The sequence below is a fragment of the Caloenas nicobarica genome, chromosome 1 (genome assembly GCF_036013445.1).
Source record: "Caloenas nicobarica isolate bCalNic1 chromosome 1, bCalNic1.hap1, whole genome shotgun sequence".
Lineage (NCBI taxonomy): Eukaryota > Metazoa > Chordata > Aves > Columbiformes > Columbidae > Caloenas > Caloenas nicobarica.
This window is the reverse complement of record NC_088245.1, coordinates 26,745,907-26,890,085: the sequence shown is the minus strand read 5'-3', so window position 1 is coordinate 26,890,085 and position 144,179 is coordinate 26,745,907. Positions and strand designations below refer to the sequence as shown.

General features: G+C 40.5%; 3 protein-coding genes across 3 annotated transcripts; 1 reads left to right on the top strand and 2 right to left on the bottom strand.

Annotated features, from left to right (window-relative positions):
* Nucleotides 1–17,903: 17,903 nt before the first annotated feature.
* LSM8 (LSM8 homolog, U6 small nuclear RNA associated) lies at nt 17,904–24,623 on the top strand. Its single transcript, XM_065645989.1, has 4 exons — nt 17,904–18,014; nt 19,108–19,148; nt 20,582–20,709; nt 23,562–24,623. The coding sequence occupies exons 1-4, from the start codon at nt 17,984–17,986 to the stop codon at nt 23,650–23,652; spliced, it is 291 nt and encodes a 96-aa protein (XP_065502061.1). The 5' UTR covers nt 17,904–17,983; the 3' UTR covers nt 23,653–24,623.
* A 9,046-nt stretch (nt 24,624–33,669) lies between these two features.
* Nucleotides 33,670–92,452, bottom strand: ANKRD26 (ankyrin repeat domain containing 26). Its single transcript, XM_065633042.1, has 39 exons — nt 92,250–92,452; nt 88,046–88,160; nt 87,609–87,782; nt 87,391–87,497; nt 86,731–86,868; nt 85,802–85,950; nt 82,150–82,200; nt 79,329–79,362; nt 79,177–79,249; nt 77,857–77,917; nt 76,705–77,702; nt 75,819–75,993; nt 74,331–74,392; nt 73,146–73,248; nt 71,466–71,494; nt 71,297–71,363; nt 71,161–71,205; nt 66,672–66,757; nt 64,010–65,005; nt 62,930–63,168; nt 61,957–62,106; nt 60,961–60,994; nt 60,592–60,730; nt 58,938–59,151; nt 57,267–57,450; nt 56,639–56,785; nt 54,018–54,971; nt 52,295–52,447; nt 51,063–51,238; nt 50,771–50,864; nt 49,682–49,759; nt 48,322–48,447; nt 47,148–47,260; nt 45,935–46,076; nt 45,064–45,345; nt 44,131–44,366; nt 43,228–43,474; nt 35,647–35,692; nt 33,670–34,184 (listed from the first exon to the last, which is right to left on the bottom strand). Exons 1-39 carry the CDS (start codon nt 92,450–92,452, stop codon nt 34,036–34,038), a joined length of 7,569 nt encoding a protein of 2,522 aa, XP_065489114.1. The 3' UTR covers nt 33,670–34,035.
* A 2,436-nt stretch (nt 92,453–94,888) lies between these two features.
* ANKRD7 (ankyrin repeat domain 7) lies at nt 94,889–101,583 on the bottom strand. The gene is made up of 10 exons (XM_065658696.1): nt 101,378–101,583; nt 100,730–100,841; nt 100,319–100,492; nt 100,124–100,230; nt 98,400–98,542; nt 98,186–98,247; nt 97,583–97,735; nt 97,109–97,272; nt 96,814–96,907; nt 94,889–95,017 (listed from the first exon to the last, which is right to left on the bottom strand). The coding sequence occupies exons 1-10, from the start codon at nt 101,581–101,583 to the stop codon at nt 94,889–94,891; spliced, it is 1,344 nt and encodes a 447-aa protein (XP_065514768.1).
* Nucleotides 101,584–144,179: the final 42,596 nt, after the last annotated feature.

The following is a 144,179-nucleotide window of genomic DNA, read 5'->3' as shown; positions in this document are numbered from 1 at the left end:
AATCTTTTTAAAATTCTGTCTGGACTGCAATTGAATTACATTTCTGTTGGAGGCAATGTTGGTGTATACAGTTTATATATGTGTTCATGTATATATATATATACTTATTTTATATATAAGGTATATATGCTCATGTTATATCTGAACTTTTTTATATATAAATGAACAATTTCTCCAGGGGCAGGACAAATACATTGTGGGAAGGTTCAGGCCCACCTTTTGTTTACAAGTAATAGTAGGATAGTAAAAATATTTTTAAAGTCCTGTCCAAATATCATTCCTGCAGTGAAGCTGGGACTAGTAGTATAAATGGAGAAAAACAGTCCTCAGCATAAGCATTTGACATCTAGCACTCTAGTCATTGACTTGATCACAAAGTTTCTTGCTCATACTCTGATATAACTAGTGCAGCAGCAGCACTAACTATGCTGAGAAGCTATCATGTAGTTATCCATAGGCTCTGGATAATAAATATTCTTGAACAAACAAGTGTGGACACAATTTTCTATTGACAAAGGGAAAAAAGAAAGGAATGGGAGTGCTATACCTAACACAGGAGAGGCAAAAAGGAGATCTACAAAAGGCTGTGGTTATGCAAAACTGAACTCAAGAGGTACCTTACTGATGGATGTGTCTTCCAAAGCCTCTGTAATGAGCTGAATTTCACTGAAAGCACTTAACATGTTTCCTTTTACCTGCACTGGCTCTGTAGGGCTACCTCAATTCCAGTATGACCCTGGCAAAGTGCCTGCAGTCATAGAATCATAGAATTATTTAGGTTGGAAAAGACCTTTAAGATCCTTGAGTCCAAACATAAACCTGTCTCTGAGATACCCACCACTAAACCATGTCCCTAAGCACCACATCTATACATCTTTAAATATCTCCATGGACAGTGACTCAACCACTTCCCTGAGCAGCCTGTTCCAGGGCTTGATAACCCTCTCAGTGGAGAAATTTTTCCTAATATCCAAACTAAACCTTCCGTGGCACAACTTGAGGCCATTTCTTCTTGTCCTATTGCTTGTTGCTGGGAGATCGTCACCCAGCTCTCTACAACCTCCTTTCAGGTAGTTGTAGATAGAGATAAGGTCTCCCCTCAGCCTCCTTTTCTCCAGACTAAACAACACCAGTTGTCTCAGCTGCCCCTCACAGGACTTGTTCTCTAAACTCTTCGCCAGCTTTGTTGCTCTTCTCTGGACACACTCCAGCACCTCAACGTCAGATGGAGCCCAAAGCTCCATGGTGAGTTCTGTGGCTCTAAAGGTGAAAGCCTACACAGAAAAGGAAGTAATGGTCTTGCTCGGTGTGAGCTGTAGGACAGAAAAGGCAGCACACTTTCTTGCTTATCACCTAGCCTTTGGCTTTGTTTATAGCTGAGAAGACACCACCAGTCATTCTCTCATGCCCTGGCCTGACAGGAGGAGACAGATTTAACCTTCGGCAAACTGAAGCCTTTAGGGACCTTCGTTTCAATTTTGTGGGCTGTGTTTCTGTGAGCAGAGGAAGTCACTATACAGCACAGAAATATAGGACAAGTGACTACTGTGTGCCAGATCTGTGCAGAGTGAGTGGGAAGCGTTCATCTGCATATGCAGTAACAGTTCATTAAACGCAGTAAACTGCCTGCAAAATTTGCATAGTGGAAAGAGGGCATTTCATTTTTCCCTCTCTGTTTGAAAGAGACAAGGAGCACTGAGCATATCTCAGCAGTCACCCTCTTAAGAGGATTCTGTTCACTAGGGGGGAAGTCCCTAATAACACTTCAGTGGGGCCGGGCTTTTGCCCTGTGCTCATCAGCTGCCCTTGGGCTCTTAATTCCAGAGATCAAAAAGATTTATTCCTAGACTAGAAGAATATCTCCTTCAAGATTTTATGCAGCAAAACTTCACTGCTACATTGGCTCTACATATGTTAAACATTTGTACATTCATGTAAGTGCAAGCAAAAATATCAGCACACAGACCTTCAACGTGGCTGTGAAAGAAATGTTTTAATTCAATTGTCAAGATGCAGGATTTCCTTGTCAGACAGTATCATACAATCAAGCTTTGCCATCTAGTTTGGGTGATCCTAGGTTATCTGTCATTTAACATTTAAACTATGTCAGGAAACTGACAGACATTCATATCCCCACTAAAAGTTACTTCTTCCAAGAGAGTCTTTAAGTGAGTTGCCTTCTCTTGCATGTATTTGCAGTTTATAATTATTTTAAAGCAGAAAGAATGCTATGCCTTTTTACCTCTTCTTTTGACACTAGTCATCTTGGATTTCAGTAGAAATTACTCAGATTGAAAGAGATGTGTTATTGTAATTGACTCCTATTTATATGCCCCAAAATATCATTCATTGTGGGTGGCGGGGGAACCTCCACCAACATGCTGATTTGTTCTGTTACTACATGTTCTTTGAGACTATCAACAGCCTGAAAAAATGAATCTGCCATATGTCTATACTCAGCCATTCTCCATTTGGTTGAATGTACAATTCCTATTTTATAGAGCTTTGGATTTTACTCTCTTGAATCATGCTGAATGGAGAGACTCAGTACTTGGGTAAATCCAATGATCTAAAGCCACGCAGGACAATTAGGATCATTCATTTGACCCTCTGCACCACATATAATTCTATCTAGTCAAGCCCTAGCAATTTGTGGTTGAAGCAGGCTATGTATTTTAGGAAGATATCAACTGTTTCAGTCAGCTGCAGAGAGCCTGAAAGTATGGGGCAGTGCATCAAACATTTTTCTAAAGAAAATGGAAACCAGCAGCAAACATAGCTATGTAATCTCACCAATAGAAAATTACACTTTCGGGAATGTTGAGATAAATCAGAGTTTTTGCACCAGTGCACTGAGTTTGGAGTATATTGTTAGATACTGTACAACATTGCTGGAGAATTTCATGTACTCTGTGTATCCTCTTCTTTCCTCCCTCCTGTAGTCACACAAACATAACATTTTCTATTAAGTAAAGGAAATTATGAGTACAAGGAAAGTGTGGTATGTCAACTAGGGTGGCGTGTCAACAGGGGGCAGTCAGATCAGCTGCCTGCAGGAATATTTCTGGTCCATTCACTAATTTGTTGGGAAGCAGAATCCCTATAGTCAGAGTGAATATATTTTCTGGTTTGACATATTACATCAAAGCACAAATACAAATGTGACTTTGTTATCAACAACTACAGGATACATCACATTAACTCTGTTTCCTACCAGATAAGAAAAACTATAGCCAAGAAAGATTTGACCAGATCTTAAACACTGCCATGGTGTAAAGTCTAGGTTCTGGCACTATTTCTCATGTTCTGGTGCCATTCCTTGATGACATGAGGTGGGAATCTCTTTTTCCATTTTTTTTTCTCTCTTTTCTTGTACCCCATCCATCACTACTTGCTTCCTCTATCAAATCAGGATTTTATCACAGTCCACCACAGACAACTGTTGTCGCTTTGCAAACCATGCTGCTCGTTGTGGTATTTAGAATTGCTTCACTCCAGTCTATATTATCACTAGACCATTTTCAAGGAAAGCAATATTCAGGGCAAGAACATCAGGTTCTCTTTGGTTCCACACTCTCAAACTTCCTTAGCCTTTGATATTACCTGAACAGCAATGCCTGCCCTTGATCCTATCAAGTGCTTTGGTAACTCACAACATGCTGCGAAAGTTTTCATGAATCTCCACCTACAATAACAGATATGTGGACCGCAGGCTGCACCTTATTATGGGCCACGTTCTGTGATAACAGTGTCTACTGGTGCAAAGCCTACCTTCAATATTCTCCTTGCTCACCATACAAAGATACAAAGCAGCTTACACCAGCCCCAGCAGCAGAGCTTCCTCCCAGATGCCCTGAGGGAGCAGGGGAAGAAAGAAGCGATTCTCCTGGGGATGCTGATGCCTCCACCAGGCACAGAATCAGGGCTACCCATGGGTGGCAATGGCACCCGGAGGACAGGAAACTTGTGGGAGGAGGACTGTGGGTACAAAGAGTCAGTCAGGCAGTGACAGGCATAAGCAAGTGAAAGCCAGGTACAGGATTTCAGAGGGGGAAAAGTTAGACCTTCCACACCTGGACTGACTGGCGTGGAACTAATTTTTGAGGGGAGGAGGGAGATGAAGCATTTTGGCAGAGAAGTGGAAGTTAGAGAATGAAGGTTTGATGCACGCCAAGTCCTATGTCTGTCTGAACTATCATAGCAGGGTAGGAGCGAGCCCAGTCTAAGGAAACTTGGGAACTACTAGCTTAGTGAAATGACCACAGAGTAAGACGGAGCTCTAATCTTGGCTTAAATATTGATTCAATGTATTGCTTTGGGCAAGGAATTGGTTAGATGGGATTAATTATGTCTACCTACCTATTTCAAAGGGCTGCTGCAAGGATTAATTAGCCATTGTTTGTAGAAATCTTTGAAGACAAAAATGCAGAACTGTATAATTAAATGAAATCATTAGACATAAGGTTATGTGACTTCGATGTTTTCAAAAAATGCATAAATTAATACCATGACAGCTACTTCCATTTTATTCTTTGGCACATTTGTAATCCTGGATAAGGAATTAATGGTGCCTGTAAAACATTCCTACACAGTGGTTACATGAATGAAATCCGTTTTATAAATAAGGCTATATTAATACTATAAAGATTACTGCAATAAAACTTAGGTTTATATATCAAGCTTCCTGTTGATATCCAAAGACTTAGCGAATCTCAGATAGGCCACTGCTGTTTTCAAGTATTGTTTTATCTATAGAAACCAAATTTCTGGTTGCTTTCCAACACTTAGGAATTGTAGCCGGTGTTCCTCACAGCAGCAGTGAAACTCCACTGGAAAGAAAGGAATTTTCGATGTATGTGTGATAAGAATTACAGCCCAGCACTGGAGCTATGCCTGCTGGGGTGATGTGCTGGCCAATGTGCACACATTTCACCGTCTTCTCCAGGACAGGCTCAGGCCAGAATGCCTGAGTGGTGATGGATCTCACCCATCTACTGCTTAAATGAACTGAAAGATGGTGATATTCTGGTCGGCATACAGCCTCAGAAAGCATGAACTGTCAAAGACATACCAAATCAAAAGACACTACAGAATTTTATGTCATCATCTCAGGCCAAATGGGTTAATATCTATGACAGAATCATTTATTTGAAGTTCAGTGGTATTTTGGTTCTGCACACCTACCCACACGAGTGTAGCAAAGGTTCCTGTGTGGTTTTTCACCATGGTTAACAACGAATAACTTTATACCTGTGGCTGGAACAGTTTCTGGGATAATGAAAAATTTGCCATCGCAACTCAAGAAACCATCATGAAATGCTGCTGTGGAGAGTTTCTAGACTAGACTTGTTATCAAAGACTTTTTTTCCTCTTTTTTAAATGGAACTCTATTAAATGTTTCTGAAAGGACACAACAGCTCTACCACCACACATTTTGCTTCTTTGTAGGTGTTGCTTAGCATTCACATAATGACAACAATACATATGAAGTTTTGTTTTGAATTGTTTGTTTTCCAAACAGTTTTTGTGCACTGATTTATTAAATGTGGTGGGTAGGGGAGACTGAGAGGCATGTTAGATTCCTTCATGGTCCAGTCATCCCATCTAATTTTTCACAGCTCCCAAGATCCATACCACACCCTGGCAGGACCCATCTGCTGGTAGAGAATGGTGCTTGGGGCACTAAATTTCTGCCTTAAAGTTCCTGAATACAAACAGAAGTTAGTGAAACAGCTGAACAGAAATAAAAGATTGCTATGCTTGTATTTATCTATCTTTAGATTGCATGCAGAAAGCTTCCTATACTCTGTCAAACTGGTGCCTTGACCATGGAGCTAAGAATGTGGTCCTTATGCAAGTCCATCGCAAATCTAAATACCTCAGCCAGGGAACACATGCTTCCTCCCTCCATTAGCATCTGTTTGGATTAATTCTCATCTTTACAACCTCTTTTGCTTAGTCCTCACTTCCTCCCGACTCCTGTTCCCCCTCAAGAGACTTGTCGATTCTTAATTTATTCAGGAGACAATGTCAAGACTCATTCGCCCAAAATCTTCACTACTTTCACCTCCTCAAACAGCCAGTATGCCTGTTGAGGCCAGGTGCAGGCAGCCCTCTCCTTCCTGCAAGCAGCACCTGTTAATGAGGACCACTCCGCAGCCTTCACTAAATGTTAAAAAAAATCATTAGCCCACACTAAGGCAAAATGTTCTCTCTCATTTGGTAAGAGACTGTTCAAATCTCATCATGAAGCTTTACCATATATTGAAACTTGCATAACATAGAAGCATATACATATGCCTATATGCTTTGCTATATCTTACACAAATATATCCATGCATTATTGGCTCTTGCTTGAGACTGCACTTGGCAGTAATTAATCATGTCAAAGTGGTGAGGTTTGGTGTGACAGAACCCTGAAGCAATGTTTGAGGGACACTGTGACAGACTTATTATTTGTGAGACATGTCAATAGGTAGCGTATATTTCACACAACTCTTTATGAAGGGGGTTTTCCTCAGGAGCATGGGAAATAAACCAGTCAGTACTTCCTGTCCTCATCCAGACAGCTTAGTTACAACTCCTGTGTCTGTCTGTCTAACCCTGTGCATTATAGTCACCCTCGGTCCAGAGATGTCCTGGGTAAACAACTACAGCAAGTGAACTGGATGCAGAAAGGAAGTCTATTTTATAGAAAAGATACAGAAAATATATAGAAAAGGGATGCTAAGTATTGCATACACAAAGGGTCTGGTTTTCCGCTACTCTGTACCTGCATAGAGTGAGAATTCTCTATCTACTTGCACATCATGTGCAATCTCTGCATCTCACTCTCTACACCATGACTACAAATACAGAGCACAGAAACATGTCGCTATGGAGGCTGAAAAGAAAGGAGGTGAAAATTGAAACACTCTGATTTTATAGGATCAGAATGAGGCCTATACTGCATAGATGCAAATTGCTAAAAATATCGAAGGCTTTAGCTGCCTCCAGCACCTAGGCTTAGACACTCAGTCCCTCCAGTAGCTGACTCTGGGTCCTCAGTTGTCTCATAGATAGAGACACTCCCCTGACACACATACAGGGGTCTGATCTCTCTGTCAACGCCAGACCCTGTAGACTCTCTGCATGTGGCTGGGACCCCCACTCCCTCCCAGCCAGCTCCTCCAGTTGTCTCACTGAGAGACACGTGCAAATACCTGGGCCCCAGGTCACTTCAACTCCTCTGCAAGCCCAGGTTGATATTCAGGGGTGATCACACGCTGACTTACAAACCCCCATCCACTCCAGCTGTTAACACCACAAACAGGTGCCCCTGTGGTCCCACTCCAGTCGCTGGCCTCTCAGACCTCCACACACACAAAAGAGAACCCTGCACTCAGGAAAACAGAAATGGAATTTAATAAGAAGAGAGGACAGACTGTGCTGATCAAGTGCAGGGCATGGCTAGACAAGCCTACTGACCAGTCACCTGTTTACATGTGACTGCCCCCTTTTAGCCCCCTATCCCTCTGTTTTTCCAAGATTTCTCCTCCCCAAACCACCTGTTTCTCCCCCTTTCCCTGCTTGTGGTTCCTCCTCTAAACATCCTATGATAAGTTTTGCACAATCCCAAAATGCTCTTCCCCTGTAACCCACAAAGTACTCCCAGGCGGTAACTCCCCTCAGTCTGTGAGGTGCTACAGAGACACACCCCCATCTTGCCAACAACGCTTTCTCTCTGTATAACACAGTAGACCTTGATCCTGACAAAACTCAGCATGAAATGGAAGCCTCTGTCCCGTACAGATTCCTCTGCCAGGATAGCGTCATCCTGACACTCAAGACGCTGTATCCATGTTCTCAGCTGCTCTAGAGCTCTTAGATCTTGCTTGCATCTGACACACAGTGACAGCTTGCTTTGCATTCCTTGGTAACCATGTGGAGTGAAAAAAGGTAAAAACCTGCATGAGAAAAAAATACCCAATATGAAACAATACACTGGGGTTGTACCCACCTGTGCCCTAAATCCAATGCACGAGCATTGTTCAAAATCCATTTATTAGAGCATTAGCTGACGTAACCTTGTTGCCACCTTCCTCCACCCTCTTTTTATTTCTATGTTCAAACATTTGCCTCTGGAATCCTCGCACCACATAGAGGCCCGTTGCTGGACAATGTCTAAACCTGGAGCAGCAATTGTACCCTTTTGAACTGAGGCTTTGTTCAGCTGGAACACTACTGATTAATCACCAATTTAGCACACACAATGCTTTAAACGAAAAAATACACCTGCCTCAGAAAATCTGGCATTATACTTGGCATTGTGTATTCTAGTATATACATGTGCCATGACATACAGTTTCTAAAGCTGAGCATTTTCCTGGAAAGATTGTATCCCTGAGGTGCAAGGGATGCATGTTTCAGGAGTTTTTCCTACCTTTAGGCAACTTTCACCTAGATATGTATATCCTGGACACAATGGCTTGTGTAAAAATAACTTCCCTCTGTGCAAGAGTAGTACAGCAGCAGCAGCAAAAAAAAAAAAAGCCTGCTTTCAGTAAGTGTCTAAACAAATTTGATGGCAGTGACTGGATGACTGGAGATAAGTTACCAGCTCTGCCTCATCTGGAAACTGAAGATAATAATGTGTCCCTCACCAAACACATTTTCATAATACAATCCTGTCATGCTTTTATTTCAAGATTTTCAGAAAGTGTTGAAATGCATTTAAAAAATCACTGCAAGGCAAACCCTTTGAAAGGAATTTTCTTAACCAAGGGCAATGTGTTGCTTTATCATACCAAATGCATTTTGGGTACTAACAAAATGATGAAGTTTTCTAAAAGATCTCCATTATTTACAAAAGTTGCTCTTCAGATGACGTTATTCACTTCATCTAAGTAATCACAGTTCTTTCGCTGAAATTGGGGAGCAATATTATACAGCAGCTAAAAAAGAAATAAATTAGACTATATATTTATAAGAGCTTTCCAATTTAATATCATACTTGCATTTCTAACACTATGATAATGCTCCCCACGTACAGAATAGAAATCAGATTCAAATCACCATGGGTTTGTACATGAATATAATGAACACTGGGTACATTCTTTGAAAAATAACCATCACACCCTCTTGCCAAAAAATAGCAACACTTTTAAAAATTATTTCCTCTATAACACAGCCCCTTTTCCATGTGCAGAACAGATCACCTCCTGTTTAAATACCACAATCGTGACTACAAAATACCAGAGTCAGCCAATACTAAAAACACTTATGTGCAGTATATGTTCATAATAAAGAACAAAAATATGAAAGCACTTGCGAAAACAGACTGTGCTTCAGCAGAAACTTGCACAATGACAGTCTTATCTTGATATTGTTCTTCGATTTGCAGTGGCCTGTTTTGCCTAGGAGATGCACCTGCTTCATTGCTTATCTGACATAAAAGACAGACCATTTTTTGAAAGATACAGAAACACCCTAATATGTCATGTCAGTGCAATGAATATTATTTCCATTCTAAAGATTTTCTTTCAGATGTGTTTAATTCTCTATTTCTCTGTCTTTTTTGTTTGTTTGTTTGGTTTTTTTTAATTAAAAGACAGACAAGCAAGTTAGGCAGATGATAATAGCGCTTTACCTCATGTGTGATGTACTGCTGTCCATATCCCACTCTGGAACTTCTCCTCCTCAGGCTGAAAGAGAATGACAGTGATTAGCAAAGTACTGGAGTCTCTGGAAAGCAGGGGCAAGATGGGGAACGCTCATACACGCTCTTTATCGAATTACATGCTGAGGTGGGAAGCAGGGGAACCTTCCTCAAGGATGAAAAGGGTGTTGTAAAATAAACTATGAGAAATTTCCTATAATATAGTTCAGAAATCTGAATTTGTTTCCTACTGGTGGTACACAGTGGCCTTGGGCAAATCACTTTTCTTTGTGTCCTGTCTGTAAAATGGAGACATTAATACCTCCTTTCTTCTGTATTTTGTCTTGGCTATTTCCTGTGTAAATTCCTTGTAGCCAAGACTTTCTGTCTCTCTTCACATGTTTATGTAGAGAGTTTAGCATAATCAGGCTGTAATATTGACTGATGCCTTCTGGTGTCATTGTAAAAGCAATATTTAAAAATTAGCTAACTTCTATTTGGAGTTCTACCACTGACTTCAAAAGAAACTCTGCTATTTCATTGAATGTCTGTGTGATTCAACTTACAGATTCAGTAGATAATTAGAATAATATTTAGTAATCATTCTGAGATATGGTAATGCCTAACTAAGATGTACAGAACACTTTTAGTCCTTAGAATAAGTGAAGCATGCAAGCCTCCAGAACATTAGTAGTAGCAGTTTATCTAGCATAAGTTGAATAAAATCTATATATTAAAAAAATAGCATTATATTTGGAGATTTGATGCCTTCAGGATGGTTTCAATATTCAGTGACAGACATACTTTTGCCAATGACTGTAAATGGAGGGACTACTTAATGACATTTCATTCATTTCTCTTGCTATTCAATTAGACGTGGCTGATCTGTTAAGTGGTTTTCAGTAAGATCGTAAGAGACCAGCAGGAATGGCTTTCAACAGCATTAATCAATAATGCAATAGCACAGCGGTTGATAATGAAAAGGCAGCAGTTACTAATGGTTAGCAGTGTACCCTCTTGCGACACGGCTCTTCCCTCATGTGAGATGTGGTGGAGTGACGGTAACCCTTCTGCACCACAGCCAGGTAAGCATGGACTCCAACAGAAGGACATTTCTCAAGGCCTTTTATCATTACCCTTCCAACTGATAGAGCACTATAGAGCTGCAAAACTAACTTCTACTTTCAGGCTCTACATGTACCCATCCAAATAGCCAGGAAATTTCAGGGCATGACTTTATCTGTGCCATTCATCACTCCAGGGTGTCAACTAGGCCTGGGACACTTGATCATGTTAATTCAAGAAGAATTTTTGTCCAAGATTAACAGGAAAAAAAACTGTGAGCAAAATGCAACTTCCTGCTATGAAGCAGATCTGCCTCAAACAAAAAGCTTTACCCATGGGGATATCTCTGCAAACAAGAAATACATCTTGTCATGACCCAGAGCCCCGAGTTTTTTTGTTTACAAAGGTGTTCTCCAATTTAGACCAACAGTGCAAACACTAAGTCAACAGAAAGACTTCCTTCTGCTGCCAGTCATTTTTACCCCTATTAACCTCTGTAATTATGATCCCTCCTTTCCCTCCAGATACCGTAGTGCTGGCTGCAGCCCAGATTCCAGGGTGCAGCATGTACCATTTTCTTCTTCATGCCAAAGGCCTCAACAATGAGCCCAGCACTGGTGGCAGCTGCCTGAGTGAACCATGAGCTACCACAGCTGGGACAAGCAAGCTCACGGAACTTCTTTCTTCTCCCCACAAGCTGACCAGCCTCGGTATCTGAACACTAACAGCTAAAAGGAACCTCCAGTGCCAGCAGAAACACTAACGAGAGGATGTGAAGACAACACCTGGAAGTATCAAGCGAAAGAGCCGGCACATATTCTGGTGGTGAACAAGGATGCCAAGTGCGATTAACAAGGAGATCCTGTGGGTAGCAAGAGAAAATATTCAGTTGGAGCAGTAGCTTGCAAAATCCTAGACTAGAAATAATGACAAAACAGACAGCACTCTTCAAGACTGTGAAGAAAGCACAGCATCTGCCATCCTCATGTGCCACGTCTCTTGAGCTGGTACAACTCCGTTTGCTTATGCTTCAAGTTTTGCCGCTCACAGCACAGCCAACTGATGTAAAAAACAGCCTCCTCTCTGCCCTTTGGTCTTATGCCTTTCACTAGACAAAACACAGTTCAGTGCTTGTTAAAGGAAAGGCAGGTTCTCCTACTTATCTTCCTCTCCGATTGATCATTTTTCATTTACTTGTTTCTAACAAGAATAATTTTGGCAGCTCCTCTGGGCAGGACTAAACCCACAGTATATTCCTTCTCCACTTCCATAATTGGTTTAAAGGTCCTGGTGCCCAACGACTGCTCTGTGGTACAACAAATAACCTACTTCACGAAATAATGATGCCATGTAAGTTACAAAGCAGAATTACATTGATTTTTTAGTGCAATCTACATTATATCTGGCAGCAGGCAGTATGTAAGTCACCTCTGAACAGAGCCCTTTGACCATGTGCTTTTCCTTTTACACAGTGATCATGTGCTGCAGAACAAACGAAACAAGAAGTGGAATGGGGTCAAACGGGCATCCCTGCAGAGTATTAAAATAAAGGACCTTATATTTAAAACTGGAAGATCTAGTCATCTTAACACAAGCTAAAGATTAGGATCAGTGCTTTTACAGGAAGATGAATTATACTTGGAGAAGTAGGGAATCTATCAGAACAAAAAGCCTGCTTCATGAGAGCAATTTCCAAATGCAATTTCAACTATGACTGTCAAAAATGACAAACCTGACATGCTACTAAATGTCAAGTTACTTGAAGCTTATTATTCATTTTATGTACAACAGAATTGTCTTAATACTCTGCTTAGAGCTGCTGAAAACGAGAATCCATTTGCTTTGTAATTCTGTAGTTGTAGGTACATGATACATTAGCACTGGCATTTTTCCTACCAATTGTTCATAACATCCCCTAAAATTATTATCTAAAAGGATAATGGTACTGAACTGCTACAGATGTTTTCAGTTCCTTCCGTTAAAAAAACAAAAAACAAAAAAAAACCCAAACCAAACAAAAAACCACAACCCCAAAACAACACGTCCCCCCCAAAACAACAACAAAACCCCCCCAAAACACCAGGAAAATGGAAAACAGTTTGTTTGCCTGCAAACAGAAACAAGCTAAGTTATTATTTATGCTAACACATTAAATAGGGATGTAGCCATTAAGATAGCTATATTTTGCATATTTTAGCAAAAATGGCTGCAAAAAATACACACTATCTTATATAAAGGTTCTCTTTAAGTAAGATTACCTTTTGGTAATGTTTCCCACGACAGCAGCAGTTGTTATCATAACAAACAAAATTTAGATCAGGTGTTTGTTAACACTGAGTTTCTAAAGATAAATAAAAAGCACTTTGGGACTACTCATGCTACAGATTTGTTTCTAATGCATTGTAATATACATTCAGAGTCTACCAGCAATTTTCAGACTGTTAAGCTTTTATAATATTTTCCAGCTGTTTCATTGCAAACCCCTGTCATTTGAGAGAATAACATACATGAAACACATCTCAACCTAGACTGCAGCTAGTTATGAGGTGGGCAAGATCCTTCTACTTTTCTCCAGCTACCAGACAAAATCTGTGTCCTTGCACTGCTGATAATGGATCCCTAGAGTCTCTACAGACTTGGAGGAACAAAGCAGAGGTGAAGGGATATTTCTGGTTTTCCTGAACACAGAAGCAGAAATCAATCATGTTTAGCCAGCTTGGGTGTGTATAAACTAAAGGCGAGCTAAAGGACTAGGCTCTTTTTATGGAGCAATATTCTGGGAATGCAGGTGAAAATCAGAGGGATTTGAGTCACAGAAAGTATGAGAAAGGCTGTTAGGAAGATTAAGTAAATGACATGTGTGGGATTTGGGGGTGCTTAGTTCTCTTCTGGAGTATGTACTGTCTTGATTATTCTTCAGTACATACCACTCCATTATTCCCTACCTCAGTTGCCGTTTTTTCTTGAGCAATCACAAGGGGATGAAATTCTTGTTGAGCGGGCTGACAGATGTTGCTAATTTGGGAGGGTTTGTTACAATAACTTTCTTAAAGCTCCTGTTCCAACAGTCAGGTGATTGTATTAGACTTTCAGTTTTCAAGGAAGCCTGAAGAGTAGGTTTTATACCTTTCTCCATCTGATCTGACACGGACAAGGCTTGATGTGCCATGACACAGCAGCAACTGAAAGGAAGAAACAGGAAAAAGGGTACATAGCTGCAGGTTTCTGATCCTAAAACCAATGTTATATTGGCAACTGTGGTCACTAGGAATAAAATTTTCCTGGTCTAATACAAGTACGATCCTGTGAAATGCCTGTGACTGAGCTAGTCACCCTAGGCTCACTTTAAAGGTAATGGAGAAATACATCTTTAGAGAAAAACACATCTCATCCTATGGTACAAAACTAATTATTTTTCTTTGTAAAGATGACCAGGGTGACATGCTCAGACTTAGATACTGAATATCTGCATCTAAAGTTAGGACTCAAGTGATCTCGACCAGCTACAGAGAACAGATGGATGCTCAAGGCTGCTTATTCGTTTCATCTAAAATATCACTGGATTTCTGTACTGAAAGAGACCTTGTAACAGCAACCAGAGACTAAGGTTTCCCTCTGCTGGACACGTTGTTTAACCACAGTTTCACACTCTTACTTGGTACTCTCTTTTGTCTAATGAACCGATATTTTCTCTGTATATTGCACAGCTTCAACAAAAAAGCAAATTATGGCCCCAGGTTATACCTTAACTCTACCAAACCTTGCTACTCAGGAGGAGAGGCAGGCAGGCAGGCAACATTCTTTATATTTTTTTTTTTTTCCAAAAGATGGGGGGATTAAATGAGAGTTTTCCACTTCCTGTGTGGAGGTTTATTTTGTAAGAGGAGAATAACAGTAGTGGTGGCTTCCAACAGAAGGCTGAACCTCGATTAGGACTGTGAGAAGAAGCTGCCTGCCTTCAGGAAAAGGCAGAGAGAGCCTATGTAGATGAAGCCAGGAATTCTCTTTTGAAAGTTCCTTTACATTGAGAGTGCTGACTGCTGTTAAGCACCTAGTTTGGCAAAACCTGGGTATCTAACATCAGGAGCCCTGACCTAAGCCTTACTCTTATGGTCTTAGTCCTGCTTTATACAATAAGAAAAACAGTCTTTCTCTGCTTTTCAGGGACACCGTCAATATGAACAGGTAGATCAGAGATTCTCACGGGATCAGATACTGAGGTAATGTTGCTGTCCAAGTATTTTAAGATTTTATCCTACATCCTTGTATCCTAATGATCTCATACTCCTGTCCTTTGAAAATGTCTATCTTTATAGGCAGAAGAAAGAATATGAAAAGGAAAATGTCAAACTACACACCAAAGAAAAAAGTCTTTAGCCTCTTACACAGAATATACAATAATTACTTCCAATTCTGGTATAAGGTTTAGTGGCAGCTGTTAAGCTTTTTATAATAGGAGCTTAAGAGAATGGGCATTATATAATGCCCAATTCCAAAAGTATTTTATGCTCTCTGACATCTCTTGTCATGTTTTTGATAAAGGCTGAGCCATTAGACAAATTCCTGAGAGACTACTTCAGTGTAGTTACCTTCAGAGGTGCCAGGAAACATCGATCCATCTTTTCTGGCTAATTTGCCTTAAAAAACCCTTCATTTTGCTTTCTCTGTAGTTGTGATGGCTACAATGTGATAGAAAACAGTTGGCACACTTGAAGGGGGATGAGACAGGAGCATCGTGCTGTGCAGAAATGGTATTCCTCTCGGGAATTAAGCCACAGGCTGGACATGGAGTTGTTTGCACCTCTTGCCAATTTGTCCCTGGAGTCTTTACTGAAATAAAAGGAAGTAAGGCTAATACTGACAGGGACGATTTAAACTCTAAGTACTATCTACATAGTAATTTTCTTTTTTAAAAGACCACTAAATATATTTACACTTGAAAGGCAGACACAGGGAAGTCAGGGAACACAGAACTGAGACATTTTAAGCAACACCAGTCTGGCCTCATTTGTGTCTGCATCTTCTGCTACATGATCTGAGACTTCTTTTTACAGGATTCCATAGGTTAAAAAGAACAAAGGCTGATACCTCACCCATGCCCAGTTATTCAGCGTTTCTTCTACAAAACTGGGTGTACACTAGACAACTTTGAATTTTCAGTTTGTCTTAAACACCTGATTGTACCTTCCAGCTATTAATAATGCATTCTCAGCATTTCAATGTATGAAGATTTGTGAAATTTACAAGTGAAAGCCCTGGAAAATCAAGATAATAATAAAAAAAAAATCTGAAAGTTAATTTCCTGACTTTTTTATTTCAAAGTCTTACTTGTGAGAGTTTTCTCCTACGAACATCTACTCAGTCCTTCACTAAATCTCATCTCCTGATTATACACAGATCTAATGTTATTTTAGACCATTTTATGAAGCCCATCACAATTGCTTCCTTCACTGACAGACTGGAAAACTTTCCAGAGGTTAAATTTTCTCAGTGTCATCCAAAAACTGACAGAAAGGAGAATTCCATATTCTAAGTCCCAAGCTAATTTTCTGTCTACTGAAGGTCATGAATTTACAGTATATATATACTTTTAAAAATCAACAATTTATGTACCATTTCATTTCACAATACGCTGGACTGGAAATGGCTCATATAGTGTTGCATCAGAAAAGGTTGGTGTCTGGTGCAATAAATAGCCAATAGTGTCAAAAACAGCAGGTGGAAGAAAATTTGTTTTAATGTGACTCCATGAAGACAACTCAAGCAGTGGTGCTGACACAGCAGCATTGAGCTCATGCTTTAAGAAGCTTGGTAGACAGACCTGTTACATAAGGTTATACCTGTGTAAGACTTTAGGTATCATCAGCACACTGTTATATATTAAATACCATTAGAGAGATGCATACTTGACTGAATACATTGTGATGCAGAGGATGTCTGTTTGTACAACGTATTGTGGTATGTTTCTGAAAGCCTGTTGCATACTAACAATGATTGTATTATCTCCCGTGGATAAAGCAACAGGATGAGTTTTGTAGCTTAACTTGGGTCTATTATTGAACATCTAACCATTTCCTGAGGTATCTCTTCTTGTGTGAAGTTTATCTGGCTCCCTGCATTCCTGAAAATTGTCTTCCAGTGCCACCACAGAATCCAGCTGATTTTGTACACTCCACCATCTCACAGGACTCTGGGCAAATACTGTGTGCACCATGTACACTGTCAAGTATGGAAGGCCCTGGAGAAACACCAGAAGAAATAAATGCCAGGCCACCAGAATGGCAAGGGAAGAATGCCAGTGACTGCTGAAATTATACACAAGCGAAACAGGACGAGTTCTTCAGGACATCCCTATTTGCCATTCCCACATTTACAGGCTATGGTGAAAGGAGATTCCTGTAAGCAGAAAATCCAAAATTCTCCATAAGAATCAGCACTTACTTGACAATGCCCGTCTTTTTAAAAAGTTTTGCCTGGATTGCAGAGCCTGACCGCTGCATTTCTCTCTAAAGCAGCAGCACAACTCTGCTATTCCAGACCACAGCCCGGGCCCCGGCAGCTGCCTCGGTGCCAAGCGCTTCACAGCGCGGGATCCGGGCACCGCAAAAACACCTTCCCCAAGCCTGGTCCTCCCACACCCAGCAACCCGCCGTTTCCTACAGAAACCACTTCTGCACGGGCCCTCAATCAGCAGTCTCCTCTCCGCCCGCCTCACGCCCGCAGGGAACCGAGGGCTACGTGGCTCCTGTGCCAGCAGCACCCAGGCAGCGAGGCCCCGGCGGTCAGGCCGCAGGCTGGGCACCGACAGAGCGCTCCCTCCGCGGCCGAAACCCCCAGCGATGGCGGCGGCGCGGGTTCCGCGAGCGAACACGACGGGTCCCACTGCGCCTGCGCCGCCCGCCCATCCACCCAGCCAGCCTCCCGGCCGACGGTGCCATGTGCCGCGGAGGGGGCAGTGTAACCCACCCCGCGCCACCCTCAGCCATCGCTACTTGGTACAGCCCACTCCCCTCACCTAGTCTCCGCCTACCCCTCGCGCATGCGCACCCGCAAGTGCCCGTTTTCGCGCTGCCGCGCTCGCGCCGTTTGAAATCAGGTCTCGCGACGTTGCCGCGCGTGCGCTTCCCCCCCGCCCCAACTCCCCGTGGGGGGGGGTGTGCGCCTGCGCGCCGGGCCGCGCGTCAGCGGCGCGCGCCGGAAGTGTGGCTGCCGCCGTCGTCTCGCGGGAGGTGGTTGGCGGTTGGCGGCGCCGGTGAGAGGCGAAGCGCGGGAGCCGCCGCCATGACCTCCGCCTTGGAGAACTACATCAACCGTATCCTTCCCGGGGCAGCCCTGGGGGCCGCGGGAACGGGCCCGCTCTCTCCTTCACGCCCGTGAGGATGCGGGGGGGGGGCCGGGGGCAGGGGACCCAGCGGCTCGGTGCGCTGAGGGCCGGGCTGGTGGCTGCAGCACGGCGCGGGGTTGGATGCCAGAGCTGCTGCGGGCGTCGGCCACCTGCGGGCCCGGCAGGGTGTGCACTGCGAAGGGGTCCCCAGCCCCAGGCAGGCTGCTGAAGGGCCTGTGCGAAGCTTGTTGGCCGGGCCTCTGGCCGCCCGAGTCCCGCTCCCGCGGACGGTGTCGCTGCTTGGGGCCTTCCCGCTTGGCTGTGTGGGTTTCTCTTAAGACTGGCTTGGCAGGTAGAATGGAGGTTACAGGAGGCCCAGGGAATCGGGTCCCCTGTAGCATTAAGTGCTGCACACCCGAACCTTGCTTGATCTGTGGCTAGGGATGAGATTTACAATAAGCCTGGCCCTTCTAAGGGCTTTTAACGTGTTTAGTTATCAGCTTTACATTATTTGCTCAAAAGCTGTGAGTTAGTGTCCTTGAAGCCCTTTTCTTGCCAGCTTTTTGTACTCCTGATAACCTATGGCGATTTTCAATTTTATTCACAAGCGCTAGGGTACTAACCCAGAATCATTCAGGACGATGGATACGTGATCATCCAGTTGGGGTAGTCACACCATCCACGTGAGGGGACTGTAGAATGCCAGACTTGAGATCCCCACTGCTAAGCTGTTCTTAAGGGCTTAGGTTGAAGTGTTTATAAAACTGTTGATATTGTTTCAGTAGTAGTAGTGCAATTAGTAATGGGAAGAGAAGTGAACTCAAATCTTTAGTCTGCTTTCAATGGTGTTCATGCTTGTCTGTGATTCTCCATGGTTGGGTAAAGTGAAACTTTAAAACAGATTGTCATAAATAATACTATGTTGTCAAATGTCACTATCAACCATGCTAATTAAAAAAAATGCTGATGGGCTTTTTTGGCTCTTAATGTCTCTTAAAAGTTACATTATGTATGAATGTTTCAGAAAATGTTAACAACTCTATTTCAGATGTCTCTAAACATTTCCTTAATGAACTATCAGGTACTGTTGCAGTCATTACTTCTGATGGAAGAATGATTGTGGTGAGACTTCTATTTTTTAACATTTTATTTCCGTTCCTAAAGGCTTTACACCATGGCAATAAAAAAAAAAAAACAAAACAAACATGCCAGGGTATTATCAATTATATGTTCACACCTTTACTAAGTGTTTTTTTAAAGCTTTATGGCCATTATTTTATACTGTACAATTTAAACTCTTACTGGTTCTTGCCGATCAATTTTGTCCATTGATAAACTTGTGTGCTTTGACTTTTTATCAAATGGCCTTTACTGTAGGAATGCACAAGAAAATGCATCTCTTTTTCTGTTCAGTAATTTGGTTTATACCTAAAATGTCCTCTTTGTTCAGTAAACTCTTCAGCTTTCATTATAAAGCCATTTCTTCCATATAGTTACAGGAAAACATCAGCTGATAATTGCTGAAGAATTGCTATGGCATTCTGTTTAAGCCTGAAAAACTGAGGATTGGAAAACTTATATATTAGACTGTATAATGTTATGTTTTTTTTGCTTCTGCATTTTTTTTCTTGTATTCCTCCCTCCATACCCATGTATTACTTTTTCTTGTTTTGAGTTTAACTTACTGGTATGACGATAGCATGAGGATTATATCTTTCTGTCTGTACTTACCTTTGTGTGGCCTCTGGGAAGAGAAAACAGTATTTTTAGCAGAAATATACTAGCTTCACATAATCTGTCTGGTTGGAGTCAGTCTAGTAAACTTTGTGTTGTGATACAAGATACACCAATTTCATTCTAATCTTTTTGATAGAAAGTATATGACTCATTGTTACATGGTTAGATTATATAAATGGATATTATCACTGTTTGAATTATGGAGTTTTACACGAGTTTAAATTTCTCGATCAATTACTGATGGTAAATTACACAGATCAATTATGTTATCATTTTTCCAAGTGCATACTGAAGTGGCACAGAAATTCTTTTTGTGTGTTTTGAATTTTTTTTTTTTTAGTAATTTTGTGAAACCAAGTTAATCTCCTTCAAAGAGATACCACTTAAAATTGCATGTTAAGACTTATTTTAATACTGTTGACCACAAGAATCTATTTTTTTCTGTTATTTGATTTAATGAATTGCTTGATTTCCAGAAACTTCCATACAAGGAAGACTAGAGTAGTTTTGAAATAGTAAAATTAGTTGTCCAGAGGGCCATCATTGGTAAAAGGGAAACTTTACTTCATTAAGTGTTAAACTTTACTCTAGCTTTTTGCATGAACACTCAGTAGTAAATATTGATACTTTTAAAATTGATTACTGTTTTCAAAGTTTCATTCTCCAGCTCTTTGTGTTTAAGCCTAACAATAAAACCTAAATAGAGCATCTGTCCTCTAGTACCTTAGTATTCCCAGCTTGTTTAAGATATCCTTGAGAGCAAAGGTGATAAACTTAAAAGGTATTTGGAGCGCTTTGTTTTTGTATGTTTTTTTCAGGGAACTCTTAAAGGTTTTGATCAAACCATTAACTTGATCTTGGATGAAAGCCATGAACGAGTCTTCAGTTCTTCACAAGGAGTTGAGCAAGTGGTGCTAGGATTATACATTGTAAGAGGTGACAATGTGTAAGTATGGCATCTTCTTGTTTTAACCAATTAATAAAAATGCTGTGTGTGCATATATATATAATGTATCTGTATACACCTTGATAGCCCAGGGTGTCTTCTATTTTTGTATCTTTGGGTAGCACTTATAGTAATGTCAAAGCTGAGGCACATTAAATAGCAAATATCTATGCTTCTATTAGACAAGTGATTGCATTCTAATGACAAGATATTGTTAGTCTAGATTTACTGTGCTGTGAATTAACCAACTAATATACTGATGGCAATCTAGGAAAGGTCAGTACAAAGCTCAGCATTTTCCTTTCTTGACTTTATTACAGTCTGTGAAAAGCAGGATCTGTTGATGGAGAAAAAAATATAGAAGGATGAACAAAAGATGAGAGAGAACTTCTGTGCAAAATATCACCAATCTGCTATACAAATTTGACTTTTAACAGATTTTTTTTAGATATCGTGTTCACAGGGACCACTTTATAAATCTCAGAAATGCATAAAGGTTCTGGCTTGACAGTGTGACAACTGTTGAAGCCAATGTAGTGACAGGTCAAAGGTATGAGTTGATATTTGATGTAAAATGCCATGACAAAATGAGAGTAAAATCTCATTAAATACAGAGGAAAGTAGTTCGTGTGCCAAAGAGATGGGAAGGTTACAAGACAAGTGGAAAGAAGGCCTGGTACGTGGGTCTGCTAGGAAGGTAACTTGCAGCAGCATTCTGAAACTGATCGCAAAAAATGAGATTATTTTTTATCACGACCAGAAAAAGAGCATGTTGCAATGACCAACATGTGAGCCTGGATAGGAAAAATAATCTTCTAATTCTAATGGATATTTCTGTACAAAGAATGTCAAGACTTGGATTTATGTCTAGGTCTGTTTATCTAACACTGGGAAAGTGAATCATTTTGGAAGGCTTTCATCACTTTTGACTTAAGCTTTTAAGCAAAAATAAATAAGTTGACAAATGTAAATTGAGAATCTATTGAAAAATAAAGGAAAAGAAGCAGTCATGGGACGAAGTGCTTCTAGGCATTCTGCTGTGCATCAAAGTTGGATACTAGAAGCTTGCAGTGAATATACAGCATCTATCAGACAAATTCAGTATAGTTCAACAGTAAGTTTGTTAGAAGGAAAGACCATTTCTGTTTTAGAAGTGTGTGTTGAATTAGGAAAACCAAAAAAGACATTATTACTTATAATAATGTATAAAACTAATAAAAATTGTGAAGAAAGCTGGTTAAAAACCCCAAACCTCTTAAATACATGTGTGTTGTTCTGTTGCATGAAAATCAGAAAGTCTATGAAAAAGACATTGGGAGTGGAGATATTGATTGTTCCTTTTACATCTAGGAGAATGAGACCTTTGATGAAAAAGCTGTATTTCTCAATGTGAGCTAAAGAGAAACTTGTGCTTTGATATCGTAGATGTTTTTTAATCTAAGGAAATTTTTAAAGTTGAAGTGTCACTTTGGAAAAAGCTATTAAATGGAATAATAACGAACATCCAGGATCAAGTTCTTTTCATGCGAGAATTCATATTTCATGCAAGAAATATCAAATTTGAAATGAGGTTTCATGCCGGTCAGTACTTGGACATTCAATTGGCATAAGCAGTTCACATTTGTGTTGTCCAAGCTCCCAACATAGTGAAGATCTAAACAGTGCTGGAACTAAGAAAGCTACTCAGCTCACCAGATTTCTCTTTCAAGGCAAGTAAGTACCTTTTTAGTTCCCACTGACTGTCATGGGAACCTAAACACCTATATTGGGATGTCTTACTCTTCAGCTCAGTCTCACCCTAGTCTCTGGCTATTCTTTTGTAACTATTGATTCACTGGGAAGGAAGAATATTAGGGGTTATTAGGAAGAAAACGAAAACAGCAGACATTGTCATGTCATTGCATAAACACCTGGTATACCACTATGTTTATAGGGGTGTGGTATGAAAATGCATGAAGAGCGCAAATGAGAATAACTAGAGGTATGACGTGGTTTTTGTCAAGGAAAGGCTGAATAGGCAAGAGCTCTCAGTCTGGTGAAAGCACAGCTGTAGTGGTTTTTAGTTGCTGTGAAATCAGGAGTAGTAGGAGATAGGAAGATAATTGCTTCATTTAAATTCCTATAGTTTTTTCTGTTACTGAAAATGGAAGATAATCTGACAACGGGTTATGTATAAAGATATTTCACTGCACACTGTAAAACTTAATTGTGGAACTCGCTGCTGCAGGACATGGCAGAGACCAAAAACTGAAGTTTGCTTGGAAAGCTATTGGATGGATTAATGTACCATAGTGTCTGGTGGCTGTTAATTCATTTTGTGGATATAGCCATTAGCTCATCAGTCTCTGAAGTGGTGAATAGAAGAGCATGCCAGAAGGATTAGTGTTAGAGAATAGATTGCCTTTTGTTTTCATGTTCCCTCTGTGTTCCCATCCTGAGCTAGCATGGCTTCTATTACCTTAGCCTTCTTTTCTCTTTAAAGCAGTTTTACTGAGTCCACTGGTGTTTTACTCCAGGTAGGTCTTAACATAGCGTAGGTGAAATACTATATATTATCCCTTGGATAAATTAGTAACATTTTACTAGGCTGTTTTGAAGGAAGTTGTCTTAGCTTATCTGATGCTGTATGTACTTATAAATTGCTACAGTTAGACATTACTCTTGAAAAGCTATTCTCTCTCTAAAAGGTTTCCAGTTCTCGTTTCAGAGGCTAAACTACTGCCTAAACCAGACCAGTAGTATTTAGTTCTTACAACATATAGCTATAGTATCTTCACTAGCAAGTTAATTTTGTGGCTTTCCAGATTTGCTCCAGGGGATTTCAACAAACGATAAACTGTTTTTTATTGCAGTGCTGTCATTGGTGAAATTGATGAAGAGACAGATTCGGCTCTCGACTTGGGGAATATTCGTGCAGAACCTTTAAACTCAGTTGTGCATTGAAAAGATGAAAATGCACAGGGACTTTGTAAATCTTTGGTTGTACAGACCTATTTAACAAGGTGGATGATTTTTACAAATTATGTTGAATTTGTTTAGTTAGCAGGGTTTTTTTAATTAATATGTTGTAGTTTTGCATGTAAATTAAAATTTCTACGTTTTACTAAAGACGCTTTTGGTGAATTTCCTTTGGGGTTTCACACTGCGTAATTTCACTGTGAAAATATGTGCTGGGAAATGCAGACAGTATCTGTGATAGTCCTGATATTGTGTATATATACCTTGTTCTTACAGTGAGATCTCATTCCTAAAGGTAAACCAAGGCTTTTTGTGTTAAAATTATTCGGAGGTAGACTGTGCAACAGTCAGTTTAACCTTGTCTAAATGTAGTTCTGGCTATAAGCAGAAAACTAGTTTCTGTGTTGGGTTTTTTTTTTTCTCCTCACTTCTATGTAGTGTAGAAAGCAAGAATGTTAAAAGCTTTCACAGTCAAATTAATGGCTTATGCATGTAATAGCGTTTTTTTGTTGTTTATCAAACATTGTTCTCTAGTCAACAAGACCATACTGGAGATGCAGGAGTTCTTAGTGCCTTAATGCTTGCAGACAAATTAAATTTGAGAAAGACAGACTTTTGAGCAGAAACACAGAACCTAAGCCAAATATACACATTTATTTGAAGCTCACTAAATTCCAGACCAACTCATTCTATATCTTCTCCTCTCAGCAGCTGTCATGCTGCTTATAATTTGTGTAAGATCTATAGAAAGAAAACCATGTGTTTACTAATGTGTAACTATTGTCTTGCTAGAGTGTAGTTTAGAAGACACAGAAGTACTTTAGATGGCAACATTACTTACTTTGAATGAGATTTCCCATAGTATTGAATAAAAGGATCACATGTAACCATAGTAGAACTATACATCAGCAACAGAAGATATTTTCATGTGCATTTTTTTAATACCAATTTTAATATTAAGTGGGATTTGGTACTTTTCATTGCAAGTTCACTGTTTGGAAACCAAATACATCAAACTGAAGATATTTGTTCTCCATTAAATCTGTCTCTCAGTTCTTGTAGCTTCCAGCTTGTTTTCTGAGATTGTTCTTGGTGGAGCATATGAAGCCTAGCAAACCTTTTTCACCTTTATCATCTTGTGGTCTAGTAAAGTAATGTCTTGAAGTTTTTCTGTCTGTATTTCTGCAGGGAATTGCAGAGCAGACATCAAATAAGGCAAAACAGAGTTTCTCTGTAATTACTGAAAGTCAGTAATGTCTGGTGATAATTCATTATGTCGAAAGAATTGATCAGTTTCATTAAACAGTCAGCATGAAACACTGATATTGGCACAAGAAGAAAGGAAGTATAGAAAGTTAATTGTATGGATAAAGGACAAAGCAGATTACATGAATTACCTGTGTTAGAGCTCAGCAGAAAAAACGCAGAGGCAAAAAATAATAGAATCAGGATGAGCTCATCTTAAATGCACTACTTAGCCTTGCCTGTATTAGGAAAGTTATAGTTGAAATACACAGGTTGAATACTCATAGAAGCACTGGAATGACTAAAGAAATCTGTTACTTTATAGCTGAGGAATTATGTTTGAATCTGAGTTACAGAATGTTAATGCATATGGAGACCATCTGCCTTGAGCGTATGATTTGGAACACAACTCCTTGATCCTGTGTTTGGTTGAAGATTTAAAATATGATGAGCTGCTGATGTTAGTTGAAACTGCTTTTTGTGTCCTTGAAGTGATGATTTCAGATGCAAAGCTGTGGAACCAAGGTGGTAAAGCTGATCAGTAAAATCCAGGGACTGACCAGGTGAGATATCCAAGTAGTTCAGGAATTGCTGAAGCAGGGAAAACATGATCTGGAAAATAATAGTTTCATACAGTTAGGTGTTTAAAACACAGATTACAAGCCCTGTCTTCAGGCGAGTGACCTCAGCTCTTGCATGCACTCTTTCTGGACCCATGAAATTGTGTGTGCAGGCTTGCAGGAGTTACAGCTAAAAGAAGTTAAGACATGTCTCTGCTCACAGGCTGAACTAAACCTGGGGCATTCTCCAGGGGATTGAAAAGCTAAGTTTAACTTCCCTTTCAGAGAAGGATCCTAACAAATACTGGATGCACAAAGCCCAAATGGGTTGATACACAGCCCGCTGTCAAACTGATTCTTCTGCAGTGAGACAGGCAGAGGATGGTCAGCTCACAGGTCTGACTGGGAGTGTGGGCAGGAGCTCAGCCCTGCCAAGATGGAGCCTGCTCAGAGGCAAAGTTCTGTCTAAAACCTTAAAACTGGCAGCTGTGGAGTTTACCTTCATGCTTAGACAGCAGCAATGTAAAGCTCTTCAGAGTTGTGATTTTTGGCTTGCAGTCAAATTTTGTTTAAATTTCTGCACCAAATTTTTCTTCAATTCAGTGCTGTTGGTCTTGGTCTGGATTTGACTAAACCCTCTTCTGGATGTACTGGTAGAAGGTTCAAAGCCAGGAGACCCAGTCAGAAGAGGTTTCTTGAAATCGAATCTAGGGCCTGATACACTTGTAAAAATTAAAAGATGAAATATAGCCTTATGAATTTACAGGAGTTCTAATCTATAGTGGATAACTAGGTCTCTGTAATAGTGGAGAGAAAGCAGTCAGGAAAACAGTATTTGATGCAGAAAGTTGAATTACAACCAGTCTGAAACAGTATTTTTATTGAAACAAACATATAGTGCAGTCTAGCTGAAAAATAGGTCACCAGTGAAAGCTATTATATATTTTTTTTAATATAATTCATTTACTTTCATAGGAAAAATAAATGGGATTGAAACCAGAAAGTGGACATAGAGTGATGACGCTGTTTTAGTCATTCTAAAACAGAAAGCTGGAGAATGTTAGTTCCCGGAGGAGGAGGAGGAGGAGGAAGAGTCTAGGGTGGAAGCTCAGCAAGTGCGAAGGCTGTGTATGTGTCTTGACTAGGTGAACCCACACTGCAGCCAGTGTAGTGAAAGTGGTGAAAGCAGTAAAGAGGTGAAACATAGAGGAAATGAAGAAGTAGAGCTGAGTTTTTGAGAGGAAAAGTTATCTCCTCAGATGCTGAAGAAGGTATGAAAGAGGACTGGAATGGGAAAAGCACCACAGGTCATTATGGTGTGTTGAGCAGGGCTGTGTTATGGTGTGTTGAGCAGGGCTGTGCCGGTTGGTGTGTGCCAGCTGGCTGGGGTGAAGGTTCTCCTTGCTGTTTCCCACTGATCACAGAGATGTAGCAAAGCAGATGTCTCCTAGGAGATGAGTGGTATTGTCTGCAAAAAGCCTTTGCTTTATTCTTGCTGAAAGGAAAAGTACTTTCAACAACAAGAAAATAACTCCCTTTTCAGACTTGAAGGTGGTCCAAGTGAGCTCTGACCACTGTGGCCTTATGACTGTTGGCTGATTCCTTGGAGTACATGAAGAGCCCTGCTGAGATAGGAAAAAGGAGTCATAGTCCACAGTGTTCTTGGAAACTGTCTTTTCCTGCAAAGAGCCTAGATTAAAAAGCCAATAAATAACAGGTGATGTTCCGTAAAATCCAATAAGTCCTTGCAGAGTAATAAACCAATTTTACAAAAATGAGCAGGGCAGAGAAAGGTGATGTTAAGGACAAAAGGAAGTAACACTGAATTGGAGGTAATTGTCATATTCCATTAAGTTTCCTGCATTGCTCTAGGTTGGTCACTTCCTCCTTTTGTTTGTTTAATAGAGATCTTGGAGTGAGAGGACAAGTCTTGACTAGTAGTGGAAAAGGATGCCTCCAGCAAAATGACAGAGCTGGCCTATAAGGAGATTAATTTAATTCATTTGGTGTGCATGAAGCAAGGGAGAAACCATCTTCTGTGGTCCAAGGGCAGCTTCCCTAATTGCAGTGCATGTGAAGTGCCTCCATGTCCACTTCACATATTTGCAATCAGAGTTTTTCAGATATTATGTGGCCTACAGAGAGGTTACTGGATTGAAAGAACATAGGTTCTGTTTTGAGGACTTTTTCTGACAGTGGAGAATTTCTGTGTGACTCAACCTTTGCTGTCAACTGTAGGCCGTTATCCTTAGTCCCTGGAGTTAGTGTTTATTCTTCAATCCATTTTATAAAGCAGCTGAGAGACGTATTAAACACACTGTGCTAGAGCTGGAGATGAACTATGTGTGGTTTGTGCAATAGATTTATCTCATGGCCATCACCATACTACCTTCATAGCAAATGTACCAGATCTGTGTGCTTGAGTAGGTGCTTTGTACCCATGGTAACATAATTCCACCTCTTACCCTCTGCTGCATGAAGCTGCACTCTGCTAAGAATGTTATTCTGCAGATTCATACAGAAATGATCCTAAATACCAGAGTTGTGTTCTCCTTGCATTGGTAAGAAAGAATTCAATTTATTCCACCATTAACAGGACAAATACCAAGCCATGAGCTATTGTTCCTTTAGGAATTAAATGTGAACAACTATGAAGGTGCTTTTCAAGAAGGTAGAAGACTAAGGAGAAGAGACTTGGAAACTATGAATGTGAGTCATGCCAGTGAAACATCAAGATGGTTTGTGCTTGCTTGTTATATTTGGTCTATGGCACATTTTAACAGCCGTGTATGCAACTCTACTAATTTTTACTAATTGTGTTCATATTTCTGATTTCCAGTTTTTTAAGTGGAAGAGAGTTCTTCAGTAGCATTACAGATGCAGAAAAGCTGTGTTATATCAATCAGTCTTAGCTTGCCTGGTGTGTAAATAATAAGGAATACTTTATGTATCAGGTATTCACAGGTGAAAAACCACAAATCCCAGATGTGCCAGAAGGTGATATCTGTACAGACCAAGCCTTGAGGTGGGAGAGAGAAAACGCACTAGGCTTAGATTAAAAACATATGACAGAAGACAGTAAAGAGCCAGGCACCTGTCCTGAAATCCTGTTCCCGATAGCCTCTTCTAGTATGCTATGTTCTGTTGTAGGTTCTTTTTCAGGGACTTTTTTTTACAGTAATGGCAGAAATGTTGACATTTCCTCCAGTAGCAGCATTTACCCTGAAGAAAATAAAAGCTCCGCTGACAAAGGTAGAAATCAAAGTTGAAAAGATAATAGCATTCAGACTTCTGCCAAGAGCTACTTGCTAGTGCTAAAGCCTGACCTTATCTAGGCGGTAATATCTTCCTTCCTGCAGCCTTGCAGCACGTTCCCGGAACTCTGGAACTTGTGTTGAACAACATGATGCTGCTGTTCAGCATTACATCACTAATGGTGCTACCTGATGCCAAGAAGTTTCGTTCAATGCTGAACTTCTTTCCTGCCACTTGCACTTTTAGATAAAAGGTGTTTGTTACTCAAGGGAGCACAAGGGCATAAGGGCATGTGCATGTACCAGTTTTGTCCACTGAAACATCTTCAGTGGTTGTCCCATCATCTTGTTTTATGCTCTAGATTTATCTTTAATGTTTATTTTTCCAGCAGTTATGATTCCAGTGCTCTGCATAGAAACTGGAGTGGAAATTATACAAGTGGAGAAATCGAAGAATCTCAATTTGAAGTAGTGAAATCCATAAAAAAATAAAGTAAGCAGGAGAGAAACCTGTTGAACGTGGGCAAAGTTAGATTTTAGAGCAATGCTCATTATAGTGGACTTCTATTTAACACAAATACAGTTAGTGTGCATGTCATTCGTATTGTGAGAAATTGTGAGAAAACATTCTCAGAAATATTTTAGGGCACTAAAATTTCATATGGAAGCTTCTTATCCTAAAATATAATTTTAAAATGATGGTTTTTGCTTTGGATTTTTGTGCTTGTTCTTTAGGAATTCTCACTTGTATAATTTCAGAGTTCAACTGGGCTTATGATGCAGATGGACACTACTATGTGGATGAACGTTGGGTTGTTTCTGCAAACTGGCCAGAGTTGCTGGTGGTGTATGGCAAGGATCTGCAGGTGATGTAGTGTCCTCAGTCAGATACAGGCAATAGATTGTCAAAACTATATTCAAAGCAATATGCACACAAAAGACCAGGAAAAAAATGTAGCAATAAAAACTCTAGCCATTTACCACCATTTCAAACTCAGTTTATAGCATTTCCAGTGAATAAAAACAGGTCTTGCCAGCTGCCACCTAAATACCACTTAATCTATACAATTTCATGGATACAGACTGGATTTATGGGAGTTCTGTTTTGCTGGGAGTTGCAGTGCTGAACAGAAGCCAAGGCAGGAAGTGATTATGGCTGAGGAGCTGATGCCGTTTGAAAATGTGTGATGCTGCAGAGGAAATATCACACAATAGAACCTCAGTTAGTTTGGAAATAGATTTCAAAACCAGGGCACATTAAGATGTAAACAGTCAATAGGACTGGGGCCCACCTTTCTGCTAACAATCGGATCATTAGTGGTAGGAGGGTGCAGAATTATTTCCATGATTAAATTTCAAGTGCAAAGTGCGTGAAAGTGTGTGCCCATCGACGCCAAACGGAAACAGCCTTCTTGCTTTTTGCCGTGTTACTTCTACTGCTTGTCCTAACTCATCCTGGATACAAGAGTCAGGCGTAAGTGCACCTTAAATCTAGGAAGTGCTAATGCTCAACATCTTTGAAAAAGCAAGCTTAAAATTATTTTGTGTAACTAAAACGGGGTAGGATTGCTCTCTGGAATTGCATTTCTGATTAGAAGGGCTGCTTCCCTGAAAAGTCATCAGCTCACGTTCAATTAAAAATTGTCAGGATCTGAGTGACAACAGTCTCTGATGAGAAATGGAACAGAATTCAAGTATTTGGTAAGGTTAGCTATTGTTATAATTTAAGTGATGATTGTTATGTGGGCGAAGGGGTTTTATCTAGAGAGTAGTTTAACATCTTGCATAGTTTATAACACCCATCAAGTAATTTTGAGGTTTATGCTCTTTAACTTCTAATTCCACCATTTTTCAGAAGCCCAGCCAGTGCAGAAAGCAATAAGAAAGGGAAACTTGAATCTGAGAGTCATAACATTTTATTTGTGGATAAGATATGTATGACACTCTGCAACTATGTTGTGTATGTTGGTAGTTCTGATTTTCGTTCTAGTGATGCTTTTTCTGAGTTTCAACAGCAAAGCGCAGGTGCCAGCAGAATTGCCCTTGGCTGAAGGGGAATTGCCAGGTGTTGCTGTTTGCTCACTGATTTCTTTTAACTTCTGCCAGGTGCTAATGCCACGCTGCAGTGCACAGATGCACCCGGGGCAATGCCCTGCAGCAGCTTGGGCCTTTGGGCAGTTGAGCATTATTTATGGAAGCACTAATGTTTCCATGCACTCTGCTGTGAGCCACCTGAGCCTCAGTCAACTTAATGAAGAGAGAGACTTCTAAGGGATCCATCATTTTTCCCTGTGCTTCTGATGTGTATTTTTCTCTGTTTGCTCCTGTCTACATGCCCAGAACATCTACATGTCTTCTGTGTCCAAAGTGAAAGCTGATTTTTCCCACAGTGACCTGGGCCCCTCATATGGCAGATGGCAAAATGCAGGTGCAGGATTTTGTTTAAGGAATAAAGCTGGAAAGTAATACAGCCAGTCATTTATAGAGAGGAGATTAAATTCAGCCCATGTTTAAAGTAACTTCTTCCTTGACCCAAAATAAATGGGGGGGGGAAAAAAGAAAGTCCTTTTATTCTGGAAGAAGGATCAGCTCCATTATGGATGTCAGGAAACAAACTCAGTCTTAAAGCCCAGCTTCTTCAAAATATGGTCGCATTTCCAGGATACAGCCCTGCAACTCATGAAAATTAGACGACAGCATAAAACAATCTGTGTTTAATAACTGTAAATACAGTAAATACAAAGACACATTGTTGATCGAGTTCATCTGAAGAATCGTATGGAAAAGGGAGCTGGAATGGGTTGTGATTCAGGATTCCTTGGTAAGTAATTTCTGCTGTGGCTACCTAGCTGCTGTGAAAGGCCTGCTGGCTTTGTGCTGGGTTATTTTTGCCTTTATGCTTTAGAAATATTCCAGCATGACTGATACTCGTTCATGAAAAGCCATTAAAGAGGAGCATTTGGATTGAATAATAACCGTCTATTCATTCCTGGAACAGGGAACGTAGTTGTATGCACAGGGTTTTGATAATACAACTGGAGAGAAAAAGTTACTTTTCTCTAAGGCTCTGGCAATTGGCAGTTTGTCAGCAAGAAGGTGACTGGCAGTAAAATTCATGTAGAGGCCACAAGTGTTTATAAATGTGAAGGAGAGGTTTCTTTTTGTTTACAGATATGCCTAGAGCTCCATTCTACGTGCAGACACCGCTATAGACATCTAGGAATGGCCCTACGAGGTGGGAGCAAAATTTGTTCTCTGTTATGTGGCAAGGGAAGATAAAAAGTGAAAATTGTGCTTGTCATTTGTGATACACCGCTGTGCCCATAAGGCCTAACTAGTATGTGGTCCAAATTATCCTGAATAAAACATGAACTGTGCTCTTGCCTGTGTAACAGTCACTGTCGTAAGACATCTTTCACACTGCTATTTCTTTAAGAATTCTGAATTGTTAATCTGGTTTAGAAGTTAAAAGAAATCAGTGAGCAAACAGCAACATTAACAGACACTGGTATGAGAAAAGATTGGGACAGCCACAGAGTGTAAATTGACACCAGCCAAAGGTCTTCTTGCCCATTACTGGAGGTTTTATGGGTAAATAATGGGGACAAGTGACACAGTGGTGAGACACCTGCTGCCTGTGCATGCTGGAAGGGGCTGAGGCACTGAAGCATAAATGTTGGGTGATGTGATGAAAGCTCTTCTGCTTGCCCCCAAGAAAGGAGGCAGAGACCATGGTGGTGGCAGCAGTGGTGGAGGGCAGGAACATGGGAATAATAACTGGTGGGATTTGCCAGCATTTCATGGCTACCAGAAGCTCAGCCGCTACCTTCTGCCCAGGGAAGGGGGGTGGAAACAAAAGTCAAGAAGGAGAACAATAAAAGATGTATTAGATTACAAATTTTATTAAATATCAAGTTGTAATGAAATACTAGAATTAAATACAGTGTATTAACTTCACAAAAATGTATTCATATAAACAGGAACAGTGTCACAGCAGCATTCATTGCTTTCCTCACTGCCTGTTAACTCAAGTCCTTGAATTAGTGGGTAAAAACTCCCAATTTTTTCCAGTCTTAGTTCATCTCAGTACAACCATTTTTCTCCCACTTGGGACTTTTTTCACAAATTTTCTGAATACAGACAGGACATAACAACTGGAGATCTTCAGTAACAACAAGTAACTTCCTGAAATAAGTAAAACTGCTTGTTTTATTGACACAAAGGTGCCACAACATGGGTTCACATCTGGGCTACAGCCACCATATCATCAGCTGCTAGCAGCAACAAAGAGATTGACTATCCTATCACACAAGTTTCTGAAAGTTGATATATTAACATTTCTTTTTTCCCCCCCATATGAAGTGTTTCAGGTGCACCGCAAGTGTTGATGAAGGAACTACGAATGTAGCAGCAATTTTTAATACAAAAATCAACACTAATACCATGAGAGGCAGTGGGCACAGTGTGAAAGACAGAAGGTTCCTTCTGAACAGCAGGAAACACTACTGTGTTGGTGACCCAGCACTGGCACAGGTTGCCCAGGAGGCTGTGGAGTCCCCATCTTTGGAGATTTTCAAAAGCCAACACAGTCCTGGGCAACCAGCTCTAGGTTGGTCCTCCTTGAGGAGTGGGGCTGGAACAGATGCCCTCCAGGGGTCCCTTCCAACCTCACCCATTCTGTGTTTCTGTGACACAAAACAAACATACCGAAAAGACCACATAACAACTTTCTTGGCAGTACTATACACTCACAGTAATTATAAAGCTAAGGTGCATAAAGTGCCAGCAAGGTAAAGTGCCCTGTTCTCCAGCTTGAACACTGGTAAAACTTCCACTTCATCAGCAGAAATATTCACTGCATCAGGACTGAAACAGCAGGCTCAAAGCACATCAAATAATGCCCTAAGCATTGAAATAGCACTGCGACCATTAAAAACACGGAGTGAAAGTATTAAACAGAGCAAAGGGAAATGCTTTTGTTAAAACGCAGAATAAGAGTGGAGCAAAATAATCCATCTACCTTAGTAAGAAACATTTGACAGTTGTCAAGCTCAAGAATCAAGATTCATCAATCTGCTAGTCAGAAAAAAATAGATACGGTTCTTATTGCAAGTGCAAAATAAACCAACAGGTAAGTGCAATGTGCTTGACATCCATTTAATAGACTTAGAATTTCTATTCAGACTGCAATAAACACGTTTATATTCAAACTGCAATAAACACATTTTCAAATCTGAACCATGGGATGGGAAACCAGAGATGCACTATGTAAACAAAATGATTTCCAGAGCCTTTCTCTAGCATTTTATTCAAATCAGATAATTTTTGGCTAAAACATCATGGTACTCCTGCATTGCCTTGCAAAGTAGATCGTGGTCAACATTGACATTTTTTGAAGATCTATCAGTGGATACCACGGGAGAAGCTCCAGCAGATGCAGTTTCAAGTTCAGCAGTGGCTGGGGAGAAAAGAGACAAGATTCTTGGTGTTACTTTTACAGTAGACACTGTAAAAACATTATGGGTAACTGGAGAAATTACAGTCCAGAAAGAGGTTTAAAAACTTCCAAGGGAACATAACAACGAAAGGGCGAGGCACAAAGGAAGAAATACTTTTTTTTTCCTCATCCGCTTATCAGTCAGCAGTATTTCTAAAGCTAATGAAAGAAATTCCAGAGGCTCCACACTGAACATCTTCAGGGAATCCACCTGATTACACCAGTGCTAAATTTAGCCTCCTGCAGGCCTCTTCAGCCTCAAGCGTCTGTTTTCTATAAATGTTCGAACCAGTAATTTACTGGAACACTGCTCCTAAAAAACAGCTTCTGCATTCACTGTGACAAACTGGAAAGAATCTGGCTGTGAAAACGCAAACACTTTTCCAGTGCAGTCAGGTCAGGACAAGTCTCCCAGCCTGGCACCTTCTCTGAGGGGCACTTCTGTAACTCACCCTGGCAAAACTCTTTCCTCCATGAAAACACATACTCCGTGAAAGCAAAGCCACCTTTGCCATCTTTCTCCAGCCACCTTTTTTAGACAAGGTACCCAAACCAAACATACTCTATGACTCCTATCAGATGCACAATTACGTTCAAAATGCACATGGACATGATGCAATGGCTTTGTGTCCATTCAGACACATGCAAAGAGCTCTGAGGCTACAGCTGAACACTCTCTGTGTGATTCAGAGCATACAGAAACAGAAGGAAATGTTCTCAGGACCTACTTGCTTTCAAATAGCACCAGGCACTGCGAGGTGGTGACTCTGGGGGACCAACTATCATGAAATAGGTGAAATTCCTCTTTGGACACCTGGCCTCGTATTATAGAGCATGTTTTATGCTACGTATTACAAGTATTTAATTCATGTGTGCCTAAACACTATGGAATTAACTTTTCCCAAAGAAAGGGTATATTTTGTCACTGATTATATTCTTCAAAAAAGACTGCAACACAGAAGCTACAAATAGAAGCAATGAATAGTAGACAGCAAAAATTAAGAACTAACAGGAGAGAACATGTATGGCGTGGTTTAGAGCTGAATGCAGTTGAGGTACATGGAAGAAGTAGTGATGGCTGAAGTTATAAAAATCTTATCTCAGGGCTTCTTTTATGTTTGATGTTCGTGCTTGAGGATTAACCCTAGTGAAAGGTGATTTTGGCTTAAGCCAAGTGTATCTGTGTGGGGCAAATGAGTTTGTTTTCTTTGCACCTTTTTTTTTTTTCAGGTAACCACAAAACATTCTACACAATATTGTGGTAAGCAGGAAGTTCTCACATTCAAGTCTAAACTGGAAAGCTAGCAGAAAAAAAAAAAAGGTGCTCAGCACAGGAACTTCACAGCTTCCAAGCCGTTATTTTCAAGAGTTAGGAACAGTCATCTTTTTCCTTAAAAACACTCCTGACATAATGACACCTTACACTGTTCAAGTTCTTTGGTGATTTTTTCATCCAGTTCCTGCCGTACCTAGAATTATACAGAAAATATATAGTTAATATTTTGACAGTTACATTTTTGTAACACTAAAGCTCTAAAACATTCTTAAAACCCAAACATAACATGATAAAACCTAAACAAATAGAGACATCTTGGTTTGGGGCTTGGTTTTTAATGAAGAGAAACTCTTGGTCAGCCAGGCTGTAACATTCTCATTACTGAGCAACATTCACTATAGCACAAAACAACCTGTAGCTCACCGGCTGGATTATAACTGGGCATTTAAAAAATATACAGGAAAAAAGCACTGTGGAATTATTACAATGAAGGTCTGGCTAAAGTCTGTAATCAAATACATGAGCAGAATGTCAGCTAAATGCTGAGATATGCACAAATATCCACAGGGACAAATTCAGTCAAGGCTGGCTTCTGGAACTTCCTAAGAGAAGAGGCACAACAGCAGCTGCTGCAGGATTGACATGTACTATTGTATAGAAAAAAGCATGCCCCAATATTCTTTTCTGCATCTTAAGATGGAAAATTGAAAGAGCTCCTACAGATCACACCAAGACTTTTCTCTATTGGTATTGCCAATACCATGACATACATATATAGAAAATATAAAACCGCACATTTTTCTCGACAACTTTGTACCAAGAAAAGATAGCTACAGCTTCCGCACAGCAAGTGCTGTGGGTTTTATTATGTTACCGAAATCAAGTTGGACCACTAGAAAGGAGCACTTAACTCGTTTCTCCCCTAGAAGGTGGTTATTGGTACCAATTAACTTATTCTCTCTTACGATTCTGACTTCAAAGACTTCATAAGAAGAAATGGGATCTTTCAAAGAGTCATAGTCCAAGCGCTATATGCTGTTGTTTACATTTTATGGTACTTGTGACTCCTACACCTTTTCCCATCAGGACTGTGACACATAGAAGTGAATTTCAAAATAGATACCATGCATCTTCCATGAAGATGTTGAGGGGCTTAGACCAGGTGAGCTATGTGGAGAGGCTGGAGAGCTGCGAGTGTTTCTTTATTGGAGTAGAGAAAGCTCAGAGGGACCTCATCTATGTGTATAAATACCTGGTGGGGGCAGTTAAGAAGATGGAGCCAGACTCCTCTTAGTCTTGCCAGGTAGAAGAACAAGAGGAATGGGCACAAATTGAGATAGAGGAAATTTCATTTTAACATAAGGATTTTTTTTTCCAAATTGTTAAGTGTGGTCAAACACTGGAACAAGTTGCCCAGAAAAGGCTGTGGAGTGTCTGTCCTTGGAGATGTACAAAACCTGGCTGGACATGATGGCTCACCCTGCTCTCAGCAGGGATGGGGTTGGACTAGATAACCTTCAGAGGCCACTTTTACTCTCACCCATTCTACGGTTCTCTGATTTTAGTAGTGAATTCCTGGGGAGAATAAGTATTTTATGAAATGAGGAGGCTATCTAGCAACATACCAAGAAAAGAAAAAAAACCAAAGCAGAAAAAGAGCTGAAACACTGTACAATGTACCCAGCAGGCCACAGAGCAAGAGCCTCAGGGGGAAGCACTCTGCAGACCCTCACAAGAAGAGCAGCTACAGGCAGTAAGTCCAAGGGCCAGAGAAGTGGGGCTGTAAACCAGCAAAGTGGAGGGAAGGGCCCTCTGTCCAGGGCTACAGGGATGGCTGTGACCAAATGCACCAGCTTCTCCAGGAGAAGAACCACTCAGTGGTACTTTGTTGGAATAGTCTGTGCCTTCACAGCTAGAAGAGGGGAGCACAGAGCTGAAAGAACAACAGAAAAGGACCCCCCAAACCCCCAAACCTCTGTTTTCAAGCAGGTACAAGCAGCAGCAAAATCCTGGGGAGAAGGGATCCCCTGACACATGAAGTGAGACATAAGTAACAAAAGTAAGAAAACTAATGTCTAGACCAAAAGACAACCCAAACCCAGGACCAATCCTAAGCAAAGCAGTAGTAGTTAAGGTGGTGGAAGAAATCACTTTCTCTGGTTTCTGGAGCCTTTATAATGACCAGAAGGTCCACAGGACCCTCTGCAATGTGTGTGAATGAATGAAGAGAAGAAAAAGATCTTGTTTTCCTCTTATTCATTCCATTAACATCTTTGTGATTCTCTTTCAAAGCTGAGGAAAGAGAAACAAGTGGGAAAATAAGCCAACGCTGATTTCTGAAAAGGAAATGAAGAGCCAGGCAACATATACCTTTGAGGACTCTAACTTGCCTCCACTGTTCTCCTTTCCCTCAACGCCCTGGAAAAGGCACCATCTCTGACTATCCCAAGCCTCCTGAGCAGGTACTTCTCACCTCGCTGCACATCTCTTCAGGCAGTAACATCCTGGGTTCCCTTGCAGCAGTCACCTTCTCAATAATTGTTTTTCATACAGCGGTGTTGACTGACTACTTACCCACATGGGTTGCCTGAGCACAGAGTAGGTTGGATCTTGTGAGACTCCATAAGATGATTCTCAGAGTCTAGGAACTTAACTTCAGCACAGTCCTGGTACTTCAGACACAACCGCTGTTACTACCAAGAACTTTTTGAATATCAGAACTGGCAAGAAGGGTAAACCAGACTACTCCTATAGTTTAAAGAAGTTCCATTATAACAGATGAAATCCATACACTGTCATCTTACAGACAGTTAACTACCACAGAAGCCACAACATTAAAAATACATAAGGCATGAAAGTACTCTGCAGCAGTCATTCTTTCACTTGGACAAACTAACAAGTTCAAAATACTTGCAGTATTAGGAAAACGTGAATGCATCAGTCAGTTTTAATCAAAACCTAACAGCATAAATAGACAAAACATTTCCAGTATAAAATAGCACCCAACATTAAACAATAGTGGCTACGAACCTTGTCATGTATCTGGCTGCAAAGAAGAGAGAGAAGAACAGATTTTTGATTAAGGAGCTGAAGAAGAAAGAAAAACGGCCTTAAGTTCAAAGGTCTTCAGTGAGAAATAAGAACATGGCCTACATATAAATGAAGTAAAAAAAGCAAACAATACAAAGACTGCTACAATACAAGAGTGCAGATGGAAAATGAAATCAGAAAAGGAACAGAAACAGAGAGAGAGAATAGGAAGTAGACATTCCCTTTCTCACATTATGTAGGAAAACTAGTTTCACAAATCCACTAATTCACACTGGTTGCAGCTAGCAGAGTTCACTATTATTTTCTATGTCAAGACACCCACTTGAATTTGCACTGCCCTTTGGCACAGCTGTTAGGATTTAAGCTTGACATTTGTTAAACCTAACAACAGGATTCCAGTCCCAAAATCACCTTTCAGCAGACACTCCTTGCCTTAGCCTCTGGACTAAGGCAGCAGTTCCAAACTATGACACACAGACCACTAACAGTCCCTCATATTTGTGTTTCATCTGCTTGATTCAGTTGGTGACATGCCAATTCGTGAGTAGTTTGGGAATGAGTAAAACACATCATAAAAGGACAAAAAGGCCCTGTCAAAGATCTCTTTACACCTGTGACAGGCAATACACACATACATCCTTCTTATGATACAAGTCCTACTATGAAACAAATTTCAGCCACAGTCACTGTTGTAGTTACATGCACAGAATTTTTCAAGTGCTTGTAATTTATTCCTCATTACTGGAGCTCTAATAAAAATAAAAACAACCAAAAATCCCAAAGGCATTTGCATGTGATTGGGATTTTACTGTTAATGAGGTTGTGTCAATTTGAACTTTTTTGTGTTTTTCAAGATATTTTTGCATTTCCATTTTAAGGTTATTAATGTCTGTAGCATATCTATTTAATAAGGGGGAAGAGGCTATACTGTAAAGGAACACCTTTTTTTTAAAAAAGAATAAATACTCATTTTTTGCTGAGCTTGCAACATGACCATTATCAAAATGTAATCCTATACGCATGATCACTGATATTTACCTCTCATGTTAAGTAGTGGTTTAGCAAAACTGAAATCTTTCAAGCCTTTAAACTCCAAATTCCTCATTATGTCTAAAAGATGCAACTGTGCTCACTTGCCAGAAGAACACTTCTTCCTCTTGTTTGCAATCAGCATCATTTACCAAAACTTCTTCCAACATGGATGAAGAATTAAAACCAGTATTTTGAATAATAGCAGTGTGAAGTATTTTGCCCTCCTTGCCCTTGAAGCTATTTCAAAGCTTTTGCATAAACCGAATTTACAAAAACATCCTCCTCTTACGAATGGCATCTCCTCTGCTTCAAATAGCCTTTCTCATCTTGAGCAAGCTACTGGGAGAAACATCAAATCCACACAGAGTGCTCTGACTAAAAAAAGAAGTGCAAGATGACTACCTGAGGCATGCTGCAATTTAAGCTCCTTAACTCCCTGTCATGATGAGCTTTAGTGGCAGGAGCATTTGTAATCTCCAGCCAAGAAGGCACTGCTCAGCTTGAATTTAAAGGCAAGACAAATTCTGTAGAAGAGAACCAGGTTACTGGAAAAAACCTGAGGCATAACTGAAGTGAACAGTGAAGTGAAGAAAAGGCTTAGAGTCAGAGAAACTCTTCTGTCATTAAATAACCTGGTGAACAGGGAGAGTACTAAGCAGCACAAATGGCAAAGCACTTCAAAATAGACTGAAACGGTCATCTCTGAATTCTTGACTCATGCTCCTACTTGTCTCCTGAGAGGCACAGGACTCCTGCAGAAATAACAGCACAGACTGTGCATCTGGTAATTTTGCATTTGGAAACTCGATGAGATTCACCACCTATTATTGCATGCGGAGGGATGCAGGCAGTTTTCTCCTTTTGTTACTTCCCGACTTAAAGCCTTATTTTCCAATTCAATCCTCTTTTTTCAGATGCACATCAGAAATCCTGTACTTTCAGTTCCTCAGAAATATGGTATAGTTTCAAACACTTTTCATGACATACTGCACCAAGTTGAGGAAACTTAAGCAGCAGTTCTAAGTGAAATACCTACTTAGATGTATGCCCTCTAGCAACTACTGCACCTCTCAGATCCCTCTTTCTTTTTTCTGAAAAAGAATATCAGGTTTTAAGACTTTCTTGAATAAAATGAATATCGAGTGACTTGAGGCTACAGACAGTGCCATTGCATTTAGTCTTAGTTGTCCCCTACCTAGCGATTACAGAAAGAAATCACAAAAGGATGTGCAGCTGGATTTAGTAACAGGGAAGTCAAATTCATGCTGGTAATTCAGAGTCCCAGAGACCAACCTTCTGCTTTGATTGAGGGAGAACATGCATGCTGAGATTTCCAGCTTTATCTTAAGACAAACTGGTAGAAATGGTAAGAAATTAGTCAGTCCTCTAAGGCTTCAGCAGTAGTTATACTCACCTTCATTCAAGGAAGAAAATTTTAGAATTTAATCCTATGTTAGAATTAAAAGCTAATCCCAAGAAGACAAGCTGTGTATAGTGAGAGCCAATTATCCTCAGCTCCTCTGTTGACAACAAACTAAAATTTACTGTAGGTTGCAAACAAGATCAGAGAGAACGAAGTCCTAGCAACAAAACCGCACTAGGAAGGAGACATTTAGGTATATAACAAAGCCCTCAAACTAACAAACAAAACCCCACCTGATATCAGTAATTGGAGACTGGGGAAATGTCATACATACTTGTTCTTCAACTTCTTTGAAAGTTTGCTCAAGGCTGATGATATTTTTTCGTTCTGTTTTTTTAAACTTTCAAAGTGACACCTCAAATAGCAGTACCAAAACCTAAACACATTCCTCAGCATAGCAATCCATCACAAAATGTAAGATGATGTTGAAGTCAGGACACTGCGTGAGAACAGTATCACCATTCTCAATCTAATGCACTCTTTTCTTCAAATCAGCTCAATTTTTTCCCACAAGTAGATTTAGGAACTATTTTTCACAAAATGTTGAAGCACCCTATATAAAGATTTGAAATATATATCTGCATGTACTAGCGAATGGATAAAAACAATGAGCTATGACATAGCCTTTTAAAATATTTAATTTCTCTAATACACTTAAGGGAAACTAGGAAGTCAGTAAAGGTATCTTGATATTGACAAAACTCTGAGATGCCCAGAGAGTTCCAGTTTCTTCTGGAAAATTAAAATGGAAAGGACTATCTGAAGAGTGTTGCTGTAATTCAGTTAAGAGGCACCAAGTATTCCCACTTTCTTTCCCTTCACGGTCTTTTTTTTCCCTGTTTCTTCTTTTTCAAAAAAGGCAAAACTGTTAACGCTTTTCTTTTAAACTAGGGCAGCTCTTTTCCTAGAAGTGGGATGGTTTTCTCCTTTGCCTTTTTCTTCTTTTAACATCTTGCACCCATCTCTGTGCTTTCTTTTCCTCACCTGTTCCTTGCTCCCTACCCCTCTTGTTCCAGCCTTCTCCTTATTTCACTTTTGCAGTGGGTCCCTGAATTTTTTCTCCTTTCTACTGCTTGCACACAGAATAGCCCCTGCAGATGGTGCAGTACTAATTACAGTTTTGACTAATGAGTTTTTTGACCTCAAAACCACATTCACAGTGATACAGAAAAGTTGATCTCTAGCTGCCACTGCTACGCATAACCTACACTGCTTTGTGCCTCTTTTCTTAAACCAGGTGCAGTTATGTAGACACACTGTCTAAATGGGTTCTTTCCAATGTGGGTGGGACCACTGAACTGAGATGGACTTAGAAGTGAATGATTACTTTTCACATTCATTCAACAACTGAATACACAAGGGACAGAACACAGACTGAACAGAGAAGCTCGTCCATGCCTCAGTTCTCTGCTGGGTGGGAAACTGATTACAACTATTGACATTTGGTTTCCAAATCTCATTACATAATGTTCACCATTCTGTGAGGGATCTGCTGTCACACTGACTGCTAATGGCAGGGCATACTTTGACCAGAGGTATTGCAGAGGTTGTGGCATTGCTGCAAAATTAGAAAGTTGTGAAGACTTCCAGAGTAGTAGTTAATTTTACCTTTTTACGTAATAACACATAGCAGGAACTAAAACACAAATGCCTCCTATGCATAGTACACATCCTACATTGAAGTATGAAGTGATTCTGCTCATATCATCCTATTTTGAAGCATCCCTTTGTTGGTGTTAATGTACTAAACAAGTTCCACTGAAGAAATTGCTAGAACGAAGATCAGTGAAGAAGGAAAAAGTTGTGTGAAGAAAGATGTCTGATGGGATTTTGCACTCATCCTGAAGTTAGCCATTTTAAATAGGTCATACACACTATACATTAAAATTCAATGAGGAGATTAGCTGGGAACTTCCTATGCCATGGTATTCTTTATCACAGTTTCTCTTGTAAAATAATGTAGTTACACAGTTCATTATTTAGATTTCAGTATTTTTCAGTCTTTGAGCAGTCTTGGAAATCTGTACAACCCTGATGACCAGAAGTCTTCACTTCTACCACATATAGTTCTGTACTGTTTTGATGATTAGCAGTTGTTTTGTCTTACTAGACCATATGGTTTGGAACTACGAATGGATTCTAACTTTAGGCTAAAAGGCACGACAACCTTGCTTACAGATACTCTTTAGCAGTAGTTGAGAACAGTATTTCAAAATGCTTACCTTAGCCACATAGGCTTCAACCTTGTTTCTTGATGATAATGCGCTCCCGGCTGGGCTTAGGAAACTTCCTCCTAGACTCAGACTTCTGTTCAGTGCCAAATTGTTGCCAAGATGTCCCAGTTCAGTTGAATACAGAACTGGACTTGCAGCCAGACCTCCGCTGACAATGCTGCTTGCAATTAAAGATTTGCTTCTATGGCGTTCCTGAAGGAGCTTCGCGTTGGCTTCTGCGAGTTTCTCATTAGCTCTGAAACATTCAGAAGCATACAAAGAATTACCTTTGGGAGTAACTCTTCCACAAAGTTACCCCCCAGGTCTTTGACTCTTACTTGACTTCTGAAAGTAGAAGGGATTAAGACCGTCCGAAACAAGAATATAATTTGATCTGAGGTTTTTTGGAGAGCCTATTTCTAAGAAGTCACATTACCTACGTGCTTAAGAACTCTGGGCTACCTTCCCTTTCCCAAGGAAAGCCCAAACCTCAGACATGGTGCTAAAATGGAACCCAGAAAAGATTTTTTTTTGTTTTTGCTTCACACAATCAAATTCTGCTGCCTGAAGCACCTATCATTTGAGCAGTAAAGGACATGAAATTTATCTTTTCTGCCATACACAGAATAAAAGGAAGAGGTTATTAGAGATTAGCAAAAAGGCTGCCTGTTAAAGCACAAACAACTTAAAACATACCCTAGTAATGCCATGATCAGTGGTGTTACCGCTGGAACACTAAAGAGAAATGAAGACAGTTCTAATGAAGGGGAAAGGTCTTAAGGTACTTTCCTCACAAATATGCCATCTTATATGTACATACATAATGCTAACCAGATATAGAAGAGGGATTTTAGGAGGAAAATGCATGAGGAAAAAGTATCTTATTACCACTCCAAAAAAGCATGGACTTACCTTTCCAGTTTATTTGCCAGGCATCTTCTAATTTTCACTTCCTCCAGATACATCTGTTTGTACCTTTCCACTTCTGCCTGCGTGGATTCTTTTTGAAAAATATTGTCTTGTTGGGTATTTTTTATCCTGTCCAATTCACATTCAAGATCTCTAATTCTGTGTTTTAGCTGGTTTCTCAGGGAAGCATGATGACTGGCTCTGATTTGTTCTAATCTGTCCTGGGAGGCTGCCTGCGTCTGAAGCAGATAATGCACTTTGAACCACCACAAAGACAACAGAAGACTCCCCACCAGTCAGTTTCTTGTACACAATTTTGAGGGCCCAGATTTACTTAGTGAGGCAACTCTGCCTCCTCACTACCATCAGCAATCAAGGCAGAACTCTGGAACTACCACGTTATGTAATTCTTTTCATTCAGAAAGAAACCCCTTCTTAGAATCATTACTCATAAAAGCTACTAATTGAAAGAACACTGTCTCTATAGGACAAGGCATATAGAAAAGGATTCCTCGAAGGAATTATGAGGATCCCTCACCTCCACCCCCTGTACAACTTCAGTGACTTCTTTTCTGAGCGCTTTCCCCTGTACAGTGACAAAGCAGGACCTGTATGTCTGGCCATGACAACTCTTAAGTGTCAATATTCAGTTCAAGGATGAACAGCAAGAACAAGGACAGACAGTGATACCCCCCAAGAACAGCAAAACAGAAATCTACCTTGGGCAAGCTTTTGATTCAGGGCCCTGCAGGCACATTACTCATACATGAAAGCACTATTGCCCAACCATATTTCCTGTCTTTGCTGAAGGGCAGTGGGAGAAGAAGTACAGCACTAACACACAGAATCAGGAACCAAAACCAACATACTAAAAAATGATCACCACAACAGAAGTATATAATAGAGACTACAGGCACACACAAGAAATTCACTTACCTGCAAAAATAGATTGACTTCTTGTAGTTTTTGTCTTATTTCTTGTCCGGCTCGTTCTTCCATTTCTTTTTTATATTGTTCCATACGGCTGTGATCCACTGCGTTAGTCTCCAAACGATGTTTAAGGTTAGCCACCTCTTCTTTCAGCTGGCATTTGCTCTTCTCCAGTTTTTCATGGTTCCCACGCATGGTGGACAACTCTTCTCGCAAATCCTGATTTTGTGCTTCTAGCTGCATGCATTTTTTAGACTCTACCTCCAACTGCTGGGAAAGTTCACCAACCTGTAGACAGCAAAAAGGAAAAAAAAAAGGAACTCAGAGGGGTCTAAAATGAATCAAGTCTGTGAAAAATCAGTAAAGGCGTTGGCCATCAAGACTGTATTTATCATCTGCTGATCCAGCACTGTATCAAAGTGAAACCAGGCTCTTTTAAAACAAAAACAGCTTTCACATCATTTCTGATAGGATTCCTTCCAACAGAAACACAAAAACACTGCTAACTTTTGGACTAAAAATGAGCCACTGCAAAGGCAGTTCACTCATTCTACAGCAATCGCTTCTAAAAACGTATGCAGTTCTGAAACATGGCTGCTTTAGCAAAACATCTGAGTAATGAGCGGAGAAGTAGATAAAAGGTTACACGCTACTGTACAGCCAGAGCAACACGAAAAGCACTTCTGGAAACTCTGCAGTTTTGTGTAACAGTAGAAGGAGCATCAAGAAAAGTCAATAAATTGCAGAATACAGCCAAGAAAAACAAAACAAAACAAAAAAAAAATCAAGAACATGAAAAGTAGTAGAGGGAAATAATAAAACAGGTTTCAAATTGAAAAACACCACCACCATAAAACCCAAACAAATCAAGACTCACCTTTGTTCTTAATCTACCAACTTCATTGACCGTTTCAGAATACCTGTTCTTCATTTCTCCCTGCAAATTAAGCTGAGACTCTTTCTCTCTCCCCTCATACACCCTTAGTTTCTTCGTAGCTCTGCTCAGGAGTCTCTTCAGCCTGCAGAGCAAATTAGTCAAGAAACCAATGAAACAAAGGAACAACCCGCCTTTTTCACATACTCTTTATGTAAACAGCACAGACAGGGCTGTTGTAGTTTAGCCTCAAGTCTCCCACCCCCCAACTCGCAACTACAACCACATGCTGCTCGCTAACCCCTCCTCTGCCCCAGTGGGATGGGGAGGAGAACTGGGACACAAAACCACAAAATGCAACTCATGGATTGGCATAAGAACAATCTAATGGAACAGCGAGAAGAAACAAACAAACACACACACACACATTACTATAGAAACCACAAAAAACTCCGAACAACAACAAAACCCACGAACAAACAAAAAAACCCCAATAACAATGAAAGAATATACAAAGCAAGGGACACACAGCACAAATCTCTCACCTTGTGGTAATCCTGGTGTGCAGGTCACTTAGGCAGTGATTGTGAACTCCCAACCACAGTCCGTGTCAAAACCTCCCCCCATCCCAGGCAGCAGCTCGCACTCGAGACACAATAGCACTGAACTGCATGGTCCAGAGAGAACCGAGTGTCCGGGAGCACCCGCTACCCAGCAATCAGCAGGAGAAACGCTGCCACCCCCGGCCAGCCCCCCTTACTGAGTGCAACCTCATACGGGATCAAATACCCCTTTGGCTAGTTTTGCGTCACCTGTCCTGGCTGTGTCAACCCCCCCAGCTACCTGTGGAAATATAACCTTACCGTGGCCAACCCAGCACAATGGCCTTGCTTTATCTTTAATGTGCTTGACACACCAGGAATTACTGAGAAAAGCCAGCATTACTGTGCCAGAAATCACTTGGAGGGTCCCAATTTGACATGAAAAGAGGAATAAAGGACTTCCTTTCCCCCAGGAGAATGCAGAGTGACCTGCATTTGCAGTTCTTTTGGCAGCTATTGAAAACTATATGCTCATGCACAGAAGCGCCTTGCAATAACTAACATGAGGCCTGCATTTGCTCACAAAGAGTTATGTAAACCTATTTTTCCATTAAAGTTCAATAAAGCTTGACTTCTGCTCATGGATACCTCTTCAACATACTAAAAAGCCATACCTCTCACAGTCTGTCTGCAGTTCAATGTTTCTTTTCATTTCTTGGTCCAAACGCAGTTCAACTGGGCGTTTCAACTCTGCCAGCTTCTTCACTTTCTTTCTCTCACTCTCGCACTTTCAAAACAGAAAAGATACATGACACACAGAGATGAGGAACAGTTTCTATATGCAGTATGTGCATCCAGTGTTCTCTGCGGAGAAGCTGCAGTACATCTCTACCCGTTAGCCAAGTTCCACAGAATAACAAGGGATAGAATTCTTGAGAACATTTAATCACTTCAGGTTTCACATCAAACAAGACAATACATAGCAACAGAAACAGATGTCCCCACCGAAGCAAAGGCCACTGTCTTCTAATGTTTCAAGACAAAAAGGTAGAAAAGATGCTGGAAAATGCTTTTGGCAGTTCCTCTGCTCATAGCAGGAATTACATAGGTATCACAGGAGAACACAGATCAATCTAAAGCTTTCATGGGATCTTCAAATGACCAACATGCAAGGGCTTGCAGAGGTATTTATCTTTTGGAATTCTACAGTGTTTTATTCCCCTCTGCCATTACCTTCATGTCTTCTTTGCAGGTATTTATTCACATGTTGTTCCTATTGGTGTTTTCTCAGCTAAACCAGAGGAGAGCTGGCACCTGTTTTGACTTTGTGCTTCCATTTTTCCTCTGCAGAAAAGGAGAAAAGCGAAAGACTGCCCCTTGGAAACTGGCAGCCATTTCTTGTTTCCCAAGCACTAGTTCATTTGTTCATTTGCCTGAATCCCTTCAGTACTTTTTCCTGCAAGGCTTATATACTCCTGCTACTCTGAAAACATGCAGCAGCTCCTCCATACATTGCACTGGAAACATGAAGTATTTTATCCCTGCCCAGGAGCCAAGGGGTCAGAAGATGAGCAGAAGGTATCAAGAAAGAACTGGGGAACTGCAGCCTCGCTTGATGTGCGCAACTGAGAGCAAACCACCCTGGGAACTCTTCCCAACAGAACAACTCCAGAATTCACACAAGGATACCCAGCTAGCTTTTATTTGCTTCCTGGATGACAGCCAAATCACAAGAACCTGAATGGCAAGGATACCAGGAAAAAGGCTGAGTATGTAAGAACTCAACAAAAAGGTGAACACGGTTCTCCTGGATATTGGCTGGGTATCTGGAGAATTTCCTGGGCTCACCTGTTCCAAGAGTTCAGCCTTTTCCCTGTCAAGCTGAGCAACACGCTCCTCAAGGTGGGATCTTAACTTCAATTGCTCTTCCCACATGCTGTGTGAGTCCTTTGGTGTCCAAGCCAGCTTTTGCATCTGTGAAAGCAACAGTGGCAAAGGAAAAAGACTACGGTGACTGGAAAGACAACACTGCAATAGAGAACACTAACTTATGTGGAAACAGGCCTAAGGTCTCCTCTCCCCATCCAAGATCTATGGTTAAGGTTAATGCGGATTGTGGAACACACCTCAGGTAACATAACCAAGAACAGCAAGTGAAACTGGCGGAAATGAAAAGATAAGGTTGAAACTTTGGAGAGATAAGACACACACACACACACAAAATGATCCTACAACTTTCTTCCAAAGGTCCTCCAGAGTTCATGATACATACTTTATATTATAATAATTCCTCTGGTGCCCACCACAGAAAAAACTCTACCCTCACACCTTCTGTAACAGCTGTACATCTCCTGAGAGAAAAAAAATGTTTTCAAATCAACACTGCTATTTATGCTTCTACCCAAAGAGACAAAGATTTGCCTAACAGATCAATACATTTGAGTGGAATAGAACTTGCTAATTCAGTTCAAGTATAAAGAATGCAAGTTGACTAGAAGCTTTTAGTAGCATTCTGTAAGAAAAAAAAAAAAATAAAGTCTACTGATATACAGAAAGTCATTGAAAACCTTAGCACAAAGGCTTAGATTAAAAAATCCTTAAGGTGTACAACTTTCTCAAGTGTCCTTACAGAGTAGGTGAAATGCTGGGTCTTATGACAGAAGCTACATGGTATCATGGGCAATCTCTGACAAAAGCGAAGAAAATACTGGTCTCCTAAGTTCAGTCTCCTCTCAGTTTTCAACCACAGATCTCCCTGCTGCCCACAACATTCATTCTGTCCATCATCTGCCATGTTTTAACTCCAGTAGGCAGCTAAGAACCACACAGCCACTTGCTCACTCCCCACTCGTGGGATGGGAGAAATAATTCATCAGACAAATCACGCTGGTGAACACCACAACACAGATACAAAACACAGCAGCAGGGGAATGAGGAAATTTACAGTCTTTTCCCTTGAGGGTGGCCTTGCCCTAAAACCAGAAGGGTATTTGTCAGCTGCACTGTGCCTACATAGCCCACCTGATATCACAGAATCATAGAGTGGTTGCAGTTGGAAGGGACCTCTGGAGATCATCTAGTTCAACCCACCTGCTAAAGCAGGTACGCCTAGAGTAGATCACACAGGAATGCATCTTGTTTTCATCAATTACACGCACACAAAAAATTCAAAGACTAAAACAGTCATTCATCAAAGCCAGTCATGTACCTGCTGATGGTGGTGGTCCCCTGCAGCTGCCTGTGTTGTCCGTAAGCTAGTTATCAAGTCTTCCAGGCGGTTATGAATCTACGGAAGCATTATAAGAAGCAAGACAACACACTATGACTTTCCAGGCTGCAGTTTACACCTCATCACCAACAATAAATATTACATATACCTCTTCACCCCTTTATTCCTATAGCATTTACGACCAGCACCAATGATCAAAACAGCCTTAGTTTGATGCCGCTGTAAAATTGTTAGCAATCATCACCTCTGCCTTTTGCTTTATGAAAAGAGAACATCATGTGGGATATGAAGAATCTTCAATGAAAACAAGTATTAAGTTTTTCCCACCCACAGTACATTTGAAAATTATGCCCTATTAACCAAAGGGGAAAGACCAGCACTGTGACTGCCTTCCCTCTTCTCTTTTCAGTATCAGTACAAAGTTCAACTTTCACACCTAGTTATTTTCAAAATCTCTTCAGCTCTAACAACTAGAGTCGTAACAAGAAGCCCAGCTCACTGGTTACAATACAAAAATAATTTGCTTCATAAAGGCCACAGATGAAAGCACCTTATCTGAGCTAAAATTAACCACCGCATAGTGGCAGTGGGAAATTCCAAGGCTCACACTGAGTTCTGCAAATGATACCACAGGCATTCTTCTTCACTGCTTCATGGAAACACATACCAAGTGGCCAAAGGAAAAGCAATTCTGCACAGCAAATGTTCTGGAGTATAATTTTTTGTCCCGGTCTGATGATGCCAGTCAGGCCTCTGGCACAAAGTGCTTGGCATCAATATCCTCTGTGGAATTTCCACGAATTAACTTGACGAATACCTTTCATAATACACATTGCAACAAGTGTCTGGAGCAGCATCTGATGTCACAACAGGTCTAACGCAGACAATAGTCACACCAGCTTATTGGTGTCAAATCCTTACCTCTCAGAGGTAAGCAGCCTGTATTCAGAAGAACGCAGGAACTAAACTTCCCTAGGCTCTCCAGGAAACCTCATCTTAAAAGTTCCCCACAGAAATAGCTAACTGGGCTCAGCAGCTCACAAAAAGGGAAGTTTGTGACCAGCTTACTGAAGCAGAAGCTTGCAGGTCTCTCTGAAGGGCTTCAATCCTATTGTTTTGTTGCTGGACTGTGGCTTCCAACCTGGCATTTTCAATTTCGAGGCTTAAAAAGAAATACAGGTCTTATTATGAAAATCCAGAGCACCACTAGTGAAAGAACAGCATGAAATAACATGATCGAAACCAAAAGCACCCTTGAAAATTGTGTATAAACGTGCTGTGATGCAACAAGGCTCTCCTGTTGTTTTCACACAGTCCCAGAAAGCAACAGACACCTGGCTTCACAGGGTTATTCTCTTACCGTTGCACATGTTCTTCCAGTTGTTTTATAGTAGTATTAGTCCCAGAAGATGCCAAGAGGAGGTCCTGCATTTTCTGTGAAGAAGCCAGGACTTCTTTTTCTTTATTTTCCAAGGCAATCTTTAAGTCTTGAACACAATGCTCAGACTGAAGATGCTCTTCTTCCAGCTCCAGCAACTGTAAAATCCCAGCAAGAATCCACAGTAGTCAGGTGAGCTTGTATAGAGAGGAATCAACTACTGCTGAAGAATTCAAGTACTGCATGCGTGTGTGCATACCCTCTCCTCCAAGAAACGTCATCATTTCAAGTACATTCAAACCTTGGCCTCTACTGGCAAATGAACACAAACTGCGTTACTGCAGCATCTTCAAACTGGCCTCTCCCATCCCTGCACTGATTTCCTACAGCACGTTTCTAAGCACCGACACTGCCCCTCTGAGCCTTTCAGTGACTTGTAACACTCTTTGTATCGTATTCGCTTGTTTATTCCTCCATTAAAAATATGAATTGAAAAGTTCATCCTTCTCCTAAAGTGACTTCACAACTCCCTCATAAGACATTAAGATGATTTCTGATTAGATGAGGCCTCTACACTTCTGTGGTCGTAAGAACACTGCCAAAGGTGGCCTCTGCCTCAGAAAGTAGCTTACAGTGCATTTGCAAGAAAGCTGCTTAAGGATGACAAATTACAGCAGGGTCATAGAAAGGAGAGAAGAAGAAATAAAAAATAAAGAAAAACAAACCAACCCCCAAACAACAACAAATAAAATAAACAAATAAAAACAAACAAAAAACAACCACCAAAAAACCACCAAACCAAACCCTAACAAATTATATGCAGAATAAGCTACAAAAGCATTCAGAATTGACAACATCTGGTGGCAGTGGAGGTGAAAAAAGCATAGACAACATAAAAAAGCCCAAGTGCAGCAGTCCAGTATTTCTAGTGTTCATCAGAAACCAGACAACCTGCTTGGCCAAACCAAACGCAATAAACTACAGACACGTCAGTTTATTTTGCAAAGCAACTTAGGAAACAGAAACCTTTTTCCAAGTAAGGACAGACCATTCTCATGTCTAAGACATGGACACTAAGTTTATAAAACACTGCAATTCATTCACACATTAAATCTATTCTGTTGAAGTTTTTTCCAGGGTTTTGAGAACAACAATCGCTCCTACTTTCAACAGCCACCCTTGGATTTAGTCATATAGTTACGGACATTATGTACCTTGGTTTTAACCTTTTCCAATTCCTTTTGCAAGCGCAGCTTGTCTTCTTCCAGGTCACTGCGGTAACGTGCAGTAACTTCAAGTGAAGCCTCTGACATAGATTGCTTTTTAAGAGCATCAGCAAGCTCCTGCTGCAGCTGTCTGACCATGCCCTAATGAAACAGTTAAATGAGCATGAAGAAGGTTATAAGAATATGAAATATGCGTTCACTTTAACTTATTTGATTATACAAGTAGACCTGTCTTCAGATTGAACTCAAAGGTATGAAATATTGCCTGCTATCAGCAGGCATCTGCACAGATGTTGACTTCTCTTCATCCTTCTCAGCTGAGCACCTCCAAACTATCAGCAGCTGTACATGAAGACTTCTGTTTCCTAATACATAAAAAAGGCTCGAGTATTATTCTTCTTGGAACAATACACCAGCACATGCTGCAATAATGTATTTTTTTCCTAACAAAACCCAAAGAAGTCTGTTGCAATACAAGAGCCATAGTTTGACTGCAGATACTACTCTGATGACCAAAGGCAGGACTTTATATTAGATTGTCCTTTGTTCTGTCTGTCCATTACACAAATATAGTGCTAGAGTTAGGTTAGGTTAGGGTTGGACTCGATGATCCTGAGGGTCTCTTCCAACTGAAATGATTCTATGATTCTATAATTAAATGAATACATCTATCTGAAAGATCTTTTGAGATAAACTTTAAGTATATGTTCAATCACATCCTCTTGCAGTCTTCTTACTGAGTTCATTTAAGAATAACAACTGCTTTTATACTGGCAGATTAGATTTACAAAAATCTGGTTGCATTCTCCCATTACCTACAGCTTCCCTACCTACCCCCTATCTCCCTGCCTTTATTCTCTTCCAGCACTTTTCTCAACAAAAAACATCCACATGCAGAAATGGGAGCAACACCTGGGTCCTGCATGTTTAAGTAACATAAAATTATGCCAGTGCTTTGCATAGGAGCATGTTTCATATTCATGTACTGTGTGAATTTGCAGAAAGACAGTTTGACTGATGTCCTAATGAGTCTCTGTCCAGTTAATTAGTCTTTCACAGAGCCACAAAGAAAGAACACATTTAAATATGGCTACACATCATAAACCAGAGAATAGAAAGCTTAGGTCAATGTCTGAAATGAACTTCTTGAGGACCTGGCAGGACCCTTAGAACCCCCAAAACACATACATAAATTAACATTGGACACTACTAATACTCTTCGATTTTGATAGCAACTTATAGAGAAGCCATTTTTTTTTTAAATGTAGGACCTTAATATAAATCCATCCCACACCGCTTCACTTGTCTGCATTTTCATTTCTCAACCCTTGCATATTGGATGGTTCTTCCCTTTATACCACTTTTATTTGTGTCATCAGTGCAATACATATATAAAACTCATTAAATAAATAAAAATCATTCCACAGGGCAAAATGGACTAAGGAAAAGGTGAAAAAATTTCTAGAGAAGAATCACCTTTCTTGATCAAAGCTTAGACCTAGATACCTTTGTTCCGTTCACTGCTCAGATCTGAGCAGTAACATCCTGTTTAGCAAAACCTTCCATAATTCCAAGAGAAACAAGACAAACCAGAACAAAACAGCATTATTTGAGCCCTTGCTCATAACTTATACCTGGTACATTTTAGAAACATAAACGAATTTCAAGAACTGACAAACTTTAAATTGTTCTTTCTAAGTGTGTACTTTACCTCTCTTTCTACTTTGTCAGTCTCATATTTAAAGACTTGTTCTCTTAAATCAGTACACTTGGCATTTAATTCCTTGTTTCTCTCTTCCACAAGATAAACTTGCTTTTCAGTATCAACTCTGAGTTTGTTGAAAATATCATTAAACCGGTCCTGCACATCATTCACTACTTTTTCTTTGATGATCCCCTTGTTCTGCATATCTTCCAGTTGCTGACGGAGTAACAGGTTTTCACTCTGGAGGTGGGCCAGTCGTTCCTTCATGGATTCCTGCTTTATCATAAATTTGCTTACTTGATCTTTCTCAAGTTGTCGAGCATGATCACATTCCTTCGCCTGACACTGGGCTTGACTTAATTCTTTTTGTGTAATTTCCAAAAGCAGTGTTTTTTCTCTGAGCGTTTGTTTCAACTGGTGAAGCTCATTTTCTAGACTATTAGCTTTGCTTTCAGCTTTACTCAGCTGCTGCGACAAGCTCTTGTTGGTTTCTCGCACATCAGAAAGGTCATGATGGAGCTTGTCTTGCAAGCGAAGCCATTCATCACGTTCTCTCTGAAATGTTCGTTCGACATCACTTTTTGATGACTGATGACGTTCGAGTTCTTGAACAGTAGTGTTCAGGCGGGAGCGAAATGATTCAATTTCTGTCTCTAGTCTGTCTTTGCTTTCTTTCGTCTGCTCCAGTTTGGAAGTTAGCACTGCAGATTCTGTCTTTAATAAGTTCAGTTGTCCATTGTACTGAAAAACTGTTTGTGTTAAGGCTTCCTCGTTCAGTTTAAGTTCCTTTTTGAGATCTTCGTTTTTTTCTTTTAAGGTCTCATTTTCCTCTAAATATTTTCCTTCTTCCTCCTGGTGCCTAAGTCTTACTTGATCAAGTTCTACTCTTAACATAGTAATCTCATCTTGTAGTAACTGATTTTTGTACAACAGATCCTTTTCTCTCTCAGTGTCAGATTCCTGAATGACAGGGAACATAAATAAATAGCCAGCCGGGAAACGAACATACAAAACCACTTCAGCACTAAACTGCATTTTATAATTTCCAATACTGAAGCATGACTTCAAAGATGAGAGTGAAATTTCAGGTAATACACAAGCTACTCTATGAACCCATGCACATGTACAATGTATGCACACAATGGAAGTGTAACATACCCTTAAAACATAAGTGGACATCCCAAACATTCAACACATTTTTTCTTAAACCAGCAACAGAATAATAAAATTATTTAAAACATCTCAAGAATAAAGCTTTTAAAATGACAATGCTTTCTTGTATGTGCATGCCTTTAAAATATTCCCTTTAAGGCTAATTTAGCTGTGTTACAAATCTTGCAAAAACAAAGCTAAAAAGGGTATTTTCTTTCTCAAATGCCTTCTTAAAACTTAACCTCTTGTATTACTGAAAGTTAGCTATACAACATAATCATTCCTGGAATGCAGTCTTTTATTTTTGCCATTTATTTTATATATATAACATCTTTTCCACATAAACGTTTTTACTCTACATTTATATTCCCACAGCTTTGCTGCCCAATAATGGAAGGAGAAGAATTGTAAATATGCCCAAGCAACTGCAGCTGGGGTGTAGAAAAGCACATCTATCACAGTAATTTCTTTTTGGCCTTGTGTGCTTGACAAGTACAACCCTCTGTGTCCAGATAAATCAGGCCTGTGAGAAACTCAAAGGCACCTTATCAAATATGCCTGAGATTCCTGCTTTGTTGTGAGAAAGATCAAAGCACATAAAAACTACACCTGCTTCAGTCCTTAAAATACAGGTGAAAACAGCAGGTTTGCAGATCTTCTAGCAAGGACTGAACTCTGCAGTGCCAGCGTTCCCGCTTGTGTACCTCTGCCTGGGTGCCTGGGTGCTTTTTGGAGATCCCCCCCATTAGCGAGATAATGAAAACGAATTTACTCTTTGCATTTCATCCGTGGTTTGTGGTTGCTCCTGCAACCTGCTTGTGTTGGCTCACACAACAGCCAAGAACAAATAATTCTTCCAAGCGCTGCATATTTGTAGTAAATTTAGCAAACTCTTTTCAAGATTTTTTTTTATACAGTGTTTATTATTGCTTTTTCTTCTGCAATTATTCTAACTCTATCTATAGAGTTTAATTCATTGATGATATTCCTTCACAAAATTTTAGCATGTGGAGGTGCAAAAGGCATACTTGAAGTAAATTTGATAAGAGAGTAAGTCATTAAAAAAACCCAACAAAAACCAAAACAAACAAGTAATGGGAACACAAAGAGTAACTGTCAAAGAACTTTGTTCCTGGTCAACCTTGACACAGGTAGCTAGGTGTTTCAATGCTAGAAATCTTAAAAAGTGATGACAAAATATCTATCAAATGAAAAATTACAAATAGCTTAAGGGAAACTAATAGAAGACACTACGCTGTTTCTACTTGCATGCACAATTCAGGTACATATAGGACCGATGCTACTTTCCAGAACTTTAAAGACATAAGGGAAAATAGAAAAGCTGTGTACAAAGTTAAGTTATGGTGGTGAACAGTAAATAATCCATTAAGAACCAAAAAAAGTTATACAATATTTATTATGACTTTAGACCAAACATGGTGAAATTTAATTAATTAGAAAAAAAATCTGCTTACCTCTGAATGTTTTTCTATAGTTCTTCTTGTCTCTTCCTCTATTTCCTTTTCTCTCCAAAGGTGGTTGTTCAAAATCCCTTCTTGCAGGGCTCTGGCACTCTTCTCCTGAGAGAGCTGTCTCTGTGTCTCATCACGCTCTTCTTCAACCTACAGCAATACAATTAAACTACTTGCATCTTTCAAAAAATCACTGCTAGCAATATCTTCACATTCGCCTTTGTATCCTTGCAAAAATTTTTGCTTCTCCAGTCATGATAACCCATCTATAAATAATAAATTTTAATTTTTTTCTGAAAGAATTTAAGGAGGAATACAGAATGTTTTATAGTAATTTAGAAAAATAACTCGTTGTCAGGCTTTGCCTGAAATACAAATGAAAACTAAATTTTGAAAAAAGAGGAGTCGTGAACTTGCAAAAAAAAAAAACCAAACAAAACAAAAATCACGAACAAACACCAGACCACCTGTGAACCAACTGTTCCCAACTGCCCTCAAAATTTGGCAATAGGTATCCAGTGCCTCTGACATGACCAAACTGCCTCCTTTCTTTAGGCATACTGGAATACAATCCCAATTAAAAAGCAGTAGCAAATAAGAAGACAAGTGTGTAACTCATTATTTAATATACCTGTTTCAAGAGCTTTCTCAGTGTTATTAACTCCATTTCCAAATTCCTTGAGCGTAACTCAAGTTGCTGTTTCTCCTCCATTTCTTTACAATATTGATCTTCTTTCTTTCTGAGTTTTTCTCTTGTGTTCTCATACAGAGTTTCTACTCTGAGCCTCTTTTCCTCTTCTTGTTTCAAAGTAAATCTGGGATTTAACAAGAGTATTTGAGAAACTAAAACACTGATATAAAAAGTATATTCCACATTATGAACTTGCAGAGACAACTCAAACCATGAAAATGTTCTAACATTTTAAACAACTCTAACTTTGTTACCTTATCCATGGTATCAAACGATTCATTCAAAAGAAATTTGTTGTCTTATCAGATCAAAGCATCATAAACTTTTACTATGATTTATTTACATTTTCTTAATATCCTGAGCATTGCCTCCACACCATGGATTCAGTGATTGCAAGTAATACTGATGAAGCAATATACCACCTATTTATGACAGACCCAACAGTTTTTTAGCAAGCCTTCTGTAAGTCTAAAACAATTGCTGACCATAGGAAAAGCGAGCAGTTTTTATTTACTCAAGAATGAGGTCAATATTCAAAAACAGATTTAGAAATGCATAGGGCTTAAGCTTAATATAATTTAAAAGAGTTTTAAACCTCAATGAACCTATATCTAGCAGAAACAACAGCAACTTAATTTTGAAGCTAATTTTTAATGAAAGCCTTAGGGAATGTCAACTTCTTTACTAACTGAAACAATCAGCAATAAGCACCAACATGGTATAAAATGGTTCATGGTGCGTCCATGATACCCAAACAAGAAAGCAATTCTATGTTTGTTAATTATTTTCAATATTTTTTCTGATATTCTTGCAACAGTCACAAAAAAAGTATTAAGATAAAGAGCTGCCAATTCAAAATTTGCTTTAGAAATTCTGCAAAACAAGTATTAGCAACCACTAATAAATTATTTGAAAGACTGACAGTAACATTTGTATTTGAATGGTTTATATTGCAAGGAAAAAGCTTTACATATAATTTTCAGTGTAATTTCACAAAACCGATAGCTTTTACAAGTGCAAAGTTAACATTACACCAAGACTTTATTTAGAATGAAAATTTTTATTCTTTGTAATCAATAGATATTTGAGAATTTTGAAAAACAGTTGGAGTCATCACAAAGAGGATCTTCCTTCCCAAGTGCTGGGCTTTGCATTTGTCCTTGCTGAATGCCCTATGGTGCTGCTGGCCACTCTTGTCTGAAGTGATGTGAATGTGATTAAAAACCTCACACCATCCAGGTGTAGCTCAGGAATATGAGGAAAGGGGCAATCCCAAATTTGACCTTTCCAATAAACAAATGAGAAAGCAAAAAAATGCTCTAAGCTCTGCTCTGAGTTGGACTCTGTGGAGTTACCGGAATTCCTAATATTATATACTAACAGAAGCTGCAGAGACAAAATACACAGATGTCATACAAATCTCTCTCTTATAAACCTAATTTTCCCATAAGTGCTCTCTTCTCTTCTGTGGCTATTAAAAAAAAAAAAAAATTCAAAAAACCCAAACACAGAAGACAAGAAACTTTTCATCCTATCGCCTGTACCATCAGCATCTTCTGGAACACAAACACTTGACAAGATAACACATTATCAGAACACAAAGTTACATACTTAAGACTTCGAATATCACTCTTCCATTCCACTTCTTGGTGAGCCAATATAGATTTTAAATCTTGAGTCTCTTCTGCTATTAATTGTGACGACTTCTTTTCACTTTCCAGTTTCCTTACTTCTCTCCGGACAGCAGTATATCGATTTTTTTCGTGTTCTATTATCCGTTCATATTCAAGAAGTATATTTTGAATTTTCAACAAAATAGCAGAATCTATTTTGAGACAGAAAAAAACCCGCAAAGCTGCACATATGCACAAATACTTCCCAATGTATAAATTATTTAATTCTTTTTCTGTACTAGGTGTAGGTGGTGAGGTTTTGGTAGTGGGGAGGTCTCTGTGAGAAGAGGTCAGGGGTTGCCCCATGCCAAACGCAGCCAGTTCCAACAGACCCACTGCAGGGCACAGCTGAACCCTACGCTGGTGGCACCACAGGGAAAATGTAGTTAGCAAAGGGCAAAAACACCACACAGGCAGAGAATAAGGGGAAAAAAATGTGGAAACCAGCCCTGTGAACACCCAGGTTAGTTAAGGAGGTGGAGGAGGTGCTCCAGGTGCCAGAGCAGACATTGCCCCACAGCCCATGGAAACACCATGGTGGAATGGGAATTTCCCTGCAGCCCCTGGAGAGGACCATGCTGGAGCAGATATACCCAAGGCAGTGCTGTGGATGACCCCATGCCAGAGCCCGCGGATATTTCCTGAAGATCTGCAGCCCATGGAGAGCCCAGGCTGGAGCAGATTTTCCCTGAAGGACTGCAGCCCATGGAAGGACTCACACTGGAGCAGGGGAAAAGTGTGAGGAAAGAGGAGCGGCAAAGGGCAACTGCTGTGTCCTGACTGCAGACGCCAGCCTCCCTGCGCTGCCTGGGGAGGGGTATGGGGGTCGGGGGTGAAGGACTGAAGCTGAACTTGAGAAGGGGGTGGTGGGCAAGTGTTCTTTTAATATTTTGTCTTTGTTTCTTACTATCCAAATTTATTTTAATTGGTAACAAATTAAGTTTCCCAAAGTAGAGTCTGTTTTGCCTGTGACAGTAACTGATAAGTGATAGCGCTGCCTTTGTATTGATCATAAAGATTTTTCATCCTATTTTGTCCCGTTGAGGAGGGGCAGTGAGAGAGCAGCGGGGTGGGAGTTTGGCCTTCAGCCAAGGCTAACCCTTTCCTAAAAATATTTAGCATAGCTTAATAGATATAGTAAGTGATGCTTATGCTTATATAATGTTGTGTGTATATATGCAAGCATCTTATGACAGTTGATGTTATATGATTTTTTATTTATTTTATATCATTTATTGATTTTATTTTCCTGCACTACTTGTAATTAGCTATTGAGGGGATATAAAGAGGAAAAAGAGGATCTTGGTAACTATTGATGACCACATTGGAAGGAGCTGAACTGTACTTTTCCAGAACCTGCTTCTCCAGCTCTGATCAGACAGAGAACCAATGATAAAGGCATGTTTGTGGACAAGACAGGCAGACTTCTAATGTTAGGCGAGATAATTCCACATCTTTTGAGAGGGATCTCTAATCATAAAGAGGTATTAGATCGAAATATAAAACTAAAATAGCTAGGAGTGCATACAAAGAAATTGTGTTTTAAAGGAGGAACTTGTAACAGCTGAAGACAATGTGACTTGAAAACATACCCATATGATCCACACGAAGCTGTTCTAACAGCAGCATCGCCTCTTTGTAGGTTGAAGTCGGTAACTCAACATCCTCTGAAGTTGTGTCAGATGAGTGAGTTAAATCAAGGTCATCAGTTACATCCATTTGTATGCCAACCTACAAAGAACACAATATTTTCTGTATACAACTATGTAGTATTACACATCATTACAAACGCATGAATGATTCATTCTCTCATTCACAGCCCATAGATTTGGCTCAAATATTATAAAGCTGCATACTAGCAGTAATTTGTGCATCTGGTTGATCACTACATAAACACTGTTCCCATCTAAGTGATTAAAAGCTGACACGAGCTATTTATCAATAAATTAAATTTACATTACCTTGTTCTTTTCACTCCCTATTTTTGCTGCAGGTCTGGAAAACAGAAATATATTTCAGTACTGGAATGCTTATATTGCATTATGAACAATATCTAAAGTTGCTCTGAACCTTAACATCAGAAGTGAATTAAACTAAAAATTATTATGAGAATTTTGTTAGATGCAGTTGAAGACTGAAAAAAATTTGTGTACCATTATGTCTATTGGAGAGCTATTTTTGCCACAAGATATTAAGCAAATAGTTGAAATAACTATTCTCTGCACTTCACTCGAGGTGATAGGAATCTTACAGCTATAGATGTACATATAGAGATATGCAGATACAGAGTTATGCACATTTGCTATTTAAATCTAGAGGTTTAGCTCTTTTCAGTATTGAGAATCTTTCTCTTCCAGGTCAAAGAGCATAATTTTGGATTCTCTGTTGTACTGGGTCTGGCTGGGATGGAGTTAATTTTCTTCATAGCAGCTCGCACATTGCTGTGTGTTAAATTTCTGACCAGAACAGTGTTGATAACACATCAGTGTTTTAGCTGTTGCTGAACAGTGCTTGTACAGTGTCAACACCTACTGTTGCTCACTTTGCCTCCCACAAAAGTAACTTTGGGGTGGGCAAGAAGTCGGGAGGGGAGGAAGCAGGAAAAAAATTTTAAAAGGCAGAAAAAAATAAGATGCCTGCAGTGGAAGAATAATTTTGTTCTTTTATAAGCCTCTCCTTTCTCTTTTTGAAAATATAAAAGATATATATTTATGCACACACACAGAGGTAATTATTCAGAATTTGTGCACATCTGACCTTATCATTAACTTGGCTAGTATGTTCAAAGCACTCTAAGCTAAAAACAAGTGGTTTTGAACACAAAGGGCATCAGGTAGTATTGTTATATGAAAGAATAAGAATCATTGTGCACTCAGGTTTACAAAGCTTACCTTTAGCTTTTAGGTCAACCTTTATCATTAATAAGTTTTATTTACAACATTCCTTATATTCAGTACCTTTTTTCATCTTGAGATGTTTCACTGAAAGTGCTGTCATCCAGTACTTGAAAATGATTCCCATTGGAAGAGCTCCTCTGCTGGTCAGCCTTCTGCTTTGAAGCCTGTCTTTTATTTTTCTTTGAAACTTTGGCATTCAGGGCAAGTTTACTACATTAAAAAGAAAGAAAGAAAGAAAAAAATCACGGAGTAGCTTTACAGAAAAAAACCCCTGTGAAACAGGTGTACTTAACATGATGCCCAGAAACAATTGAGATGAAAAATACCTATGACAAAATACAGAGTTGACTCCAAAGACCCCAGAAGATACCCAAGTATTTTAATAACCTTCCCCTAGGAATGAGCAAGAAATGTGGAATCTGAGCTGGAACATATTTCATATCCCCATTAGAGAAAGTATCTAGAGCAGCAATGCCTTTGAAGGACGGACAGGAAAAAACTCCTGCTTAGGGTTACATAAAAATATCTGTGCCTTTGTCAAACTTTTGAGATTGGTTTGGTAATATCATCTCTTCCCTTTTCCTGACAAAGAGCATCTGGATTTAATGAAAACACCAACTGCATGAAGATCACTTAAAATAATCTAGAAAAGGGAGAAAGCAAAGTAAACTGTAAGTTCCTACTTTTCTTTTCTGGTTGGCCATTTCCTACAAAAAAAACTAGGGTTTTTTTCAGTCTTCAGCTCTGGTTTGAAGACGCATTTTGCCTTGGTATTGACAAGGAAACCTGCAGGAATTTTTTTTTTTTCTTTTTTTTTTAGCATGCAATAAATCAACAAATTTGAACTCCATTATGAGCTTAGTTTATTTTTAATTTTCTTTTTTTTTTTTTCTTAAATTTTTGAGAAGCAGTGGACTACTCAGCATGACTTTCAGCATTGAGGAAACTACTTCAACTACTACAACATTAGAAAACCTAAAAGATACTTAAGTAGTACTACAAATAAGAATTAGACATTATTTCCTTAGTTTACCCTTTCATCGGCATTTTAATGAATTTTGACCTCTCCTCAGATGAAAAATTCTTTTTGTCTTTGTCTTCTGCAGTGTTTTCATTCTCAATTTTCGAAGAGTCCTTCTTCCTTAGAGAAAACTTTTGTTTCATTTGCTTATCAGTAACGTTGCCTGGTGGTGTATTTAATTTATCAAGATCTTCCTGTTTTGCCATCACCTGAGTTTTGAAACATCTTTGTTTGCTTTTTTCCTTCTCAACCTACAAAAAGAAAGTTAAGGTGCATATATTTCTCAGTATTTCTAGAAGAAACACCAGACCCAAGGCTGAATAATTCAGCGTTTACCTCTGAAATAACATAAAAAGAAATTTAAAATTTATACAGAGAAGCATTTTCACAAAATTACACTACAAAGTGCGTTAAGCCATTGAAAGTATTTTGAATTCAGTCATGATTAAAGATATAACAAAAACACAGCCCTTAGAAAGAAAACAATAGTGTTTTTTAAAACGTGAACAACAAAAAAGTGACAGCATTACTGATGGACAAAGAGTTAGAAGGACTGCACAATGTTAGTTGTAAAAACACACCAAAAAAAAAAAAAAATATCATGTGGAAGTGTGGTGGGCTACTGCCTCCTTAATGAGAGTAAAAAGAAAAAAGATCCCAAACGCACAGGCAGAAATGGTTTCACAGCAAACAGGAATTTTGGCGAAGGGCAATGAAGACACACCATGCAGAAAACACAGCAAATAAATAGATTATTCAAGACCCTGTTCAGAAGCTATTTTCATTCTTTGATTCAGAATCAGAGTTGACGTAATTGTGCGCGTTTCTTTTTCTGGCAATGAAGTGATAATTACTTACACTGGAACTGAGTGCCATCTACTGTTAAACTGGAACAGTAACACATTCTGTTTTCCAAAAATGGGGAAAAAGGACAACTCTTCACTGCTCTCTTTATTCATAAGTAATGTATTTCCATTAAAGCAAAACCCAATTTGCACAAAGCATCTTCCCTTAATGATGAATAGCTGAAGTGAACAGGACCATTGATACGCAGAAAGACTAAAGAATAAGGAGTAGCAGGTGAACTTCTACCTCTTTTTGCAGCTGTACCTTCTCTTTCTCCAAAGCCAGGAATACTATTTGCAGCATTCCTACCTTACTCTTAAACCTTTCCATATCTTGTTTTAGTTCTTCATCAAGATTCTGTTTCAGCATGCCACACGACGACTGAGCATTTGCAAGAAGACTTTCAATTTCTGTTTCTCCTATTTTATTATTGTTGACAAGGTAGTCGCTGGGAACATCATCATTAAATCCAGAGTCTTTTCCAAGTTTCCTTTGTGTTACAAAAAGTGCATTTTCATCACTTGAAGAAACGGGTTGTATTTTAGGAAGAATATTAGAAACATCATCTAAAATACTTGTTTTTAAGTTATGTCTCTGGGAATATTCAGGTCTTCCCATTAAATTCCTACTACTTCCATTTTCATTCTCTTCCATTTCCATCGCAGGCATTTTCTTTTCCTCTCCTTTGGCTAGAGGCACCTTTATATCATCTGTATGGTTTGTGCTATCTTCTTCATCTGTACTCCAGCTACCTTCCACATTCGCATTTAAGTTATTTTGATCAGGAAGGACACCAAGACTTGGAATTACAATTTCCATTTTGGGTACTTTTCCACCTCGCTTAAGTTTAATATCTCCAAATTCACCTTTATTTTCTAACTTATTATCTGATTCTGTCACACGAGATGAAATAACACAAGAACTCTTCACTTCTTCACTGAAGCCATCTTCTGACATTTCTCCCACAAGGGAAGTAGTTTTCCGAGTTTCATTAATTTCACCAAACAGCTGCTTCAGCTCTGCTGTAATGCTTTTAAAATTTGTTTTCAGTTCCCTTTTCTCATTTTCAACCCACATTCTTTCATATCTTTCTTCCCAGGGTTTTGGACTTAACTGCTTGTCAGCACTGTGCGATTCCTCATTTTCCACTAGGGCTTCCTGATGTGGAATTTCTGCTTTGTCAGTCTGATTCTCACATGGTGTTTTTTGTATCAAGTTGGTAGTTTCTAAAATATATTTATCCTTAAGCAAACAGGTACAGATAGAAAGATTACCAAGAAAAAGGAAGTTACAGTTAATCTAGGTAATTTCTGTTGCAAACTCAGCAATTAACAGAAATAATAGAAATAAGAAACTCTGAAAGCAATTTTTATAATAAAAATCAAGTGATACTAAATTAAAGATTCACTGAATCATCATTTTCTTACAAAATAGAAGGACCTACTTCAGCTTTTTTTGGATTAGATTTGTTTAGATCTTGGATTAGATTTGTTTAGACATTAAAGTTGCTTTTACCTTTTATCCTGCCTGCTTTCTGTATGTGGTAGCAGTTATCAAAAAGCAATTTATTTTTTCACGTTTTATTGCTTTATTACCATTTCTCATCACAACTGCCTACATCTTCTCACCCTCTTTCCTCCACCATTCTCTGCTGTCTGACATTTTACAGTCCTCTGCCAGCTAAGCTAATACAACCTGGACGAACATGACAAGCTTTTCACTGTCCACCACATGGAGAACTGGCAGAGTTAGGACTATATCTTCACCCAAAATTCAGAAATATTAAATTCTATTCCAAGTTCCAAAAAGAAGCATTAATTAGGGAAACCTGTCCATTCCTTCCCTCATCCCAAAAAAGTCAGGAACTCAAGCTTGTATGGAAACCGTACCATGCTGTCGCAGGCCCACCCCAGCGCGTCTCCCTGAGCCCACGCTCTGTTCCTCAATAGCTCTGACTGCTCCAGTCATGTGTCACCCTCTTCCCAACATCCCCACTCCCCAGGTGCCTCCTTAGCTCATGGTGCCTTTGAAACAGGGCCTGCAGCCTTGGGGTCCCCATGGGCTAGGACCATCCAACTCCTTGCTCTCATCATTAGCCAGGCCCTTTTCTACCTCTATACAAATTCCTCCTTCAGAAAAGGGCAGGAGCAGCTCAGCCAGCCACCACTTGTCTCAGCCTCTCCATTCCCAAGCTCATTGCCCAGCTACGACCAGCTTCCAGTAGGCTTAAGTTCTGTGCTCTGCCTGCTAAAATTAAGCATGTCCCTCTTTCATGGTGCCTGAGTGTGGGATGGAAATAATTTGCTCCACTGTTCCTCAAGGTGTTACAGAAGATTTCAGAACTCTCTATCCAGCCCTGTCCTGTATGCCCAACATGATGCCTTACTCTAGAATGTTCTCTGAAAAAAAAAAAACCACAACCTTTTCAAACACTTATTAACATGGCCAAACAAGCACATATTTTGCAGAGGCAGAGAAAGCATCAGAAAGGTCACCATATTTCAAGTGTTTTTCCTTGATCTTTCTCTCACAAAGAGGAAGAGCAGGCATGTTTAACCAAGCAGATCAGCATATAATAGACAAATTTCCCTCTTCACTTGAATGTGCATTTTGTACAGGGAAAAAATGCATGACCGCACTGTTTGTCAGCACTGCACAAAAGGAAGAACATTGGTCAAAATATAAGCAAACCAGTTGGAAACAAGTCAGTATAACAGCAAGCATCCAACATAATGACAAGAGTTTTACCCCACCCTTAGAAGATTGTATCCAACTTTACTTCAGACTGTAACAGAACCTTAATCTACAGGCCTCTTCAGCATCATTTACTGACTGTTTTTTTTTTACCTTGGTGTATAATACAATTAACCAGCTCAGGCTCTAATTCAAAATATTTTGTTTTACATACCGGCATCTCATAGGTTTCAAAGGCATCCTTGATGTCTTCTTTTTCAGCTGATGATGACATATGACAGGTAGATCCTGAGGACTCACCTACAGTGAAAAATGCGTTTTTATAACGAGCATGACTTAATATTAGTTATTTACACCAAGGGTGCATCTTGAATCATCACATTTGTGAGAAAAATCTTAACATAAAATAACACATCCCCTCGAATCTGTGAGCTCCTAGAGATAAAACTATCATCATACATCATACAGATTTAAGATGCATCTGTGTGAATGCCTTTCTTCCAGGGCATTTTAGTTTTTCATGTATAAAGGAAATTTGCCAAAGAAATCAATATACGTGGTCACAAATAAAAAAATTTCTGTTTCTTAAAGGTGCGTGATCTCCCTCTCTCTCTCTTTTCTCTTTCTCTCTCACACGCTGTATGCTATACAGTAACTGTCTACATTCCTCCAGCAATTTTAACTGTGTTGTGCACAGAAAATCATGAACAACAAAATCACAAGCTTGAAATCACTAAGGCCCAAGCTTTACTCCATGCATGAAACAAATCTATCTCTAGACATGGATCTGGAATGAGTATTTCAGTCAAACTGCTGCCTCGTCTGTTGCAGAGGACACAAGTGGGACACAATGAAAGACAGGCCTGTGAAATGTTGAGAAACATTTCAATTGTACTGTTGAAAACTGGATTCACCTTTCCTCTCTCTGAATCTCTAAGTAATATTTGGCAAGTCACAAATGCCTGAGAAGCAGTCACTCAGTCTGGGCTCTCCATTATGGGGTGTCTATCTCGAATCTCTGTTACATCTGAAAATTGGACTCCAGATAGTCCCAGATACAATTTAGAAGCAGCAACTCATTGCCATTGGTTTTGTGGAAGGCACACTGAACACTCTGAAGTCTCAAGTATTCAGAAAGAAACAAGTCCCAGCAGCTCAAGTGTGGCACCTAAAAACAGAGATGGAGGCTTTTCACCTTGAGCACTCTGCACCTACTTTCCTGCTCCACAATTCTATGGTTTCTATACAATAGCCTTTCTATACACAAAGCTTCACTGCTAGAGAGGGACACGGTATTCTTCCTACAGTGAAAGTGAGAAAGACGGGGAGAAAACAGGTATTGTCATAAAAATACAAAAGGGTCTAGTATTAATAACTCACAGGGCCAAACTCACTTCTGGCACTTTCTGCTTTAGGTGACTCATTTTGCAAGTTCCATATCTTGAAGGGGATTACATTAGATAGAAACTTAAGAGTCACAACTCATACGTCTGAATTGGGAACGTAAGCTCCTCAGTCAGTCATATAGGCTTCCAGAGGTCAATCCTAACCTCAAGTTACAGAGTGTGAAATAAAAATCTTCTCCTCCCACCTCAATCACTGGGGGGTGCAATTTCCTGGATTTTTTGTAAATTTATTTTTCAGGTATTTTAACATAAGGCATTTCCCACCACACAGTAGTCATTAGTGGGCTGACAGCGCTTATGTCAGAGTTGTTATGATGATCTATTGATGATCTTTTGATGACTGTAACGTATTTCAGACAGTCTGTCAAGTATTAAAGATAATAACAACGATGATACTTGATTATCTAAGGGTAATGTTCCATAAGGAAAACAGACACTTTTCACTTTTTCTTGTTTTTCAGGATTGCAGAGTAGATTTAGCCTTTACTGATACTTATAGATATCTCAGTACCAAGCTGTTTGCTGGTGCAGATGTAGGCTCCAACCAGCAGTACAAATAAAGGACAGATGTGCTGGTAGTCAAGGACAATTCGTAGATAGCACCACAGAAGGTACTGTAGGGAGTGTTATAAATTATCAATACCAGGATGCTCGGAATAAGTAAACACTTAGCTTCTATACAAATAACCTCCATAATCTGGGGATCAACATCTTCCTTTCCTTCAATAGTTATGCATAGTTTTTGTAGATGGGTCCTTGTCCCTCTTACTAGAATTGTAACGTGGCTGGATAATCGGACCCAGCAAGTCCCTCCCTCACCGAGCATACAGCTTTTGGAGCGCTAACTGGGAAGGGTGGCCAGAAGCATTGGAGCCTGATGAAATTCAAGAGGAGTATCTGCACCAACACCACAGTGATTTGTAACATCCTTTCAGAAAACAAAACAAAAAGAACTCAAGAGAGCAGAACTAGGCACAGACTAGGCATAACTAGGCATCCAGTATGTTGGTAATTTGCACATAAGCATCCTGAGTGGTAACAATATCTCCTAGAATGAGAAGAGCCTAGACATACCAGTGTGCTTGGAGTTTCTACTACTCCTGGAAGCTTCTCCACCCCAAGTACAGGAGAGAGTGGTCAATCTCTCAGACAGATGGGACTGCTCTTACGCAGTTTCCATAAAGGTACAGCTACCAGATTTCTTCTGTCACTTTATCAGTGTCCATTCAGGTCACAAACTGCAACATGCATGCAGCTTCCTACCATACAACTTCCTATGTGTGATCACTTCCAGCATGTAACATGGACACCACCATTTTGCTTAAAAGACAGACGAAGTATTTTGTGGATACAGGAGAGCTGTGACACCTTTCCTGAGGAATACTGCACAACACAGACTGAATAAGCTTTTCTGGTCAACTGTATCTGCCTGAAAGCTGGATAAAGTCAGACCTGCCAGCACCCAGAGTTCTGTATGCACAGAAATCTCTCTGCATACAAAAGATGCAAATCCCCCACCTTTTACTCTGCCTGTTCTCTAGCTAGCATCGAAAGGTGACTTTTAGTGTTCTCTCCAATTAGCCTTTACCACTCCTCTCTCTTCTGAGATTTTCCTCCTCATAAATTGTCTTCTATAATGACTTTGTGCAGATTACAGTGCAAAGTAGCTACTCTTCTATACAGAAAACATAAGAACAACACTACTTAATTTTGACCCAAAAATACATTTTAGTAAGTTCTTATGAGTCAGTAACAAAGTAAATAGAATGGGAAATTTAATCTCTCATTGAACATTTAGTTGTGCAAGATACTCTACCTTTTTTCCAGATTTATGAAATAAACTTGTGGAGGATGGCATTCAGCGCTTTTAGAGTCAGAAATATTTGTGCCGCAGGAACTGTGATGCTTTGCTGAAGCAATCTAAATTGCTTAAACCCAAATCCAACCATAAAAGTTTGAAAGAAATTGTCACATGTACTTCTTAACACTTGATCTTCAAGATAACACATGGGTAAACACCAACATGACACAAATGAATAAAGACACACAAGAAAAGTAGCTGCCATGAAATGAGCTATGAAAAGGTGATTGTTCTGTGTTTGTAATATTATAATGTAATGATCCACTATGGGGCTACGTTTCACATTATTGTGTAATACAGACAAAACCAAAACTCACGTTTGAACAACTTTTAACAAACCTCTATGCATCTTACAAAAACACTATCACCGCAAAATAAAGGGCACAAGAGGACCTGCTGTTGCTTACCCATTGCAAAGACATGAGAGAGACAAGAAGAGTGAGAGGAAGAGGTGGTGAAGAGTGAGAGGAGGAGTGGAAGAGCAAGAGGAGAGAGAGAGATATTTTTCCTAGGGAGAAGTTTAATCTCTATTATTGCCAAAAGAAAAATGGTACTTTTTTTCCCCCCTAAAGCGAGGATGCCAACGTACTTGGAACTATTATATTCTATACTTTGAAGTTACAAGTTCACTTACTTGCTGACAGATCTGTTCACCTCTCTCTCATTTATATTTTCAATAGCTGAATGTAGAAACTCTTAAAAACCCTTCTCATTAATAAATATGGAAATCAATAAATGTTAAAACAAGGAAACTAAAAAACCACTAAAGTCATATATCTTCCCTCCAATATATAGTGGACCAACTAGCTGTTTCACTTTTATCCTTGTTTCCAGAAAAAGAGAATTCCTAACAACATGCTGACACTGTCATTTCCTCCCACCTTGTCTCTTTTCCCCGCTTCCTTCCCCTGCCTCTGAACCTGCTGGGCAGTTTCCAGCCTCAAAGGAATGTATTTACTACATGTTTCAAAACAACTGCCAGACAGGTAGAGAAAAGCCAGGTAAGTAAGAATTCCTGCTACATACAGCTACAGGATGAGCCCAAGAATGATCCTTTCTGTCTCACCTGCAGCACCTGGACAGCTTACATTGCAGATCCCTAGCCTGGAATCAGCCACAGCACATGCTCAGGGAACCATGAATATCAGAAAGGGTTTTTTTGAGAAACTGGAAGGAAAGCAAACTTCAGGACTGCCTGAAAAGGGGAGATGACAGCAGGTATAGAGGAGGAAGCCCACATCATGGAAGGGTATTTACAGTGTTGAATGGCAGACTAGAAGAGGAGCACACGCATGCATAGAGGTATATTTCAGTAGACCTTCTTTTTCCAGAATACCTTGCTAGAACCATTAATTTAATATTAGGAAAGAAACTGCAAGTGCAATGTGTCTGTCCATAAAAAAAAAAACCAACACCACAGAGACTGTTATGAATACCTTCAGTATCCTCTGCATCTCCTAAACCAAATTCCTCCAAAAGATCTGCAAAACAAATAAATCAGATGCTTTAATAAATACTCCTGTCCAGAAAGATTATGAAGCTAAACCCAGAACCACAGGAAGTAAACATTACCTGATTTCTGCTGCCTTTTTTTAGAAGAGGTTTCATTCATTTCCAAAACAGATTCTGGAGTCTTCAGCTGTAAAAGACACAATCCAATGACAAAAAGCCAGTTTCAAAGTAACTACATACTATTTAATGAGCAGAACAAGTAGTCACTCTGACATGAACAAATACTTACCTGGGAATTGCTGGGTTTCTCTGAAAAGCCTGGAGGTAAAAAATGTTTTGGGAAATGTTATATTATTTAATTGAAAGTCTCTTTTACTCCATTCAACATCAGTAGTTTCTACAACTAAGTATTAGTTGCAAGCATTATTTCATCAAGAGCGTGATACCTAACGTTCAATTTACCTCATCATATAGCATTTGTATTAATATATCAGAAATGGACAACCCATACTTCCCATCATGCACCTTGGATTTAAAATAATAATAATGACAAAACTAGGACAACTCATGCGAAGCAATACGGTCATGCTTGTTAAAAGAACAAAATCAAAATACCTAGTCCTTTTGAGGATCTGAATCCTGCTTTCTAAAAGGATTATTTCAAAAGCCAAATCTGGTCTGCTATAATGAATGATCACAAACCAGTCCAACAGCACTATGACTGCAATTCTCCTGCAAGTGTTTTGTGTGGGGAGTATTTTCCTTTTCATTGATGTGATATAGAAAGCATGGATGCAGACACAGAAACCTCACACAAGTCATTCAGTGAGGAAAAAAAAAAAATTAAAAAAAAAAAATCAAGCTAGTTCTCATGAAATTGTTCTGGTTTAGCTTGCAAAGAAACAAAATAAACAAATGTTGTTTGGTTGTAATCTGCATTTATAGAATAGTTCCAAATACTTCTTTAAATTTTGTCCAACATTAAATAATTTCCAAACCCACACAATCTACTGGCCCATCTATGCTTCTCAAATCCTCTGCTTTATTCATCTCGCAGTTTGAGTCCTCTCATGAAATAAGTATATGCAATGTTACTAAGAATGGGTCCACAGTAAAATTTTTGTATTAAAAAAAAAATAATTAAAAAGCCCAGTATTTGATTTCAGTAAACTTGTTGGTCTAGTAGTATGGAAGCACTTTAGAAAGATTACCATAATCACCTTTTACCCCCTTTCCACAGTGATTTTAAACTTGCCTTAGTGGAATCACACAAAGCAGACTTCCATGACAACTACTCAACAAGTAGATTTACAAGCTCCTAGGAGCTTGTAAAGTTTTGCTTCCAGCTTACTAAACTCAACCTGGATTAGCTTCTTCAGTTGTTCTATTGTACCTATACTACAAGCAGGATCGACAAATCATTTTTTAAAGAAGAAATTCTTCTGGAAAGAGTTCTACCCTAAGAGCCAAACTTCCCTGCCATCCTATGCTCAAGATGTTTGACAGACAAGTGTCACAAAATACAGGCAGAAACCCTTAGCAACAAAACCTAAACTTTCAGTCCCATTTTAGCTCCTAGGCAAAGCAAACCAGAAAGCTATCAAAAATTAAGCTAGGGGAAAAAATGCTTAGCCAGATCATAACTTTCTTGTGATGCATTATCATCCAAAAACATTTAAGTGTTCAGACAGGTCAGTCCTAAACCACATACACTTTCATCATTATGCAACAAGAACCTGAATCAAAAAAAATACAAACACGTCCAAAGAACACACATAATGCAAACAAGACAACTTCCTTTACAAAGTGGCCAGCAAACGCTATGATAACTGGTGTTAATTCAAATAGTAAGCACTTCATTGCTATAGCATGCACCCACATCATCACAGCATTCCTAAGACACACTGATAAAAGTTTGCCTTAGCCTATAAATGGCTACAGACAAACATCTAGTCCACCAGGAAGTTACCGTTGTTGCGTTCCTTTGAGACAATCTGCGAGCATGCACCATGTCTGTCTGCAGCTGGGAGAAACACACCGGACGATACTTCTCTCATATTTTCAGAATCCGTCTCTATAATCTAAAACACATGCATGAGAATTGATACAAATGCATTTTCAACTCATTTCTACGCAAAAAGCCAACTTGCACAGCATGTATCAAGTATATTAGAGATACGAAAACCTTTTACAAGACCCTAGGAAAGGACACACCAAGATTTACTATACTGGAAAATCACAGCAGTTGTGTGAGTTTTCAGATCTTAGGCAAAAACGTTATTCTGTCACACTGATAAACTGGACAGCCACAAAAGAAAATTAACATGGTAACTCAAGATGTGGGTTGTGAACCAATAACTGCAGGTCTGTGGTGATCCAACTTTTGTACTGAACTAGTACCTGACATTCAAGTTTGTGCTTATGTTTCTTAGGCACGTATCCTGCATGGTGAGGGAATACATTGATACTCCCAATCACAGGGGCAATTTGGATTGAATGAAGACTAGCAAGGCAAAGCTTATAGAAACTCAGGCTACCCCAAAAAAAAGGAAAAAATAATTTAGTCCTGTATTTTTAAGAAGGGGTTAGGAAAGAGTTTGGTTTTTTTCCTCACAAGCAAAGCCAGAGGGTGTTAGCTACAGACCCTGCTTGTTTTCTTCTAGCCCGCCTATTACCACAGACAGAACTAAAAGGGCAAATACAGCCAGGATGTGTGGTATCTCTGTTGAACATGACTTCCAAAAAGGGCAGACCCTAAGGGAAATCACTGACCAGGTCAGCAGAATAGGGCTGCATGGTGAAAAAGCAACAATCCTGCCAGCCCCTGTGAAAAGCTCAGAGTATTTCAAGCAGGAAGAAACTTCACTGCTTCAATACTACAACAGAAACCAAACTCAAAGGACAGTTGCTATGAGACCCCAGTTGTTAGCTTGACCTAACTTCATCCCAATCCTAACTGAACAGCTGGCCTAGAGCAGAAGTATTTCAAGGGTCCCTGGTTAAAAACATACAGCAGAAGCAGGAGAAGAAGAAATGAGCCTTATCAGCATTAGGGCTCGAGGCAACGGCAAGCTCTCAAGTGCTTCTGGATCTTACTCCTCCCCTCCATGCACCCCCTTCTGGTGGGGACCCCCGAGTTTTTCACAGACAGTACCTCAGAATCCCAGGGAGAATCATTATCTTCCTCTTCCTCTGCTCCCACCGCTGGCGGGGCACCTATAAATGAGGTAAGAAGTGAGACACTGAGTGTTTATATTTCACTCTGCTTTTCCCCATCAGTCAAGCCTGGCATCTAAAAGATGAGCAGTGGTTCTGTTGGTAAGGACAACCTAAGAAGTGAGTGTTTCTTCACGCCCAGTCACATCATGGTATTTCCTTTTCACTGCCACCTCCTCTTGCCTCCTTTCCAGTAGAAGATGGATATGCACAACAGCTGACACAGCTACAAGCAACACCCAACCCAATTCAGGAAGAGACTCCAGCATGCTGCAGTCCTGTGGGATACAGAGTTTAGGTCACCTGCTCTCCAGCCTACAGCTCCGGAATTTGGCATTTACTTCTACTTTCTACTGTACAGGAGGTAACGTAGAAACACTGTACAAAACATCCTCACACTAAAATCATGAAGAAACAATGCTCATTTTGTAGTGCCACCAGGAAAGATCTTCCTTGACAGAGGGGTGTTACCCTGCACCTTCCCAGACGCTCGACACCTAAGCATTGCCATTTAAACACAGAGTAGGGGCTCATAGCTCAAACACACCCCAAACACACAAAAGCTGTTTCTATCTTAGGGGGTTAACATCCAAATCTCTTCTCTACCAGACAAACATAAGGTTCAGTCCCAGTGGGTTCCCGGCCAGATTAGACTATATAGAGACTATAGACTATATAGAGACTATAGACTATATACTATATACTGTAGACTATATACAGTCTATAGACTGTATAGAGACAGAGGAGCATGTATAGGCACAACACTTGCATACAGCAAGTTCTGCCAGGCCGCCTGTGTAGCATTTGATCAGCAGCTATATATGCTCTGGTAGTGTCTACCACACTAAGCCACTCTCTGGAGACAGACAAAGGAAACAGTGCCTTCTCCTCCCACTCTGAGACCTGAGGTGAGTACCAAAGTGCTCAACTCTGAACAAGCTAGTAATGCTTTCAAGCACACAGAGGTGTGGCACTGGAGAGACCTTGTACATTTTAAAACTGGACAAGGTGAGGCACTGGAACAGAACAGCTTTCTCTCAGCTTAACTCAAATCTTTCCCAGGCTTCAGCTAAGAACAATCATGTATTTCCAATCCAAAAGTATGGGCCAGAAAGGGGAATACTACTGTCACATCCAAGACACTCTTAGTCCTCCATTTTTTTATCGTGTGCAATGTGTTCAGATCACTTCAGGGAGAACAGAGCAATGCAAGCAAGAATGGCACTTGCTTCATATAGCATTGTTTGGAATCCAAAACCATAACTGCAGTTCTTCAAGAATGAATGAAAAGGCACAAAAGCTGCTTTCCTTCCCTGCCAATGCCCATCAGGATTCACAGGCAAGGGAAACATTTGCTGTCTTAGAAGTCAATCACCATTTTATTTCATTTACTGTGCATTAACATTTGTAGAGGAATAACTGGGACCAGTATTTACTAATTCATTTCTCTCACCAGCATTTTCTTTTGAAGCATTGTGAACTTGATGCTTATCATTACAAATAGAATTCTCCACTCCCTCAAGAACTGCAGTTTGTAGCTCTTCACCAGTGTCTTCTTTCTCCTGCTTCTCCTCTTCTTCTTCCCATTCAGGTGACTCTCCCTAAAAGAGATTGATCAAAGCAGCTGGAAAGAGCAGAAACAAGCACCTTCTTTGCCATCCATCCACAACTTGAAAAATACTTTTCTTGTGCAAGAAAACAGCGAAACTTTGTTGAGCTTTGTTTTACAAGACCTTCAGTTTTTCCATGGAAATCTACATGAGTAGAAAGCAATGCCTGATGTTCTAAGTCTTGCCTCCAGTTCTGCAAAGGCCTTGAGAAGCGCATCCTCGTGTCAGTCTAGCTCTAGCTTGAGTTAAGTTACATCATTCTGGAACACATTCCTTCTTTTCCCCTACTTTGCTCTAAGGAAAATCACTAACTTCCTGCTCTTATTCAAACTTTTTCTTTCCTCACTTTCAGCCATCAAACCATGAATTTTAGTAAATGGCAGTAGATCTCACAGATAAAATTTGTACATGCAACTGAGAAAAATTTAATTGATTCCAGAAATAGTCTACTGCCTATTCTTTTTACTGCAAAACCACTGCAACCAATATAAAAAAAATATGGAAAATACTGCTTGATATTATTCTTATACCTAAGAAACTGCTTTGGCTAGCAGTGAGACATTTTCTAATACCAAAAAGGATGATCAAAAGATGGATATATGTGAAGAATAAGTATTAACAGAAATCCAGTTTACTATTTGTTTCTTACCTGTATCACCCTTAGAAAATACTGTTGTGATTGAATCATCCCTATACACTTACTTTGGTGCTTGAATGAAATGCTGCTCTTAAATTTTCTTGACTTCTATTTAAGCGCAAGTTTTCACTTTCTGGCTTCGGTGCTTCATATTGCTCTTCTTCAGTATTTTCATCATTCACACATTCAAGAACGACAGAGTTTGGTCTTTGGCTTTCAAGCTTTGGGCTTTTTGCTGCTGACCAAGAATTATTACCACTTTCAAAGCCATCACTGACACTTGACTTTTTCTCCTTAAGACAACTGTCTGAGAGAGGCTGAGGTATCCTTTTTTTCCAGTCTGTCATTTCAGAGTCTGCAAAACAGGAGTCAGCATTTCTCTGAAACTTCTCCTGAATCATGCTTTTCCTGTTCTGTCTTTCTTGTGTATCTTGCAAATTATTTAGATTTTGAAAGACAGCTTGTTTTGGTACTGACTTGCAAGATATTTCATTATTCATTATCTTTGGAGACATAACAGTTATATTTTCTTGCAACTTTTCATAACACCCAGCTATAAAAGACACAGGAGTATCAACAGATTCCTCCACCTTTTCATCAAGTTCTTTACTTATTTTATCATCATCATCACAGACATCTCCAGTTCCACACCGAGCTTTCCCTTCATACTTAGCATTACTAAAATACTTCAATTTCTGATTAATTTCCCCTTTAGGTTTTGTTTTCTTTCCCTGCTTCTCCACTGGTATGTCTTTAGACTGAGTTTCTTCATCTTGCTGATCTTCCTCCTCCTTTCCATCTTGAGTAATATCTTCATCCTCCTCCTCTTCTTCTTCTTGCTCCTCACAATCTTCATCATCATCTCCATTGTTATTTTCATCATCTTCTTTTTCTTCTTCTTCCTCCTCCAATTCTTCTTCTGCCAGGTTGCTTGCATCTGAGACACCTTGGTTCAACAATTCTCCGCATTCTCCTTTGTTCAGGTTTGTATCTGATGGGGTTTTTTGTTTGAGGCTTTTCTTTGGTGACTTAGGACTTTCAATTCTAGAACCATCACCATCATCTTAAAGCATAAGAAAAGGAAAAATGCATGTGAACAAAAGGAGTTACGTAAACAGAAAAAAGAAAAAAAAAACCACCCACGAAAACCAAAACCCTACTTATCAAGCCTACTTTTATATATCAGCATATCATACAATCTTTTCCAAATAGCTTACTCTTTTTCCTGAACTTCTGGGAAGCATTCATTAACAGTGTCAAGTTTGGCTTCTGCAGCTTCTGTAAATAAAGATTTATTTAAGCAAACCAATTTTTTTTTAAACAGTAATAACAACAAATCCTTTGTTCACATCAAATCTTGAACAGTAAATATAATCAGGCTGTCCTTTTGATAGTGCTCAGGTGCTTGCTCCATCCTATAGTTCTAACTATGCAAACACTCCTCACATATGCAATTCAGTGAGTATTTGACCCCAAAACACTGTGCAGACATCTTTCTGCAAACCGTTTCCAAAACTATGTTTACATGCATAACAGTTCTAAAAATCTGGTTTTAGTATTTATAATAGTTAAGTAAAAGTCAGCTATATTTAAAATTGCAGTTTCAGGATGCTTACTTGCAAATATGCACAATACAAGCAACTGTTAAGATCCTTAATGCATAAATTAGTCCCTGCAAGTACACTTATCAAAATATCCCTAAATTTAAAAATTGTGCCAGAAAAATGCATCATTTCTATTTAAATCAGTGCAAGAAAATGAAACCACGTTAAAACTAAACATGCTTGTATCTCTACCATTACAGAGTGGGTTCAACTACTACACTCAGGTTCCTCATCACTGCAGAGTCCCAGTGCAACAGATTAGATGCTCCGGACATCACTGCAGAAGTTGAAAACCATTCAGAACTTCAGTAAAAACAGGAGGTGTGAGAGCTTGTAGCTGACAAAAAGAGTACTACCAAAGCGTTCAAAAAAGAAGGAAAACATGCAGTGTGAGATTACATGCAAGCATGGAATGCCATCTCATAGAAGAAAAGAGATGACCCATTTGAATAAATCATCTATTCAGTGCTCTTGAGGAACCTGATGAGGAGGAAAGGAGAACTAGGTGATGAAGGATTTGAGTAGATCTTGGTAAATAAATGCCTTTTTTCTTTAGCAGTTAGGATTCTATCACCAAATTTACAGGAAATAATAACAATGTTTGGAGAAGAACAGAATAGGTTATCATAGTAACTTATCAACTTTCAGGGTCTGCAAATCTGACTCAAATGAACAAGAATAAATAAAACAATGTGGTTGTTTATCCCGTCACCTATTGCTCTTTTGCCCCAAACCACAAATCTACTGCATGCTCTGCCACAGTTACAGGTCTTTTAGGGAAAAACTCACAGCAGAAGAGAGGCTGGCAGGCCAGATGCTGCTTCTAAGGAGAAAATAATATGGGCTGGAACTGCAGTTTCTGTCAATCCCAGAGAAAACTTGCCTTCAAATCACTTATTTTTACAGGATGTTTTTCCTGTAAAGGCACCATACCTTGGGGGTAAAATCGAGTTCTTCTTCCTCAGAAGTATGCCAACTGTCATCACTCTCCTCTTTCTCAGAGCTTCTTAAAAAGCAAAGCAAAATGAGTACTGTGTCTCTCAAATCATTCCTCAGGTAAGTGTTAGGTATTTTCAAAGTCTCACCTTATTGAGTCTCCTTGGGAAAAGTCATCTATTGCTGTGCAAACATTAATTGACATGTTGAAATTAGATTGGGCATGCTAAAAATTAAGCAATACATATAAATATCTAATATGGACAACTCTAAAGGTCATAATAGAATGAAATTTTGGGCAGTCAATTCAACACAAGACAACATGAATGAATCTATTTCCAAAACGACCTATTTTTCAAGCCATACTGAATTAAAAAAGAAAACAAAAAATACCAGAGTTCTCTCTCCTTTGGACTCTTACATCCTAGAAGTTTAAGAAACACCTCTAAACTAAAAAAAATAGCATAGTAGGAATATGCTGTGTTAGCTAACAGTTCACATAATGATGGTTTAGCAAAATACTAGTACATGAACCTCTGAAGCACTCATATTACACTCGAGTACACATCACATGCAGAGATTTTACTACTTTATGTAACATGTATAACATTATGCTATATACTACACTACCTAATGCTCTACCCAGTCACAGATTATTCTGAAAAGGTAAAGAAAAAATTCAAAAAGTACAATTAAGACCTAAAGCTTATCCTCAGGTAGAAGAATCACCAGCAGTTCTCTACACTGCACTGAAAAGGGCATTCAACAGACAAAAGGGGCATAATAACCAGGGCATTCTATGCTACACGCCAAGCTTTCGTCAGTGTTATCAAGGCAACTTGGACATAGGATCATAGGACAAATCAGGTCAGAAGGGACTTCAGGAAGTCTCTTAGCCAACAACTCTTCAAAACTGGCTTAGTGAAGAGGTCAGATAAGGTTGCTTAAGGCTTAATCCAGTCCAGTCTTGAACACCTCCAAGGAAGGAGACTGTACAACCTCTCTGTTTTACTGTCCTTATCACAGTGAAGCTTCTCACATCCAGTTAGAAACTCTTGTTTGCATTTATGCTTCTGGTGTCTTCACCTCCTGTCAAGCACCACTGGGAAGGATCCGTCTTTGTCTTCGCCTCATATGTACTGGAAGCTGCTGCTAGGTCCCCTTCAAAGTCAGCTCTTCTTTAGGCTGAAGAAGAGTTTTCTCAGTTTCCTCAGAAACTGAAGCCCAGTTTCCTCAGCCTCTCCTGAAAGGGCAAGTACTCCTGCCCTAGACAAATCGGATGGCCCTCCACTGAATTTGCTCACTGTTGAAAGACCAGTCTCTCTTGCACTGGTGGCTCAAAGTTATACCCAGGGAGCTGGACACACTCCAGTTAGTTGCCAAGGAGGATGGACAATCATTTTTCTCAATTTCTTGGCTATGCTGCTCTTAATACAGCCCAGGACACTGTTGAGCTTCTCAGTCGCCAGGGCACCCCGCTGGCTCACACTTAGCTCACTCTCTGCCAAGACCCTCTGTCCTTCTCAGCAAAGCAGCTCTCCAGCCAGGCAGTCCCAACATGTTCCTCTCTGTGTGCAGGACTCAGCATTTCTCCTTGCTGAATTTTGTAAGACATGCCTGACAGTCCTTTTCCCCAGCTCGCCAAGGTTCCTCTGAATGGCAGCGCTGCCCTGGAGTGTATAGAACAATCCCCCCAGTTTGGGGCCATTTGCAAACTTGATGAGAGTGCGCTCTAGAACACCGCTGATGTACTAATGAAATCTGCACTCGAGGAATCCAGCCTGAAGAGTGCTAAAATCTCAACTATCAACAACTAAGTTGAAACAAAAGGGCTCTTCGAGTCCCAAGACAGAAGGGAAAACCAAACAAATATAACCTCCACAGAGCAGCTATTTCAGCACTCCTCAAGTTCTCAATAACTAATTCTTGTTAACTATCATAACAAAATGAAGTTGTTTATAAACAGGAGATGGAGATAGGTGACCTCCTGTAAAGTCGCATGCTGACAACAAAACTGAGGTGTTGGGCAAAATCATTGAAGACAAAAGAAAACAAAGGCATACCATGCCTGAAGACTTCTCTTCTACTACCAGTAAACCACAAATGAGCATGCAAATTGTCCTAAAGACAGGGTTTATGTGGGAACTTTGATGAGTACATCTCCTGACTCGAACAAGGCTTTCAGACCATGAAATGCAGTAGACATGTCACGTAGACAAAACCTAGAGGCTCAAACTTCTAGTGTGAGCTAAACTAGTTAAAATACTAACACAGTCTCCAATTTTTAATGTTTCCTATTACAAACACATAATATTTAAAAATAGTAATTACTTTTACATTCTGCAGCTTCCTGTAAACTCAGTGCTCACAGTCTAATCTACCTGCTAACGTCCCAAGCTGAATGAAAACATGCCTCTTAAAACTGGGGGGATAGGGAGGAACAGCCAGTTACAAACTCTTGACACATTACTTCAGTTATATTTTTGATTAGTACAGTTATAATTAATCAAACCAGCTAAGTAAGTTATCTGAACTTTTGCTTTCAATGTACAGTAACTTCAAGCAATGATCGAAACCAGGTCACATAGTCTGTTAGAAGGCAACAGAGGAAGTTCATGAGCACGCTTTCAGACAGACCTTGATGCCCTACCATAGAAACGGGATCTAGAAAAGTCGTCGCTGGGGATTACTTGTTTCCCCTTTAACTGAAGTCTATTTCCATTTTGGAGCAATCAAAGAACATATTTTTTTTAAAAAAATACTGTCACTGATGAAACAAAGCAAACAATTCAATAACAAATGACTCATGCAAAACATGCAAACAAACAAAAAGCGCCCAAAGACTGCTCTCAAATCTAATTTATAAAAGCAAACCCAACAAAATAGGGTCCTCTAGGACAGAAAACATCATAGATGTATTTGTACATAATACAACATGTTTCATATTTGAAATGCTACTGTACAGAATACCTTTCCTTGATTTTCCTGTTCTTGATGTGTGGTTAGGAGATTGTTGCATTCCTATATCCATTTAGGAAAAGGCATGGAAAGGACAGACGAAACAGTGACATCAGAATAAATTTGAATTCTCAGAAATTTGGAAAACATAAGCAGCACATCGACAAAGCTATAGCAATGGGAGAATGTACCGTGACTACGAGCCTACTCTACAGTTTTAAGTGCTAGAAATGAAAACAACCACAAACTACAGAACTCTACTCTCAAGGGACAGTGTCAAACAGTGTAACTTAATTTACTAGCTCCATGTAAAATACCTATATTCCAACATTTTGAAATACTGCAACAGATTACCAGAAATTTACTTTACTGCTAACTTGACTAGTCCTCATCTAGCATAGACTGCAAATGCAATTCCTTCATATTTGTAGAGTGCTTTATACATACAGCACACTCAAAACCACTCCCTCTAAGCATCCCCAAAACCCTTAAGTGCCAACAACTAAACTTTGGAGATATACTATCCAGACATTTTGAAGGAAATCTTGGCTCCACCACTACATAACTTCCAGCCATTATGTTATTTACATTCACTCATCTCAAGTTACAGTTTTAGCATGCTAGTTATCCCTCATTGAAAAAGCATCCCAGAAACTGGTTGCCTTAAACCAGCTCACCTTGAAAGTTGTGTCAGTTGGTGCCTGATACATAGGCCCCTCCTACATCAGTGTGAAGATAAGAGAGCCCTGCTTACATTGATGTGACCATGCCGAACTGTTGGCATGCAGAAGCCTACGCCACCAACCAGAATGCAGACATGACAAGTAGTCTGAACGAATACTCTGCTCCCCCAGTGCTATATGACAGGCTGCAACTGGACCAAAACAGGTGCGTTGACTGGTGTGAGTGTCATGCATGCGTGTTTCTGTGTCTATGCATGTCTGTGTGTTGTGGGGTAGAAGTTTCAGAATATAAATCACCAACCACCTGCTCCACCCATCCTACTTGGTAAAATTTTATGTTTTAAATCAACGAATAGTGAGGTTCTGTTATTGCAGCTAACTGACAACAAATTTCTTTGTGGTAAGGCCATAACATTTGTCTCAGAGCAGAAGGGAGTCCTGCTTATATTGATTTTATTATAAATACATGTAATGGATGTGGCAAAAGGACTCCTATCAAAAACATACAATTACAGAGTTAACAAAGGACCTCAGGATGGTTTCTCATCCCTTCTCCATTTCTCAGTTTTCTTAAAAGGTGATACAGGACAACTTTTCCTGACGTCAGGAGATGTAAATCACACTGAAGCACTCATTTATTTTCCAAGAGGTCTACGATCAAAAACCAACAGTGTTTCCAGGGACTCAGGGAAACACCGAAGGAACAATATGCTAATATGCAGTGCAGTAGCTAAAACAAGCTGCCACTGCAAACATACTAGAAATCTGAATCCTTGCCTTTAGAAGAGTTGCATAATTGTTATTTTTGCCAAAGAAATTCCAACTTCAAATCTAAAAGTCTGTCATTCAATATGCTAGGGCTGGAAGCCATTCATTTGGAGGTTTTTGCAAACTCATCTGTGATTAATAAAAAGGTCCATGTTGTGACAAAAAGTAAACAATCAAATAAGCATGTGCCAACTTCTTAAATATGCTGACTTGCTCATGAGAGGAGAATATTTTGAAGAATGTTCAACAAGTAAAAAGCAGCAAAAGGGATAAGGACAACATTGAAGATCCCAGGAAAACATTACAGAAGAGCAAAAGAAAGTAATTTCAAAGTGGGTGTTTCTCTGGTCTGTCAAGATCATCCCAGCTTCTCCTCTAACAGAGGCTTCAAAGCCTGTTATGCAGCATATCGAAGGGGCTCTCATGATGCAGGACGTGTGCTTTGCGGGTGCAAGCCACAGACTGCAGAATTAATGCCAATGAGTGTTCCCTATATGCTACTAATCTCTCACTCAATGTGCTGGGGTCATCTTTCAAAAGACCGAGCACAGGGACAAAAGGATTCATACTATTCAGAAGAAAAACGAGCCCTACTAGAAACAGACTGAGAGCAGCACATGCTTTCTCCTCCCAAGTCCTTAACCCACATAACGTTCTCTTCACACTTACTATGCCTCTTCAAATGAACATAAGTAAAGATTTCCCATAATTTGGGGACTTATATTAATAGTATCATAAATTTCAAGGAATGGGGCTAATTATTTGATTCAAGAACCCGTATTTTGCTGAAAGTATGTCAGTTTTGGAATCATACAACACAATTATTCTTCAAGTCACGTATTTTAAAATAACCCAGGCGTATCAGCCATTACAATGTGGTACCACAGCAATCATCTACATTCACAGGAAGCAGTAACAGAGAGTGCTGTTTGGGTGAAAGTAATATTTTGCTGATTAAACTACCTATATCAAGCCCTTTCAAAAAAACCAAGCCAAAACAAAAACCACTACTAACAACAACAAAAAAACCCAAACAATGAAAATCTTCCTTCTATCTATCAGAAACTTTACAAATCTCCAACTAGATCAAAGCAACTGCTCTAAATTGAATTCCCATATTCCCATATCTTGGAAACGTCAATGATGAAAAATATCCCATGTTTTGCTCATATTTCTTGACGTATTTAAAAAAGGAGTGAACTGTATTTGAACACCGTCTGCTGCCCATTTGCCACATAATTCTAACACCCTTAAAAAACCAGAAAGAATAAAACCTCCCACTGTAGGGCCTGATTTGTAAAGTACAAGACAAACAGTTTTGTTTACATGAAAATATCAGTTTTCTAAGATTCCTCTACAGTTATGTGAGCTCATAAGCATAGACTAGATTTGAAAAACTCACTGAAAGAGTTAATTTTTTATCACAGGTCAATTTAACTGTTTTTTTATGGATCATGAGGTAATACATATTTTTAAAAGTTTCTCTCATAAAATTACTGAAAGTGGAAGAAAACCACTATTTTTATTGTAAATCAAACTATGTCACAGAAGATACAGTATACACAGACAGTGTATTGTTGTTGTTAACAAAGTCACTTTTCTAAGACAATTTTTCCTAAATAGATATCTACAGCACCTACACAGAAACAATTTTAACTGATGCTGAGAAATAAGACCACTCATTAAAAGGAGCTTAGTGCAAGTGAAACTATTAATATTAAAACAAAGACACACAAACTCAGTGGAATCAACATGATGTTATCTTCCTGTTAACTCATCTGTTGCTTCCTAACTACAGAAAGATGAACAACTTACTCAGGATGAACCTACTGCTTTTGCAATTGGATTTTCACAATCGGAATGGCCATCTACAGGTAAAAGTACACATCTGAAAAACAAAAACATCCTCACCTAGTTTCTTCCCTGTCCCACTTCTCTCTCTCTCTAGAAAAACCTATATAGATGGGCAATCTGACAGGCAGAAGGGAACAACCTGTAAGTGGACATGTAGCACACAAATCCCAATTCACGGCCTGACAAGAAGCATCTCCAACTAGCAACAAATAAGCGCATTCACAAAACTTCTTGTGCTACTCCATCTGACACCCCCACTGAAGTCAATGGTGAACACAACAAGCGTTAACATACAAATCACCTAAAGAAAAGGCCATAGCAATTTTCCTCATGAGCTCGTCCACAATCAAGGATCCTACCTCCTCTGTCCACAGCAGGTGCACCCAGTGTAATGCCAGCAGCTCCTGCCCGGTAAGGAGTGCTAAGTACTGGGAGGCCTGGTGCACCACCTGCAGAAGCTTCTCCCATGTTTTCCCAGTCTGCGTGTTCTGCCAGTTGTTCACTAAGACTATATAGAGAAAGAGAGGAAATATATTGGTAAAAATAACCATATACTTGCTTATAACATTGAACAAAATAGTTAACAGCCATTTATTATCCATCCTGTGCATATTCATAGCCATATGAATTAATATACTTGTATGTATTTGCTCAGAGTAATACACACAGAACTTATTGCATGACTATTACATACTTCAATATTCCTTACAGTCATATTTATTCTATAGATGGATATTCATACCAACAAAGTCATTAACTCCTGCTTGGTACATTTTTTTCAGCCAGGTTTTTAAGCACACATAACCACCTCAGAGAAGGAACACCCACACGTACAAAGCTATGCAGACAGGATTAAAACTGCTTAACATTTTAACAAAAGGGATATCAGTTAGACCTCCTCTAAAACAAAAGGCTGGTAGTTCCTGGGCATTGTAGTGGTAGTCAGTAAAGACAATGGTGCTGGTCTGGAGAGAGGGTTTACATGCATTTCAGTTTGCTAAGTTCCATCAATGGATAACAGTAAGATACAGACACTTTTTAGAGCTTTTATGGTCACATGGGAGCTTTGCGGCAAAACTTGAAATCTAAGAGAGAATTCTGGGTGGAAATTTTCGTCAACTTCCAAATTAACACTAGACACAGGAACGATACATATCAGAAGATGCCACTGAGCACAGCATCAAGACAGGTCTCAACACACCATTAAACCTCGGAGCTGTTACCAAAGAAGTTCAAAAGCCGTGCTGATAACTGACAACTTTTTCTAATGATAAAGTTAAAAAATTACCTAGAATATCCATGAATAACCGCATAATCTTCAGCTGTCCATCCATTAGTGTCTTTATGGGAAACATCAGCACCATACTGAAGAAGAACTTTTATCAAATTAAGCTCTCCACCAGAAGCAGCAGTCATAAGTGGTGTTCTGAAACATCCAAAATATGATACAAAATAGATCCTTTTACACAGACACTGTAATTATTTTTATTCCTATTTGCTCTCATAAAATAGAATTTTCCAATTACTTCAAAAAGAACAAAAGAAAAAGCAGTTTCCATTAAGTATTAAAAACAACAATAAAATGGGAGAGGAAGTCAAGACAAAAGTTCAATCTTCACACAAAGCTTCCACATAGACAACACATACAAACTATGCTGCTGCACAGGAGATGTGTTTTTTCAAATTGAGGCAACGCTGCTGAGCTAATGGCATGTCTCCTGCCAGAAGGGCCATCACAGCCAGTGCCTTCTTGCAACCTCAATGCAGAAAGCATCCACTGAGGTATGACAGCAGTCAAGTGCAGACCTGCTTTCAAAAGTCACACAGAAACAGCTCTTGCTGTGTGGTTCCCTGATTTCTTTCTTTAAGAGCTCATTTCCGTGCCTCTCATCAATCCAGCTTAAAGAGTACTAAAGAGACTCATGTAGCGTTTTGACAAACCCCTCACCTTTCACACTGATCTCGCGCATGCACATTAGCTCCTTTCCTAAGGAGAAATTCTACTATCTCTTCCTGGTGTTCAGAGACAGCAAGAATAAGTGGAGTACATCCCTCCTGAAAGGACGGATAAATAAATCAAGTTAAAAACCAAAGTCAAAAAAACCTTGAAGAGAAATATTAATGCAACTTTTTGAAAGAACTTCCTTAACAAATACAAGCATTTACCTTATTCTGGGCATCAATATCGGCATCATACTCAAGTAGCAACCCTGCTACAGTTATATTAGGTGAGATTACAGACAGATGAAGGGCACTGTTGCCATCAACATCTGCCAGATTTGGGTCGGCACCATGTTCTAGTAGAATAGCCACACATTTTTCTTGCTGGCACTGTACTGCCTGGGAACAACACACAAAGGAAAAACTTCAAGCGTTTACATTTCACTCTGTTACCATTCCCCCAGCTTGCCAATGCTGGAAAATAAGAGCACATTCAAAGATTAGCTCATGCAGTCTATTCCTTAACAGTAACATATGCCTATTCCATGCCAATCAATCACAATATACATGTTTCTACACAGGTCTGTGTAAAGAATCCTGCAAGATACATCATTTAGTGCATAATCAATAAGCCCCACAAGCACATAACATATTCCACATACCTTCATCAGGGGCGATCTGTTATCATTGTCAAAAAGATCTAGATTACACTTGCTTTCTACCAAATATGTAACAACAGGCACGTGGCCATTCGCACAGGCGAGATGCAGAGGTGTCCTAAAAATTAAATATATTAAATTAGCACAGACAGACAACTAAAGAAATATATCAGGCTGTGATAAATTGATATGACCACAAGTTTCACTTTGCATAAAGTAAGCTTAAGAAAAGATTTTGTAACAGCAAAAGATTACAAGTAACAGCAGCTGCACACCATATGCCTGAGGCTGGCTAGGAAAAACCTTCCACAGAGTCTACTTCATAAGGTGACATTTCCTTCACTGTAAAACTGACTCTGCACAAACAGATTCCTGTGCCCAGGCGTTGGTCGCTGCACCCAGCAGGACAACACACAAGGCACAGCAACAGAGATCAAAGCCTGAGCATCTGAGGGCTATGGCAAGTAAACCTCTAAGTTTTTCTGTGATCATTCACATATTGGAAGTGTATCAGAAATGTAGAAGGTGGGTTTTATAGCAAGAATATTAGTGTTTCCCTGCACTTTGAGAATTTATGCGTCTTTTTGTTTTCTAGCTTGTTTACTACTGCACCAAACACAAGGATGCACTTGCACCGAAGTGCCTCTGATAACATGTAGCAAACTAGACAGCAGGACACTGTAATCCTGACTACAGGAAAGTAACATTTGACCATCCTGACATGCTAAACTATCATAGTCATAAAAAGCCTACTACAGAGGAAGTCCTCTTCAAGGAAGGAATACTGTATTTCAAAAATACATGACCAGCATAAGAAAATGAAACTTTTTTCTTCAAGTTAAAGTCTTGCCAGAAAGAAAAGGGCTCCTTCAAGCCACAGAACATTTTAGGTCTGATGTCAATTAATCAGCCTAGTTGTACCCAAAGACACAATCACCCAGAAAGTCCTTGCATGTGTTTCCCCCTAAATCACAAGGCAGAAAGCAGCATAAGCTTCACTCTGTGCAGAAGGTAAAGCTCCTGCTGCTCTGCAGGACACCTGTCCCAACAGAGCAGGAGACAATCCAGAAAACAGACAGGACCTTTCTCCCTTGAAGGTGATGCCATAACAATCCCGCAGGCAGTTCCTCAAGAACCAAGGGGCATGGCAGCACTAGTTTTGAACTGCATCACTGTGGGTAGGTCCTTGTCTGTATTTAGAAATGCTCGACTAACCTTGAAATTGTTTTGGTACGTTGCTGAGAAGCAAGAGGACAGCAGCTCACTGGCTAGGTGGGAATGGAAAGGGAGAGGTACACAAAGGCAGAAACACAGTAATTTGTAATGCAGATACTTCTTGTTACAGTGTAGCTGATGTGCCTCCTCCATGGCAACAAGGATGAGGACAAGAAAAACACACAAAACACAGAACTTGCAATGTCTTGCTACAGACGGGGAACAGACAGAACCATCAACAGAAGAGTCCCTCAATGGTGACTACCACCACTTTTTGAGAAATTCCCATGTAAGTATACAGGATCCTCCATCTCTGAAGAAATGACTGACTGAGATTATCTGGGAGCTGACCATAACTGGCTATGAAGGAGTCCACGATCATCTAAAAGCTGCTACTAGCAAGCACTATGAAACATGACAAACCTCAAGAAGTCACTGTCAGCTCTGCAAACCGAAAAGCCTTCAGAAAACCTGCAACTGGTTGCTGCCCTCCTCAACCAAGCCTCTCAGTCTGCCAACAAGAAAGGAGGTGGCTCTGCTTGCAGCGAGGCCTGCTGAGCTGCACAGAAGATCCACTTTAGGGAACAGGCTGGCAGGGAACATCACAGTTTCATGTACCTGCAAGAAACCTCCAGTAACACCAAAGCTGCTCTGCCACCCAGCTGTGCGGACCCTGCCCAGACTCTGCTTCTCCTGCTGCTGCAATCCTATGCTGATTGCCCATGGGGTAGAACTGCTGATGCCTAAACAGCTGCAAAACAGCTCCAATGGGAAATAGCAGGCTGGCGTCACACATTTCCAACAGCACTTGAGCTGATGACCCAGCAGCTACAAGCTAAGCAATGAAAAGCTCTAGAGTTCATTCTGACAGGCAGCTGACAAGGTAAATCTCCCTCAGTGATTAGCTTTGACCCAGGATTCATGACTAGCTGGCATCATGCCTACAGTGCTTCCAACTCCCTGCTGAGTTTCACCCATCTCGTTCAGCAAGTCTGAAGGCTTTGCTAGACCACCTCTGAAAAGCTGCCTGTTCCTAACTGATGCTGTTCCAGGCGCATTTTTGGGAGGTCCTGTAGGCTACAGGACCCACTTTATGGAAGGAGCCTATAGGTGTGATACTTGCCATGTCCCTGGTACAAGATTTTGGTTCTGGAAATCCTGAGGAGCAGAACAGAGATATTCATGTGAACAATGCACATGTTAGCCATTACTACCCACATTTCCTATTCTTTACATCTATTTCCAACTATGTCAACTCTTCCAGTCCCTGGAGGACACAGTGAAGCTCTGAAACACAACTGCATATGATGGTCACTCACAACACATATCACAGCCACAAGCACTTAAGAGGGCACAGGTGGGCCTGCAACCCACATAGCTGGTATAGCATACAGGGGTTGCAGCAACCAGGCAGACTGTCCACTGAATTCCTCTCAAGTGAGCTCTTCAGCACCGGGCACTGTCATGCCAAAACCATCACAGTTGTGGGGGTTTTTTTTTGTTTTTTTGGGTTTTGTTTGTTTGGTTGGTTGGTTGGGGTTTTTGGTGGTTTTGTTTGTTTGTTTGTTTGTTTGTTTTTGTTTTGCTTTGGTTTTTTATTTTGTTTTGGTTTTGGTTTTTTTTACAATGTGTTATTTTATTTGCCCAGTTATAACACTGATAATAGCATGACACACAGAAGGAAACCTTTCCAGAGGAAACAAAGCTTTCTAGGCAAGATGAACTTAAAATCTAAAACCCAGCCAAACTTCCTGCCAGGGTCTGCTAAGACCTGATGACTGACTGAATCAGCCACAGTCAAAGAGAAGGAGTAGTAAGAAAAAAAGTTAAACATTCAGCAGCTATTTCCATAAATGTCACTGGGTACCTTGACTCAGGAAGCTGGAGTGTGCACAAAAAGCACTCAGACCACCTTAAACTGCATCCCCCATTGCCAGCTGCATAAACAAATACTAACTGGCAACACACAGGCACACAGCCCATATTACTGAAGTGCATGCTTACTGTGCTCTTCTTTGCTTCTCCTATAAATATAGGTGTATTTAGGTGTTTTCAGGGCAATAAGTTAGCTGGCTGGCGAAAGTCCAGTCTTTGGGATAGATGCTGAGCTACTCTGACAAAACCAGCATGTCTTTAGAATGTCATGAAGGTTTTGACTCCAAGTCTTTTCAGAAAAAGCATTAGAGGATTGACATATACACGACCCAAAAACTTCAGTTGATTCCCTTATGCTTATGATGCATCACTAAGCGCTATGCTGCAGCCCAGGGCTTCTCCTTAATTGCAAGTACTTGCTATGCTTGACTCAAAAACCCACACAATAACACCTACCAGAAAAAGCTGCTTCTCCTGCAAGCCGCTGCCCAGATCTTCCAAGCCAAGGCACTGATTAGCTGTGCCAAAGCCTCAGAGCAAACAACTAACTGCCACCCAAAATCAGACTGTTGCTTTGGCTGACACATCACTGTCATAAAAGGTTTATCAGGCAACTGTGCATGGAGCACCAAGATAAACCACGTTTATTCCGCACTCTAACTTTCCTAACTACAGTGCTTACCTCTCCGCAAGTTACTCCCTGGTAAGAGAGCGCAGCTTTTTTGGCTCAACTACTAAACTTACATGCTGAGCCCTCAGAGATACACAAAGATGCATGCGATTGCAGTTTGACAGCTGAGTGTGGCTGGGGAATGGCGGTGAGGTCCCTTGTGCACCCCATCTTTCTGCTGCCAGCTCCCCTCCACCCCTGCGACTCCGGGAAAGGAGGCCGGGACAAAAGGGTAAGGCGACAGCGGGATGCTAGGCTGAATGGAAGGGCACAAACCCGACTCCCGCACGCAGCCGAGAGCCGAGCTCGGTGGCGGAGCCAGCCCTCCCGCCCCTCGCAGCGATGCGGCCGTTCGCCCCCCGCGCCGCTGAGCTGCCGGGGGCTGCGGCTGCACCTCGAGGCCCCCGCCGCTGCCGGGACCCCCCTGCGGCGCCGCGCCCCCCTTACCGCTCCGCCTTGTCTCGCTCGTCGATGCTGAACTTCTTCAGCGCCTGTCGCACCCGGGCCAGGTCGCCGCTGGCGGCCGCGCGGTGCAGCTTGCCCAAGTCCTTCTGCCGGATCTCGTAGGCACCGGCGGCGCAGGGCAGGGAGGGGCTGCCGGACGGCGGCTGCCCCTTCTTCTTCCATCCGAACCCGAAGATCCTCTTCATCCCGCGGCGGGGGCGCGGGCACGGTCCCGCCTCAGGGGAGCAACGGCGGGAGGCAATCGGCGGGCAGAGTCGGGGGCTAGGACGCGGGGCTGGAGCCCCCGCAAGCGGCCCCCGCTGCTGCGGGGCGAACTGCGGGGGGCGGGTATCCAGGTGACAGCGGCTCGCTGCCCCGGTAACGGCAACGGCGCCCACGGCCACCGCCTCCCGCGCGACGGCGCAGGCGCGGTGGGCGGTGTCGGGAGCCAACGGCTGGCTCTGCCCCCCGCGCGGGCGGCTCCGCGCATGCGCGAGCCCAGGAGCGCGGTGGCCGTTAGCGGCGCGTTTAAATATCCACGGGGCGGCCGCCATGTTTGTGTGTGAGGTCGGTGCCTGGTCTGCCCTCGTGAGCTGTTCATGGACAAAACCTCCAGTGAAATTCATGTCCCGGTTTATTTATCAGTACTACTTGTACGTATCGCAGTAGAACCACTCTTTGTTTTCTGGAAGTGGGGCTTTGCCAGCACCTGGTTGGTAATGGTGTCTTCTCTTCAGCTGTGAAAATAGGGAAAGGCAGTTGACTCATTCTACAATAACACCTTCTACAAAAGAATGTAGCTCTGAAACATGGCTGCTATAGCAAGGAACCTGAGGAATGAGTGGAGAAGCAGGGATTAAGGGCGTGGAGCATCTCCCTTATGAGGAAAGGCTGAGGGAGCTGGGTCTCTTCAGCTTGGAGGAGAGGAGACTGAGGGGTGACCTCATGAATGTTTATAAATATGTAAAGGGTGAGTGTCACAAGGATGGAGCCAGGCTCTTCTCAGTGACAACCAATGATAAGACAAGGGGCAATGGGTATAAACTGGAACACAGAGGTTCCACTTAAATATGAGAAGAAACTTCCTCTCAGTGAGGGTGACAGAACACTGGAACAGGCTGCCCAGGGGGGTTGTGGAGTCTCCTTCTCTGGAGACATTCAAAACCTGCCTGGACGCCTTCCTGTGTAACCCTAACCCTAACCTCTAGGTGTTCCTGCTCTGGGGGGGGAGGATTGGACTAGATGATCTTTCGAGGTCCCTTCCAATCCCTAACATTCTGTGATTCCGTGAAAAGGTTACACACTATTGAACAGTCAAAGCAACCTCAAAAACACTTCTGGAAACTCTGCTTTTGAGTCAAGGTGACTAAGGAAAGATGGGCAGAGAGAGCTACTGGTGGCAAATGTTATAGATTTTTTTTTTTCTGCGTCACCTCTACCACATCGTGCCCTGGGAAGCAAGGACACCGTTCAGAAAAGCCAAAGCTGAACTGCCTCCTGTTCAACTCATGCCTAAGATGGGGATCAAGGGCTGATCTTGGGGAAAGCCAACTTGATACCGTTGTTCGAGTTATGGTGGTGTTACTTCCCTCTCTTCCTAAGAAGGAATTCATCTGCCAGACCTAGAAGAAGCTGGCGTAGCCTCAAGCTGCAGCCAGGCCTGTGCCAGCCTCACTGCTCTCAGCCCTGACCCTCAGCCAGGGACGTGACGTCCTGGTTGCCTGTCCCTATGGCCTGGCCTGGTGATCTGTGGTCATGGCTGCCCCGCTTACTGTCACCAGACCTGTTCTCCTCTTCTAGGTGAGGGCCTATGATGCTGCTCCTGGCCCCCATGAGGTCAGAGACCATGCTGGCCCTGCTGTGGCTCTTGCTCACCCTTGATGTGCCTTTGCAGGTACTGCTCTGCACATTCATTTTTACCCGTGATGACAACTGCGGCAGTGGTTATAATTTACTACTACTACTACAAGAGGCATCAAGGAGAAAACAGACAATTTACCATACCAAAAAATGGATAGGAAAAGGGCAATACAGGTCTCAAAAGAAAACAAAAAACCAAACAGAAGCAACAAAAGAAAATCACCAAGAAAACCTCAAATAAACCAGAGCTCACCTGGATTCTTAACGTACCACCCCCACAGACCATTTCAGAGCAGCTGTTCTTCATTTCTCTCTGTAAACTAAGCTGGGACTCTCTCTCCTCATTATACACTTACTTTCTTCATAACTCTGTTCAGAAGCTTGTTCAACCTACACATCAAATTAGTCAAGAAAACAATGAAGCAAAGGGAACTGGCCTTTTTCACACACTCTTACATAAAAAGTACAGGCATGGCTTGCTCCATCTGTAATGTGCTTGACACACCAGGAATTACTGAGAAAAGCCAGCATTACTGTGCCAGAAATCACTTGGAGGTCCAAATTTGACATGAAAAGAGGAATAAAGGACTTCCTTTCCCCCAGGAGAATGCAGACTGACCTGCATTTGCAGTTCTTTTGGTAGCTATTGAAAACTATATGCTCAGGCACAGAAGTGCCTTGGAAGAACCCACATGAGGCTTGCATTTGCTCAGAAAGAATTACGTCCACCTATTTTTCCATTAAAGTTCAATAAAGCTTGACTTCTACTCAGAGATACCTCTTCAACATACTAAAAAGTCATACCTCTCACAGTCTTTCTGCAGTTCAGCGTTTATTCTCAGTTCTTCATGCAGATGCTCTTTGTGTATCTCTGCTTCCAGTTTCTTTACATGCTGTCCTTTACTGTCACGCTTTCAAAACAGAAAAGAGACATGACACACAGAGATTAGGAACAATATCTACATGCAGTACATGCACGTATTGTTCTCCACATAGAAGCTGCAGTACATCTCTGTCTGTTGCTTCCTGTATGACCCCGAAATGACAAGATACTCAGCTCCTGAATGGCAGACATAACAGGAAAAAAGCTGAATAAGAACTCGACAAAAAGGTGAACATGGTTCTCCTGGGTATTGGCTGGCTGTCTGGAGAATTTTCTGGACTCACCTGCTCCAAGAGTTCAGCCTTTTTCCCATCACTCTGACCAACACGCTCCTCGAAGTGGGATCTTAAACTTCAGTTTCTCCTCCCACATGCTGTGCGAGTCCTTTGGTGTCAGAGCCAGCACATTCTGCTTTTGCCTCTGTGAAAGCAACAGTGGCAAAGGAAAAAAAACCTGAGGTGACTAGAAAGACAATACCGCAATACAGAGCAGTAACTTACATGGAAACAGGCGTGAGCTCTCCCCTCCCCACCCAAGATCTGCAGTTAAGGTTAATGCGGATTGCGGAACACACCTGAGGTAACATAACCAAAACCAGCAACTGAAGCTGGTGGAAAGAAGGAACACTCGAGAAGTGACAAGATGAGGTTACAACTTTGGGGGTAAGAAGATATGCATGCACACACAAAATGCTCCTACAAATTTCTTCCAAAGGTCCTCTGGAGTTCTTAATGATACATACTTTATAATACAATTTAATAATTCCTCTAGTGCCCAGAACAGAAAATAGCCTGCCCTTGTGGCTTCTGTAACAACTGCAGAGCTTCTGAGAGCAAGAAAATGCTCTGCCTGCTACTGTACAGCATCACCTCACCTAATTATTCTTTACCCCAGCCCCCTGCATGCCCAGACAGAACCATCACCTATTCACAGGTAGCTAACGTGGTCTCAAGAGCAAGCTGTGACAAAGCTGCAAAGGTAACACGGATCTGCAAAGTCCATTGTCCTCTGTCAACTTTCAACCACAAATCTCCCTCCTGCCCACGATATCCATGTTATGCACTATCGATCATGGTTTTACCCTAGTAGGCAGCTAAACACCACACAGCCACTCGCTCACTCCCCCTTGGTGGGATGGGGGGGAGCATTGAAAGTTGCAAAGGTAAAGCTGAAGTTGTGTGTGTGAGCAAAGCAAAATACAGAGTTGATTCACTATTGCCCATTAGCAGGCAGTTTTTCAGCCGTTTCTAGGAACTCAGGGATTCATCACGCATAATGCTTACTTGGAAAGACAAGTGCCGTATCTCCAAACATCCCTCCCTCTTGCTTCTTCACAGCTTTTATTGTTGAGCATGATGTCATATGGGATCATCATTTGAAGTCAGATATTCTAGCTTTGCCCCCCTGCCCCAGCTCCCTTTGCACCCCAACCCACTTGCTAGTGGGGCAGTATGAGAAAGAGAAAAGGCCTTGGCAGTGTGCAAGCGCTGCTCAGCAATAAGTAAATCATCCCTGTGTTGTTAACGCTTTTCATCACAAATTCAAAACCTAGCACCAGACAAGCTACTATGAAGAAAATGAGCTAGTGTCAAATCCTTACCATTCCGAACATGAAGTAGGACTTGCTACAGTAGCATGGGAAAACTCTCAAAGCCAGAAAGCTGGGCAATGGACCAGGCTGCTTTCCAAGCAGCCTGTGTTCAGGAGAACACAGGAACTGAACTCCCCTAGGCTCTCCAGGAAAACCTCATCTTAAAAGTTCCCCACAGAAATAGCTAACTAGTCTCGGCAGCTCACAAAAAGGGAAGTTTGTGACCAGCTTACTGAGGCAGAGGCTTGCAGGTCTCTCTGAAGGGCTTCAATTCTATCGCTTTGTTGCTGGACTGTGGCTTCCAATATGGCATTTTCAATTTCAAGGCTTAAAAAGAAATACAGGTCTTGTTATGGAAATCCACCAGAGCTCCACTTGTGAAAGAACAGCGTGAAATAACATGGTTGAAACCAAAAGCATCCTTGAAAATTGTGTATGAACTTGCTGTGATGCAACAAGCCTCTCCTGTTGTTTTCACACAATCCCCGAAAGCGACAGACACCTGGCTTCACAGGGTTATTCTCCTACCGTTGCACGTTTTCTTCCCATTGTTTTATAGTAGAAGATTCCAAGAGAAGGTCCTGCATTTTCTGGGAAGAAGCCAGGACTTCTCTTTCCTTATTATCCAAGGCAGTCTTCAAGTCCTGAACACAATGCTCAGACTGAAGATGCTCTTCTTCCAGCTCCAGCAACTGTAAAATCACAGCAAGAATCCACAGTAGTCAGATGAGCTTGTATAGAGAGGAGTCAACTACTGCTGAAGAATTCAAGTACTGCATGCGTGTGTGCATACCCTCTCCTCCAAGAAATGTCATCATTTCAAGTACATTCAAACCTTGGCCTCTACTGGCAAATGAACACAAACTGCGTTACTGCAGCATCTTCAAACTGGCCTCTCCCATCTCTGCACTGATTTCCTACAGCACGTTTCTAAGCACTGACACTGCCCCTCTGAGCCTTTCAGTGACTCGTGACACTCTTTGTGTGACAGGCTTTCCATACCTCAGCTTCAACCCCGTCCGATTCCTTTTGCAAGTGCAGAGTGTCTTCCTCCAGTTCACTGTGGTAGCCCACAGTAGCTTCCAGTGAGGCTTCTGACATAATTTGCTTTTTGAGAGCATCGGCAAGCTCCTGCTGCAGCTGTGTGGTTAAATCCTAAAGGAATGTTGTTACATGAGCATGAAGAACTTGATAAGAACATGAAACTAGGAGGTGTGCATTTACATCTTAGGTTACATAATTAGGTCAGTCTTCAGAGTGAATTCAAAGGTAGGAAATGATGCCCACCACCAGCAGGCACCTGCAAAACTGATGACCTGTCCATCTTTCTCAGCTGAGCACCTCCATGCTGCAAGAGGGAAGCAGGCAGGAAACTTGCCTGCTTCTGTGCTATACTAGAAATAAAACTCAAAGGCCAGTTGCTATGAGTCCTTGGTCATTAGCTTGACCTGCCTTTGTCCCAGTCCTAACTGAACAGCTGGTCTAGAGCACAAGTATTTCAAGGGCCTCCAGTTACAAATATGTGGCAGGAGCAGCCAAACAGGTACATAAGCCCAAAAGCAAGCGCACCAAGGGGGACCCCGCTGCGTCCCTCACAGAAAGTACCTCAAAATTCCTGGGAGGTTCAGCATCTTCCTCTTGCTCTCTTCCTCCTGCTAGCAGGGTACCTGAGAAAGCAGGTAAGAAGTGACACACTCTGAGTGTTTATCTCACTCTGCTTTTTCCCATCATCCAAGCCCAGCATCCAAAAGACGAGGAATGTTTCTACTACAGGCCACAGTGATTTTCCTCATGGCTCTTCCACAGTTAAGGATGCTACCTCCTCTGTCCTGAGCAAGTGTTGCTGATATAAAGTTAGCAGTTGTCACAGGGAGGGAGTTGCTGAGAACTGCTGTGTCTTCTGCACCACCTGCAGAAGATTCTTCTGTGTTTTCACCATCCATGTTTTCTGTAAGTAGCTTACTAAGGATACATAGAAAAAGAGAGGAAATAGAGTGGGTAAAAACAAGCACATCTTTGCATACCTGCTTGACTAGAACAGCAACAGCCATTCCTTATCCAGCCTCTCTGTTTTCCTTGCCAAGTGCAAAATGGCAACACTCCCGTAGCCCACCCCTTACTCTTGTACTGCTATTACATGATGAAATATTTGCTGCAGCCATGCTCATTCTCTAGATGCATATTGGTCTCTGTGAAGCACTTTAGCCCTGCTGGCTATAGTCTAAACTGACAAACAACTTCTCCATATGGAGCACTACAAAAATTAACAAGCCCTCTGGCATATTCATATCTAACTGCAAGGGTGCTATATCCGCAGGATGCTCCGTTATACTGCAGCTATTCAAGTCAAGCCAGCCCATGGTCTCCTGAAATTCTGTCCTGACTTGGAAGGACTGCAGGAGTCTTTGACTTGAGAGTTTAGACAGCTGCATGGATACAAGCTCAAAGAATGGGGCAGGGGGAGAAGAAAGGAAATCTGATTTAAGTGACAGTTGGTTTTAGGCAGATGTTTATGGGGAAGACAAGGCGTGCTCCTGGGGGTAATGTAGTGCTTTCAGCTGGCTACCACCGAAAAGCTTCATAAACCAGCGCAGACACTCTGGCAACTCAGCCCCTCTGACAACAACATAAACCGTTTACCCAACATGCCCAGACATGCCAGCACAACCCACAGCCATGAGGCCAGAGTTTTCTTTATATGAATATCAGCACTGGGCCAATGAAGAAGTTGGACTGCATTCATATTCCCGGCAAATGTGGCAACCGCAAGAGCTCGCCTAAAGCATCCAAAGGGTGAATATGAAATATAGCCACTTTGCAGGCTCCACATTGTCGTCATTTTAATCCCTGCTTGCTCCCAAGACAGTTCTTTCCCCTTTTCCTACAAGCACAGTGAAAGCAAAGGCAAATACATGGAAGTGTTAGGGAATTCAGGTTGGAAGGGACCTCAGGAGGTCTTCAGGTCAACTGACTCCCCAAACGAGACTCAGCCACGAGGTCAGACCACACAGCTCAGGGCTCCTTTCACTATGCTCTTCAAAGACCCAATGGATGTGGGCTGCAGAAGCTCCTGGAGCAAGCTGTTTGACTGCTTGACTGTCCTCATGACGAGAAGTTTTCTCCTGATGTGCGGCTGTAACGTGTTGTGTGTTCCTTTATGCCCCTTGTCCCTCCCGCAACGTTGCCTCTCTTTCTCCCGGTGCTTCCATTGACAACACTTCTGCAACCTCTATGTCTCCACTTAAAAGAGGCTCTCCTGCAGAGCAGTGGTGCTGCTGAGCTGATGACAAAGTTCCTTGCTGGGTCTGGGTCTGTGTGGGGAGGGTGCACCACAGACAGTGCTTTCTTGCAGTCCTCAGTGCAGAAAGAATGAGAGCAGTTGAGATATGAGAGCAGCCAAGTGCAGACCTGCTTTTCCCAGTCATCCAAGGAACTCTTTCCTTGTGGCTCCTTCTTCTTTCTCAAAGTTGATTCCCACACCTCTCGTCAGTCACACTGCAGACGACTAAGGCGACCTACATGCCATTTTGACAAACCCCTCACCTTTCACATGGATCTTCAACATGCCCATCAGCCCCTTTTTTTCGAAGAAGCTCTACCAGCTCCTCATGATGGTTGGAGACAGCAAGATTAAGGGGGGTAAATCCCTCCTGAAAGGATGAATAATCCCAGTTAGAAAAACACAGACAAGTTCAGCGCCTTTTTGAAAGAGCAGCTTTACCCAAATGCCAAGCTTACCTTGTTCTGAGCATCAATATTGGCATTATATTCAAGTAATAGCCATGCTACAGTCATATTAGGAGAGAGGACAGCCAGGTGAAGGGCAGTGTTACCATCGGCGTCTGCCAGATTGGGGTTGGTGCCATGCTCTAGCAGCATAGCCACACAACATTCTCGCTGGTACTGTACTGCCTGGGAACAACACACAAAAAGGAAAAACTTGCAGCTGTTTCCCTCTGTCACAACTAGCCCAGCTTCTGAATGCCAAGAAAGAAGAGCATCTTCAGAGGTTACCTAATATATGCCTATTCCACACCGACTACAACATGCATATTTCTACACAGGTCTGTGTAAAGAATCATACCAGACGCCTCTCATTTAATGCACGGGCCATATGTTCCGCTTAGAAGGGCCTAACCTTCCACATACCTTCATCAGTGGCGATCTGAAATTGTCAGCAAGGTTCAGCTGGCAGTTGGCTTGGACTAGAAATCTAACAACATCCACATGGCCGTTTTCACAAGCAAGATGCAGAGGTGTCCTAAAAAGTAAATTCATGAGCTTAACGTAGACAACAGAAGAAGGAAAGCTGTGTCGTCACCCAGGCCTGGGGACCCTGTCCAGACTCTGCTCCTGCCACTTGCAGCTGATGCAGCCCTGCACTGGTCACCCACAGGGCAGAAGGGAACTGGTGATGCCTGAGCAGCACAAAACAGACTTGCAGGGAGATCATGGGAAAGCGACAGGACGGTGGCACACGCTTCCAACAGCGTTGGAGCCGACCCAGCCAACTACAAGCAATGAAAAGCTCTAGAGTTCAGTCTCCTAGCTGACAGGGCAAATCTCACTTTTCAAACTTTAGCTCGAATGTGATCCCAGACAAAGCTTTTAAGGGCTGATGCTTCTACATGGCACCCAAAAGCTGCCAAGGGGTTGTTTGCGCCATGCTGCTGCCCTCGCTGGAGCAGTCGGCTCTGCATTGTAACACACTCCTCGTGCTGGAGAGAGGGCTGCCGAGGAGGAGTGCGGCTTGGCTCAGAACCTCCCGCCTGCCATCAGCAGCCCACAGCCCCTCACCGCTTCTCATCTCGCCTGTCGATGCCAAACTTCTTCGGCCACCAGGACCACCGCCTCAGGTAGGCCAGGTCGCCGTGGGCAGCTGCGCGGTGCAGCCTGCCCAGGTGGGTGCCGGTGGCGGTGGTGGCAGCGCAGGGCTGCCCAGAATGGCTGCTGGAGGGTGACTGCTGCCACTTCTTGCTGAAGAGCCCCAGGACCCTCTGCATGCCTGTGGTGCAAGCACGGCCTGCTGGGAGCAACTAGCAGGAGGTGGCACTCAGTGGACTCTTCTGGGCTTTGGGCAAGGACTAGGACGAGAACAAGGACAAGGGCTAGGACAAGGATGAGGGCAAGGACAAAGAGAAATTCAAGGACGAGGGTGAGGATGAGGACAAAAATGAGGTGAAGGAGAGGCACAGGGAGACGAGCTTTCCCCAAGCAGTGGCCACGGCCTGGAGCACCGAGCCGGGCCAAGGACACGCCAACGCTCCCAGCGCGGGAAGTGCTGCCACTACCACAGCGGCGGCGACGGCACTGGGCGGCTGCTCTGCGCGCCAGCAGAGGGCGCGCCAGCCCCGTGCCTGCGCAGCAGTGATGGCGCGCGGGGGTGTCACACGCAGAGCCGGGGTGACAGCGCCGGGTGGGGCGGGTGCGGCCGGCAGAGGCCGGGCAGAGGATGGGGCGACCGAGGTGCAGGCCGGCCATGGGCATGGCACAGGCCTTGTGAGGGCTCCCAGGGCCTCTGCCCCCGAGACAGGTGCCCCGGGGCGGGGGCCTGGGCTGTTCCTGCCTGGCCCAAGGCTGCGGCACACCCTGGAGCCGGCTCTTACCTCACCTGCTCCCGGTTTCTCTCTCAGCACATGGCCAGGGAGGCTCAGGACACGCGTCCCTGAGATGAGGCTGGAGCTGTGGTCACAGCCCACCTCGGGCACTCAGGGGCCGTGGGAGCTCTCTGTACATGCCAACTGGTAGCTCCAAGCCGGCTGCTGAGAGTGGGGCTTCTTTAAGCTGCTTTTTCTTGTCATTGTTCTTTGCAAAGTTTTGCAAAAGCTGTTAAACCCAAGAAGTATGAAAAGGGCATTTTGTTGTGGAGAAAGTAAGTGGGTGTAAAAGGACCAATGTGCTCTGTAGCACTGTGCCAGATGAAATGAAGGTTACCAGTAACATGGTCCTTTGTAGCACACCTGCTGGGATGTATAGCACAATTCCTTGCTGCCATGTAACTTGTGCGCCTTGCAGTCGTTCTGCCCCCAAGGACAGCTTGTTTTGTATTCACAGAGATGCAATGGCGGTAGGAATCACTGCCCAGCCTAGTGTTCAAAGGAGATGGTGCTGTATAGACGGGGAAGACAGACTGGGGAATTTGTTCCTCGATATGTTTGAGAAAGAAATCTTATAACACCATCACTGTGGTGGTTAGTGTTTGGTGCTACTGTTTTCCCAGGTGACTCCCACAGTGCAGGCTGTCCCCAGGCCAAGGGTGGGTGAGGTGATTTTGTGTTAGTTAAGCCTCTGTCTACATCATGTGGTGTGTCCCATAATCACTCCACAAGACAACAAGGAGTCTTGTGGAGTAAATCTTTCTGAATAGCGGAGGATTTCTCCCTGCCCCCTTCTTTTGCATCTCCTCAGAGCTTCACAGTTTCTTGCAGCCAGACAAGCTTCCCCATGCCCCCTGTGGGGCTCCAACTACAGCCTTTTTTTTTTTTTGGTAGCTAGCTTTACAACACAACTCAATGCAGAGGGAGGTGGGTAATTAGGCAGCATTGAGACCCAATGCAGCTTTTCCAAAGGCACAGTGTGTGCTTGGACAGGGCTTTTGTGCTGTGTTGTTGCTTTCCTGCATGTGCTGCCCAAGGAAGGAATGAACTCCCCTGAGTGAAGAGACTAGAAGTTGTCCTCTCAGAAATGTGTTGCTGCTTTCCGTGTGCGCTTTTTGCCATCTAGTGGCAGCAACCTATTGGTGTACTGCTTCCCTCTGATAATTGCACTTTCTGGGCATGATACAAAATTGTCTGTGCTGTAGGACTCCTTTGTCAAGCAGCAAGGTGCAACTACCCATCCATGCTACTGACTAGTGCTGTGACAAAGCGCCAGGAAACTAGCTTTTCCTGGAATGGTCAGATCGAAGGAAGTATCCACTGTCAAGTAAAACCACAAGAATGTTCAAAATTGGTGCTTTTCTGAAACTTAACGGAGTTGTGAGTTATTTAGGCAAATACTCATTATGTGACCCTATGAATGCCTTGTTGCTGATTTGGGGATGAATCCTGAAAGGTAACATTGTGGGACCTCTGAAATGAAAAGTCACATTTCCCTGGGAATGTTTGTTCCATCAGCACAATTAGGTATGCTGCACCTCTGAATTGCAGCAGTTGTGTTGGGGATGCAGGTAGTTAAACCAGCTCTGGGACACTGTTGCCGAATTGCTTTATAGGAATTTCCTTCACTGAACTACAGTCCTGCAGATCTGTAGGGACTATTTGTGGCCACCGAGCTTCCATCCACTTTTGAAGCAGGCTATGTCTTGGAAATGAGTTTGTCTTTATTGATGGCTTGTTCCAGCTGCTGATGTGAGGCCATAAGAAGTATCTTTTCACATCCAGGAATTAGAGTCCTGCTGCTGGTCACTCCACATCTGAAGGATCCTGTGATCCCACCAGCTTGCAAGTGTGATAGGAATAATACCCATCCATATTACTGCTGAGGCACTGAGCCCTAAAGCAACCATAGCAAACTTCTGCATGGGTGGTACATGCCAAAAGGCCATAGCAGGTATGACCCAAGTGCTTCGGGGTAGATGTTTCACACAGGAGTAGAAATGACACGAAGTGTGGTTATTTGTGGAGTGTTTCAGCATGTCCTGATGTGTCGAAAAGTGAGCTTGGAGTGGTCCTTTTTCTAAACAGCTTTACTGGGGCAGCCCTCAGGAGCGATCTTGCAGAACAACACTGAAATGGCCTAATACTCTCCAGTAGGTCATAATGTCTGAAGAATACTATGCAATGCATACCTCTGGTAAGCAAGCTTTTTTGGCAATACATTTTTCTTTGCTCCAAGACAGGCATTATTTCTCAAGATATAGAAACACTATGCAGAATACAGTCTGGTCAAATGCAATATTGAAATCACAGCTGAAAGTAGCATTGCACTTGGAGGTGGGGAGCTAAGATGGATCTACACTCCATGTTAGGATGTCTTTCTTAGCATAAACATAGATTATGTTGCCATAGCTATGTTTGCTCTCATAGGGAAGTGAGCTTGTTTAGCAGTATCTTCACCCTGTTCACCAGGACACCATGAGGACAGGCCCTGAATCCCACCTCATTTGATGTGTGTCTATGGAGCTGTTTCCCCTCTGAGCTCTAGTGGTTCACATCTCCCATGTGTGAAACCTGCTAATTTGCTTTTCCCTATGGAAACATCACAGATGGCTACTGCGCAATTACTACAGAGTTTCCAGATGTCTAGTTGATAGATGTTTGTTTAGCAAACATCTGCGGTGATTTAAGGTGGTCTTGCCTCCAGCTGCTTGCTATTGCCTTCCACTCAGAAGCAAAGAGGTTGCCTTTCACCTCTGTGATACAAGTAAGCATTCCCTGATGGGCTTTCCCTTTTAAAGTGATCCACTGGATTCTGCCTGAAGCAGTTGAGGAAGTGCTCAGCAAAACAATCCACAGGCTAGAGGTAATAGCTTTAGATGGGGATATTGGCTGCTGCTTGCAAAATTATTCTCTGCTTACACCGAGCTGTGGGATGGTAATTCTCAGAGAGGGACAGTAACCAACAGCTGTAAATGGAAAAGTCCTTCACCATTTCAGCTGAATCCAGGAGGGGGTGAATTGCCATAGCCCAAAATATGCACAATATAAAAAATTCAGGTCTTTTCCATGCACCTTCTTGGGACAAGTGTTTTATTTCTAAAAATCTCTTTACTTCAAGACAAGAACTTAAGCTGAATTTTACAAAGGCTAGCAAAGAAAGAAAAAGAACACCAATAGCAAAGACATCTTGAATGTGTATTTTATTATTGAAATACCACATTTTTCATAATAAGTCAAAGATTGAATATGCTAATACATTATGAGCCCAAGAAATATAAATGTTGCGTATTTACCCACAGAAATAGTCCCAGTAAGTGAGACAAATTGCCTACATCTGCCCTTTTTTATTTACTGCATGACATGGTTACATATCTTTTCCTTATCTTTAAGTAGTGTGATGCGATGTGATTAAGGAATGATGTTCTTTCATCTCCACCTTATGTTTGGAAGTTTTCCTATCCCACTAAAGCATTATTCTATTTTGTCAAAGCCTCTATGCACATGTTTAGATTCTGGGGGGTTTTTGCAATTGAGCTTCAGTTTCTTCTCCTGTCCAAGGAAATTTGGTTTACTCTTACATAATCTTCCCTTGTAAATAATTTTCAAGCTGCTTGGTTTGCAATTATAAGATCATAGAATGAAAGGGAAAGGCTCATTTAACCACTAAACCTTGTTTTGGTTTAAGCTTCATCCTTCATTCATTGCCATTTACTGTGATAATGGTCCTTTAAGTATCTGAGAGAAACTGAGAAACTGTCAGGTACCTCTAGGAGTGATATAAAGAAGTGGTAAATTCTTCTCTTGAAGTGAGATTTTTTTATAACAAATTAAAATTAGTAGCTAGAAATGGTAAAATAACCCGTGGCTGATGCTCAGCTGACTGTTATTTGATATTCTCAGAACTAGACAATTGCTCTGCTTTATTGGTGTTTGGGTTTCTTTTGGAATTGAATAAGGTCCTAAATATGTTAGCTCTTTGTTACGACCTTTCCTCATCTTTTCAGTCATTACAACCACTTGTTTTTCCTGATTTCATATTTAAATAGCAAACTGGCTTGCTATGTCTGTACAGAGTGTGTTGCAAAAGGCATTGAGTGTTCTACTGCTATTATACAATTATAATATTTAGATTTTTCCCTATACAAGTCTAACTGATAACTAGTGGAAAAATAGACACTTATAATTTTGTTAGCCTACCATTAATTATTGGAAGGACTGTCTTTTCAGTAACTAGAGTATGAGGTAAATAAGCAATGAATACTAAGGTATCTAATAAAAGATAGTGAAACATTTCTCAGATTGGAGGATGGGAATTGACCATTACGTTTTATCAATGTAATTAAATAGCAGATAAGAAAATAATCACCATGCAGTATACACCCTGGAAAGTGTAGGATAAATTTATTTTTCAGCATCAGGTTTTTAAAAACAGTGATTACTGTATTTTCAGATAACTCTAAATAATGTTATGTTGATGAAAGACTGAAAGTACAGGGTATGAATTTTACATGAGCTAATGAAAGGATTACTTTTGGTAATGCAAATATTTATTGTCTAAGAGAAACGTTTTATAAGGATGTGAAAGAACTGGATGCATTTCTTTCTTTCAGCTCTGGGTACCGCTGTTACGCCATATATATACTTTTTTGTCTGGTTGGTTTCTATGAATAAGATTTTTTAGTGAGTAGTGACAAATCAATCATTTACTTTATTTTACAAAAACTGGAGCTTTCCTTGCCTGTTGCTATACATTTCAAATTACAGTGGTCTGTTGTATACACTTTGCACTATGTGTGGCTTTCTTTATATACATGATGCATATGCATATATATAGTTGAGTAAGTATGTATATAAAATACCATTGATAGGCTATTTAAAATGTGTAAGTAGCTTTGGAATATAAACCTTGTTTGTTTCCAGAGGAATTATAGTTGTAGACTGCTTGGGAATAATCTTCTCTCAGAATCACAGAATCACAGAATCACAGAATGTTAGGGATTGGAAGGGACCTCAAAAGATCATCTAGTCCAATCCCCCTGCCAGAGCAGGAACACCTAGGTGAAGTTACACAGGAAGGCGTCCAGGCGGGTTTTGAATGTCTCCAGAGAAGGAGAATCCACAACCCCCCTGGGCAGCCTGTTCCAGTGTTCCGTCACCCTCACTGAGAAGAAGTTTCTTCTCACATTTAAGTGGAACCTCTTGTGTTCCAGCTTGAACCCATTACCCCTTGTCTTACTGTTGGTTGTCACCGAGAAGAGCCTGGCTCCATCCTCGTGACACCCACCCTTTATATATTTATAAACATTGATGAGGTCACCCCTCAGTCTCCTCTTCTCCAAGCTAAAGAGACCCAGCTCCCTCAGCCTTTCCTCATAAGGGAGATGCTCCACTCCCTTCATCATCTTTGTGGCCCTGCGCTGGACTCTCTCCAGCAGTTCCCTGTCCTTCTTGAACTGAGGGGCCCAGAACTGGACACTCTCCATTTTTGTTTATACAGAAAACAAATTAAAAACAAACAAACAAACCCCCCAAATTCAGTATTGTGATAATTAATTATAATTCAGCAAGGATCAAATCTGGAAAAGAGTAATTTTTCTCCTTGTTCTAAGTAGGGGGAAAGGGGAAAAGAGGTAATTTTTCTTATATAAAAGGCAGAGTGGGATAGTTGAAGTGCCTTGTTCATCACAGATAACAAAACCATCTTAGAGTAACATCACATATCGGGAGGCTTTCCTCTGCACCCAGCAGCTCTGTGAGACAGAGAGTGGGTCGGTGATGAATCTTGGTGCTGCTCCCGGGGATCTGATGGCTGTTGTCAGCCTCTTCACCAGTCTGCTTGTGTTTGGTCCCGAGGAAAGATGTTATGGATAATCCTTTCAGAAGAGTGTGACACATTTTACTTTCCTACCCTCAGGCTTGATCCTACTTGATCTCAGTAATATGTCTCTAGGCTTGACCACAGTAAAACGAAAAGTTACCCTTATTGTCAGTCTCCTCTAGGGAGAGTTTCTCTGCCTGGTTCAGCTCTTTGCCTTAGTCGCGTTCCACCCTAGCAATAGGAATGCTAGCCAGGTGGCTGAATGTCTCCAGTTCCCACTGGAGAGTTTTGTTTGTATATTGTACTTCTTTTTGTTTTCTGAGTTCTGGTGAGCTCCAGCTGGGGGTGAACCTGTGTGTCTACTGAAGAACCACTAGATTTCTGTATTATTTAGCATCACGTTGATGCATCTTAGTACTTCCTGGGTTTTTACTTGGTTGACCACTTCTCCTGTCTCACAGAAGCACAATATGTAGACCTCAGTAGGGTATATAAGTTTAATGATTTCTTCCTGATGCATTTTTTTGCACAGGTCCCCAGTGATTATGATCTGCCACTGAACTACTAGTTGTGCTACATCTGTCACACAGTTCTGGAATAATTGTTTATGGCTAAATAACTAGCTATACAGCAGATTATTCAAGATTAATAACACTGGAATCTGTCTTATCTTGCACATTGTATGTTCAAGTTCGGCTGGGTGGCAACACAGGTGACTTAACAGGTGCGCTTGTCTAAAGAGACAGACAAAAACAGGTAAGAAGAAAGAGACACTGGAAGAGAAGAAATTAGATTCACGGGTACTCAAGAGAAAAATGTTTAAAAGAAACCAATAAGTGCAGTCTGTAAAACGTTAGTCATTTGGATCAGTCTTAATTGTTAAGATGAGGACCAGTGTGTTTGTGTTTTCACCTAGGGCAGAACTGTTCTGAATTTTAAGGGAACAGCCTATCTTCTTCAAGTTTGGGCACTTTTGAAGTAAAATGCCAGGCACCTCAGACACAGAGCAATTGAGTGCAGTCTGAACGTAGGCTTTGGAACTCAGTGGGTCAGAGACAAATGGGAATTAAAATGTCCAGGGCAGTCAACAGCAGAGTAAAATCAGTTGTTGTCCACGGAGGCAGCAGGAGTAACCAGTGGGGTTACTCTGGCCCCCACAGTTTCTGGGATCTTGTAGGCAGGCTGCCCATCCTGTTTTCATTGGAATGGTTTGGGAAATGGGTCCCTTTGTCCCTGCCTTGGTTGACATGCAACCACACAACCTAGATACCAAATCCTCCAAATCAGTATTCCCCTTGTCTCTGTCTCCAAGACCCCTTCCCTCAGATCTGCAGATGGTACCACTGGAACAGCCACAGGAAAACAATCTCCTTTGTCACCTGGTGATGGCTAAACCTGTCACTTGTTGTGGTCACCCCTTCTGCTTCCAGGAGGTCTTGTCACCCATGAACCCCAGTGAGGATCCACTTCCCCCTTCCCTTCAGCAGCTCCCCCTCACTCCCCTACAAAAAACCCTCAGTGCCGTCACTGCCTGTAACATCTGTGACATCACTGAGAAAAACTCCACTGGCATCACAGCATCTGTATGACCTCTGATCTCTTCTGCCTTTTCTCTGGCTAAAAACTGGGGATGAAAGATTTGCAGCAACTCCTACATCAGAGTTGGAAGAATGGAGCTATTGTTCTTGTTGGTTTTATCATTATGAGGAAATATAGAGATACAGCAGATCAGCTTAGAGCGTAGCACAGAACCGTCAGTGAAAGAGCATTGACTTTCATATGAAAGAGTTACTGTAAAACACTTCCTGATCATTTCCACAATCTACGGAAGGTTTGGAACAAAGATACCCATGTATTTTTTCACATACAGAGAGAATTGTGTTATCTTGAGAGAATGATTTGTAATACAAATTTGGAACGAGTTCCACACCTGGTTTAATAAATAGTGTTAAAAGGTGCTTAGAGGCAGACGGCTGTTCTGGGAGCTGCATCACACGTCACCTGTGAATATCTATACAGCTTTGCGGCTGGGTGATGAGAAGGAAGAACCTGCATTTGTTCAAACTATTTCACTGGAGCATTACAACAGAATTTCCACGTACAAAATACTTTAGTGGCTAAGGGTTAAATGCTTCTAGAGTAGACTGTTGCCAGCAGGATGCTGGGCTCTGTCACTGAGCTGGCCATTTTCCCTGGACATGTGATAAGGGCTGAGCTCTCATCTCTGACCCTTTAGCTCAGCTTTTTGAACATCTCAGATAGTTAATTATAAGCTCTTTCTGCATCAGTAGATCTTATAATTTCCCATGCAATGACCAGTGGTAAACTATAGAAAAGCCATTTCACAAACCTATTCCTCTTAGCCAGAAAAAAAGGAGGATGGTCACAGCTGATCAATTGGAAGGGCAGAAAGGTTAATTATTTTTGCCTGTTTGCTCAGTACCAGTCTTCTCAGGCCTCTGGAAGGAGAGGCTGTAAAAAAATTGGTGACACAGAAAGTAATTTCCCTGGCAAATTCATTTGTTTACAGTCCGTACATATGCCCTGTTTAATGAAGAAGAGAGGGGGTTGAGGCTCAGGTGCGCCAATTCATCTCTCCTGGAGTGCTGTGAAGGCCAGCCCTGCATAGGAGCTGTTTCCTGGGCTGGGAGGCAACACCAGGTGAGCTGGGAGCCTGGGCAAGGCACCGCAGCTTCTGCTGACATGGTGCTGTCACCCAGCAGAGAAGTCGCTGGTGGAAGGTGCAAGGCAAGCCGGGCCAGCACCCATTTCTGTCTAGAGGGCACAGCCATGTCCACTCCTGTGGCCCACACCTCTGCGTTTTACAGATACGGCAATCAAAACCATATAATCACTTGCTCACTCCCCCCACTCCAAGTAGGGGAGAGACTCTAAGGGAAGGGAGAAACTCACAAATTGAGATAAAACCAGTTTAATAAAATAACAAAATAATGCTAATATACTGCTACCACTGCTACTACTACTACTATTATATATAATATACTACTACTACTAAAATGTATATATAAAGTAAAAATAAAATATAAAATAAGTGATACTCAATGCAACTCCTCATGAACTTCTGCGCTGAACAGCTGATCCCAGGGACAGAGAGCAAAATGCTGTCCTGGAGATGGCTGAACACCTCCCTGCCCATGGGAAACAGTGAAGGAATCCTTTGTTTTACTTTACTTGTGTGTGTGGCTTTTGCTTCACCTAATAAACTGCCTTTATCTCAACCCATGAGTTTTCTTACTCTTCCTATTCTCTCCCCCATCCCACAGGAGAGGAGTAAGCAAGCAGCTGGGTGGTGCTTAGTTGTTGTCTGGGGTTAAACCATGACCCTGGATAACACTGAATTCTGCTATATGGGAATGCCAGCTTATCTGGAGATAGACCCAGTGTTTCTGCCTGACACTAGTTCAGACAGGGCAGTGTAACCTTTGGTAGGATGCCAAAGAACTAGGACAGTGTACATTTTTTCTCCAAAAATATTTTTATTGCATTCAGATGTTACTAGAGGATGTTTCAGTTTTAACAGACTGACATTTGCCACTGTGAAAGTATTTTGCCAAAGTAATAAAAAAGAATCCTATTTGACTCTAATAATAAATCATCGCACAAGAAATGAAACAGTTCTCAACAAGTAAATTAATGAACAACTTTTGTTGATACATTACCTTGCTTTGTTCATATATTTGTTCCATTGTTCACTAATTTGATCCCTCTGATCATTGGTGTTAATTAGTGAGGTTTTGCTATTCCAGGATGTCAGTGAGAGATTTTGAATATTTATAATTGGTTAACTGCTACAGGATATTTTCAGCAATACTGAAAATCTACTTTTATAGGGTAATATCAGCAGAATATCACAGAATCCTGCGTTCATAATAAAGATAGGATATAATTTCTTCTTTATATGCCAAAACACAATGACACAAGTTATGCAGGCTTTTTACCACAGATGATGTGTGTGGGAGAGGAATTTTTTTCTGGCTGTTAAGTTATTAAGAAGAGCAGGCTTATAACTTGATTGTAGGTGATAGATGGGTTTTGAGACACAGAAGGAAAACAGAAGATAAGCATGACATCTTTCTCCATCTCTCTCTTGGGCTGCTTGGATATTAGCTACTAATCTATAATAAGAAAAAATTTTATGCTTCTTTTCCCACCTTCCTGGTACGCTCTATTATAGTTTTCAATTGGGTTTTCATCACCCCAGGTAATAAAAAACAGCTAAGATGAAAGTGAAGACTCTTGTGGTACTATTTCTGATGCTGTAAGCAATTTCGGTGCACAAGGAAGACCATACCAAATTCTGTGCTAATGTAGGAGCAACTTAATCAGAATTAAGTTCTTCAGATTTTCAGTCCCTTTTCCAGCAGATATGTGAGTGGAAGTTTTCAGATTACCTGCTCAACTTCACTAACATTGCGGGTTTTAGTATTAGGGTATTGTAATGTCTTACACAAATATTTCAGCAACCTTTGAAAGATATGAGGGCACTGTAAAAGTGTATGAGTGTTGCAGTACTCCCCAGACTTCCATCCTGCGACAACCTCATTCCAGAAGAGGAGCCAGTGTGGTACCAGGCTGGAGATACAGGAGTTACATGCCTCTTTCAAGGAAAAGAGTGTCATCACACCGCCAAAATACATGTTGTAGTTTTCAATTATGGAACGTTTTTCAGAATGTATTTTCTTTTACTGCTAGGAAACAAGAAACATACATTAGTAACACTTCGTTGGCTACACAGAGATAAGTATCAGAGCACCTGCAGGTCAAAGTCTTCCTCCCCTTATGCGGTGTCATCTCTCTGGAGTGCCAAATGCAACAATCCTGAGGTTATTTTACAAATGCAAAACTTTGTGTTCAACTACAGGGTACACTGACTTAGTGGCTCCATGGAAGGCACAATTTAGTGCAAAGGGACAGGTGAAATGCTGAAGAAATAGTGCAGCAAAGATGCCAAGTTAAATAAGGAGGTAAGTGTATAGATGTCAAGACATGATTTTGAAAAACAAAAGCTGCCAAGGTATTGTACATCAAAAATCCCTTCACTGCAGATGCTGAGACCTCGAGGGGCACAGACACTGAGCTCATGGTGGCGTTAGTCACTCCAGAACAGGATTCACTCTGTTTGCCAGATATAGTATAAAATGGGGACAGCTATCAGTATAATTGATGGATATCAGACACAAAGCAGGCTTTAGCAGAGGTCAGGAAAGCGCACATAAGACAGTAGGGGCCAGGAGATACTGGCATCTGAGATATCAGAAACTTCCCTTCAGAGTGTGATTTCTTTAAGGTGACAGAGTAATTTAATCAAGAACAGAGACACTTTAAGACTTGCTGATATGGGCAATGATTCATCTTATTCACAATAAATTCTTCTATTGAAATTTCTTCTTACATAGATGCAGTTAAATGTTTTGAATCTTGTTAAATACCTCTATGCAGTATTAGCTGCCTGTTTTATTTGAAGCTATGGAAGCATAACATGGAACATCTACCCACTAGTGACAATGAGTAAAACAACACAATTCCCTAAAACAGAAAACAAGACTATATTATGTACCTTTTGAAAATACTGTAATTACGGTGACATGACCTATGATACAAATTAGCTTATTTCTAGTATTCTAATGATGTGAATCCTATTTTTACCCTCTAGTGAGTAATGTGTTTCTTTCTTTACATATAAAATATTCTGTGTAGATCAATTTTGTCTGACTTGGCAGACAAATAGTATCATTCTGTTCCCTCTTCACTCCTACTGTGCATAAAATATTAACCCTAGCATTACACAAAGGCAGATTTCTTGCATTTAATTATTACTCAGTTGCAGCTTGGAGACAGTATTAATTAAGACAAAGTGTGATACTACTCCTTCCCAGTGTATGCATTTTGTCTACTAAATTACTGAGATTAGGATCATACTGGGATAGTGCTTCTCTATTAAATTCTTCTGTATTTCGTGGGATTGTGAAGGAATTCACTGAGGCCAGGGAATCTTAAGAGAACACGGTCCAGACATTTGCTGTGGGGCAGGAAGAATTTTCGCTCCCTTATTAGTCTTCATTTATTGGTTTTCCTTTGCAGTGCTGACATCTGACCCAACTCACCTTCTCTCTAGCTCCTCTGATGTGAAGGTGTGTAGGCGGAGGACATGGCCCTCTTGTACTGAGGCTGCCTCTGTCCCTGCATCCCTGTGAAAATGACAGCTGGGAAGGGACCATGTACAGTGAAAGACAGGGTTACTTGGAGCAGGTTGCAGGATTGATGCACTTCTGTATGAAACAAGGATGGAAAGGACATTCTTCGTCACTGGGCCTCAGGCTCATCACTGACCTCCACGGAGGGTTTTTTGGAGTTGGCTCAGTGCTGGTGCTGATGTGGTGCAGCCATGCAGCCTTGGAGCACTCTTAGTTGACCCTGCTTGCTGTCACCGGACCTGCTCTGCTTCTCTTGCTGAGGGCATGTGGGACTGCTCCCTGGCCCCTGAGGCCACTGACCCCACTAGCCTTGCTGCAAGTCATGACTCCTGTCCCACCAGCCTTGAGGCTCCTGGCACTTACTACGTTAGTTTCAGCAGGGGGAAGGTGAGTATCTCCAGCCAGGTTGTCCTATAGCCAGAGGGCTGCTACTTCAGAGTGAGAGATTGTGGTTTGGGTCCATGGAGGCTGCCAGAGGAGCTGACCCCAGGGCCCTGAGGCACAGAGGCTGAAGCCAAGCACTGCCTTGTGGATCCTGAGCAGATGCAGCTCCTTCTTCACAAAGAGGCCTGAGGAGGTGCATGTTTTCAAATGCTGTCTGGTAGCCACCATTTCTTGCTCCTGGCTCTAAGTGATATGCTGCCTGGTTTGGGTCCTTCTTTGAAGGTATCTGAACTGTCATGACTCCCATGGTATTCTCTCAGGTTCCTCCTGCAGTGGGCAGTTATGTTGGTTTTGCCAAGGCCAACAAATGAACACACATGTTTCAGGATGCCACAGGAGAAACACACACAGAAGATGCTCTACAGCCATGTAGATGTCAAGACAATGACACACCAACGTGGTGGGAAGCTCTGAACAACTTTCCAGGGTTAGGTGCATGTGGTAATTGTAGTGGAGGAAGCTTGGAAGCAAGTAGAGTAGAGTAGAGATTTTGGCAAGACCACAAAACCCAGTGGTCCGTTTAACAAATCATAGGTGTACACTGGAGCAGGAACAAGATTATTGTGTATTTATTTCAAAGTTGTAAAATTGCTTATGTCTCTGACATAGGCCTGTATAGAAAACTACTTCCTTGAGAAGAACTACTTCCTCTGCTTCAAGTGATGCTCCTTCTAAGCACTCCGAATCCTAAATTTATATAAATCCAAAGCAAAGGATTTCCATCACAGTGTTTGTGTATAAGCTCCAATTTACGTATAAGGTTTGCCTTGCCTTCTCCAAAACCAATAGTGTGCTAAGGCTTAATTCCAACTAGGATTTCTACCTTGAGAAGAAATGCAGAATAAAAATGGAAAGGCGTATTTTTCCCTCTTTTGCCTTCAGCATTTTCTCTTCAGTTTGATAAAACTCCCAGCAATTCTCGCTGAAACTAGGTTTTTCATAGGCTAAGCTTAGTAAAGGAACAAGAGGTTAAATTTGGCTCCTAGATTTCCTTGTGTGCAGGTAAAATTTCCCTCTTCTTTTCTGGAATGAGTTCAGGTGACAGTAACACCCTGTGGTAGGAGCCATCTCACCTGACTTTATATATAGCTTCATTTCACCTATACCTTTCAGCTAGCCCTTTCTAGTCAAGAAGAAACATAGGCATTTCTAGAGCATGAATCATCAGACCTGTTTTAAATACCTGGTTTAGGGAGCAATGAATCTCCACTGACTATCAGAGAAATCTTGAGTGACTTACTCAGATGTAGCATAAGATGATTTCCATCCATTGCCCCTTCTCTGGCAGACAGAAATATCAATGCAGACATTTCTTGAAGCCTATTACAATAGTTATGGTTTAAAATGCAGTTAAGAAAAAAATGGGTGAGTGCCTAGATTTTTTGTATTTTTACAAAGTAAGAGGCTGAATTTATTGCCGGTTTTCTCAAATCTGCTTTTCAATGAGTGCATGTTTTATATTCTCCTTTAATAAAACTTTCAGTTAAGTTCCTGAACGAGGGAAAAATAAAGGAAAAAAAAAAAAAAAAGATGATTGTTTTATTTATTTCCTCAGTCCAAAAGGAATCTTTTGGACAAACAGAATTGCAGAACCTACTAGTGCACCTTGGTGTTTTAATTGTTTTTATATTAGGCTCTTGTTACTTTCTAGGGAACACAGACTTCAGATCTAAGGGACAGGAAAAGCTTCGCTCAAGTGCACCCAGAGGAAGTGTTTCTTTCCCCAAGTTTCCTGTATGACATGCTACCACCAGTTGCTCAATCATGTCATGTATCATCATGTGGAGTAATAGACGTTGAGTGTGACAGCCAGATGTGACATGTCCCTCAAGGAGACATTGCTTGGGGGAAAATGCTCATTATTTTGAAACCCATGACATTCTTCAGAAATTAAATAATAAAGAACCAACCATAATACCCAGCGACAGCTTAGCCCTTCTCGTTCAGAGAGATGTTGGCTGATTATTCCTGCAAACATCGTAAGAGACCAGACACTGGCATACAGTTAATCCATTCATCTAATCAATTTTAATGAGAACAAAAAGGGCTCAGAATTCCATCTGCCTAATCAAAAATGTAATGAGAATAAAACCCAGCATTAAGATTACTGTATAAACAGAAGTTGTACAAACTATTTCCATTTGACTAAAGTTAGAATGAGAGTACCAGGACAAGTGCAAATTTAATCAGTTCAGTTGACAACGTCAACGTGGCAATTTAATTATTCTCTACAGATGCTGTGCCAGCTCTTGACAGGCATGGTATACTATAGGCTGGGCTAAGTAAGGAAGACACAGACAAAGAAGACTAAGAACAACATGTATAGCAGCTTATGTAAGGAAAAGCAGAGCACACAAAGATACTTAGGAAAGAAGAAAAGTAGTCAGTGAGATGAGGTGTGTGATAAAAATACATATTTCCTTCAGTGCCAAAAAGAGTTATGAGATGCATTCAGATGAGTTACTGATGAGAAAAGTTATTTTGTACCTAGTGAGCAAACAAGTAGCTAATGGGGGTGAGCACCTCATGTCAACTGCTGTTCCTAGATATGATAAAGTATAGCTGAGTCTTTCTACTTAGTAGGAGAAACATAAACTGACATCACTTGCAAGTAAAATTGTAACACAGCTAACAAAAAATTAAACTACCAAATAACATTACAAAATGTAGTTGCAGTGAGTCAAAAGGGAGATTTAAAGAAAATAGGTCTTGTCACATAAAAGTGTTTCTTTGAGAAAATTACATGGCTAAATGATAAAGACTACTATGATGATTACATTTTTCCACTTATTACAACATGATTTTTCAAATAAAAAGCCCTCACTGCATTAGGCAGGAACACATTTGCATCAAAAACTGGATCATTAACAGATCTTTAACAGTAGTTGTTAATGGACAGGTACAAACATTTTACTGGTAGTGTCCCCACAGGAATGAACTCTTGGTCCAAATCTAGTGTATTCAGAAGAGAATTCGATGATATCAAGCATGAGATTCTCTCCTCTAATTGGGTCCTACATTCACAAGGACTTCAGGTTTTGGTAGGACCCTTTCAAACAGAGAATCAGCATCTGCAGTTCTTCTGTCCTTTCAGTATTTGCCTTTATAAGACCCAAAAGACTACTCTTAACATTAGAGGTTCACCCACTAAGCATCTAACAGGGTGGGTGTCATCTCAACTGACTTTAACAATCCAGAAGTTACTCATTTAGCCTAAACTAAATTAGGTTTGTCTAGCCAATTCTATTGTATAGCCAACAGAAGGAGAAAAGCTCCACCAAAGAATAATTAACGCTTGTTAATTTTGAATATGATCTTTTTTTTAAAGGCTTTCCTCCTCTCGTGAGAGGGAAAAGAGCTTCTATATGACTAACTCAATAACTAAGTTTTAGAGTGCTAAAATTAGGTGAGATGAATCTCATCTAAACTGAGTAAAGGTATCATAATCTTTGCAACAACCAATCCCACTTTCCTGTTCTTTCTTCAAAATTTTTAGTACTTCTGTTCTGACACTTGAGATACATTCTTAGCAATAGGCATCCTTACTCTATCTCACCACTTCATAAGGCATCCTACTGCTGCATAAAAGCACAGTCTTTAAAAATATGGTAGTGGCTCACAGGATTTTGCTAAGAGATTTTGAACAAGTGTATAAACCTTCTAATTGCACTGGTAGTATTTAAATCCTAAGCATAAAACTTAGTTCAAATTCAGTTTTCAAGAGAAATTGTCCATTGACTTAGAATAAATTGATTTTGTTGACAAGGTCTTTTGGGTTTGTTTTTTTTTTTTTTTAAAATCCGCCTGTCTGCTCCTCATTCTCTGTCTCCACAACTGCAAGTAAAATAACTAAATTTATGCAGAAATTAAAATGTACAGACAAGGCCAGCTCTGTACTCATTTATATAGGTGTTTTGTTCTCTCCCTAGTGATTCCTGCTGATTTTTTTTGCCTCTGCTTTCCTAAGATGTGAATGGTATATGAGAGTGTGCTTTAGTTACTCTCATTCTTTAGCACTTAGTTCTCTGGTAGATTCATTTATTTTGATTAAACCACTAAGAAAACAGCGTCCCACTCAGACTTATTAGGCAGCCAGAATCCTGCATTATCCAAGTACGAATAGGCAGGAAAGACAAACAGGAGATGATCTAGATATATGGAGGAGTAAGATTTATGGTTAAATAATATGCCTGTTTTCCTCATTCTGTGTAGGAAGAATAAGAATATTGTCTTCCTAGAGCTATGGCAAATCCCAAAGCCTTAAACAGACAACTTCCTATGCTATCAAAGGCATCAGTACATCAGCTGTACACTGACTTCAGAATATGTCCCCTAACCTTAAGGGAAAAAGACCTACCTATTACCGCATGTAAAAAATAAGGGAAGGTTTTTGATGATAGTAATGGTTTTGATGTAATTTTCAGTGGCATTGCAATCAATTCCCTTTCTGACTCCATGGAACAAACTTTCAGCACATTTGGAAGAGCCAGGCTTGTGTTTCCTGCTCATGCATTTGGAACCACTGAAGCTCAGGGTTTACTCGTCAGAGGAGTGGCTCAATGCTTAAGCCCAGTATACAGATATATTGCCTGTATACAGAAATACTGTTATATATACACAAGCAAATGCTCTGTGTAGATCACATTAAAACAAAACTAGCTTGGAGGTTAAGAAAGGGCAAATAACCGTTGTGGAGAAGTCTGTATGTTTTAGAAATACATTTGAGTAATAGCAATTGTCCCATTTAATGACTTCAAATATCATCATATTGTAGCAACCTTTGGAAGATGAGTAAATGTCGCAAAAGTACATACCTCTTAGCCATGACATGTTAAATGCATAGAACATATATGAACTACAGGGCAGATGAATTATCTATGTTGATTCTTTTGGGGAAATCCAAGTGATAACCAGACACGGATTTACCAGCAGGGATAAGAAGTGTTTATTCTTTCCATTAGCATCAGCCGACACAAATCATATTTCTGCATTGATGTCTGCTGTACAGATGAACAGCTGTACAGCTCTTCTTCCTCCTTCCCCTCCTCTCCTGTGGTTTGGAGCAGGGGTCTCTCCATCCCCCTTATTAAGCTGCAGGCTGTTGTGGCTTGTGCTGAAGGTACATACAGCCCAGCGTCAAGTGTCAGAAACAGCTGAGGATAATGTCAGATGTATTTAATGTAAGACACTAATATTCTTCATTGCTGTAATCATTCTGGTGGGTTGTTGTTATGCTGCAGGGTTTTTTGCTGTTTCTATTGACTGGCACAGCACTGTAGTGGATTCAGTGCAGTTCTCCCCCGCTGCATCTCCCTCACTACGACACTCTGACCTACAATGATGGATGGCTTGGAGGACATTTTAAACAGCAGTGAAAAGGGAAGAGCTATTGCAGTTTAGAAGATGTAAATGGGAGACATGGGTCAAAATATGATATTCTTCTGTGAGAATCAAAAATGATAGAAATGGAGGAAAACAAATACCTAAATATGGTATCAGACATCAGTGACAATTGCTAGGTTCAGCAAAACTCTTGCTGATTAACAAATTGGGCCACTAAGAAATTTGACATAATTGATTTGTGTGAAGTGGAAATAGATCAATGGTAAATTCACTGAAGTGATTTTTTCATTGTGCTGCCTCTTACAGTTTAATCAGACAGAGAAATGCACTGAAACAGGCAACTGAAACAAATTAGATTACCGAGCTATGTATGAATAGGGCTGTTTGGAGCTACCAGATTTAGAGTAAAATAGTTTTAATATTAAACACTGTCTTCCAGTAACAAAAGAAGCAATTCTGACCTCTTGTAGCAGGCTCTGGGGCTAGAAGGTGAGCACATTATAATTCCACAGATTTTTATCTTATACTTACATGTTGTCTGTACAGCTCAAACATCACAGACATGCATGGCAAAGCTACTGGCCAGATTTACTTCATGAAGCTTAAACGAGAGAAAAGGAAAAAAAATCCCAGCACAACCTAACCACAGAAAACAATCAACACAGGTCATCTTGATACAGGGAATTAACTAATTAACACTTGACTAATCAATACTTAAAGAACTAACACTTAAGGAGCCAACGCTTAGAGAGCAAACCCTTAACCCACAACACTTAGAACCCTTAGCCCACATTACAATTGCCTAGTTTTGCTTAGCCTTGTGTAAGAGAAACGGAAGTTTATTGATGACTTTACAGGCCTTGCAGGGAGACAAAATCTTGGGTTCATCCTTGGTGCATCCTTGGGTGAATTAGATAACCGAAACTTGGGCACAGGACAGAAGATCCGCCAGTTCTAACCAACTCAGCAGTCTGAGTCCCAGCCAACTCATCACACCAGGCCAGAGGTGAACGTGTACAGAGAAGACGACCCCGGTTCATGGTCACTGTGCAGGCACAACCAGGAGGGGCCAAAGGTGGAGACTATGGAAATGATTTCCCGGAACTCATTGTGATAAGAACCACCTTCTCGGGGACAGGTTATGAATATGTATAGGCGTTCCTAGAACTTTCATGAATATGTAACACTTTACAGTATTTAACTAAGCTCACAGCTACTGGAAATTTGCACACGTCTTTGGTGAAAATTATTTCCCTGTGTGTCCAGCACTGAAATAAACATACCTGCTTTACAGTCTTACAGGTTGTAAGGTCATTCTCCGCGCGTCAATCTTATTTCTAAAATTCCTGCTCCTAAATTGCAGACATCAACCCTGATCCTTCACTTGACACCCCACTCTTTCTGCGAGCCAGGGACTTTAGGAAGGCTCAGCTAAGCCTGATCTCTTCCCACCTGGGAATGGCTCCCTGAGCTACTTCTGAAAACCTGGGCTGGGATTTAGCACAAATCCTCTATCTGGCTAAATTTATGCAGTCAATGTTTATATCAGTTTTGGATTTAAGCTGCACTTACGAAGTTTACTTGACACTCTAGGTGACATACGTAATGTTGAGGGCAAGTACTCTCAAGAGTCAAAGGGAAGAACATGAAATTCCTCGGCTTCTTCATTAGAGACTTTCTGGATCTTGAAGGGAGCCACAAAGGATGCATTTGTGATATTAAAAAAGAATGGATTTGTATCCTCAGGGCAAACAGAAGTCTTTTACCCAACACTGAGGGCTCTGATGATCCAAGAACACAGCCCTGTGGCTTCTCTTCTCAGGGCCAATAGCAAATGTGATAACGAGACCTTATGTCACTTTGACTAAACACCTTTTCAATCTTATGTCCTTGTTCGTATCCAATGACTGGTAATGGTCCCTATAAGAAGTCCCAGGGAGGCTTCTTGCGGCACAAGAGGTGTCTTTTCCCAACCAAAGGTGTCAGGCCCAGTACCATGTAGGCAAAGCACAACTGCAGTGCAGCAGCCTCATATTTTATGCTGCAGTTTGTTTTTCTTTTTCTCTTGCCTGTGGTGGCTCTAAGCAGTGTGCTCATCACACCAGCTGCAGCAGGATGAAAGCAATTAAAAGTTTGGGCTGAACCTGCATTTTCCCAGACTTGCTTAGAAAGGCGCCTGTGTAATTCTAGGACACATGCACTTGGCAGGGCGCTTCAGAGTCCTTGTAGTCTTGCCCCATTTTATTGCTGTGCAGCCGCCCTGGTTTCAGTAGTTAAATGGGTTTTATCCTGTCTTAGCCCTAGAATTTCTATTCCCCGGTGAAGCCATGGTGTATATGGTAGGGAGCTGTGCAAGAAGAGAAAAGATGTGGTCAGCATGGCCTGTTGTAACCTCATTGCTGGTTGTATACCCTTTAGTGATACATGTGGCCACAAGTCAGACTGATGCTACCAACACACTGCACTTCTTTGCATCAATGAGTTTGAGAGTTCAGAAGTCATTAAATTGACTAGAGCATTTGCAGCTCAGACTTACACTGTGAAGGAGCAGGAACTCCCTCTGTCATCCTGGGCAAATAATTAAAAAAATCTTTGTGCCTCATTCTACCCACCTGTGAAAATGGGAAAAATACTACTTCTCAGACTCAAAGGGTTTAAGAATAGATGCTGCTTAGATTAGAAACTATATCAGTATGAGTCAATAAGTATGTTAAATAGATACTGAAAAGAGTAGACTACAAAAATGCCAATGGACCCAACACCTATACTGGCAGCTCAGCACTCCTCTGTCATAAATACAATCTTCTTTCCCTGCAGGAGAATCAGTCCCAAGACTTACTTCTTCTCAATGGGTGGCATGAAAAGCAGTTAAGGAATGAACCAAAACTGGAAGCTTAGTTACCGTCAGACACAGAAAGGTGTATTCATCAGGGCATATAATCATCCCATTTTATTTATTTTTTTTACAGATTAGGTCCTTTTTTTTAAACCCAGATGATTTTCATATGTATATACTGATACATACCCCCACCCCCTTACATATAAAACAATCAGAAATATAAAATAAGTAGTGTAGGTAGGAGTAAATGGCCATAGAGCAAGATTAATTTTGCTTCTTGTCTCTGCATGATTAACCCAAACCCCAGAAATGGACACCTGTCAAGAAGAGAGAGCCTAGCACTAAACAAGTATACTTCAGGGATTGTAACACTCTGTTCTTGTACCATATAGAACTGCATGCAGCCTTTTGCTATCCCAGTATCACTTTTTAACAATAAAAGGGGAAACTACCAAGATTGCGGTAGTTTTAGATGCCATACAGGAAGAGCTGCAGTTAAAACCAGAAAAAGTAAATGTATTTTTAATGAACAACATGTTGATGTAGGTGACCTGGGTAAAAACAGGGACAATACAGGTTAGTCACTGAAAGCACTTAGGTGGCTCCATTATAGGTGTTTGCAAGCTCTGCCTCAAGGCAGAGTCAAAGCTCCCAGGGAAGAGCTAAGACAGGGCTCCCCAGGATGATAATGTGCACCCTGAGCAGGCATAAGCTACAGTGGGTGTCATGGCAGTGAACTGATCCTTCGAAGTCCTTCTGCAGAGCAGAGCCAGTGCCTGGAGAGGCAGAAACCAGCCAGACAAAGGAAAGAGCTGAAAATCAGCCTCACTACCCATTGCCCTTTCTCCCTTGGCACCAGGTAGACGGAGGAGTTGAAGAAAATGTGATGAATCTATTGATTTTCTTCAAACTTAGCCTGTAAAGCAGAATGATTGGTAAAAGTTCTTTGAATCAGATGTGGATTCAGAACTTTCCAAGATGGATGAAATGCCAAAAGCCTGTGATACTGGAGAGATGACTTTGTCCTGGCTGTCGAGAAAAGAGAGAGAAAGAGGTTGAATGGGAGAAAGAGGTCTGAGATCATAAGCAGAGGCAAGGAAAAAGGGATGATGGCTGAAAAAAAATTATTCAGTGTTGGAAAAATTGAAGCCCTGAGTGTGAAATATGAAGAAATGAAGTAAATATACAATCAGATCTTAGGGGCATATGGAGTAAATAAAAAAATATTTAAGATTCAAATAACATCAGTTAAAATTATTCTAAAATAATCAACAGGGTATGTTTTATTCTGGTTTTTTTTCCTGCATTTTACTTCTAGCCTGACAAGAACACAATGTAATGGCTGTAGCAGAACACCAGCCTGCACTTCAATGAGCAAATGCTCCTTTTTTGTTAATCGAATTTCTATACCCTTTTTGTTGGCAAAGCATATTAGTGTCATGAGCAGAGGTGCTAGAACTGTTGTCTATTTAGTGATTTTTTTCCATGGTTAGCAAAGCCCAGGGCAAGCACTGGTATCTTTATTGCTATAAAACTGGTTAAGTTCCATTATTTGAGATGAGCTTGTTGGGGAACAAGGAATTTTCATAATTCAATATCTCATGAGCTTTCAGTCCAAAATTGGAGCTTTGCCTTTTTTTTTTTTTTCTATACCTGTGAAACCCATAATAAAAGACAATAATGTAAGCAAAATTTTAATAAGTCAAAATATTAAGACTATTGCAGATTCACTGCTTTATTTGAAGGAGATAGTATGGAAAAATGCATGTCAGTGTTTCGCAGCAGTTTCAGTACTAGACCCACTTAGTTGCATGGCATAGCTCAGGAGCTGATAACTGCTTTCCTTTCTTCTGAACCACAGTGATCTCTGAAAAAGAATGATCTTCAAGATGTTTTCCATCCTCTTCCATTCTTTTTGTTTTCCACAGATTAACATGTGCGGGCACCACTGTGAGAACAGCCCTGCAGTGCTCAGCCCATGGGCTCCACACTGTAGAAATGCTCTAATAGCCCTGCTTCTGTTGCCCCTCCTCTTGCCTTTTGTAACTTGACAAGAATGTGAAAGAAATGTTTATTTTTAAAACATCAAACCCACATTTCAATAGTGAATATCCTAAGCACTTCTTTTTGTCAATTCAAAGCTCTGGCCTGTGTTATTTCTTTAAGAACACTAAGCCCTATCTTTTTGACAGGTTTGTTAGAAGTTTCTCATAGGCTGCCATTGGGAGTGGGAATAGGTAAATGAGCAATAGAAAGTAAAAATATCTAAAAATCGATAACACATAAATTTCAGTTTTCCAAAGCCTGTTTAAATTAGTGCTGCCAGTCTCCTACAAGTAGTTGCATCTTTCTAGCAGGCTTTCTGCTAGGCAGCCAAGAGGAAATCCGGAGTACAGGCAGGGAACTCTGTTTCTAGGAGCGAGAAAAGGAAACTGGGAGTTCAGGTACCTAGGAAAAGATGCCTTTATGCTTAGAATTGTCTTTCCATCTGCATACTAACTTAGCTGGACTGCATGCTGGCTAGATAAGCAGCTGAAAAAGACAGGAGGGACCTTCCTCTGGGTGTTCTGATTCATGGAGACCCCTGCAATCCTGATCCCAATCCCACGTCATATGGGGCTGCAGTCTTTCTGTCAGAACATCTCAGAAAAAATGAGCTTCAAGCCCCCACTGCAACAGATGTAGCTCTTGTGAAATCAAGCTGTCCCCACTCTTCTGCCAGAATCCTCTCTTATCTGTGGAGGCAGAGCATTTTAGCCTGTGGCTATGTGCATGGCAGCATCAGTGCAGCCAACCAGCTCTACCCAATTAACCCTAATTATCCAAAGGTTTCAGTTGTCCCAAGAGACCTTCAGGTAACTGAGATTCTACTGTAATTTGTTTTACAGGAGGGACTTAACAGTTACAAAAATCCTCTCAGATGATTAGCCCTGTTCCTTTTATAGGAGTTTGTATTGGAATTGACTCAGGAAAAAGGCTGATCTACTCAACTTGTCAATGGTTAAGTATTTGGTACTCAGAGACATAAGCAAATAAATAGCCTACTAAGTAGAGCATATACAGGATGAAAATACACAGAATGTTTAACAGTATGTTTAATCCTTGTGTAAAAGTAGCTGAGTAGCTGAAGTGAGTTGCTAAAACTAATTCCAATGCAAATTCTATTGGAATAAAGGAGTAAGAGTGATCAAATGTCTTTTTTCTTTTTCTATCCATCACACAGCCTGAAGATATGTGTCCTGCCTAAAATACTGAAAAGCATGAACTGAAGAGTTCATTAGCTACAATCAAAACACTTATAGCACAAGCCAATATTACAAGTTGTAGACTCATCATAGAAGTGCAAGTTTACATCCAACTGAATGCTTCCTGAATGAGCCATAATTACCAAATCAGCTTTACTGATTTGAGTAATCCTGACTTGGGGGTGTACATTAGTCTTATGCATTTAATCTTGAGTTATCGAACTGTATGTTTGCAGAGTACGGTATAAGTGGATGCTTATATCTTATTTTCGGCAGCTGTGTCATCTGTCTCTGATTTCAGTAGGACTAGTTTTGAAAAAATGGGCTCAGCTGTTGACGAGTACTGTGTGTAGCTCTTGCTGTAAAACAATACTTTGCTACAGAGGACTGTAACATAAGAATGATGCTATGGCATTATGAATACCATAAAAACTGTGATAATTTAACAAAAAAGATGTATAATTAATATAAACATTTTATCATAAGTAAAGTTTCACTGTCATTATGCAGATCATTAGGATTTCCTGAATGACTTTTCAGCATAATAGCTTGCTGCAATTAAAAACTGGAAAGCACTGGAGCTATTTTGTATATAACTTGTCACTACCATGGTATCAATACCAGCTCTGAAGGTCTTCTGGCCTGGCTCCAACAGGTTGCAAGATTAGTTTTGCCAGCTTTTGATCCTAACAGATCAAAGGTCTATAGACACTGAAAAAGTAACTGGGGCTTCAGGTAGCTGTCAGAAGCAAAAACTGCTCAACCACCTTTTAAATGACTTTTTCCTATATCTGGAAAAACAACTCAATTCAGAATTGAGTGAAGAATCTTTCACCAGACCCTACTGTGCTAAGACCGGGGGTTTCTAGGAAGCTGAGAGGCACTGAAGCAACAGGAGAGTTAAACATATCCTGCCAGATAGATGAAGATCTAGTCTACTCTGTCCATTCCTGAGCTTCTCACTACAAGATATGAGTGAGTCCAGCACAGGGCCACAAAGATGATGAAGGGACTGGAACATCTTTCATATGAGGAGAGGCAGACAGAGCTAGGACTGTTAAGCCTGGGGAACTGGAGGTTCAGAGGAATCTTATCCATGTGTATAGGTAAATACCTGGTGGGAGGGAATGATGGTTACGGAGCCAGGCTCTTCTCAGTAGTTCCCATTGACAGGACAAGAGGCAATGGTCACACATTAAATCATATGAAATTCCACCTGAAGACAAGGAAACACTTTAATACTATGAAGCTTGTCAAACACTGGGACAGGTTTCACAGCAAGGTTGTAGAGTTTCCTTGGAGATATTTAAAGCCTAATGGGAGATGGTCCTGGACTACCTGCTCTAGGTGACTTTGCTTGAGCAGGAGTGTTGGACAAGATGACATCCAGAGGTCCCTTCCAACCTAAATGATTCTGTGATTCTATGAACCTAAACTGAAATAATTTGGTTTGGATTTTTAGGTGCTCCCTCCTCCCATTTTGTATGTGCTTTTTTTTTTCTTTAATAATTACATGGATTTTTATCTTAGATCAATTATTAAATGTCTGTAAAATATTTTTGTCACTACACTGAAAATAATTTTCCCACCCATATTCAGAAAACATGTATTTGTCAAAAGTGGTTGGTATATCATGTAAGTAGATTTTTCTTCCTAGAAAAAAAAAAACAAAGCAGACCCTTGATGCGGGAGACTAGACAATGGAGAAGGATATAGAATGGAAAAAATAGTAGATGAAAATAAAAAGAAAAAAAATTCTTCAGAGTGCTAATGCAGAGATGGTAGCAATAAACTGAAGAATGCAGTAGATGAACCTGAATGAGTCATAAAAAACAATCTCAGTGACAGGAATGCAGTAAAAAGCCTTTATAAAAGGAATTAATTACTTGCCCTTTCACAAGAAAAAGAAAAACTGACACATGCATGAAGAGCACTTAGTGTCACACAGCCATGATTCTAAGCGAAAAGAAGAAAAAAGGAATTATTTGTTTTGCTTATTTTTTATCAACCCCCTATACCTTTTTTTTTTTTTTTTTTTCCTGCTGGTACTTGTTTTATAGTTTAGTGAAAACACTGGACAGCTACAGAATTGAAGCAGCATGTTATACCTGAAAAATGCGTGGTAACATGCATTCCTTTGTCCTAATACTTTTTGCCGCAAAGGACTGCAAACGCCTTTTGGTTTCATTACATTTCATAGAGATTAAAAGTTTATCTTGCTGTAACAGCTCACTGGTCTGTTGCAATGAGGGTCAAGAACTCGATGCTTCAAAAAGAATCAAAAAAAGCCATGCAACATGCAGAACGTCTCTCAGCATGGTAGATGCAAAACTGATTTTTTTACGTCAGGTTTTTATTTTTTAATAATTTAGTATTTTATAACATTATTGCATTTATAGTTTTGTTAGCATTTGTAGATTTGGTCAATGGCCTTGATCTGAAAAGTACATGCTTAAATATTCGAATGATCTTGTTGTAGTTATTTGGACTGCTTGTGTGCTTTAGATTAAGAGTAAGAGACACTTGGGATGGTAATAGCCCCTTGTCCCAGCACAGTCATTCCTCTCTGGAGCTCAGCATGGGGAGAATGATTAGGTTAGTGCTTGCAATCTCTTTCCAAAGCACTTAAGCTTAAATACTCTAAAATGTTTCCAGTAATAAAACAAGAGCTACTTGTAGATTAAAACATTAAATGTTCATTGAAAAAGTATACAGAAAAGTTGCTGTTTATGTGTTCTCATGCCGTTTATTTTTTCCTCATGCTTTTTATGGTTCATGACATTTTGAACTTTTAAGTGGAAGGCTGTACAGAGGGCTTTGATTATATTAGATATCCATACACTTAGAGCTATTTTAAGATGTTTTATGAGTTTTATTACTTCTGTTTCTAGCATTTTTACTTTCCTCCTGAGTATCTACTCTCTCATCTCTCCGTGATGCCCGAGTCAGGAGACCTACAACCAACTGTCTACCAGTTGAGGCACCCTAGCAGGAGAGTTGTCAGAAGTTAAATTCATGGCAACTACAGCCTGAAACTTGTCTTGTTGCTGTCATATGGGGAAAGACTAATGCAGACATCTTCACCAGATTTATAGACTTATGTTGATCTATCTCACTAGTGTTTCAAGATTTTTAACAGTATAATACTGCCCTGATAGCCAGAGAGAGGTTACTGCCTGCCACAGTTTGTAGTTAAATATACTCCATTATTGCCTGTCATAGTTTGTACTTCAAATACATTCAGTTTAATACTGCAAACCAGTGAATTATAGCACAGATAGATCCAGAGCTCAACTCTTCAGGTAATGAAATATAGTATCATCTCAGCGGTGTTATGATTAAGGGTGAATGTTTGTTAAAGCTGTGACTTCACCAAAAAAGTGTCTTTTAAATTGTCAGTATATTTTGTAGCCAGCTTGTAGCTCAGCAAGCTTTCATTATGAATGCCTGTGAGTTTGACTGTAGACATGCTCAGTGTAGTGGGATAAATGTTTGCAATTACAAAAATATTTAATCCATTGCAAAATATAATTTATTTAGTGGGGTGGTGTCTTAACTTTCTACTAAAAACATTAATTAACTTTTTTTTTTTTTTTTTCCAATCTGTTATCTTTAAAAGAGATGCTAAGTGTTTGGTGTTTTCCACCATGGAGCTGGCTTTTCTTTCAGCACGTGCATGCTCTACCGCATAATAGGATGAATTAATGTAAGTTTTTCAAAGCACTGTGCAGACAGTGTACTGATGAATGTATTTGGTCCATATATTCTAAAGAATCATTAAGTTTACTCCTATTCTACACTCTGTGTGGTGGTTTTGCTTGAAGAGAAAACTGGCATACATGTTGAAATGCAATGCTGGGTTGGATACATAGTAAAGACTAAACAACAGTTTCCATTATAAAGCTTTACTCTAAAAATTATTTCAATTGAGATGGAAGCTCCAGTGCAATGTCATCTGCCTGAAATTTTTCTGGTCCCTACGCCTATTTGCCCATTTCAAAAACATGAAATGTTCATGACTTAATGTCTGGATTCAGTAGTGCCCAGTTAGTCACTGTTGCAGGAAAGATCATCCATTTGTCACAGAGACAATGTAGAAAGCACATTTCATTCCTTCCAGGCACAAATCTTCTTGGTAAATAGTCCTTTCCATTCAGTTCTCTGCATGTGGGAGGGGGACATGTTGCAAGGAAGATGAAGGGACAGAAATGAAAAAAAGAAAAAAAAGGGATTTATAACATGAAGCAATGTGTCCCCATCACTGTATTGCCTTTGGGACTAACATTACATCTTTTGGAGCACCCGATAACAATATTTTAGATTTCAGTTACAAAATCCATTTGCCTGCCTCAGATTTTGTGGACTTCTGTCATTGCACTAGCAGAGTGCCTCCCAGGGATGTAAAAATAGAAATGGCAAAGATTGACTTTCCCAGGACCGAGGAAAAAAAAGCTGAGCTAACTGATAAGTTTATTGTATTTTAATTACAGTAGTGCTTAAGTAGATGCATCCCATGACAGGAGGCTGATCTAGGGAAAGAGCTTAAGTAGAGTTTTTGCTCCTATGTGAGCATAGTGAGCTGCTGCTGTGCTGCATTATCTATAAGAAATACTCTACTGGTTTGTGATTGCTTGGGACTGTTTAGTTTTTCTGCAGCAGAGCTGGTAACAGATGATTTATTGCCTCATCTATTTCATTACATACACCTGCCCTTTCTATTCTTTTGTGCCTTAAAGCTATTTTGATGACTGTGTTGCTGTTTACAAATAGGAAAACAAAAATAAATTTCTGTAATTATTTTTTTTCCAAAAAATATTTTATGTTGCTTAATTAAGAAAAAAACAAACAAACAAACAGCTACCATTCTCCTCAAAGCCTCTGAACCACATGCATCAGGAGGAGGTGGATCTGGGAGGGCAGGGTGCAGATCTCCTTTCTGCCCCCTCTGCTCTCAGCTTCTAGTGGGAGGAAGAAATGCCTGAACCACCACCACCACCACCACCACCACCGCCTGGAATATGAGGTTCTTGAAATGCTTGGGGGTTTGAATTAACTTGGAAGGAGTGCTCATGTAGAATCATACAATAGTTTGGGTTGGAAGGGGCCTTCGAAGGTCATCTAGTGCAACTGCCCTGCAATGAGCAGGGAAATTTCAACCAGATCACGTTGCTCAGAGCCCCGTCCAGCCTGGCCTTGAATGTTTCCAGGGATGGGGTTTCTACCACCTCTCTGGGCAACCTGGGCCAGTGTTTCACCACCCTCATGGTAAAAAAGGTTTTCCTTACATCCAGTCTGACGTAAGCATGTAGGTGAGCTCAGGAAACTTCAGCTATTTTAGAGCAACATTTTGCACATTTTCATTTCAACATCATTAGATCTATGTTCAAATTTTCTACAGTCTGATTTTAAACTTTATCATTAAGCTTAAACTGGCCTCAAATCCAAATCTGAAAGTTACCACGCTCTCTGACTCTAAAGCATATTTCTGTGTGCCTGTAAGTGGAGGCAGTTTTTCCTCATTTTCTTGCATGAGTCAGTAAACCAAAAGGGAACCATGAGAACATTTGTGAAGTCGACAGGTAGTTCTCTGTATCCATACTGATTGCTTAAATCTCCAGAGCACCTTATGAGCAAGTGTGTACTCCCTTGTGCAGACCTGTGCCATGTGATGTTTAGCACAGCATATTACAGTTATGAATACAGCCTATACGGAAGCAAAAACAGAGACTGAGATAACTATGTGAGGCTAATACCAGGTGTATCTCTGAGGAACTGAATGGATCATAAAAACAATTTTGCAATGAACACCTTTTTATTCTCTAAGATATGCCAGTGCAATATGCATTGAAGCTTGTTCTCCTTTTAATGACACAATGCAATGGTAAAAGCATACATGTCACTGGTCCCTGAAGAAAAGGCTTAAAACTCCATCATGTACTGCAGCACATCAGCAATCTGTGATCTACTGGTGGCAGCCAAGAGGAACCCAGAGGAGATGGCAAGAACTGCTCTTTACAGTACTGCAATGAAGGCTATATTCTTTGTAGGAAGATAAACCTTTTCAATTATTTTGGGAGCTGTAAGAGTCTAACAGGGGCCCTGCTGGTGAGATGGTTGCTCCAGAACATGGTGCAATATAGAAGTTCCTATTTTAAGAAGTGCTGTGCCTTTCTCACACTTCACCTGTACTGAGGGCTTCCCTGCCCAACTCCCCCCCACCCGGTTATTGAAACATGAGCAATTTACATAGCAACAAATGTGGAAAACCCTGATATTTAAATCTTGATTGCTGTTGATTCCAGAACAGGAACATAGAAACATCTCTAAAAGACAATCTCCTTACCTATTTGATTTCCCGTTCAATAATTCCTTTGCGGTGATGACCCTCTACTGATTCTTATATTCATTGTCAATTTCATCCTCATATTAACTGAAAACACTTTTCTTCTGTAGTATTTTTATTTGACATTGGTTTTACATTATTATTATTATTATTATTATTACTATGTATAGCATATAATACTAAAGTATGTACTCTGCAAAATGACATGGACGATTGCAATGTTTCTTGTGCTTTTCCCTGTGCTAATGCCCCTATGTCATTTAGGATATCTTGGATGAGATGCCACTCTTTATTGTTGTCTCCTCCTGCCTGAACAATTGTTTCTAGAAATTGGACTGTGATGGGGACTGCAAGTTTATGAATTGTTTCTTTGGAAGGGCCATGTGTGACCTACAAAATTTGATGTTATCTGAGGATTTATAACATCTCCGTTGAGAACTGAATCAATAACTTTAACTTCAGACTAGTAATAAGCACTTTGCTTTGATAAAGTAGAGCTCAGGTTTAGTGGGCTCCAGCAGAATTGCATTACGCAGGCAATTTGCTATTAGATATCGAAGAGACAACCCAAGTGTTGCTGACAGAATGAATGAATAAGAGTGGGAGACATTCCCATAGTTCCTTCTAAAAATTATAAAGAAGCAGATTGCAACTTGTTTCCATAGTTCGCAGTGGCAAAAATAACTTCTGACTCATCTATTTGATTAATATATTGCTCGTCACATTTAATGTGATATGCCAAGTTTTTTTCACAGTCTCTCAACTTTTGTTGGTGTAACCAAGAATATTGTCTTACAGAGTCCATTTTTCTATTAGCAAAGTCTAACACTCTAGTTGTTAATAGCATATAAGCCCCAAGGAGTTACGTGCAAAGTGTAATCAAAGCTGAACTTACATCTACGTCTGACCTGTTGCTGTTTGATATATTTGTCCACTCTTCTTTGGATTTTGCTCCCACTGAATGCAAAAGAAAAATGTCAGTTGTGTGTTGACGATGGAAAGTTGGTGGTCTATCTAACATGGAAAACTATAGTTATATTTCTAAATCCAGTCATTTTGTTCTTTTTTAGTACATACATATGTAAGTTATATATATAATACCTGAAATATTTTAGCCTGATTTCCTAAAGAAAAGAAAAACCATAAACAGCTTGCTTTTCTATATGGCCTTCTCTGCCTTCCTAATAATTTTCCAAATTTATGACCGGGGTTCACATTTCAGAGAAGAATTGAGGTCCTGAGCATGTTTAAGTTCTCCCAAGTCTGGTGATGACTGCTCCCTAAACAGAGGAGAGAGGCCTCCATTACTGAGGGAAAACCTGGTGGCTTCTGCCTGGCAACATGTGGGCTGCTTGAGGCCAACCCCAGCCCACACCAGCAGCAGGTGTGTGGAAGATGACATGAGGTCTGTGGAAGGAGGCATGGGGAAGGCTGGGCGAGCACAAAGCCATCAGAAGCCATGCATTGATGTTCTCACTGCTTAGACAGCAATTTGTTTATAAGTGTTTCCTTTTGGTAGCCTCTTAAAATTTGGCTGTATTCTTTACTCAATGACATCTGAGGGCTACAAACTGTGTTGATCTGAGGGTTGCCAGCTGAATTGCTTTCTGATCAAGTGCATAACCCAGCAGTCCTCAGTGACAATGCTCTGGAATGCAGCTAGAATATCAAGAGGTCTCCTGAGGTGTGGTGGGGCACACAGGATGAGGACAGTCTCTGCCTCTCATGACTGGAAACATGCAGAATGGCAGCAGTTGTAGGGCACCTGTCTGACCTGGCTCAGGTTCTTGCCTGAGGATGTGGCATAGGGATGCCAGCTCACTGTGACATTATTCTTTAATCCTGGTTTCTCTGGTGTGAAGAGAATATATAGGAAAAGACACACTGTCCTGAAGATCTGTCCTCAGTCACAGCATTTACAAGCTGGGCATAGCTCATGCTTTGTAAGCATGGTCCATACCTAGTTGGTTTGATAAGACTGATAAAGGAGGGAAATATATTCTCCTGAATATTCAGCCAGTGAAGGACAGAGTAATCCAATGAAGAGATCAGTCTGGAAAAAGTTCAGGTTTAGGTTTATCATTTTCATAAAAGAAATAACTAGAGGAAAGGAAAGAGAAAAGAGACAAGAACAGCTCACTTCAGAACTGTTAAAGTTTGGAAAGAGGAAAAACCAATGCACGATGAAGAGAAAAATGAACTAGTTCTTCTCCTACTTCCATACTTCTTTTAGAAAAGTGAATTCATGTCACTGAGAAGTGTCTAATTAAGTAGTACACCACTTTAAACAAAACCTATGCTATTTTACTCCTTGGTCTGATGGTATGCTTCACAGATAAATCCCCACTCAGTTAATATCCACAGTTCTGCACTGACAACTTGATGAGTGGGTACCCATCTACACAGAGCTGTAACTCAGCATGTGAGCTGACAAATAATGAAGGAACCTAAGTGCCGGATTTTTGCTCAACATAAATGAAGCTTGGAGTTTGCAATGACAGTGCTGACAGAGCCTTGAAAATACCCATGGTAATGACTCTAAATCAAGAGCTATGGTCCTGGTGAGTTTCAGAAGGGATTTCATTAGTTTGAGGGAATGAGCACAGAAAAAGAAAAAGAAAGGCAAACTCTCTGGTAACAGATTGGCAGTAAGTGTACAGCAAGTCTGGGGGGAACTCTGCAACATCTTCTTATATGTAATTGTGACACTTTCAACTGAGAGAGAAAAGTCATGTCACCACATTCAGTATCTCATCAATTTTTATAACCAGATTCATCTGTAAATGACTTCAACACTCCACACAGAGCCCCAAATCGAGTACAGGTTTTTGTCACTGTAAGGGAGTAATGGATTTTCTGATGAAGTCTTTGTGAGACATTCCTTGGAAGTTTCTTCCTCTGTTACCTTTTTGTACATATGGGGTAATGTGACCTATTTTATTTGGCAATGTAGAGACTGCCTGGTGTTATAGCTCCAGCAAGGAAATAGCTTTGACACAGGTTGTCTACGTAATTTGTCTTCTTGATAGCAACATGCCTTCTGAAAATGAATATCTTGCCAAGCAAAGTTGATCCTTTTTATGCTTCTCTACGGAAGAAAACTTGCTTAGTTCAAAATAATCAACAACCTTACCAAATCCTTTAGTATCAGTTGTCTGGGGATAAAAAGGGTATTATCATACAATAAAAACCCCCTCTTGATTGGAAAAGCACGCAACTTTAACCAAAAAATGTATTTTAAAGTCTGGACTGATTTCAGCAAGTGCAGACATGACTGCAGCAAAGTTTGAGCAAAGGAGGCATCTGCTTTATACACCTTTCAGAGACAGCTGTTGAAGGAGGGAAATGTCTTGACAGAACCAGGAGCTTGATGCTGAGTATCAGCTGCCCCAAGTGGCCAGACAAAGTTCTGCTGAACACATTCCTCTGGTAGGTTTTCTTGGTCAGGCCAGGCACTTGGAGACCAAAATACTGCCCTGGAATCTAAAATGAAAGGCAGAGGTATGGTGAAGATGCTTGCTTCTGGATTTCATACCCATTTGTCTTGAGGTAAATTAAATTAATTGTAAAATACTGATTAAAAAAGTCTGAAGTAGACTGATGTTTACTGCATAATACTGTAATAGCCTCTGGAAATCCAGAAAAGATAATTCAAATTATGGTCTCAGTTGTTTTATTAGTCAATAATAAATGTTCTAGAGGTAGTGGAAAAAAGGTTTTTTTTACTATTGGTAACTAAATGTCACATGTTCTTCCCAGAGTTCCTTCATTATTATTAAATTATGTATTGGATGATTTTGCACATGGCAAACATATATAAACAATGACAAAGTCTTCCCTAGAAATAGTTTTCAAATAAAAGGAATTACAAGGCTATACTGTATGCTTGCAATATAAATAACAAGGTATCTTTTGAAATTTTTGAAGCTAGCTAAGGTTAAACTTAAATAGATGTGTAAAAGCAGTATATAAAGGGTTTTTTTTCTTAGTAAAAAGAATGAACATAGCATTTTGACAAATGTTCATGTTAGACCTTGTAGTACAATAGTCACTAGTTTAATTAAGTTCACTGCAATTTTTGTTCCCCTGTGTAATATCATTTGCAGTAGAGAGAATTGTGGTATCTTCTTTATATTGAAAAACTGAAAGAAAATCAGGATTCTTGCTTCACAGATAGAGTGACAGAAATACTCCTGAAGACTGACGTTAAGAGATTTTCTGTAATGAATGGCAAATGAACACCAAAAAAATCCCATATGTGGTGTCTGCCACTTCAGATGGCAAAAGGAAGAGTTTTTTGGCTTCTAGTGTGTAATCTCCAGAATAGTGATTAGTTCTGTGCCTCAAAGGCACACTAAAATTAGCAGATTTTTTTTATTTTTGCTTATATGTATTGGAAAGCCAAATATCACAATTAGCCTTTCTCTGCTAAGGTAAAACCAAAACAATACAAAACAAACCACCCAACAACAACAAGAACAACAAAAAACCAAAACACTTTTTCCTAGCATATGTTAGTAACCTGTGTTTAAATATCATAGTGCTCTGGGTGATAATGACAAGAGAATAAACATGTAGTAGACAGCCACATTGCTGATAGTCCTGGTGAGTCTGAAAATGCAAAACTCCTCAGTTTGTAAACTTGAAGGCTGTAAAACCTTGGTCTTAATAAAATCAGAAATTCACTCTGAGTGATTTGTGAATCACACCACACAAATAATACTACACGAAGAGCTGAGTTATGCAGACCTAAGTCATATAAAACCCAATCTCCAATAAATAAGAAAGCAGAGTTCTCTGCTGTGTTCTTACTAGTTTCTTGATTACATCATATCAGATTCATTTCCAAGGATATAACTAGAACAAAAGAAGTATATGGCATCTCTAATTTAGTTGTTTATCCCAGTTTCAGATCTGTTCCTTCCCTGGTGCCTAATTACCAGTAGAATAAGAAGGCATGATACATAATGAGGTATCAGAAAATATCTCCTCTGAGTTTTGCTAAAGATACTAATATTTATTGAAATATGTTTTATGTTTTCTGAGGTACCTTTACCTCTGTACCACTGCAGACTGAGTAAGTTTTACTGAGCAAAAGTCTCCATGGAGTCTGATAATGAATACATAATTGCCCTAAGCACTATTGAAAAGGAAGATCCAAAAATAACTTCCATCTTTACCTGGAGTGACAGCATTCATATTCAATTATTTTTTCTTCAACCTCATACTATTCTGTTCATGCCACTGTTAATGTATGGGTTTATGTCTTCTGAAAAACTAACAGCAATGTTTTAAATTGTTCTCAATGAGAAACATTTACCACATCCCATAAAAGAAGTCATTGGCCTTGTTATTTGAAATGAGGTACTGTATATTAGTTGCACAGTATTGTTGATGCAGCCTAGAAAACCCTTTAAATATTTTTTTTCCTTAATTTTATGGCCTACACTTCAAATACAAAATACCACTGAAAATATACTTTTCTATAAAACAACAGAAATAGGACAGCTTTTGAGGAAGATTTATATTATCAGGGTTCCACATGAACATACCTGTAATTTCAATTGCTGCTCTGGGAAATGCATTTATAGAAAGATGGTTTAACCAGTTGACAGGCAATTATTCTTTGAAAAATGTAGACTAATTAGACAGTTCTTCTTTGTCATAGATATTCAGCTATTGTTCTCCACAGAGTGGCATGCTGACAGACATATTGCCCCGTTTATAGTCTGGTGACAAGGAAAAGCTTTTAAGATAAATTACTAATGTTGATATTATTTAGAAGACAGTTTAATTTATCAAGAATTAAAGTTGCTTTAATTACTTAGGGAAAACATAAACTTTTAAAACCAGAAAAACTTACCTGAGTCCCAGGCAGTGGTTCTGCTGGCACCAATGGTGCTATTCACATGAATCAAATGACTGTATGCCACAGTGATTTTTTTCCAGATCTGTGAGTGGTTCTCATTTATTCTGAAATAGAAACTATGGTGCTATATCTTTCCTCTCACTTTCTCTCCTCTATGAGAAGTGTAATAGGAAGTCAGCAGCTGAACAGAATTTTTCTTATTTTACTTTTGGTTTGGTTCAACTCAGGCCCACAGGACCACTTCGAATGTGTTGCATTTCACTCGAGAAGATATTATCTTGCTGAGCAATAGACACCAGACTTAGCTGGACACCTATAACACTTGCATGTCAATTGAGAGCCTTAGGCAGTTCAGATGTCTGTGATTTATTGACTAACGGAGTATCCTCCTAGACTAAATTAGGATCATACAGGTGGGCGCTATGGATACACTTCCTTAGTATTTTTATTCCTGCATACAGAGATCTTATAGGAACTGTCACTCTCCGTGTGTCAGGCACTATATACTACATAACACTTTTTAGTTGCCTCAGCCCATTTGCAGTGAACGAAAAATGGACAAAGCTGCAGAAGAACAAGGTCATGAAGTCAAGATTACACATCAAGTCATTGCCACAGCTAGGTAGAAAATCCACATTTCTTTGTGCTAAATGCAGTATCTTGCCTGCTAAAGTGCCTGAAACAGAACAGTTTGTTTACAGAATTTTGGTTTCTTGGTGAGATATTAGGCTTTGCACTAAACTCATATTTTGCCTTCCAGCACATCAGCATTTTGTACAGACAATACTAGGATGGACAGTTTGGGGCCACTGAAAACAAAACTTTAGAATTTCTTTCCCATCTTGAATACCTCCTTGTTTCCATGGAAGTGTCAAGGATTATCCAGTAAATCTTATCTAGTAAATATGATGCACTTCTTTGCTAAGCTAAAGTCTGGTGAATGCAAAGATATAAAAACGTTGAACCAGGCATAGTCTATAAATATTAACAGAACAAAGTAAGGATATTAACAGATGAATTTACCAGGTTCACTAGCACTGAGTGTAGTAATGAATTCTGTAAATGCTGCTTGGCAATGAAAAAAGCCTGTTACGGTGAATTAGTTGCCAGCTTGCTTTATTTTCCTAGTCTATCCAGACTTGCCCTTCATTAGGATATTTTTCAAGTTCTTTACAAAAAGAACTAAAGCAGGGTCTGAACTGAACATAGAAACCCAAGCCACAGTGAAGAATGTTGAATTCAAGGCTGGTTCTGAATATATTATTGCAGTTCTTGCTTCCAGCTGGAAAATATAGCAGTTTCAGGTTTGGGTCTTCTGGACATGAGCACCCAAAAAATTCTCTTCTTCGAGCTGAAGCTTCTCTCCTCCTCCTCCCAGCCAGCACCACACGCACTGCCTCAAGCCATGCCCAGTTGCTCTAAGGCAAGAGGATGAAGCTGCTCCCCTGCCTTTCCCTTTGCTTCTGCTGGGGGAAAGATTCTCCATGATCTTCATTCACTTCCTCTTAACAGCTGGCAAGGAAGATGGATTTAGACATAAGCAAAGCATCTGCTTCAAAAGCTGAAGTTCTGCCTTTCAGCCCTTGGTCTCTACTTATGCTTTTTCTGAAGTTCAGTCATAAGAGGAAGATGCCACACCAGTTTTCTGTGGCATCCATGATCAGAACGGTCAAAATTAGGATGAGATTTTGCCATGAGGTACACATACAAAGAATCCCGTCATCTTCAGTGACGTTGCTCAGAGAAGGAAAATGAAACATATACAGAACCCTTTCAGGAATGAGAGTGGAGGAATAATGCTACAGAAGGAAAGGATGATTTTGGAAACATAATATTTTATACTTTCAGGATATTTGGAAAATACAAAGCAGTCTTTAAAATATATCATACTGTATGTAAACAACATTACAGAAGAAAAACTGTATGATATTAAACCCAAATCTTTCACCTACATCCCTGTAAATGTCCTGTCAGAAAAATGTGGAAATGGATATTACAACATAAAAATGTATTCTAGATTATCCAGTAGTGTCTGTAGAAGAGCAGATGAAAATTTATTTTATTCTACTCACCCAACACATTTATACCTTGTGTCTTATGTCCCTTGGCCTCTGTTGACAAGGTGAATATTTATTTGTGTTCAACTATACAGTCCTATAGCAAGCATTCTCCACAACAAGAAAAACACCAATTGCAGTGGACTGTTTTCCTTCCTGTTGTGCTTCCCTGCATTTAAATTCCCTTTTTTCACTTCACTTTCTCTTTTTTTCCTCTTTAATTTTGTATTTTTACTCCCTTTTTAAAAAGTGCTTTTCACTTTTTCAGATTTTCTCAAGACTGAGAGACAGATTAAAAAGTTAAGAAATATGAACTAAACAGAGTGTGGGCAGTGACCTACAAAGATACTAATTTAGATCAACCCTTTAAAAAAATTTGACACACAACACTATCTTACTTTTTTTGACACTATAGAGACATTCTCAAGCATATAGTACAGGAACCCAGATATCAGGTCACTTGTAACATGCAGTCGTGCTACAGGGGCTATAGTGTTTTTCATTTATGGAATGGCCTTAGTTTTAGCTTTTAATTTAGAAAATAACGAAAGTAATAACAAAAACAAAAAAAAAATCATATATCATCTGAACCTCCATAGACTGATTCAATATACCCACTGGTGAGTGTCTGACATTGCAGAACAATAGCTGTGCTGAACTCAGCGGCTTGTGGGACACGAATATTTTTGAAGTTTAACCTGACTTGTATACTGAATGTCTGCCAGTACCTTGCTGGTGGACTACGCAGCTTAAACTTTTAAGCAGCACTGCAGTTTTCTGCTTGTTTACTATTACCCCGGAGATCACTTCTCCATTTTCTACTCCTCAGCATCTTTTCTCCCTTTTATATGACCTGTCAAGTATTCCTTTCTTATTCTACTTTGTTTTTACCATTTTCTGTGATTATTTTTTTCATGCTTTCCTTTCAGATCAGATCTTCTTTCTCCCTCTTTTCTGCGTTTTGCTAGATATACCAGGGATAAGTGAAATATACATAGAGATCTATTCCGCTTTGACATGTCCTTGGAAATCTTCACCTGCAAGTCCAGAAAAGCTCACTTGCGTCCTGTATTTTAGCTGCCAGTTCCATGAAGATGTGTGAAGTACCATAGAATATCTCGAATACCGTGAAATACCTGTATTCAGGAAGTGAATTGTACTTACCATCTCTTCCTCACCCCACAGCAGGTTTCATCACCGTATTCTCCTCTTAATATTTCTCTATTTTTTGATTTCCTAAAATCTCACCTTACATTGTCCCATCCTACTCCCCAAAGCACTCCTCCCAGCAGAAGTATGTTCCTCAGAACGTTGTCTCATACCTCTGCCAAGAACAGTCTCTTTGTGCTAGGAGCATCATCTCCAATCTCTTCCTTCCTTGCACGGTCCCTCAATAGTGCTCCCATCAAACTCCTGCCTCCATGCAACTGGAGGCAAACATAGGACAGAGAGAGAACATGAAGATTTTGTTCAAACTACAGAAGAATCTGAGATTTTGAAAAATCTCAGTGTATCAAAAAGCATGAGGAGGACGCTAAGCAAAAAAAATATCTTTATTTACACAGAGTGGCAGCGATTACCCCTTGATACTTCTCTTTTGAAGTCTGAGTGATTGGAAGAAAGAGGATTCCTCAAGGAGATTCAGACAAGCAGCCTGAAATAGCAGAGCCACTGGGGAATAGGAAGCAGATAACCAGTTGTTTGTTTTTAGAAGGAATGGAGGAGAATTAAAGAAAATCATGTTTGGGACTGAGAACAGCAAACTAAAATCACATTGCACCTCCTCTCCTGCAGGGATTAGCTGTCCTTGGCTGATAAAAGAGAAAAAAGCCTGTAAACATTTGTAGGTCTGAATGTGCACAGTGCTTTCCTACACTTCAAGAGTGGTGAGGAAGCAATGAAATTTGCTAAATGCAACTGCTATCAGTATTTAGCATACATAAGGGAGTGATTCATACAAGTAGAACTGTGGTTTCCACGGTGCTAAATGAATGAATGAACTACTGGTGACAAGGCTGTTCCAATCTAAAAAAACCCCAAAACATAACATGCAATATGCAGCTCTACTGCTAACAAAAAACAAGATCATATCCATGAGGAAAAAATATGTATTTACTCCCTTTTCCAACATTTTTTTTTCTACAATGATACTTTTACTATTTTCCTTTCAGTTCAATGTGACACTTCTGCATAATCAAAGGAGGTGTTGAGGGGGCAATATTAGCACAGGGGTCTTGGGGTAAACATTCACATTTATGGCACACCCAGTCCTGCCATTAAAAAAATATAAAGCAGAAAGAAGCACCTTATCTGTCTTAGCGTGTCCACAAAAAGTATGCCAAAGGAACACTTATGCACCTTCATGTTATGTCTGGTCCTATGCAGTTCTCCCACAACTTTTGTTAGCAATTTTTAATAATGTTTGCTGCTGATGTGAAAACAGAGTTAGATCCCTGTTGGGCTTTGTGATGAGTCTGCACAAGACTCACTTGTACTGTTTCACAAACCCATGGCTCAGGTCACGTATTCTAGTGCATTGTTACAGCCAAGACTAAAGATGCTGTAAGAAGCTGTAGTGAGTAGGGTATAAAAATTATTCTTTTTTGGAAGCAAAAGACACCTTGAGTGCTTGGTCACAGAGGTCAACCTTATCTGAGTCCAGCTTGTCCACACAACTGAATGCTTATTTTTACACCCTCCCTGTAAAATAACTTTTTTTTTTTTTTTCATTTACTGTGACTGAGCTAGCAGCCTGTGTATTAATTTTCACAACATTATTCACAGGGTAAATTTTATAACCCCTATGTTCAGTGTGTGTCTTTATATTATGAAATATATGAGTCACATAACAGCGTGGTTCTTCAGCTATACCAGTCTGTTCTGAATCCTACAATGTATAATTAACTTTGCAATCATTAATAAAAAATGTAATTATTGCTTACAATATATGACCATAATATAATAAAGATATTTTTTTTACCTGACTATAAAAGAGAAATGAAGATACTGCAAATAATCCTGCAAATTTTAATTTAATACTTAACTTACTGTTCTTCTTGGGAACATGCTTCCAGCAGATAATTTTACAGCGCATATATATAAATAATATTTTTCTAACTCATTCTCATGTCTTTTTATCCCCTGCTCATACTCATAATAAAATGAACAAGAATTAAGGCTTTCAAAACTGTTTCAGTAGCTTAATATCCTAACTCACATTAAAAAAATAAGTTCTTTCTGGCTTTGAAACCATGTATCTGCATTCAGGTGGCCTTATGTTTCAGCTAATCAGTTTTCCTAGCAGAGCATATTAGGGGGAATCAAGCAATTTATCTTCTGAGCTGGGCCAGTCCCTTTGGAAGCAGCAGCAGCATTGATGCTCTGGTAGATGCTCTGGACTAGCAGAGTTGTCAGGACTGGTGCATAAATGCACAAACCCAGAGCTGCCATTGGCTTTGCACCAGACAATTATATAATGAACCTTTAGACAGAAACATGGTAAGAAAGTAGTTTGAAAATCATTGAAAATTTGCATCTGCAAGTTGGGGGAAAACAAACAAACCAACACGAGAAACTGACAGAAACGTTTCACTGACTAAATTATATCTCTAAAGAATTCATGTGCTGATCTCCATTCTGATTCTTCTGGCAAACAGCTTATTTAAATGTATTTGAGATTTTGAAATTCTTAGTTTATGGAAGCACTTTGGTCAACAACTATAAGAGATTATGGTTACATACAAGGATAAAGGCCACTGTCAGCCTTGTTATTGTCAGACAGTGATGCTCACTGAAAAATAACTGGCTTTTTAGTTAGTGCCATTTG

Coding starts and splice junctions, on each gene's coding strand:
- ANKRD7 (XM_065658696.1), bottom strand. CDS start 101,583: ATGCAGAGGGTCCTGGGGCTCTTCAGCAAGAAGTGGCAGCAGTCACCC. Junction 98,543..100,123: donor GTTGAAGATCCATGTGAAAG/GTGAGGGGTTTG, acceptor ATGTATCCTTAG/TAAGCTACTTACAGAAAACA. Junction 96,908..97,108: donor TGGGAAGAAAACGTGCAACG/GTAGGAGAATAA, acceptor TTTCTTTTTAAG/CCTTGAAATTGAAAATGCCA.
- ANKRD26 (XM_065633042.1), bottom strand. CDS start 92,452: ATGAAGAGGATCTTCGGGTTCGGATGGAAGAAGAAGGGGCAGCCGCCG. Junction 82,201..85,801: donor ACCTGCTGTGGACAGAGGAG/GTAGGATCCTTG, acceptor AAATGGATATAG/GAATGCAACAATCTCCTAAC. Junction 34,185..35,646: donor CACCAAAGAACTTGAACAGT/GTAAGGTGTCAT, acceptor TTTTCTCCCCAG/CCACTGCTGAACTTGAAACT.
- LSM8 (XM_065645989.1), top strand. CDS start 17,984: ATGACCTCCGCCTTGGAGAACTACATCAACC. Junction 19,149..20,581: donor CTGATGGAAGAATGATTGTG/GTGAGACTTCTA, acceptor TGTTTTTTTCAG/GGAACTCTTAAAGGTTTTGA. Junction 20,710..23,561: donor ATTGTAAGAGGTGACAATGT/GTAAGTATGGCA, acceptor TTTTTATTGCAG/TGCTGTCATTGGTGAAATTG.